Raw genomic sequence first — 144,179 nt, 5'->3', positions numbered from 1 at the left:
AGAGTCAGATCGAGTCGAAATTATCATCGCAATCGGCATGCCAATTTGAATATGGAAATGTCTAATTAATTTAGCCTATACCTGAATATACCTTGTGGGCTGCTCCCTAATGCCCAGCCGTGTAGATAGGGAGACCAGGGGCTGGATTTAGGGATTAGCTTAGCGATTACGGAAGCGATTAGCGGGTCGCACGGCGGCAGCAGACGAGGCGGCGAATCGGATTACCGTCTCATTTGCATCTTTAGGTATTGTTCTTTTGGCGGTGGTGGTGGTGGTGGTGGCGGCGGCGGTGGTGGCGGTGGTGGTGGTGGCGGTGGCAGTGGCGGCGGTGGTGGCGGTGGTGGTAGAGGCGGTGATGGTGGTGGTGGTGGTGGCGGTGGTGGTGGTGGTGGTGGTGGTGGTGGCGGTGGTGGTGGTGGTGGTGGTAGTGGCGGTGATGGTGGCGGCGGTGGTGGTGGTGGTGGTGGTAGTGGCGGTGTGTGGTGGCGGCGGCGGTGGTGGTGGTGGTGGCGGTGGTGGTGGTGGTGGCGGTGATGGTGGTTTCCAATTATCAACCAGCGATTATCAATTAATACAAAAATAATCCCCCAATCACAAGTCATCAATTACCCTTAAGTATTAATATTCACCAATCAACGATCAATACTGCTCATCGATATTTAATCAGAACCGAACATGGCTTTTATCCCTCGTTAAGTGAGGCTAAACGACCTGATTCCCCTGTAGTTAACCCCCCCACCTCCCCCCTTATCAATAAACCAACACCCAACTACCCATTGATCACAGATGCTTCTATGTGTACAGTACAGCCAACCATTAAAACCCCTTCCCCTCTCCTCCTGAACCACGAACCCCGAGATTCACACTAATGAACCCGAAGCATCTATGGATAGAATAATATACCAGTCTACTGCTTCGGGTTCATGAAACTAAATGAATCTCGTCGTTCGGGTCGGGTTCATGAATCTGAATGAATCTCGTGGTTCCTGTCGGGTTCACGAATCTGAATGAATCTCGGGGTTCGTGGTTTGGGTTCATGAATCTAAATCTCGGGGTTCGTGGTTCAGGAGGGAGAGACGAGCGGACTTAACTAGTTGAGTGTAGTGTTAATGGCCCCTGGGTGATGAATTAAAGAGATGACAAGTGTAATCATCAACATCTGGCCACGTGGGGTGAGTTGATGGTGATGATGGGGAGAGATTAACTATTAATAGAGGTGAGGAATACGGAGGAGAGATAGATAGATAGATAGATAGATATCCAGTTAAACCTATAATAAACTCTCTAAAGCCAGTCTATGTTACTAACTGGCAGGGAGAGACTGGGTGTTAATGGTCGACTGCCTAGACTGGAGACTGTACATTATCAGCAGCGTCGTTATAAGTAATAATTCACAGGTAAGATGACCTTCCTACCTGTAGTAATTAGGTAGAGATGGGGGAGGGATCAGTTGGTTATGGGAGGGAGGGAGGGAGAAGTGAAGTAGGGACGTAGAAAGAGAAGGAGGGAGTGAGGGAGAGAGAGGAACAACAAAGGAAAACATAAAAAGAGGAAGAAAAAGAAGAGAGAGAGAGAGAGAGAGAACAAAAGTGATCTCCAACAGCTGGAGGATGGAGGGAGGAGGGAAGAAGGAAAGAAGTAAGAGAATAGAGGAGAGGAGATAAGAGATAATATCCATAAACAGGGAGAGAGAATTATCAGGATTGCCAGGACCAAGACGATAGGGCGTCCCAGGTGGGGTCCTCGACTGTACTAACACAAGGGTCGGTCGTTATTCACAGGGTGACCTTAAGATATGGGGCAGTGTATTGTAGAAGTGATAGTAAGGGGTAGTAATAATAGTTAGTAGTAGTAATAGTAATGATAGTAGTAGTAGTAATGGTAGCAGTAATAGTAGTAGTAGTAGTAATGGTAGTTGCAATAGTAGTTATGGTAAAAGAGAAGTAATAATAGTTAGTCTTGTAGTAGTAATAGTTATTTCTGTGGAAGTAATAGTAGCAGTAGTAGTAGTAGTAGAGGAAGTCCAAGTACACCTCTTCCCCCTAATCCCATACCCCGGATAAAGTACCGTGATTTACCCCCGGATATCAACAACATATCCTGAAAAACGCTTCGAAAAAATCCACCACTAAAAAAAAGCGCAAAAATAAAAACGTGATTCAGAATTCCCAACCAAGAAAAAACTCACCCATGAGAAATCAACAGAAGCAAAATAAATAAAATAAATAAATAAATAAATAAATAAATAAATAAATAAAATTTTCGTTTACGCGTAAAAACAAAAGGAAGAATAAGGGGTAAAGTTATTGATCAAAATATCATCAAAGGGAGAGAGAAAAAGGGGGATAGGGAGAAAGACAGACAGATAGACAGACACACAGAAAGAAAGACAGACAGACAGACAGACAGAGAAAGACAGACAGATTGATAGATGGGTATAGATAAATAAAGAGTGAAACATACAGAAACAAAGAGAGAGAGAGAGAGAGAGAGAGAGAGAGAGAGAGAGAGAGAGAGAGAGAGAGAGAGAGAGAGAGAGAGAGAGAGAGAGAGAGAGAGAGAGAGAGAGAGAGAGAGAGAGAGAGAGAGAGAGAGAGAGCTGCAACTAACTGGCCTACTTTAAAGTAACACGCCAAAGATAAAAGGTCAAAATGGCGTCGATATTAACCCGAGACTGTTGTAACTCGACACTTCTTTTTGCAAGTTAAAGGTGAACACTTTGATGCCCAGAGAGAGAGAGAGAGAGAGAGAGAGAGAGAGAGAGAGAGAGAGAGAGAGAGAGAGGAGAGAGAGAGAGAGAGAGAGAGAGTGTGTAAAATATATCATACAGAAAGAGAGACAAGGAGACAGAGAGAAAGATGAAAGAGAGAGAGAGAGAAATACAAGAGAACACAGAGGGAGAATGAAAACAAAACAAGAGAGGGAAATACAATACAGACGAACAGTGAACAAAAAAAACACATAGAAGAATAAAGGGGAACAAATACAAAAACAAACATAACCCACGTACGACACCTTCACCACACACACACACACACACACACACACACACACACACACACACACACACACACACACATCCCGTGACCTCTGACCCTGGTATGGAGGTGGCGACGCATGTGCAATGTGTCCTTATGGCTAAACATCCACATATACTTAACCTAACCAAACAAAACCTAACATAACCAAACAAAACCTAACATAACCAAACCTAACCTAACCAAACCTAACCAAACAAAACCTAACCTAACCTAACCAAACAAAACCTAACCTAACCAAACCTAACCAAACAAAACCTAACATAACCAAACCTAACCAAACCTAACCAAACAAAACCTAACCTAACCTAACCAAACCTAACCAAACAAAACCTAACATAACCAAACCTAACCTAATATAACCAAACAAAACCTAACCTAACCAAACAAAACCTAACCTAACCTAACCAAACATCTTGTGGCTGTAGAATATCAATACTTTCTGACTCACTAAATCTTTACCAACTCTATGGTATTGTTGTTGTGTTACTCTAAGAGATTTTGGTTAACGTTTAGCTGATGTGAAAGAGGCTTAACCATGCGAGTGTAGAGTGTTATTGCGGTACAATTCAGGAGATGTAGAATGTTATTGTCGCGTTATAGATTCCGGGTAGTATCTAGGGATTTGGAAAGAGACTTGACGCTATTTCAGGTAGCTCTGGAAGCGTGGAAGGGTTGGTGGGGAAAGATGGAAAGGAAGTTGGGTTGGAGGGATGTGGGGTGGGATGGGAGGGAGGGAGGGGAGGGAGGGAGGGAGGGAGGGAGGGAGGGGAGGGAGAGGGATGGAGGGAGGGAGGGAGGGGAGGGAGGAAGGAGGGAGGAGGAGGAGGGAGGAGGGATGGAGGGGAGGGAGGGAGGAGGATAGAGGGAGGGAGGGCTAGGCAGGGCTCGGGTTGTGATGTTCACCTTCAAACATCGAGAACTCTCTTGGTGTTGTCATCTTACCTGTTAGTTTGGAGTTCAGATATAAACATCACTCATTATACAGTCACATAAGTATGTCTGTCAGCACTAGGAATATTCATATATATGTTAAGTGTGTTAGTGATCATGAGTGTCTTCACCACCGTCATTAAAGGGTCATGTACTTAATGTTGAGTATTTGTTGGTCATCCCAGTTATGACGTGTTAGGAAGCAGATATCGGTAAACACATAAGTGGACTAAGAATTACCCGTAATTTTTGTTGGTAAGGGTCCTGGGAGGCGGGTCGACCAGGTGGGTGTTCGAAACTTTGTAGGAAACGTCACAAAAATCGGGGAAACAATTTCAGGTCGCATAGGACGTGAAGGAGCGCCCCCTGGCATGACTCGCTGTCTTGCCAAGTGTGGTCCTCCTCCCGTTACCCCGGCGTTAATATCCTTAATTACGGCCCGGGAGAACTAGGCCAGACACAGATTATAGCATTAAGCCTTCACAACGACGGCTTGCATCCTCGTTCAACAAGAAATGTGTCTCCGGCGCTCAATACCCAACACCCGGGAACAAGACTTTCAAATTTTCTTTTTAAACTAAAGTTGTGAATGATCATTTTTGTCGTTGTTTCGAATAATCTTAAAAAAATAAATAAATAAGTGTCGGGTTGAGTAGTAGGGAGATGCAGTATGAGGCTTATGGCTTTATGGCTTAACTTCCATTATGAAAAAAAAAAAGTTGAATTATGTTTTTTAATAATGTATCAAGTGCACATTACATATTCGGTGTTCTAAAAGGTATACAAATAAACGAGCATTTTGCAGTTACTATTTAATTAACTCTAACTGTAGTGCGGAATGGCATTGTGCGAAGGTAAAAAAAAAAAAAGCTTTGAGAGTTAACACGTTACTTTAGTTGTTAGTCATTAATATAAAAAATAAAGTCAGGGTAATTAGTGTTAAGAGGAAGAGTGTAGCAGATCCAAGAGTCTCAGAGGTTCTTAAGCTAAACCTTCCTCGTAATTGCAGGTGTAAGAATGCATCTACCTGGCTCATTTAACCTGAAGCACCAAAAAAATATCCCAGCCAACTGTATTAACACAACCATAAACCAATCCGTTCATTTAGCACCAGTGAGGAGGATATAATATGGCTGAATCTTTGCCGCCCCGACACACTATACCTGGTGAATTACTATACCTGTAATCAAGGCCACAGGTAATGACAACAACAAGGAGGCTACGAGGAAGAAAACAAGAATAACATCGGAAAAAAGGGAAGGAATATATCTGAGAATAAAACTGTATTCCTGTATCATTGTTAAGTTACAGGAGGATGGTGGTGGTGAGGCGGACCAGCGAGGTAACTAACATAGTACAGGAGAATCTTTAATGACTGTTTGTACTCAAGTTCTCAGATAGATAGATAGATAGATATAAATACCTCCGGGCTCTAGGAAACAGTTCCCCACACTCAGTTACAATCACCAATCAACAGTCTAATAAAAGCTGTTTTCTCCAGCCTCTAGTTGACTGGTTGAGTGAGTGAGCTCCGCCAGTCACTCTACCAATATGTTGCACTCAGGTTAATTTTTACTTTGACGAAATTAACTGGTATTTTAATTGAGGTAATTAGTGACGTGTTATGATCGTCTGATGATATTATATGAAAATTACTCCCAAAATAAAAGCATATTCCGATTTTTTTTATTATATCGTAAATTTTAATAATATTACATTTTTGTTATAATTTACTGTGTTGTATTTGCATTAGTGAGGATATTACACTAACTCGATATAATCCTATTTTGAGCATTGGTTTTTCTTTGTAGTTTGTTCACATTTTATCGGCACGTCCACCCGAGTACAAAATTCCCTAGACACTTTTTTTTAAGTAATATCTATAATCTACTCGAGGTTTCATTTAAGTAAGAGGGATTAAGATTTTTTTATGCTTGCTTACTATAAAAAACATATCTTTTTTTTTATTTTGTTTATCTTTATTCGACAGAAAATATGAATAAGAGAAAAACACAAATCACCATTTTTAAACCGATTGATAATGACAAGAACCGTTTAAATAAATTACAATTAAGTTGATTATATTTACCTAACAGTCCCCAGCCATTAACCAATCACATGCGGACCCACAATTTCACATCATGTTACCCAAAGTGTCCAGGCAATTTTGACCGTAAATATACACATTAATGTAAAAAAAAAATTATAATTCTTAACGTATCATAATTTTTGAGTAAGATAATCTGTTCTTTATAATATTTACACAAAAATAAACCTGATGCTAAATGTATGTTATATCACATAATTCCATGAACTGTTGTAGAATAATACTGGTAATATAATTCTTGTGATAATTTGATATATTGTAATATTCTTAGGGAGACATATAAAAAGTACTGTATGTATGTATGTATGTATGTATGTATGTATGTATGTATGTATGGAATAAACTGTAAACCTTTAAAGACTAACGTAAATATTCAATAAAGAGTAAAATATTTTTCATAATATTTTGTTCTGTTTCTCCACGTTCTCATGGACGTGTTAATATTTAAATAAAGAAGAACAAAAAAAATATTCTTTAATGCATCGTAATATTCTGTAAAAAAAAAAAAAGTATATTATTTAAATTTATTTCAGCCATTAGTTTTCACCTCCGCTTTTGGGTTGAGTCAAGTGAGGAGGGAATTAATCTTACATAATACAGGAGATAATTATGTTGTATTATGTAGCTGTAGGCTGAAATTTTACTATATATTATGTATTATTTAGTGTTGTATTTCTTGTATTATGTAGTGATGCTTTTTTTTAGTCCGCTTTACTGTAGTGTCTTGTATTTGAACTTTCCTCTATGGTATACCTGTTAAAGTGTATATTTGTATTTCTACAGTATATACATGAGTGTGTATATAGTGTATGGTGTACACTGTAGAGAGCACCATTGGGACATCATCATTACTACATCACCATTACAACTCTCTCTCTCTCTCTCTCTCTCTCTTGCCTTAATTGCGTTTTCCTCCTCTCTCTCTCTTCCTTTACCCTCTCATTATTACACTTTTTTCTCCTGTCTCTCCCGTCTCATTTTAATACTTTACTCTTCCTCTTCTCTCTTTCTCTCCCCTCCCATTATCATACTTTCCTCCCTTCTCTCTCTCTCTCCCTCCCACCCCTTCCCACCCCACCCCACCATTCTTTCCTTTCCCATTCTTCCCCGTTCTTTGTTTTCTCTTTTCCATTTATTCTATTATTTCTATCACATTCCTTTCTGTGTTTCTTTACGCTGAACTTAATGCACAATTGAACTGACTGGCTGACTGACTGGCTGACTGACTGACTGGCTGACTGGCTGACTGACTAAGTTTTGTACCACGTGAGGGATTATTTTTTAATTACTCTCGTTATACACTGTAATATACTTTGCTCTATCGTCTGTCCGTTTATTATTATCATCATTATTATTATTATTATTATTATTATTATTATTATTATTATTATTATTATTATCATCATTATTATTATTATTATTATTATTATTATTATTATTATTATTATTATTATTATTATTATTATTTTATCTACACCATGAAGCCGGCGAATAATAATCTCTACAAGGTTCCATACAGTTACGATCTAGTCAATAAATTCGATAAACAAGCATAAGCACATTAGCTAAAATACTCATAAATCACCTGCCTCCTTTATCGGATTTATTTTGACTTTATCCAATTCACCATTTTTTTTTCATTCTCTCGTTTCTTTAGTCTCTTGTAATTCTTGTTCTTTATCTTATTTCCTTTATTCGTGTCTTCTATTCGTCTTTGTTTCCTGTGTTTTTATCTTATACCAAAAAAAATGTCATATTAGTATTATTAGTTATTTATTATCGCTTTCTTTCTTCTCACTGATTTCTTCTTTCTTTGTAATTTTTCTATTTGTATTTTTCTTCTATTCTCTATCTCCTTTATCTCTCTATTCTGTTTCCTCTCCCTCTATTTCTTTCTCCCTCCGCCTCTTCCATTTCCATAGCTCTTCTTTCCTCCCAGTTAAACCCAGAACACCTCACCCATTATCCTTCCTCCCTCTTCTTCTCCCCCTTTCGTTCTCCCCTCTCCCTTCTATTCTCTTCTACACCCCTCTCTCTCCCCTCCCTCTCTCTTTCCCCTCTCATCATTTCTTCCTCTACATTTCCTTCCCTCTTCCCTCCTCCCCTGACTTTCTCACTCCTCTTCTCCCTTTCCCCAGTATCCGTTAGTCACCTCTCTCTCTCTCTCTCTCTCTCTCCCTTCTATAATTCCCCCAACGTGTCAACTCCCTTTTCGTCTACTTAATCCCCTCCCTTTCCCCTCGTCTCCCTTTCCCTTTGTCTCCCCTTATCCCCTTAGCGGCGGTGTCAGCTGTCCTTGGGAGTGTGGGAGGAGAGATAAAAGAAGGAATTAGGGGGAGGAATAGGAAGAGAAGAAGGTGGAGGAGAGAGAACTGGTGGAGAAGGAAAAAGATTTGGAGGAAGGAAGAAGAAGAAAGGGGAGGATAAAATAAGAAACCAAAGAAAAGATGAACAAAAGTACAGAAGGAAGAGAAAGACAAAATGGAGAAATAGGAAAAATGGATGAGTAAAATGAGGAAAATCAGGAGGAGGAAAAGAATGAAGAGTAAGAAGAGATAAATGAGAAAGAGGAGGAGGAGCAAAAGAAGAAGGACGAAAACGAAGAGGAGAGAAAATGAGGAGGAAGAAAAAGAAGAGAGAAAGAGGAAGGAGTAATATATCTCAAAGTCTAATAACGAAGAGCAAGAAAACATTATAAAGTTGGCTTACGGTCTCAGGGTACTGTGGTCGCCGCCATGTTGAGAAGAGGAATTTTTTGTTGACTGTGAGGAATTCGTAAGAGCAAAAAAAAGGAGTGAAAATATATATAATGAAAAGGAAAGGTGAAAAAATTCTGACAAAATTCTCTAAACTCTCAGTAATATCTGGCATCTAATTTTTGGGTCATTACTTTTTTAGGTCAGATTAATATAAAAATTAATAATAAATCCGAAAACAAAAATCTGAGGAAATAAGAGATTAAAATCCTAATCCTTCCAAACGTGATGATGATTCTTAAGGAGAGTATTGCCAAGAGTGTTGAGGTGAGTTTCGTCTTTATTGGTGTCGTAGAGCAGGACCAAAATAGGATCATACTTATGTTTTGATGAGTCAGCTTTTACAGATGCTTGTGGAAGTTGTTACGTTCAAGCATCTCTCCCTCTCTCTCTCTCTCTCTCACACATCTTTCACCCACCTCTCTTTCTTTTTTTCTTTGTCTATCTTTCTCGTTCTTTTCTCTATATCTTTCTCTCTGTGTGTCTCTTTTTTCTCTCTCTCCTTTCCCTTCACCTTCCTCCCTCTCTCTCAATCTCTCCACCTCCATCACCCTCCCCTCCCCCGCCTCTCTCTCTCTCTCTCTCTCTCTCTCTCTCTCTCACGAATACATCAAGAGGTAAACTTTAGAGGCCTCCTTTCATTCATAATCTATTCAGGCATCTATCAATGAGGGGTATTTATAAACCTGTGTATGGGCGAGTCACTCTTGCACTGGCGCGCCCCGTCAGAGATCAATGCGGGTAAGAGTGAGCAAATTTAACGCAGTGATGGCGACCTACACTTAAGGTGAAAGAAAATATGAAGGGTGTTGTATTAAGTACATCAATTTACCAGGGTTATTAAGCATCGTTCATTGGTCGTAGTTTGAGGTGCTTTAGTTGCCAGGGTTAGGTTAGGTTAAGTTAGGTTTTAAATGAAACAACGTCCACAAGAAAGAAAATCCCACAAGGTACTTTTAGGTGTAGGGGAAAAAATTGCACTAAGATGAAAAAAAAAAACAAGATATCGGAAAAAATAAATTAAATGAGAAACTCAAGGTCAAGTAACATCATCACTCAACACACACACACACACACACACACGCGTTACCACAAGCATAACTACGTCAAAGAGTTCACTAATCCTCAATAATATTAGCGGGTGACTCTTTTAACACTACTATACTATTATTGGTTTTATATATCCTTGAGTCATCGTCCCTTCATTTCCCTACACTCTTATTAAGTTAATGGTACAGTTAGTTAATGGTTACGTCTTGAGTTATAATTGGTTGTGTGAAGAAATGTAAGAGTCATCGTTCTCAAGGGGCAAAGTTATCGTACTCAAGGTGTAAAATCATCGTACTCAAGGGATAAATTCGTACTCAAGGGGTAAAGTTATCGTACTTAAGGGTAAATTCATCGTTCTTAAGGGGTAAAATCATCGTACTCAAGGGGTAAATTCGTACTGAAGGGGTAAAGTTATCGTACTCAAGAGGTAAAGTTATCGTACTTAAGGGGTAAGTCATCGTACTCAATGAAATCATCGTACTCAAGGAAATCATCATACTCAACCCTTCAGATAATATCTCTAAAAGGTATCCTAAAAGATCACAAACTCATAATGTCCAGTGTTGGTCAGGGCAGAGGGATACGAACCCTCGAATTTTATCACCCCGCTCATAAAGCCACGACACACGCATAATTTACCGATTTTACAGGAAAGTAATCAAACTAGCACAGTCCTTGGGGAGAACAAGAGATTGAATAGCGCCCCCCTCAACTCTCTCAATCACAAACGAATTGTTAAGTTTGCCGAGTGTAACTGTTGACTGGAGGAAATGTAGAACGTTGGAAGACCTGAATAGAGAGGAGGAGGAGGAGGAGGAGGAGGAGGGGTCGTCTCCATCCTTCCTCCCCCCCTCCCTCTCTCCCTCCTTCTCCCCCTCCCATCCTCCCTCACCTCCTCCACAATTGTTTCAACTTGTTGTTGTTACACTGTTCTCACACCTGCAAAGTTATTGTTGCCAAACTTTTCTTCAAGTCTCTCAGCAGTGAAATTAGTGTGTGTGTGTGGGGACGTTTGCATTGCACAGCATAATTAGAAGTTGCTATAATTGTTAATGAAGACATGAATTACCTGATCTTTTTCCCCCCGCCAGGTTGATATACCCCAAAAAAATCTTATTACTCTATACAAAATGACTTTGTGGGAGTGAAAATTCCAATATAATAATCGCCGTGATGGTGTAATGAAGGGAGGTAGTGAAGGTTAAAATGGAAGTTATATAACATTAAACACACGAAATATACGCGATTTTTTTCTTCCATATTGTTGAATTAGTGTGTGTGTGTGTGTTACGGTCAGTCGTGATGAGTCAGTGTTAGTGTGGACGAGTGGTGAGTCGTGATGAGTCAGTGTTAGTGTGGATGAGTGGTGAGTCGTGATGAGTCAGTGTTAGTATGATGAGTGGTGAGTCGTGATGAGTCAGTGTTGGTGTGGTATGATGAGTGGTGAGTGATGATGAGTCAGTGTTGGTGTGGTATGATGAGTGGTGAGTGATGATGAGTCAGTGTTAGTGTGGACGAGTGGTGAGTGATGATGAGTTAGTGTTGGTATGGTATGATGAGTGGTGAGTCGTGATGAGTCAGTGTTAGTGTGGATGAGTGGTGAGTGATGATGAGTCAGTGTTGGTGTGGTATGATGAGTGGTGAGTCGTGATGAGTCAGTGTTGGTGTGGTATGATGAGCGGTGAGTGATGATGAGTCAGTGTGTGGTATGCTGAGTGGTGAGTCGTGGAGTCAACAAGTCTCACCCTTCACTGCCCTCACAATACCCTATCGGTCATCTAACACAATAAGAGTGGTAGAGGTGGAAGGTCTGAGAAGAGGGGAGAGGTCATAGGGGAGTGAAAGGGAGAGGGGAGGTTAGGAGAACACTCAGGCCACGTCATTATCTACCTGAGGGTGCTCACTACCATAACACCCCCACCCCCATCCCATTTGCTTTTCAGGGGTCACTGATACGTAACAAAAGGTGAGTGTAGTGAGGTATTGTTACCTATTCATTAACACCCCCTCTTGATCTTGGTTCCCTTTACATTATACCAAAAGGTTCGCCCAAAAAAAAATAATGATTGTTTTTTGCAAATTGGAATTTCGCGATTTCCACTTTTTTTTTTTTACGTTTTCTGTGTATTTTTCAGGTTAGGTAAAGGTTAGGTTAGGTTAGGTTAGGTTTTTTTAGCTGTAGAGAATCACGTTGATCTGAAAGCCTCTCGGGGGGGGGGGAGGGAAGTTCCATTCAACTCTCTTTTTCATCCGGTGAAGAAGAGCGACGGAATTACGGACACGTGTCTGATGATTTCTAAAGCCTGGGTAACCCTTCATTAGGGCGGAGTGACCGTGTTAAGTGTCGTTATTCACAGATCACTACACCTGTGCCTTAATTATATTTCACCCCCTCCTCCTACATACACACTTCACCTCCACCCCCACCTTCCCCCCCACCCCACACACACAAAGAAAAACACGATGTAATTAATACTAGTTTGGTACTGACGGCCAATATATCTTTTAATCATCTGGAGTGGACATTTTTTTTCCAGGCCACTCATTCAACCTTCTTCAATGGCGGACAAACTTTGGTAAGACTAGTGTAGATCCAACCCAGAAAAAAAATCTCGTTTATTTACCTAATGTAGTTGAAGTGAGGATATACGAATTTATTGATGTTTACGAGTTATTTGGTTTAATTTCTCTTTCGTTAATACAATTTTAACGAAGGCAAATCAGAAGTCCTTTTCCTCATATAAAAATTAGTGTCCCATTATAACGAGTCTCTTAAGAATATTAAGAGTTGTATATGTTTAACTTAATCTTATTTTGATTTCTTCTGAACATTTGCCATTACGACTAATTTTACACACACACACACACACACACACACACGCACGCACACACGCACACACACACACACACACACACACACACACACACACACACACACACACACACACACACACACACACACACACACACACACACACACACACACACAACCCTTCCCAAGATATCTAATGTTTGTCCTTTCTCTTAACCTCTCCTATTTCTTGTGTTCTTGTTAGTGTTTCCTTCTCATCTTTATCTCTTTATCGCTGTTTATATACATACGCATGAAAATACACTAAATTTACGAACATAACTAAACAGACATCAACATATTTTTTTCTCCATTACAACCATCGAAAAAAATACAATAAAATAAAACTCCCATCATACATCTGACACTCCAATGCTAATTATCACTGGAGATGAGAGACTGGCAGGTAATGAAGGGTCACGAACCGCTAATGAGGTCAAAATTACCTCTAATTGAGTCAAGGTGAGGGAGAGTGATGTCTGATCCCCTGTAATCTGACTGTCAGGGTAGTGTGTGTGTGATCCCTCCAGTGTGAACCTCCTCTCACCTCACTCTCTAATAACATTCTCTCTGGCCCGAGCTCATTCTGGTGCCTACTGTAGTTTAGAATGAATTAAAAACCTGACCATCAGCTTGAGTTATAGTTAGTCTATCTATCTATCTATCTATCTATCTATCTATCTATCTATCTATCTATCTATCTATCTATCTATCTATCTATCTATCTATCTATCTATCTATATGCTTGCCTGCCTGCCTGCCTACCTGTCTACCTGTCTGGGGAAGGAAACACACCTCAGGACGTGGAGTAAAATCTTATTAAGGTAGAGAAGTTACCATATATTATAACATATGTTTTGTATTGTTACAAACATACATACATATACCTTCTGAGTCATGGCAATTAATTATTACCAGTAAGGGAGATAATACCTATACTAACAGCTATGTAAAGTCTTTGTGATTCTATGTCTAGTGGTATAATATCTGGCCACTGGAGCCTGACGATTCTAAGTAATCTTGGCTTTGTAATCCTCTCTGTACTGCCGCTAACAGGAGTCTGTCAGGCGTGTTATTGTTGTCGCTACGAGAGGCAAAGATTAAACCTACAGTAGTCTTACCTGGTGACTTATTTATATTCAGTAGTTAATACCCGTTCACCTAAGTAGTATTGCCAGCCAATACCCGTCGTTCTACCATACTCCAGGGGCCAATACCCGTTGATCTAGCTAAGACTGCCAGCCAATACCCATCGACCTACCATACGCCAGTGGCCAATACCCGTTGATCAAGCTAAGACTGACAACCAATACCCATCGACCTACCATAGTTCAGCAGCCAATACCCATCGATCTATTTCGGGCTGACAGCCAATACCCATCGACCTATCATAATTCAGAAGCCAATAGCCGTCGATCTACCTAGGACTGACAGCCAATAGTTGTCGACCTTCAAGAGCCATCTGATGAGGATTCAAAGTTGACAAGCATTGGTCCCTTGGCCTTTCATTCTCCCCTCCCTCTCTTCCCTCTCACACACCACTCAAAACTACTCTCACCGCCTCTCACCGACCCTCCCGTCTCTCCACCTCTTCTCCCCTTCTATCATGTCCCTCCACTACACCCCCCCCCTTACCTACTCGACACAAGCCAATACAAACAGATACCTGGACGCCCCCACCCCCACCCCCCCCATCACCCATTCCTCCCAACCATCTCTCTCTTCCCCTTTCTGTCCTCTCCTCTTCTGTGATGTACGATGGAGAAGAGAGAGAGATAATACAGGATGTGTGTGTGTGTGTGTGTCTGACTTTGTGAATGTGAGAGAGAGAAAAGAGAAAGAGAGAAAATGGTGAGGGGAGAGAAGACTGTATCCTGCCCCATAAACAGAAATGGATACTCCACAGTTCTGCAGGTTTACAGCAGCGTCGGCTAGAGGATGGATCTGACATAATAGGCAACGGGCGTAAAATGAGTGAGGTGGAGAGACGATTTTCACCTTTAAGAATACTGGTCAGAGAGGTGATTTCTGAATTAGTTATTGGGTGTAGTATGTTGCGAGAAGGGAAAAAGAGTGTTTCTGGTGCATGCCATTACTTGCAAGGCACAAGGCATGGCGTGTTTATGCAGTAATTATCGAGAAGCTGTAAAAGCAATATGCTCAGTATTGAAGGCTTTTCAGCGCTCGCTCTCCTACTACCCCTTCCTACCCCCATGTCTGGCCCAGAGACTTTAACGAGGGGAACCTGAGCTTGTCATTATTCAGGTGTTCATTCATCATTCAGGTAAGCCAGGTTCATTAACGTTACCAATCGCAGGCAGTATCATCATCCACCGAGAACAGAACAAGTTGTGAAGAGAGGGATGAAATTATAATGATGTTTTGTTTCGGGATGGCAATGAAGGTGATGGATGCAGGACAACATTAATGATGGAGCAGACTGACTCACTCTTGTCGCCACAGTGGATGGTGGGCGGACCTTGGCACAACGACGGTAAGAGCGGAAACCCAGCCTTGATAATACTTAGATAACAGAGAGAGAGAGAGAGAGAGAGCGAGAGAGAGAGAGAGAGAGAGAGAGAGAGAGAGAGAGAGAGAGAGAGAGAGAGAGAGAGAGAGAGAGATAAACTGATATATAGAGAGATAGACAGTAAGGAGTATAAAATTCTCTTTAATTCTGTCCTCTACTCCTTTCCCTCTTTATCCCTTCCTTATTAAACCCTCTGTTCTCTCACCCACTCTCTCTACTCTCCCTCGTTATCTCCTCTCTTTCTCCCATACAGCTATGCTATCCTCACTCTCCTCTCCTCCTTTTCCACTCCCTCCTCTCCTTTATCCTTTCTGTTCTCATGTTACTCTCTCTCTCTCTCTCTCTCCTTCCTTTATCCCTTAGTCTCTGCCACTCACTCATCATCATCACTTCACCCCCTATCAAACAGCTTCCATTATCCTAATAGCTTCAACCTTAATAAAACAACGGACAGAAAAAAAATATTCTTACGTAAACTGTCCAACTCAACACATATCAAAAATATTACACGAGCCTGCCCATCACTGTGGCGGTGGAGGGAGGGAGAGAGGGAAGGAGAGAAGGAGAGAAGGATGGTGGGAGGGAGGGAAGGAGGGAGGGAGGGAGGGAAGCGAGGGTAAAGATGAATAACATCGAGTCTTCCCCTTAAAACAGATCCGTGTTACCCCGCCGTCAAAACCCTGCCTCGCCTCGCCTCTCCTCCCCCTCCTCCTCCTCCACCCCCCCCCACCCCCCAACACCTACTAAACAGTCGAGTGTCACGAGTGTGTTTATTGACCCCGGCTCCTGCTGCTGCCACTCAACAACACCTCATTTACATAATATTGGAGGTGGTGTGACGCAGGTATGGCTGGTGGTGACGACCCCGGAGTGTGTAAGGTAAGGCTCTCTCTCTCTCTCTCTCTCCTAGACTCATTCTACTGTAGGGAGGTGATGATGAGGTGTAATTCGTGTTTTGTGCTTTACTAATTAAGATACCTACTCATTACAGCTGGGTGAACTGAGAGTGCCATATGAATGACTCTCCTTCATTTCACTGGGTCGAATGATTGAACTTGTGCATGTACTGTACTGACCTGTAGTCAACCACCATCCGACCAATAAACATAACTACATTAATACTGGCCGAATATTATATAACGAGTTACAGAAAATATCTATGTATTCGTAGTTTAATAGGACTGTTATAAATTTCGAATACCCCCCACCCAAAAAAAAAATATAGTGATTGGTTCAACACCTGGAAACTGAATGGAACGAACCCTAAATAAAAAATAAATAAATAGCAAATAGTGTTTAAACCACAGCACTTATTCACAAAAGCATCCAAATTTCCACTTCCTAGCTCAAAAAGTGCTTGAGATATCGCCCGGACAAACAAGAAAACAAACAAACGGAGCAAATGTTAATAAAACTATCAACAAATCATAAATATACATAATAATTGATAAACAAGAACAAATTATCAAACCAGCGCCGCTTATTGTAGGATTATTTCGCGCATGTGGAAGACAGTCAATGTCTCGCGGGCCGCACTCAAGAGCCTCGCGGGCCGCACTCAAGAGCCTCGCGGTCCGCACTCAAGAGCCTCGCGGTCCGCACTCAAGAGCCTCGTGGGCCACACTCAAGAGCCTCGCGGTCCGCACTCAAGAGCCTCGTGGGCCACACTCAAGAGCCTCGTAAGTTACCCACCACTGAGCTAGACAGTGTATCTTACTTTTGTGTTAATTAATTACAGCGTGTACCTTGTTGTGTTAATTACAGCGTGCACCTTGTTGTGTTAATTAATTACAGCGTGTACCTTGTTGTGTTAATTACAGCGTGCACCTTGTTGTGCTAATTAATTATAGCGTGCACCAAGTTGTGTTAATTACAGCGTGCACCTTGTTGTGTTAATTAATTACAGCGTGCACCTAGTTGTGTTAATTAATTAACCACGTGATGGTCAATGCCCCTTAACCACATGATGATCAATACTCCCTTAACCACGTTTATGGCCAATACCTCCTAACCATTTAAGTCACACTTGGATAATATACCGTCAATTACCTTTATAATGATATGCCTAAACTACGGTTCTCTAATGTAGTCCCATAAAAATTAAATACAATAATAATTAATCAATAACTACCTTTTGAAATGCTGGAAATTTGACGAAAAAAAATTTACTCATGAAAAATTTGATTCACTTTATCTAAGAGAATAATAATGAGACTGGAAATACAATACTGGAAATGAATCATGAAATCTGGATCACTTCTTATCAGTGAAAGCAAACTAACTACTGATAAATCTAGAGAGTGAGAGAGAGAGAGTTGTGGGAGGATTTTGGAGGAGAAGGGTTATGGAGGAAGGACCTAAGCTCTCCATCAGCGTCTCAAGCCTCCCCTTCCTCGTACCTCCTGGACTAATCTTCATCCATAACACGCCAGGGTAGTTGAGGCGGCATCCCTATCTCACTAGCACGCCTCACTCTTCCAGTTTCCAGGCAGGCGCTTGCAACTTTTTTGTGTTCTCCTGCCCACGACGCTCACCATTCATCTTCCTTCATGAGATATTGTGCATTTTTCTTGTTCATTCTTTATCTTTTCTTCTTCTTCTTCTTCTTCTTCTTCTTCAGTTTATTTTATTTTTACTTCTTTTTCTTCTTCATTTTATATTATTTCTTCTTCTTCTTCGTCTTGTCCTTCTTCTTGTTCTTCAGTTTATTTTATTTTTACTTCTTTTTCTTCTTCTTCATTTTATTTTATTTCTTCTTCTGCTTCTTCTTCTGTCTCTCCTTAGCCAGATCATTATTCTTTCTGTTTCTTTAGAAGTTTTATTCTCCTTTCTCTCTCCCTTCCAAATTTTATACCTCTCGATTTAGAAAGGCTTTTTCACTCTTCTCTCTTCTTTTTTCTCTCTTTCAGTTCTTATTCTCCCTTGTTACTTCTTCACAATGCTTAATTTCTCCCTTTACTACCATCATCACTTTTCCTTCCAGGTTATTTTCTCTTATTACCTCTTCTCCCTTTCTTTCTCTTCCAGGACTCAAACTACTTACTACCCTCCAGTAAGCTAACCCCCATTCCCCTATTTTTGTTTTAATTCTCTAATCTCTCTTTCTTTCGAGTTATTCTTACTTTTTCTTTCACGTTTTACACTTTTTGCTTTCGTACTTCAACTCTCACTTTTTCCTACATCCTTCATAGAGAGACGCATCCCTCCCCCTCTCTCTCTTTCTCTCATTCGGTATTGCTTTAAAACCATTCAAAATCTCAGTTTTTGTTATATTTCCTCTTCTCTTTCGTTTTCCCAACCAGTTTTATCTAGCTGTGTCCGACTCAATTATTCCTAACCCTTCAACCATTTTTTTTATATATATACAGATACATACTACATTGAATACAAACTTTAAATCGTCTACTCCTGCCTTTTGGTTTTTATGATGGGCGATAGAAGACTGTGTTGTGATAAACGTGTACAGTTGCGCTACACATCTGCTCAGTGAATTAAAATATTATACGTATTTACCAAAGAAAATTTTTATATCAGTTCTAAACCCTGTCGGAGTTAGATATATAAATTTATATAGTTTTTCTTTTCTTTCGATCAAAAATCCTCCGCCAAAAAAAAAAATAAATAAAAAAAAAATCGTCCTGTAAAAGTAATTGTAGCTTTTCAGTACAGAGGCTTTATATTATATATATATTTTTTATTTATTTTTTTTTAAATGTGGACAATTTATTCAGATAATAATAAACTCGTCACGTCTGCTCTTTATGAAGATATATTTTTCTGTTGCATCTTTTTTTTTACCTTATTCACGTAGGCGGGAGTGTAACGCCATCTGTCGTCTCCCATATACCTGGTCAACCGTGTGTGTGTGTGTGTGTGTGTGTGTGTGTGTGTGTGTGTGTGTGTGTGTGTGTGTCTATAAAAGTATACAACCATCAGCGCTCACCTGATATGTTATTCCATGAACACAGTTTTTTCCCCCATCACTCTGTTATTTCCCCGTGTGGGCAGTGAGGCGCGCGGCAGTCTGATCCAGAGTGATACACGACTCGCGATTGGTGGGGTTTTTTGTATATGGTATGTGATTGGTGCTTTTATATTGATACATGGTAGACGATTGGTGCGTTTATATTGATACATGGTAGACGATTGGTGCGTTATTTTGATACATGGTATGCGATTGGTGCGTTTATTTTGATACATGGCATGCGATTGGTGTGTTTATTTTAATACATGGTGTAGGATTGGTAAATTCTGATGGGCAGTTTCTGATTAGATGATACAGTAATGGATTGGTTTGATCTGATGCGTAATTAATGACATACGATTGGAAAAATTGAACATCACAACACTTGATTGGATACTCTGGGTTAATACACACGCTGATGTAATTGGTCGTGATTGGTATGTAATTGATATGTGTGGTTGTGATTGAATGGATGGATTGGACACAATGGTACGTAATAACTGGATCATTTTAATCCACTTTTAAGCCATTTTCCTTTATGTGTGTAATAATTATACCAAGTCTTATTCTACATACTTGAGCAAAGAGAGACAGACAGACAGACAGACAGACAGAAAGACACACAGGTATAAAGACAGAGACATATAGGAAGAGACAGACAGACAGACAGACAGACAGACGTTAAAAAATAAACACCAACCACTACATTTTTCGCCCTGGGATGTTTTCTGTTACCCAAAATTTTTGCTGCAATGTCGTACACACACACAAAAAAAAAAAAATAAAAAAAAATAAAAAAATAAATAAATCCGTTTGAACATTTGACAACGAACAACACCAAATTGCCTCCGTGGCTTAACTCCATATCTAGGACAATCTGGATAAATAAATAAATACATGGCAACAATTATTTTTTCTACTGTGAGTGTGTTCAAGGTAGGAGTTTTGGAGGCTGACGAGAGGTGATGTAGGTAAGGAGAGGTGAGAGGGGCGTGAGAGGTGAGGGAAGTTGTTAGAGGTAAGGAGAGGTGTGAGAGGTAGTGGAGATGAGGAGAAAGAGGTTAGAGGTGATATATGTGAGGAGAGATGAGGAGAGCTTTGAGAGGTAGAGGTGAGAGGTCAAGATGATACTGGTTAAAGGTCAAGATGGTGGTGATGAGAGGTCAAGATGCTGGTAGTGAGAGATCAAATTCACGGAGAGGTCACAGCACAGTGGTGGTCTAGCGAGGTCAAGATAATGTAAAAAAAAAAAAATCATTCCAAAACTGCCTGACCTGACCTGACCTGACCTGACCACCGCGGAGGAAAAATGGTGTAGGTAAATGTGTTATGTTGTTGTCCTTGTTTCTATGTTCTTTATAATTTTTCTTCTCCTAATTCAACTAGATTATTCTCTCTCTCTCTCTCTCTCTCTCTCTCTCTCTCTCTCTCTCTCTCTCTCTTCTCACCAATGCCTTCTGTATCCCTCCTCATTTTCGGCTTCAGTGGACAGAGTTACATTTGCGTTGGCCGCTGCTCTCCCTCCTGCATATAAACTGGCCATATTCTGAAGGCGAACTTGGTGAGAGCTGGGAGAGTGAGAGTGAGAGTGAGAGTGAGAGGGGTATGGTGTGTGTGGGAGAGGGAGTGAGTAGGAGTAGGAGTATAAATGTGGAGTGAGAGAGAATGTGTGTGTGTGTGTGTGTGTGTGTGTGTGTGTGTGTGTGTGTGTGTGTGTGTGTGTGGAGAGGGAGTAGGGAAGGAAAGTAGAGAGATAGGTGGATGGAGAAGGAAGGAGGAGAGGGCAGCTGTAGATATGATTTTGACCTTGACCTTGACTCATTTATCACACACACACACACACACACACACACACACACAAACACAGTACACACTTACTGCAGGACGTCGTAGCTACTAAAACTGAAGTACCTAGTTATGACCGTAAGCCCCCAATAGCAGGGCTAATAAAAAGTGTGTAGGGCACTGTTAATGAAAAAGGGCGGACGCTTTATAACAGGTGATGACGTAAGTGTGTTCTCTCTCTCTCTCTCTCTCACTCTCTCTCTCACTCTCTCTCTCTCTCTTATTCTCTCTCTTTCTCTCTCTCTCTCTCTCTCTCTCTCTCTCTCTCCTTTTTCTTAATTTGTCGTTTTTTTCCGTTTCGTTAATTTTTGTATTTTTCTCTGGCTACATGACTCGGAATAACTCCCGTCTCTCCTGACTTGACGTATTAATTTTTTTTATGTAAGAGGACTAATTTTATTCTTTTATTCATTACCTGCGGAATAATGTAGCCAGAGAACAATTTATTTTGTCACTGTCATTACACCTGGAGCAGTTTTGGCTCCAGTGGTTGGTGAAACAAGTCAGGTTATACCCGGGTTGCATTTTAGCCTTGGTAATGTCATAGCCAGGTTTCATTCTGGCTTGAGCTCCAATGTATCTAACCTAATCTAACCTAACCAAACCTACATGAGAGCTATATTAGTATTTACCCCCTTTAGGTCTAATACAAACTGACTTGTCCCTCCAAATATCCTTCAAATCCTAAAAAAAAAAAAAAATCGCTATTATTTTCTTTTTTATTTGTGTATTGGTAACAGGCCTGCAGGGTCAGACTCCCAATCTATGTTTGTTAAAGAGTTTGGTATGCACAACATGTTTACACAATAAACGTCCTTGGAGCGCACAGGGCCAATTTGGTCACAGGAGGCATGGGCAGCGGGCCACCCTGTACACTAACAAAGAATGCAAATCTGATGGGGGGGAAACAGGGAAAAAACGATCATGAATTCCTGAAAATCACGTTTTAAATATCCACAGGAAGGGTCGTCATCCCGTCAACAGCGATAGTTAAGGGTACATGTGAGGTCGTGATCCCGTCAACAGCGATAGTTAAAGGTACAGGAAGGGTCACAGCAGCAGGTACGATAGTAGTAGTAGTAGCAGTAGACAGGGACTATGAGGCAACAGTCACGAAATTCCGCATAAATAGATCTGAGGCTTACCTAACTCAACTATAGGGTAGATACTTATGTATTAGGATAGTTAGGTAATAAAATAAATGGTAAAGGGAGGTTGGAGGCCATAACAAAAAAAGCATAGTCGTAGTAATAGCAAAGGCCGAGAGGGTGTTGCTAGTGATGGTGCAGGGTAATAACATGAAAGGGGGGAAGGCAGGTGATGGTAGGAGGGATGGGAGAGTGGACATCGATGAAGGGGAGAGAATTTAGTGAGGCAGGAATAGAAGGGTGGGAAGGAAGGGTGGGAAGGGAAGAAGCCAACAATAACGGGTGGAAGGGAGGGAAGGGAGGAGAGCCATCCACTGACTAATGGTCTTGAAAGAAAATTGACGTTATTAAGGCTGAGTGAAGCTGAATGCAAGAGGGGGTTCAATTAAACACGGCCTACACGCTGACTGGTGACGATTGTGGTGATTGTGGTGGTGATTGTGGTAGTGATATTGAGGGTTGTGGTGATTGTGGTGGTGATACGTGGGATTGTGGTGCCTGTAGTGGTTGTGGTGATGATATGATGAAGGGTTGTGATGTCTGTAGTGGTTGTGGTGGTGATTGTGGTGGTGATACAAGGGGTGGTTATGATGATGGTGTTGTTTATGGTGATGATAGAAGTAGATATGGTGGTGATTGTGATGGTTGTAGTTGCTATGGTGGTTGGGGTGGTTGTGACGATGGTGGTGGTTGTGTTGTTGTTTTATTAGCTGCGGTTAGTGGCATTTTGGGTGGTCATAATTGTTTTGGTAATAATAATGATAATTACCGTATACAATGACTGTGACTGTGGTGATGATGATGATGATGATAATGATGATGATGATAAAGACGACAATAATGATGACGATAACGATAATAATGAAGATACCGGAACAACATCATACACGACTACTTTATAAAGACAATACAATCAACCCCAAATATGCACCCTCCTCCCCTTCCTTCCCTCCTATCTCCCCTTTCCTCCCCTCCTCTCCCCCTTCACACCCCCTTTCCTCTCCCTCCTCTCTCCCCTTTCCTCCCTCCTTCCACCCCTCCTCTCACCTCTCTCCCTCCCTCCCCCTTCACCTCCCTCCCCTCTCCCTTAACCTAACCAACTGAATAACCTGACTGAGGGTTTCTATGCTCCAATCACCAACTACACAACAAAATACCTCAGATTCTCACCTTAAATTTGGCTTCTAAAAAAAAAATAAAAAATCGGCTGTTTTCACCTTGTCTGGTTTATTCAGCCTGATAGAGTACCAAATAAGGACCACCCCGAAATAATTCCTCTCCCCTATAACGACTACCCAGAATACAATCAGTTGTGATGGAGTATATTGTAGTGAAGCTCTTGACATCATACAACAATAACTTCATATAACATCATAATACAACATCATAATACAACATCACACTACATCATAATACATCATCATCATCATCATCATACAATAAGAGTTAGAGAAACAGTTTATAAGATCTGACTTTAACTGTTTCATGTGACCTGTGGGGGTGATGATGATGAAAGTGATGATGATGATAATGATGATGATAGTGATGATAATGATACTATCAATAATAATAATAATAATAATAATAATAATAATAAAGCTGGATACAAAAAGAATCCCCTTAAAAAAAATAGATGCTGGCTATTAATGACGACGCGGCCGGCGACAATGAAAATGATGACACTAGCGGCTCTTAAATCAACTTTAATACAGGGGTACGTCTAGGTCAGAGGGAGAGAGGGAGAGAGAGAGAGAGAGGGAGAGAGGGATGGAGAGAGAGAGAGGGAGAGAGGGATGGAGAGAGAGAGAGGGAGAGAGGGATGGAGAGGGAGGGAGGGGAGGGAGAAGGACGATAAGAGGAGGGCAGGGGAGGGTGACGAAGGATTTATTAAGACGAAAGATAATCCCTGATAAGCTGTATGGAAGAATCTTGTTGTCCCAGGAATATATCTGTTTATTTCTTCACCTGGTCTTATAGTAAGTGTTTATTGTGGCCGTGAGCTTACCACATAGTGTAATTCTTCTTCTTCTTCTTCTTCTTCTTCTTCTTCTTCTTCTTCTTCCATATGTAATCTTCTCTCCTCTTTCTCCTCCTTCTTCCACACCTCTTCTCTTCCATAGTCTTCCCTCCTTCTCCTTCTTCTCCTATACCTCTTCTCTTCCACAATCTTCTCTCCTCCTCCTCTTCTTCTTTTAGTGTATTAATCCATCCTCTTTATTTTGGGGATTTTCTCTCCTCTCTCCTTCCTCTTCTTCTCCTTCTACTAACAACATTTCGCCTCAGTAACTACAACTCCATCATAAAAAGACAATAACAATAACAACAACGCCAACAGTAAAACATATAAACAAGCAAACAAACATCAACAACAACAACAGAGCCAGTAAAGAACAAAGAAACAACTTCAACAACAAAAAACAGAGAGACAAACAACAACAACAACAAACAAACAACAACACTGATAAAAATAGACAAACAAACAAAGAAGAACAACAAAAAACAAACAGCAAAACCACCAATAAGAACAGACAAACAAACAAACAAACGCACAAACAGACAAACACACAAACAAACAAACACACAAACAGACAAACACACAAACAAACAAACGCACAAACAGACAAACACACAAACAAACAAACGCACAAACAAACAAACAAACGCACAAACAGACAAACACACAGACACACACACAGACAGACACCATCCTGGCCTCTCACCAAGAAATGTTGCAGAGTTGGACGTCTATTATGCCAGATCAAATTTCCTCCCTCATCCGTCAAGTTGGAGGCGCGTTGTTTTGTGTGTGTGTGTGTGTGTGTGTGTGTGTGTGTGTGTGTGTGTGTGTGTGTGTGTGTTCTATCTGTGTCTGTCTGTCTGTCTGCTTGTCTCTCTGTCTCTCTGTCTGTCTGTCTGTCTGTTTACAAAATAATAACAGGACACAAGAAAACTATAATGATGCTAATGAATACACTAATGACAACAATAACAAGGATGATAAAGGGGGAGATGACGTAAATGATGATAAACGAAGAACAGGTTAGAAAAATAATCACTTTAATTGTTTACTTTGTTTGTTCTTTGGTGTTAGGTTGTTTCAGCTGCCAGGGTTGTTAAGCATCATTCACAAGGTCTTAGTTTCAGGTGCTTCAGGTTTCAGAATTATTAGCATACAATATTCCTAACATAAATTAACTTAACCTAATGTACCCCTAACATAACGTAACATAACCTACTCCTAATATAATTTAACCTAACCTAACGTACTCCTAACATAAATTAACCTAACCTAACAAACCCTTAACCTAACCTAACCTAACAAACAGTATACCTAACACACCCTACTATATAATCTATCTAAATCCTATACCACACTCTAACATAACATAACATAACTTAGCATCATCCAAACCAACCCGCGCCCGCGTCCAGGATTCAGCTCGACCCGTATGGTAAACTCTCACCTAACATCCAGCCAAAAGCCCAGAATCATGGGTAAATGTAAACTTCTCATGAATCCCAAACAAAATGCTTAAAAAACTCACACACACACAAAAAAAAAAAAATCAACTCCCGAAAAATCTTGATGAAATCGGGATCCAATCTACATTTTTTTGTCTTATTTTTGGGGAGAATTTCGACTTTCAGCCCGACCAATTTTCCCTCCGAGGTTGTATTTTTTTTTTAGGGGTGGGGGTGGGGGTGGGTGGGTGGGGGGCGTTTTTCACAATCATCGTCATTTCAGAGGGAGATGAATATTGTTGTTCCTTTGGCAGAGATGTACCACACAGAGTCCCCGTGTCGCTCCCTCAACCACGACCTATGATTCATATATATTCAGAGGTCACCCACCGCTTTGACATAATGCCCGCAAGACAGTGCTAACCCACGATGCAATTAAGATTGAAATTCGTAGTATGAATCGTCAAGGTTAGGAGACTTATGGAAATGTATGTCGGAGTGTCTTTCACGTTGTCTTCTCGAGTTCCTCCCGTGTGTGTGTTGAGGAGAGTTGAGCTTTGATGTCAAGTCGAATCCTCAATTTCCAGCTACCAGAATTAATGGAATTTTCGTTGTCACTTCGGTTCATTTTTCTCAAGAACCAATATTGATTATTTTATGAGTTTCTTGTTATTACCAATACTCGGGATGAATCTTGGTTATTTACTGTAAAAATAACCTCCACGTCGGTGATTTGATTCATACAAGATGCGGAGTGATGTATAGACAGAAATAAATTGAATTAAATATCTCACGGTGGTCATTTTTCTTTTAACACAACTTACATCAATATTCTTGTGAGTTTCTTGTCACCAATACTCGAAATATATGTTTATTATCTACCACAGAAATATATCGATACCAGAGGAGTCAATATGCAATGATATATAGGCACATAGTTCCTTCTGGTCCCTGACGCGTATCTCGTCCCCAAAATTCAAGGATTTTTTTGGGCGGAGATCAAAGCGTCATTTTCATCATTCTTCCATTACAATTTCCTCGACTTCCATATGTCCCCAGCAGCTCATTTTTCCCCGAGACAACCAACTTATTTTTCCTCTGAGTGTGTCTTTGAAGATATTAATATTACATCTTGGACGAGATTCAATATGATATATATATATATATATATATATATATATATATATATATATATATATATATATATATATATATATATATATATATATATATATATATATATATATATATTAATTTGGTAGCCTTAGAGGATATTAATTCTTTTATAACATATTTGATAATAAGTGCAGAGAATAAATACACAACAGGATGGAAGGGAAATTATTTCGTATAATTGTTGTTCCTCACTAAAATATGTTAATGGTCCTTTACGTTGACCAAACGAGCCTTGCACGAAACACAACACAATGAGCAAATAACCCTCTTTAGAACAGGTCTATGCCAACAGAAACGGACGGACGGACGGACGGACGGACGGAAGAGGAAGCGGACCTCGACTAAGGACTTGTCTGAGTGTCACATATGGTATTATGGATTGTCATTGTGGAGGGTGAGTTATGAGGTGTCGTTAAGGCGGTGTTTACTGTGAGGCACATTATGGTGGCTTATCTCTCTCTCTCTCTCTCTCTCTCTCTCTCTCTCTCTCTCTCTGCGTGTGTGACATCTAAGACAGACCAGTACAGAGGCGTCCGTGCCCAGGCTATTGACCAATTAATCAATGGCGATTAATGCAGGAATCAATTTCACGGTCTACTATTTCGTTTGCATAGGACAACACCCCTTTCTCAGCCGCTACTCTCTCTCTCTCTCTCTCTCTCTCTCTCTCTCTCTCTCTCTCTCTCTCTCTCCTCCGCTCCCTCTATTCTCTCTGCGGTCTTTCTCACTACTCCTCTACTCTCTTCAGTAGCTCTCTTTCTTCCATTCTGCTTCTCTCTTTTTCTCCCATTCTCCTCCCTATCTCTAACGTTTTTTCAACCTTCCATCTCTGATTGTTTTGCCTCTCACGACAATAATAATAATAATAATAATAATAATAATAATAATAATAATAATAATAATAATAATAATAATAATAATAATAATAAAAGAACAACGAAAATAACAATTAAAAAATAACCAAAAAACAAAAAACAAACGTAAGAAAACAAAAAACACATTATCCTAAAAAACACACAAGTCTTCCCTCAAATGTAAACAAAACGGATGGCGGCGGCGGCGAAAATAGGAGTAACTTCAAGACGACAACAAAGTGACCCCATTCGCACGCGGCCCGGATCACTGGTCTATTGTATTCGTCAGTGACCAAATTGACTCCCTTGGGTAAGCCCGTTGTTAAGGCAATGGGGAGGGATTATGACACACTGGGGCCGTGGGGAGGGAAGGAGGGAGGGAGGGAAGGAAGGAAGCAAGGATGGAAGGCAGGCCGTGGGTAAATGTGGGTGGGATGTGGGGGCCGGCCACAATGGGGGAGGGAAGTGGATTATGGAACAAGGGTTTTCTTTTTTTTTGGGGGGTGAGTGTGGAGGGGTGGATGAGAAGGAATGGGGGAAGAGAATAGAAGGTGGAAAGACATGACAAGAGGAGAATAGGAGAGGATAAGGAGAGGACCAAGATAGTAAGATGGAAGAGAGGAAGAAGAGGAGTGGGAAACCTATGGGGGAATATATGGATGAAGGAGAAAATGGAAGATGGATGAAAAGGGCAAGAGGAGAGGAGAATGGATGACAAGAGAAAGGAGAGAGAGGAAGATGAAAGACAGTGTGAAAAGGGGGAGAATAAAGGAAATAAGAAAGGAGGATGGATGAGGAGACAAAAGAGAGACGACGATGGAAAAGAGAAGGAGGAAAAGTGAGAAAAGAAAAATGAGTGTGAATAAGACAGAGAGAGAGAGATAAACTGCAAATTTCAAGTCAGAGGAAGACACAACTTTCCTCAATATGACTTATGGACAACTTCATATAGGAAAAATATCGCAGATGACACATATTGTAGGATCTACGTGAAGACCCCCCGGCAGGAGTGTATCAGGACGTCTGGAGGAGTCTTGTAGGTCGTCTGGAGGAGTCTTGTAGGATGCAGCAAACTAACTGGACGTTCAGGTACCAACTGGCCACAAGAAGCCTGATACATCTCAACGGGAACAATGACGTCCAGGGGAATCTATTAGGACATCCCAGTAAGGAAACGTATTTGGAAACCCAGAAGAGCGTATTTGCACACCCCAGTAGGGAATAGGACACCTAAAACAGCCTACACGGCGCCCCAGTTGGCAAGGGGACGCCAGAGGAGCTTATCAGACACCCGCACTATGGGAGGGGGGACACCGAAAAAGCCTATGAAAACACGATCAATAGGGAAGACTTACCCAGAGGAACCTATTAGGACACCCTAATATGGGAGGGGACATCCCCAGGGAGCCCCATTAGGACGCCGCGGGGTCAGCATTTATCCATTGCAAAGAGTAGGGGTGCAACAAACAGATGAGGATGCTGCCATTTAGAGATAACTACCTTCATTACCCTGTTGGGGATCATGTGGGAAGGGGGGGGGGTATGGGGGTGGAAGCAGTGGTGCGTTTTGCCCCCTCACGAGGAATGGGAAGCGCGGAATAGGAGGGAGAGTGGGTAGGGGAGAAATTCTAGTCTAAGGAAAGGAGATTGCTTTCTTTTTCACGTGGAAGAGGAGACCGAGGATGGCGAGGTGGGGGAGGTTGTGGAAAGAGAGGTTTGGGTACAAGGGAAGAGGAGGTTGCTTGAAGGGGAGTCCTGGGGTTGTCGGGAGAGAAGATGGGTCACATTTCCGTCAAGTGGAAGGGGAAGTCAGGAGAAGGAAGAGAGGGGATGTTCATTGCCTTCGTCAGGTGGAAGGGGAGTTCTGAAGAAGATGAGGGGAATGTTAATTGTCTTTCTCGTGGGGAAGGGGAGTTTTGGGGAATGCACGCTGCCTCCCTCACATAGAAGAAGCAGTCTAGGGTGGAAGACGAGGAAGGGAGTCGATACACCCGTCACGTGGATTGGAAGGTGTAGGAAGGGGGAGGGAAGGTGTAGGAGAGGAAGGGAAGGTGTAGTAAGGGGCTAGAAAAGGTGTAGGAGGGGGAAGGGAAGTTATGGGAAGAGGAAGGGGAGGTGTAGAAGAGAAAGGGAAAGTGTAGAAGAGAATGGGAAGGTGTACAGCAACAAGATAAAGAAACACACACACATACTGACGCTGTTACCTTTTGTTATTACATTTTCAGAAGCAACTTACATAGAACTATTACATACAGATGGAGCAAGACGGGAGTTATATAAGACGAGAAGACAGAGACACTCGCCAGACACAACCAACGGTAACCCAAGTTTAAGGGAAAAAATTCAAAATAAAATAATATATATTCTTCATCTTGTTCATCGTGTTCATCTTACAACCAGTGAACAAAAATACGAGATGTAAAATGCACTTAAGACCAGAAAATCATATTAAGTATAGTATTTAAACAATTTAAAAAAAAAGTGACTGAAATCTCAATAAAAGTTCACTTAAGAAAAGGAAATAAAACAATATACCTGAGTCACTGCTACAACGTGAGCTTGATAAAGAGAAGAGCAGAGTAGTAGTAGTAGTAGTAGTAGTAGTAGTAGTAGTAGTAGTAGTAGTAGTAGTAGTAGTAGTCGTAATAAATCCAACTGGGATAACGTACTTAACCATAAGCTTTTTTCTGTACTGGTAAACCCTACAGCGGCAGGAAGAGACAATAATAAAATTAAGTATCTTATTTCCGGCTTACAAAAAAATCAACCCAGGAAATAAAGAGATAGTCGAGTGGATAAGTTTCAAACGTGGACTTGAATCTGATCTGTCCGGAGATTCGGCGACGTGTGGGGGATATGTGAAATAAATTGGACATACAGTACTTCACCATAAGCGGTTTCTCTACTTCTAAATCCTATGGGCTTAGGATTACTCCCTCTCTTCCTTATTAAGATAAAATCTCTTCTGAAATTTTCATCTCAGATCGAATAAACAATACATCTTGAGGCTTCAGGAGTCAGATAATAACAACAGGTACTAAAAGATAATCCTAGAACAAATAGTCAAACAAACAAACAAAAACAACTAAAAAATAGATGAATTTCTATAACCAAAAATAATATTACAGGTAAAAGCATAAACCTCACCTGAACTCCAGCTACCTGAGGGAGGAATAGAGAGCAGGCAAGGTGTTCTCTCTCTCTCTCTCTCTCTCTCTCTCTCTCTCTCTCTCTCTCTCTCTCTCTCTTTCTCTCTCTCTCTCTCTCTCTCTCTCTCTCATGTTTATTTCAACACATCTAAATTAAGGTCTAAACAGCATCCTATTCCTGGTAGTTAATCACGTCTTATGAAAGCCATGACTGAAAGGGTTTACAACTCTAAAGGAAGGATTTGGGGTGAAAGAAAAACTCTCATTAATATTTCCGACGGAGAAAAGTTATCAGCACCGCCAAGTCATATAAACGTCAGTAGTAAAAGACCCGAGTTTGATCTACAGTACATCTCGTCTTGTAAGAAACTGCTCGAGATCGTAGCTGTTATGGCGTCTTCTTCCTCAATCATGAACACGAGATCCAAGAGTTAATATCCCTAACTCATTCATAAACTTGCTATAAAAAGAACCGTTCCCGTAGCCTCTGTCAGCATTAAAGAATCAGTGTTTTCAGAATAATATAATTACTTAAGGTCGGAGGTAAGTTAAAATGAGGATGAAAACCATCTCGGGTTGGTACCATCTGATTAAGAAGCTCCAGAGATACTCGGACTTCCTAAATCTGTGTTGCCTTTAGGAGTAAAACATAAACCCTGGCAGTAGTGAGCTCAGGGCAACCAAAGGGGCTCCTCTGGCCTTCCATTGCAAGAATTTGGAAACTACTGAGGGAAGGACATCAGCGGGAGGGAATTAGCAAATTACTTTCTATTGAATCCTGGGTAGAAAAAGAAACTCTACTCCCCCAGCTAATGGATCTGGGAGAGGAGAAACCTATTGGGGGAAGTTGATAATTCTCTCTCGTTGAAAAAGTGTCTCGTGGCTGCTACTGGTGATTGATTAAACAGAAAACTTTTGTATGTTGTTTCTACCATGATGAAACAGCTTGTGTTTACGATACAATATATCTGCCTCAATACTCATCTGAACACAAGATAGAATGAAACCAACAGAAACTCATTGTTTGAGGCTTAGGACGGACTGTTTTGTGTAAGCTTCAAAGGATGTTCTTAATGAAGGTACCAATGGTAACGAAGGGAGCAGAAAACCCACCAATCTGTCTGACAATACATGTAATGAACCACCAACCCGCGAGGAGGAAGAAACGTTGTGGTAGGTCTGAAATATTCTCGTCTCGTCCAGAGGGAACTTCAAGTAAGCTACTGTACACGCGGGAAGGTTGCTCTAAATTCCAACACTGAAATATTTCCATTGGCAGTGAAAGAAACTCAACAGCCTCGCCAGGAAGGAACGTAAGGACATGATCAGGAAACATTTGGAAACATCCGTCGATCAAGCAAAGCGAAGACACTGATGAATGACGAGGACAGAGAGGAAAAAAAAACTTAATCTCCAGCTAAAGAAATAAACTTTGTGAAAGGAAGAGATGAGAAGAAGTGACATTGATCCAAATTACTACCAACTAAAGATACAGTTTCCCTCATTGAAGGAAAACAAGACAGACAGACAAACAGACAGACTGAAGGATCAGATGTATAAAGACCTTCGTTGTCCTGGAGAAGATTGACGAAACTTAAGGATATTACCAACTTCCCTCCTCCGATTGTTTTGCACATTGAAAACTTCTAACAGACTGAGCCAAGATGAAAGTTGCCCCCAGGAAATCAAAATCTTAAGCTGGATAAATCTGAGAATTTTTCCCAACTGCCAGAAAGAAAGATTACACACTGCCTGGAGGAGGAGGAGGAGGAGGAAACTGCTGTGTTGAGGGGGGGGGGGGTGACTCTAGACAGACTAACAACACGTCATCTAGACAATTATTTTCGGGCGTTTGGCTAAATATCACTCAAGTCATTATACTATATACAAGTTTCTTTAGTCTTGTGGTGAGAGAGACAGAGAGAGAAAGACAAGAGGAGGAAAAACAAGAGAGAAAGAGGGAGAGAACAGGATGAGAGAGAAAGAAAGATAGAGAAAGAACAGGGGGAGAGAAACAGAGAGAAAGAGTGTATGAAAGAAAAGAATAAAAAGGAGAGGAAAACAAAAAATTGAAGAGAGAAAGAGAGAAAGAAAGGGGAAGATAACATAACAAAGACAAATAGAGAAAAGAAAGAAAAAAAGTAAGAAAAAACGCGAGAAAATACAACAGAACAGGAAAATAATTACGACTTAATATTCTCACAGTTAGTACCAAGATCCCTCACCAGGGGGTCGTGGGGCAGCATCGTTTACATCCACTACAGTACGGGTTTTTCTCCGCATTATAAAGAACTACCTACTTAACACTGTCAGTCTCCCTCCCTCAAATAAATAAATAAATAAATAAATAAATAAATAAATAAATAATAAAAAAATACACAACCACTTGAAATGGTCATTAATATAGTAAATTAATACCTAGAAATACATCGTTAGTCAGAAAAAAATAAGAACTTATTCATCCCAGGATGGATAGCGTTAAGGTATAAAGGTATTTGATAAAAGTTGTGAATTTCTAAGATGATATGTGACCTTTGTTTCTCAATAATGAATAGTGTTAAGATCTTAGCTGGAGTCCTGAATTTTTAAGAAGAAAGAAGAAAGACGAAAGAAGAAAGAAGAAAGACGAAGACGAAAACCCCAAGACACCAATAACCAGAAATATTCTCAAAAAAATATATCCTAGGGAGGGAGAGTTGTGTAGGAGTGATAGGGCCACGGAGGGTGAGTGACGGCAGCCTCTGTACCACACGTCACCGACCTCTCCCGTACATCTTCATCACGGCCGAGGTGTGTGTGTCTGACAGTAACAGTATATCTGCAGGTGCTCTCTCTCTCTCTCTCTCTCTCTCTCTCTCTCTCTCTCTCTCTCTCTCTCTCTCTCATTGACCTAGACTGGGACCTGTAAAGACTGGGAACTGTTAAGACTGAGAACCTATTAAGACTGGGGGACCTGATAAGACTGGGGGGTGTGCCAAGACTGGGCCTATTAAGACTGGGGTCCCAATCGACTTACAACTTGTCCACTTTAAGAAACAAGAACAAAGACCAAAATCTTACGCTAATAAGATCTGTCACAGGTATGGGAAACTTATGACCTGACAAATATATTTGTTAACATCACCCAGCAGCAGACTAGAGCACCCTGTGGTAGATGTTGACGGCCGTTTCACAAGATACTCCTCCGAGTCACCAAAATAGTGATTGACAGGTTGGGAATCACACACTCTGTTTACTTGTGTATTTACCTCTACTTCTCTGTAGGTTTTGTTTGGTAAGATCTCAGGGTATAAAAACCACGATGGAAGGAGAGGAAGTATGGAGAACAGACCAAGATATGTGTAGGAAGAGAGAGAGAGAGCCAACCATGTCCAAAACGCTGTGTAAAGTAATGTAAAAATTCTTGGAAATGACATATCGTTCCTGGATGCAATTGGATCTCCCGGGCGTCACCAAGTATCACATTCTACCCCTTCCCTCCACTCGTAAAACAAAACCACTAAATCGTCAAAGATGTAGCATTATTATTTTACTTTTATTTTTTTTAAGGAAACTCCGCGTCTCTGTAAACTTCTCGCGATTGAAGTCTACAAAACCTCTCAAACAATATCCAGACGAGAAATGAAAACGATGATCATCCTCACGACGTAAAAAAGAAAAAAAAAGTCCAAAGGATCCAGAAATGCGCTGACCGTCAACGTGGAAATATAGGAACTGGTTCACTGGTTCTCTTTTCTTGCCTGAACACTGTCTGAAACTGTGGGGGTCAGGGAGAGTCTGGGGGCAGTTTACGGGGTGAGGGAGGAGAGGGTGAGGAGGAGGAGGCTGGTGACCACAAATACACAGTATGAGGACCTATTATCTTTAACTGGACACACTTGGACAACAAAATCCAAGGGAGGGAAGGGGAAGGGAGGGGGAAGAGAAGGGAAGGATGAGGAAGGGGATGTGGGAAGAGAAGGGAAGGAGGGGAAGGGGAGGTGGGAAGAGAAGGGAAGGAGGGGAAGGGAGGAGAGATAGGTTAAAAAAAAAATATATATCTTTTTTTTAATCCTGATCCATAATGGCTTCAATAATCTCCCTGTAGAGCCACGCACACTACTGTTAGACTGATCTTCTTCCTCTCATCTTCCTCTTCTCTCCCCTTCTCTTCCTCCCGCTTCTCCTCTTTCTACACCTGCCCTTCCAACATCACAGTCTCCTTTCCTTACTCTTACCACTTCTCTGTTCTCCTCCTTCTCTACCCCTTGTCCACCTCCACTCCTCCTTCCATCCCCTTTCACCTCCTCCACCTCCTCCAGGGGCTTATGACCACATTATACGTCCACACACTTAAGGCTGGCCAGAGTGACGTTAATAAGAGAGCTCACTGTGGGCAACACCGCCACCAACCTGAGTTATTGTCCTGCTTGGTGTGGTGAGAGAGAGAGAGAGAGAGAGAGAGCGCGACAAGGAATCATCGGCTTCCTAATTATGCAACATTAATAAACAATCAAAGTGTTGTTTATGCCGAAGCTCTTTGTTTATAGGACAGTCTGTGGATATTGGAGATGAAGGTAATCTAAATTCAGGTGGAGATGGATAATAATGGTAATCAAAGAGTACTCTTGTTTCTGTTGGATAGTATTGATAATAGTGATATGTGACGTCAATTAAGGTAATCCGTGTACAGGTGAAAAAGGCTTCATATAAATACAAAAAAATACAAAAAAAAATAAAAAATAAAAAAATAAAAATAAATAAATAAATAAATAAATAAATAAATAAATGAATAAAAAGTTGTTTAATTATTATTTCCTATGGCGTGAAGCAGACTGAATTTTCTTAAAAGTAACACCGCAATAAAAAGAAAACGAATTCGTGTGTACATGCAGCCATTAGGAGCTCCGATACTGGAGATTATTGGTCTAAACTATGCTTTTTTGCTCAGCCCACTACCTTCTACTGTCTCTGTACACGCCACCTACACACACACACACAAGCTTACACAGACACACACATGGAAGACTCACACGGCTGTGGATCTGGCTTATAAAACATTTGTACACACCAGACCAGACTCGTTCGTGTGAATATTTATACTTAGGAGATGTATGGTGGAATCTAAAGGATATTTATGTAAGCACGTCATGGTGCTGCCGGGTGTTGTTTGACACTGCCGGGTGCTGATACTGACACTGCCGGGTGCTGATACTGACACTGCCGGGTGCTGAAACTGACACTGCCGGGTGTTGATGCTGGCTGCAGGTGTTGATACACAACACTGCCGGGTGCTGAAACGGGCACTGCCAGGTGTTGATACTGACACTGCCAGGTGCTGATGCAACCTGCCGGGTGCTGATGCTGACACTGCCGGGTGCTGAAACTGACACTGCCGGGTGTTGATACACCCCCCGGCACTGCCGGGTGTTGATGCAGCACTGCCAGTGCTGATACTGACACTGCCGGGTACTGATACTGACACTGCCGGGTGCTGATACTGGCTGCCGGGTGCTGATACACTGCCGGGTGCTGATACCCAGCACTGCCGGGTGTGATACTGACACTGCCGGGTGTTGATGCAGCACTGCCGGGTGCTGATACTGCCGGGTGCTGATACCCCAACACTGCCGGGTGCTGATACTGACACTGCCGGGTACAATCTGACTGCCGGGTGCTGATACTGCGACAGCCGGGTGCTGATACTGACAACCGGGTGCGTCTGTTTTACTGCCGGGTGCGCTGGTCTCTGACACTGCCGGTGCTGATACTGACAGCCGGGTGCTGATACTGACAGCCGGGTGCTGATGCTGACACTGCCGGTGCTGATACTGACACTGCCGGGTGCTGATGCTGACACTGCGGTGCTGATACTGACAGCCAGGTGCTGATACTGACAGCCGGGTGCTGATGCGGCACTGCCGGGTGCTGCTACTGACAGCGGGTGCGGCTGCAAACAGCCGGTGCTGATACGCGGCAGCCAGATTGCTGATACTGACAGCCGGGTGCTGATACTGACACTGCCGGGTGCTGCTACTGACACTGCTGCCGGGTGCTGATACTGACAATAGCCGGGTGCTGAATACTGACAGCCGGGTGCTGCTACTATTGCCGGGTGCTGATACTGACAGCCGGGTGCGTACTGACAGCCGGGTGCTGATACTGACAGCCGGGTGCAGTACTGACGACCGGGTGCTGATGCGACAACCGAGTGTTGATACTGACCTGCCGGGTACTGATACTGACACTGCCGGGTACTGATACTGACACAGCCGGGTTAACGATACTGTTGCTACCGGTGCAATACTGACACTGCCGGTGCTGATACTGACACTGCCAGATTGCCCGATGCTGACACTGCCGGTGCTGATGCACTGACAGCCGGGTGTTGATACTGACACTGCCGGGTGCTGATACTGACACTGCCGAGTGCTGATACTGACACTGCCGGGTGCTGCTACTGACAGCCGGGTGCTGATGCGACAGCCGGGTGCTGATACTGACACTGCCGGGTGCTGCTACTGACACTGCCAGGTGCTGATACGGCAACCGGGTGCTGATACTGACAGCCGGGTGCTGATGCTGACAGCCGGGTGCTGATACTGACAGCGGGTGTTGATACTGACACTGCCGGGTACTGATGCTGACACTGCCGGGTACTGATGCTGACACAGCCGGGTGCTGATGCTGACACTGCCGGGTACTGATGCTGACGCAGGTGCTGATGCGGCACTGCGGGTGCTGATGCTGACGACACTGCCGGATGCTGATGCTGACACTGCCGGGTGCTGATGCTGACGCTGCGGGTGCTGATGCTGACACTGCGGGTACTGATACTGACACTGCCGGTGCTGATACTGACAGCCGGGTGCTGATATGACAGCCGGGTGCTGATACTGACACTGCCGGGTGTTGATACTGACACTGCCGGGTGCTGATACTGGCACTGCCGGGTGCTGATACTGACACTGCCGGGTGCTGATGCTGACACTGCCGGGTGCTGATGCTGACCTGCGGGTACTGATACTGACAGCCGGTGTTGATACTGACACTGCCGAGGTTGCTGAAATGCTGACACTGCCGGTGCTGATGCTGACACTGCCGGTGCTGCTATGACGACCGGGTGCTGATACTGACAGCCGGGTGCTGATGCGACACTGCCGGGTGCTGCTACTGACACTGCCGGGTGCTGATACTGACGGCCGGGTGCTGATACTGACAACCGGAGTGCTGATACTGACAGCCAGGTGCTGATACTGACAGCCGGGTGTTGATACTGACACTGCGGTACTGATACTGACACTGCCGGGTACTGATACTGACAGCCGGGTGCTGATACTGACACTGCCGGGTACTGATACTGACACTGCCGGGTACTGATACTGACTTACTGCCGGGTGCCGATACTGACACTGCCGGGTGCTGATACTGACACTGCCGGGTGCGGTACTGACACTGCCGGGTGCTGATACTGACACTGCCGGGTACTGATACTGACACTGCCGGGTGCTGATACTGACAGCCGGGTGCTGATACTGACACTGCCGGGTTCTGCGGCCGGGTGGTGATACTGACACTGCCGGTGCTGATACTGACACTGCCGGGTGCTGATGCCCCAACCTGCGGGTACTGAAATGCAACACTGCCGGGTGCTGCTGCTACTGACAGCCGGGTGCTGATACCCAAACACTGCCGGTGCTGATGCTGACACTGCCGGGTGCTGATGCTGACACTGCCGGGTGCTGATCCACCCAGCACACCGGGTGCTGATACTGACACTGCCGGGTGCTGATACTGGCTTGCCGGGTGCTGATACTGGCCACAGCCGGGTGTTGATACTGACACTGCCGGGTGCTGATACTGACAGCCAGGTGCTGATACTGACACTGCCGGGTGTTGATACTGACACTGCCGGGTGTTGATACTGACACTGCTGGTGCTGATACCCAGCACTGCCGGGTGCTGATGCTGAACTTGCTGCCGAATTGCTGATACTGACACTGCCGGGTGCTGATACTGACACTGCCGGGTGCTGATACTGACACTGCCGGGTGTTGATACCCAACACTGCCGGGTGCTGATACTGACACTGCCGAATGCTGATGCTGAGCTTACTGCGGGTGCTGATACTGACACTGCCGGGTGCTGATACTGACACTGCCGGGTACTGATACACTGACACTGCCGGGTGCTGATACTGACACTGCCGGTGCTGATACTGGCCTGCCGGGTGCGTGCTGACATATGGTGCAATGCAGCACTGCCGGGTGCTGATGCTGACACTGCCGGGTGCTGATGCTGACACTGCCGGTACTGATACTGACACTGCCGGGTGCTGATGCGGCACTGCCGGGTGCTGATACTGACACTGCCGGGTGCTGATACTGACACTGCCGGGTACTGATACTGGCACTGCCAGGTGCTGATGCTGTGGCCTGCCGAATTGCTGATGGTGAGGATAATGCTTCTTGATGTTACTAATGCTGTGGCGACGATGCTGACGATGGAGGTACGACTGTGGTCTCGACATATTGGCGGCTGATGCAGGGAGGAAGAGATGGAAGGAGGTCGTGAAGGAGGGAAGGAGGAACGGATGGAGGAGGAAGGAAGGGAAGGAGGAAGGGAGGGAAGGGTAAAATGGGATAATAATGGGAACAAGTGGCCTTCAGACTTATAATTGTTTTACAGGGAGACAGAATGGGTTGTGGGGTGCTGGGAGGCAGGAGGATGGTGCAGGGAGATGGGGCAGGGAGATGAGGACAGGAGATGAGGGCAGGAGATGAGGACAGGAAGATGAGGGACAGGGAGATGGGACAGAGAGATGAGAGACAGGGAGATGAGGGGCAGGGAGATGAGGGACAGGAAGATGAGGGACAGGGAGATGGGACAGAGAGATGAGGGACAGGGAGATGGGACAGAGAGATGAGGGGCAGGAAGATGAGGGACAGGGAGATGGGACAGGGAGATGGGACAGGGAGATGGAGCAGGGAGACAGGAGCTTAAAACAAACAAACAAAAGAACAAACAGAACACAAACAATAATAAACACACACACACACACACACACACACACACACACACACACACACACACACACACACACAAATAGATAAATAGGAGGAGAAATTTAGGAGAGAAGAATTAAGTTTAAATGATTAAGAGGAAAGGAAGGAGGTAAAGAGGAAACAGGAGAGGAAACAGTTTTCCTTTACCATTCTTTCCTCTCATATTCTCCCCTTATTTGAGGTTGTTCTCCCCCTTGATCCACCCCACACAAAAATTGGGTGAGGGGTGACGATAATAGATAGATGGACGGACGGACGGATGGATGGATAGATACATAGATAGAAACATATATAGATAGATAGATAGTCTCACTCACTCATTCAGTAAGTCAGTCAGTCAGTCAGAATTTTAAACATCTCTCTCTCTCTCTCTCTCTCTCTCTCTCTCTCTCTCTCTCTCTCTCTCTCTCTCTCTCTCTAAAGAATGACAGAAATTAAAGATGGATGGGCAGCTGAAGTGAATCATAGATGAAGAGGGAGCAAGAGAGGAGGAAGGAAGGGGAATTACAATATTTTTGATGTATGTGAAGAAGGAAGAGAAGGGCAGGAGGAGGAGGAGAAAAAGAGAGAGAAAGAGGAAGTAACTACAGATTTGTGAGAGGGTGGAGGGGGAACTATGGCAGGGATAATAGGGGGAGTCAGGAAGGGAGACTAGGAGAATGTAAAAGGGAGATAGGGAGACAGGGGAAGTATGGAGGGAGATATGGCAGGGAGACAGGAATAAAAAAAAACCACTAAGTCATTTTCCCTCCCTCATAGTTTACCAGTTAGTTGGCCACACTTCAACATCTTATCAACAACACACACAATAAAACATCTGCAAACTTGACAACAGCAATGTGTGGTAGAAAAAACAATCACAACTTTTCTCACTTTTTTTCTTCTTCTAACTTTCCATGACATCACACAATGCAATCAGGAAAATTAATGTTTTTTTTTTAACGCTCAATTTTTTTTTTTTTTTTTACAAGACTTTCAAGTTTTACATTCAAGGGTTAATCAGATGGGTCTCTTTGCTGCCGGAATACAACTTGCTATAACAACACTTCCTTCCTTCCTTCCTTCCACCTTCCTTACTGCCTTCCTTCCTTCCTTCCTTCCTTCCTTCCTTCCTTCCTTTACCTGAGTTAGCAAATAACACATCTATTTATGGTCGAATTTCAGAGTTGATTCGACGTCAATTTTCCCCAGCTACAATAATCTCCCGTGATGAGTTAGTAAGGTAAGATACATTCTCATATCTCCACTTAGGTTAACAAATAACGTAGGGACCTTTGGGACTACAGAACAAATTATCTTAATAAATTCACGTACGGTTTCGGGTACTGTATACGTGAGAGAATGACAGTGAGGCTGAGTTAGGAGTATAGTAATGCAGTGTGTGTGTGTGTGCGTGTGTGTGTGTTTGTGGAGATCACTTGTAAGGAAGTACTAACTTATTTTACCTGAATATTAACCACCCTAACCTAACCTAACCTAACCTAACCCTCCATACAATGTCAACAAAACAGGAAATATTAATAATCTTTAAAAAAAAAAATCGAAAAATCCATCACTTACACTCGACAAATTCCACTCACTTTTTATTGACCACTTTTATAGAATATTGGAACCACCACACGTATCATATAATCCCGTCCCTATTAGCTCTCTCTCTCTATAATTGTGTCCTCATTTCAATTACTAACGTCCGGAGATAAAGTATAGCGTGTTGTATCGTGTTTAGCTTCCAGGACCACAGCTAACAATTTGGGGACTATAATGGCCCAATACAGAGGACATTACTTTTGGGGTTCATTTAATTGAGTGTCATTGTAATGTGTTTATACGCAACCAAATTGCCTCTTCTTATGATATATATATATTTGATGTTCCCCCATTACCACCCCCCCCCTCTCTCTCTCTGTCTGGTGGTTCGTCTGTTTCTTTGTGTATGTATGTATGTATGTATGTATGTATGTATGTATGTATGTATGTATGTATGTATGTATGTATGTATAAGCCCCTTACAGCATCAGTCCATTGCCAAAACCACAATACAACAAGACTGACCAATAAATTAGCCTAAACTATTGGAGACTCAACTCGTACAAAACACACACACACACACACACACACACACACACACACACACACACACGTCCACTACTAGCATTAACATTATTCTTAACACAATTTGCATAACTGTCAATAACGCTGAGGTACGATTCAAATTGCCAATGACAAGCAACTCAGGGGAAGGTTTTGTCCCAAGCATCGTGTGTGGTGGTTGGGGGGGAAGAGGAAGAGAAAGGGGAGGGGGAGCAGAGGGAGGAAGAGGAAGGGAAGTAAGTGATAGATGAAGGATTTGCCCAGAACATCGTAGAGGAGGTAGGTTTACATCCAAATATTTTGATGTGAGAAGAAGAAGGAGACAATAGAAGGAAAGGGGAAAGAGGAGGAGGCGGAGGAGGAAGAGGAGGAGAGAAATAAATAAGAGGAGAAGAGGAAGAGGGGTGAAAACGTCCCTGGAGCACTGTTGTATGAGCCTCGAAAATGATGAGTCGCTGTCCATCCCTTATTATGGCACCCTAAATTCCCTCCTCCCCTCCTACCCCCCCACCCTTTAAATTACCACTAACCCCTATTTCTGGCCCCCTTAAGGCTACCCCTCCCTCTTCCTCCCCTTCCCTTAGCGCCCCTCCTCGTTCCTCATCCTCCCTCCACGCCCCTCCACGCCCCTTCCTCCCCTCCCACTATAGATGGAACAGATGATAGAAGGAAGTACATCTGTCGTGCTGGCTACATAAGGGAGCCATAAAGCTGATCACCTCGTGTTACCGCCACACCTCCTACCTAATAACACTATCATGTTTACTAACAATATCTACTACCAATAAAAACAACATACAGAAGAGTACTAAACCATCGTAAGGAAAGGTACTTGGCAGATCATCATCAAGGGAGATGTCTGTGTTTGTTGCTGGGGTAAAGTTAATTCCCTGTCACTCTAGATCTGAAATTGTGATGCCAGGAGCCACATCTGTCCTGGCAGGCACCTGAGCCGCTCACAATCTTGATGCTAATTTGAACCTGGAGTCGGCCTAACTAGAGGCTTTCAGACTTAAACTTAAGGCCATATAAGTGTCTCATTTAACCCATTCAATTATATATGATAATCAAATAGAACTACAATTAGAACAGAACTTATACAATTAGTTCTTAATTCCTATAAAAGTTGCCAAAGGACATATTCTCGACCCGTGGACTAAGGAGGATGTTTTTATCCAATGTAAATGTGCACTTGACACTAAGTCTATTCTTTGTCCTCTACGACCAACCATTCAAATGCTTCTATGGGTTAAGTAATCACTATTATAAGTTTATAACCTATTTCGAACCTCTGAATCGTCTCTTTAATCAGCTCCTACAATCATTTGAGTTGAGGACACACACACACACACACACACACACACACACACACACACACACACACACACACACACAGGCTCTCGAAACACTACCACGCCAACTCTGAGCCTATAAAGTGGCCCCTTAATAACACATCAATACACGTTACCTTCCCCTCCACATCGATTAAATCTCACGTAATATCCATTTAGTAAAGATTTCCCTAATTCAATCACTCCATACTGCTGCATCTCGTAGTTTAAGCATCCCTCTAATTGCAGCTCTTCCCCCATCCCCACTACCTCCCTCCTTCCCATTCCTAACCTCCTCCCTCATTCCCAAGCTCCTACCCACCTTCCTATCCCATTCCATCCCTCATTCCCCCACTTCTAACCTCCTCTCCACCTTCTCCACCACCCCCCCTCGGCTGTGAGACTTGCTGAAACATTTGGTCTGTACCAGTTTAATCTGTGTCCCATATAGGATTAGTTCAGATATAATTGTACAGCAGAAAGGAGGGATACGGGTGTGTGTGTGTAAGGGAGATGTGATGATGGGGAGGAGGAGTTTAGAGAGGTAGAGGAGGAGAGGGGTAAGAGGAGGGGGGTAAGAAGAGGGGGGGGGGTAGAGAGACGATTGGTTAGGGATCTTTGTGAGTTATTTATTGTCTATTTCTGGTCGTGATTCACCACCGAACCCTCGTTAAAAGTGACCTCCCATTTCTCTTTCTCCCCTCCCATCCCTCCCTCCTCTTTCTCTCCCCTTCCCTCCCTTCCTCTCTCTACACATGGGAGTAATAATACAGGGCTGGGTGAACCTCCACTCTTTGTGTGGTATCTGTGGCCACTGTCAGCCTTAACTAGCTCCCATCTCGGTCACTGTGTCACGTGATTCTGTCCATTATAATTTGGGGGAAATGTATTTTATTTTTATTTTTTTTATTCTATTTTTCACTCATTTTTATTGTATTTATCTTAATTAATATTGTATTTTTCATTAATTATTGTATTTTTCACTGGTGCTTATTGTATTTTAACTTATTATTACATTTTTCACTTATTATTGTATTTGTAATTAAATCTTATCGTATTTTTCACTTATTCTTGTTGCTATTACAGACAGAAGAATACACAATGTGTTAAGCGAGTGAAAAGGGTCAATTTCTTCTTAAATGTTAACAAATATAGACAAACAACGTAGATATAATACAAAAGTCCGCTGGATTTCATAATATCATAAAATGTATAAAAATATATATAAATAAATAAATATATAAATATATATATATATATATATATATATATATATATATATATATATATATATATATATATATATATATATATATATATATATATATATATAACTTTCCTAACACTAATATGCCTTCCAGTAGACAACACAATATTTTTGTCTCATTCATTACACCTGAATAAAACACACCTCCACTCACAGACACACACACACACATCATGTCGTGTGTGTGTGTGTTACGCTGGCCATCATCCTGTAACACGGATGCATTTCCTGGCAAAAATCCCCATCACTCACGTCGGATAATGATATAATCCCACGAACACAACTGGGATTAAGAGGACTTTACCATACGCCAGACCTGCCCTACACTGATCGACCGACCCTTAGCGACCGACCGACCGACCGACCGATCCCCACCCTACACCACCACTGACATCACACGTGGCTGAGAGAGAACCCTCCTTCCTTAAGCCTTTCTATCTCGTGATAAACAAGAGAATGATCGCACTCAAGAATCTCCGATAAGATCCATAAACAACTGATAATCAAGACATAGAGGGAGTGATAATAACATGAGGAAGGAGGCAGTAATCACGGCTCGGCAACCTTCCCCCACGGGAGACAAAATGGGCCTGGATTACCATATGAAACGGGTAAAATGAGCCATTTTCCCTCATCACCCGGTATTAGCAGCCTCCCCACCGCCTCACTATGAATATGTATGAGCTGCATGTGCAATATGATTGTTGGGAGCAGCGACGTCCCTGGCCCACTGCTGGAGACCCATACCCTACCCTACCCTACCCTATCCTGTCACTCCTTGTCATAGCCTTGAGATACAACTTCCCTGTCGTTGGGTTGTCTCTCCGTGTGGTGTACTGTAAGTTGAACACCCTCTTATACCTCTTTATCGGAGTAGCTTCACACTATGTTTTGGTGATTATCTCTCTGACTCTTGTAGGGGTCATTTCTCTGTTTATTCCAAGGAGTATATGTCTCATTTTACAATATATCTCTCAGGAGTATCGCATTTGTTTTGTGTATTTCTCTTTATGGTTTATGTAGGATTATCTCTCTGGTTTATGTAGAAGTAAACTTTAGGTCTTACAAATAGTACTTCTCATCTTTTTGTGTACATACTGTGTATCTTTGTGGCTATCTTTATGTATCTTTTTAGGTGTTTTAATTAATAACTAGTTTTCTCAATAGTATCTGTGTTTAAGTATCTTTCTGTGTGTTTTTTACCAATACATCTTAAGGTATCCGTAGTACTATCTCTCTATGTAAACTAAAACAGACTCAGGTATACACTAATATGCACACACAGGTAGTAAGTAAACAAACTCCCCATTCACCCACACTGGAGCCAGGAGAGGTTGAGTCATTTGATAACTAACTGTGGAGCTCTGAGTCGTGTCTGGTGTCTCATGGTCTCAACTGTTAGGTCGTGTGAGCAGCTGTGTACTGTGTCTGATTGCTTATTGTAGATATACTTTGTTTCAATCACCTGCCTGCTGCTGTCAAGGTGTAGGTGTGGAGTATAGTTACGTGTGGTATTAGTGAATGTTGAAGTATATCTACATCGAATATATCGTCGATGAGTAAAGGAATATATATTTTTTAGTTAATGGTTATAGTTTGTTGAAATATATTTAATGAAGTACTATATTTTAACTATGATTAATATTTATCGTAATATAACTTACTGTAGAAATAGTCTAATTAAATTTAATCTACCAATATACATAACTATACATTACGCGTTTTGATTGGCTACGGGAAATCTTACAAAGGCAAATGCTGAGTCGTGGTTGGTTGCTCTAGGACATGTTAGGATGCTTGTGATTGGAAGCCGCAGGCGCTTACCGGACTCTAATTGGTTCGCGTAGGGATGACTTGGATTATCTACCGTAGATTATTGTAGAAATTATGAGACTCTAGTGTATTGCTGTAGGCGTCTACCGGGGCTGTAGCAAAGGGGGTAATAGGGGAGGTGTGGCAGAAGTGTGATAATGGAGGTGTGGTAAGAAAAATGTGGTAGTAGAGATGTGGTAGAAGAGATGTAGCAGGGGGAAGATGTGGTAAGGGAGGTGTGGTAAGGGAGTATGACCGGATATACCATACTGGGTAGTGGTGTGTGAATGCGGGTATGTGGCGGTGGTGGTGGACGGTGGCCAAGGGGGAGACAATAATGGGTGAGGTTATGATGGATGGGTGAGATGGGATGGAGGGGTGAGATGGGATGGAGGGGGATAGTGGAGAGAGATATATTGGTAGCAGATGGTGGGATGTGTCCCCCCCTCCCCACCCCCACCACACACCCAAAAAATTATAATGGATAGATAAAGTCCAGAGGATAGATGTGGATAGTGATGCAGGTTAGATTGTATGAAATGAAGACCCTAACATCTTACTTAACATTAACACTACGATAACTTAACTAGAATCACAAGTATAAGTGTGTATTAAAGTACACAGTGCAGGTAAAGTTATTCCCAGTTAATTAACACTATAACTGGATGATACCTTTACATAAATAGGAAAAAAGTGCAGGTAAGAACTAATTAGTCTAGTTATTTACACCTGGGATATCAATACACCTCTCATAAACACCTGACGGGTCTTTATGAAACAATGTACAGAAAGACAATGCTGAGTAATGTAAACAAAAGGTGAGGTGGACGATAACATAGACACTTTCTTACCTATAGACATAACATAGACACTTTCTTACCTATAGACATAACATAGACACTTTCTTACCTATAGACATAATAGACACTTTCTTACCTATAGACATAACATAGACACTTTCTTACCTATAGACATAACATAGACACTTTCTTACCTATAGACATAATATACACACTTTCTTACCTATAGACATAACACAGACACTTTCTTACCTATAGACATAACATAGACACTTTCTTACCTATAGACATAACATAGACACTTTCTTACCTATAGACATAACATAGACACTTTCTTACCTATAGACATAACATAGACACTTTCTTACCTATACACATAACATAGACATACCTATAGACATAACAGACACTTTCTTACCTATAGACACATAGACTTACCTCATATAGACATACCTATAGACATAACATAGACACTTTCTTACCTAGACATAACCACTGACATAACATAGACACTTACCTATAGACATAACATAGACACTTTCTTACTATAGGACACTCTTACACATAACAGATACCTAACATACATAGACAGACATAACATAGACACTGACAACTACTACATAACATACCTTACCTATTACATTGACATATACGACATAATAGATAGACATAACTTTACCTATAGACATAACATGTATATAGACATTTGACATAACATAGACACTACCTATAGACATATATTACCTATACCATGTACGACACTAATAGACATAGACATATAAAGACACATTTTCCTATAGACGACACTTTCTACCTATAGACATAACAATAATATAGACACTTCTTACCTATAGACATGACACTTTCTTACCTATAGACATAACATAGACATGACATAACATAGAGACTTAATATAGACAGACACTACCTAAATATAGACACTTTCTTACCTAGACTCTTACCTATATCAGAGACACCTTATCATAGAACTAATATACTATTTAAGGTGGATTATCTACTCTGAGGACTACTACTACACATTTACCTGTACGTAGTAATAAGTTTTACTACATATTATACAAGTGGATATGTTTCATTGAGTCTGCTGCCCTTCAGTGAGGACAAACTTAAACATTTTTCTTCCCCTTGAATGTATCGCTGCCCTTCCTAACCTAATCTAACCTAACCTAAACTGGTATGTTCTGCTGAGAGACCAATTGGGAGCACAAAAAAATAAACAATAACAGCGAAATTACAATAACACCCCTTAACTAGACACGTTAACATCAAATACGACACAAAAATTTCCTTAAATAATCTTCGTCAATTGAGGACAAGAGAGAAAAAGGCTGAAAATTGATCAGTCTTGTTTGGGTAAAGTCTGGCTGCAAGGGGATTTCTCTACCAGTTGCTGCTGCTAATGGCGTCTCCAAGTAAGGACTGGGGATGGAGGGGATTTACGTCTGTCCCCTAGACTTGAGGCTCGGGAGGGCGGAGGGGGGGGGGAAGGTCAGGGAGAGGTTAAGGAGGGCCAGAGGAGGAGAGATTAGTGAATGTCAAGCAGTGAGAGGTCAGAGCAGAACCAAGTGGGACAAGATGGTGAAAGTAATGGTTTAGAGGTTGGAGAAAGTGACAGAGAGGTCAAAGAAAGTAAAAGAAAGGCAGGAGAATGTCAGAGAAAGTAAGGAAATGGCAAGAGAATGTCAGAGAAAGTAAGGAAATGGCAAGAGAATGTCAGAAAAAGTAAGGAAAAGGGCAAGAGAATGTCAGGGAAAGTAAGGAAAGGGCAAAAGAATGTCAGAGAAAGTAAGGAAAGGGCAAGAGAATGTCAGAAAAAGTAAAGGAAGGGGTAAAAGAATGTCAGAGAAAGTAAGGAAACGAGCAAGAGAAAGTCAGAATAAGTCAGAAAGAGATCAAGGAAGAGGAGGTGGTGTGCGGGCAGACACTTCAGACAGGTTGAAGGTCATTTTAGTTCTTAGAGCCCCCCCCCCCCACCCCCGCAAAAAAATCACATAACTTGAGTACGAACCAAGCCCCTGATTACGAGAATTAATCCGTTGAGTACGATTACTTAATCCCTTGAGTACGATACCAAGCCCCCTGATTACAAGGATTTTAGCCCTGTGAGTACGATAACTTAATCCCTTGAACACGACGACTTATGCCACCGTACTCAATCATACTCAAGGGGTTATCTTATCGTACTCAAGGGGTTAAGTCATTATATACTTAAAAAACCAAGGAATCAGAATAATGAGATAAAATAAGAAACAATAAATATCAAAGAAAAAGTTAAAAGCAACGTTAACTAAATTTCTAATGAAGGTGACAAACTCTGATCCCTCCTCCCCAGTAGCCCCCACCCCCTCCTCCCCAGTAGCCCCCCCCTTCCTCCCAACCCTTTCCAATAACCCCTCTACTCCTCCCCTTACCCACGTACCCCCATCCATCCTTCTACCCACCTCCTCCCCCTCCCTCAACCTACCCCCTTCCCTCACTCTCCCCGCTGCGAAAATTTGGAAGTTAAACAGGGGCCATAAATGTGGTTAATGACGATGGAAAAAATGCTGATTAGCAAACTTAATCAAGATATTTATGATGTGACACTACAGCAGCGATACTCTTAACCCGAGCTGATTGATGTCCCTGCCCTGGATTTATCAACTGAAGAGGAACCATAATTTAGGAGAATGTTGACGTTGGGAGGTACTGACTGTCCAACATGTTTTGGTTATTACAGTAGTGAAGATAAAAACAGTTTAATCCCTGGAGAGATTTATTCAGATTTTGTTTTAATGCCTACAAGACCTACTTTCAATTTATTTCAAAATTTGGAAGTTAAACAGGGGCCATAAATGTGGTTAATGACGATGGAAAAAATGCTGATTAGCAAACTTAATCAAGATATTTATGATGTGACACTACAGCAGCGATACTCTTAACCCGAGCTGATTGATGTCCCTGCCCTGGATTTATCAACTGAAGAGGAACCATAATTTAGGAGAATGTTGACGTTGGGAGGTACTGACTGTCCAACATGTTTTGGTTATTACAGTAGTGAAGATAAAAACAGTTTAATCCCTGGAGAGATTTATTCAGATTTTGTTTTAATGCCTACAAGACCTACTTTCAATTTATTTCAACCCCCCAAAACAAATTATTAACCTTTTATTTCGTTGAGAATATGATCCAGGGAGATTTTTTTTTCTAGATAATATTGATTAAACATTGTCTACCAAATACTGACTCGGAGGTCCGTCACGGGTGCTCTCGGTAACGCTATGACAGGACTGAGTGAGAGGGTGGACATGATGCAGCACTCTATACTACCTTAGCAAAAATAGACGGACATAATTAGACAGTGAATATAGACAGAGTGACGGACGGACGGACAGACTTAAGATAACACTACATGCTTCCCCACTGAGCATAAACGGACGATCAGGTAATCAGATCAAGCAATAAGATAAATCAGATAATTAAAAGCAAACTCAACAGGTAAGAGGAATGAGATGTCTCAGGTATTCATAAACAATCAGAAAAGGTGAGAAGAATTCGAGAACTCAGGTAATTCCAATCACACCAATACAGGTGAGATGAATCAGAACTTAGATAATGTAAACAAAGAATCAAAGAGAAAATAGGAATTATGAGACATATTTATGAGAAAGATTTGGATATATAGTTAAACAATCCCCCCCTCCCCCCTCTCTCTCTCTCGTGTGAACCGGAATAATTCATATTAATACAATTATTTTCACCGGGATAATCACCAAATTCTAATTATATTTTGAGGTGAGTTTTGGGTATTTCATTTCGGTATATCAGGCAAGCGGGGGTGGGGGTGGGGTGGGGGCACAGTGCCAGTTGTCACTGTAACTGTAATCTGCTTAAAATTCCAGCCATGATTTACAAATATAAGTTTCTGTCATTTGGAATACAGGAATATAGGCTGGGCCATTCTGAATCTGGAATGAGACTGGAATACTAAATCTGGAATATTGGTTTGGTAAATCTGGAAAGCGACTGGAATACTAAATCTGGAACGTGAAACTGGAATACGAAATCTGGAACATGAAACTGGAAAACTAAATCTGGAATATTAGACTGGAATATCGAACACAAAATCCAAACCATACAACTGGAATACTGAAACTGGAATGAGATTGGAATATGGAATCAGGAATAAAATGAGACTGGAAATTCGGAAGCCTGATTGCAGAAGACTTTGGAATAATTTACTTGGAATAGTGTGTTCGGGAATATGTTTCTTGAAATATGGAGCTTTGCATATGGAATGGGAATAGGGAATGGGAATGGGAATGGAGGGTCTGAAACAATGGAACGTTATTGAGCGTCCGCGACTTTCTCTTGCATTATTGATTAGCAACAAAATTTGCAATAGTTCCACTTCGGGGTAATTTTGTCCACTGCATCCCAACACCGAGGGAAGATTTATGTGGTAAGTGAATGTAGAAGGAAGAGAGAGAGAGAGAGAGAGAGAGAGAGAGAGAGAGAGAGAGAGAGAGAGGATAAGAGATTAGCTGGAAAAAGAGAGAGAGAATAGATTAGAGAGAGAAAGAAAGAAAGAGAGAGAGAGAGAGTGTATTTACCCCACTCTATATACAGAGGTATATATGAAGTGTTATCTAGGTGAACAAATACGAATAAACTTGTACTAACGAGGAAATAAATCACACCCATTAAATGTGCACACGAATACGTTAATTGACCAGGTAACGTAAAAAGCTGCAGGTACAACAAACTTTATTCGTAATTAGTTTCATCATTATACTTAAGTCATACTGAGTACATTTGGTAGCAGCCTATCACAGAGAAATAAATTATTCTCCGTCAGTGAGTGAGAAAATATATCAAGCGGGTATGTCAAAAATATGATACATTAAAAAAAATTAATTATAGTAAAAAAAACTCCAAAATTACTTTCATTAGTGTTTTTAATATCTTTAATGAGGGAGCTCTGTATCGAGTCTCAAATATTACACAGGTGAAAATTACCAGAATAATTCACTTAAAAAAATATATATAAAATTATGCATAAAAAAAAGACACAATTCTGATATATTTTTTTTTACAGAACATAATAGAGAGTTTACACCAAATTATTAGGTTTAAATATGGCCGTCAGAGCAATCAAAATATAGGCCTAAGTGTGTGGGGGATTATGTGGGGGAGTATGTGGGGGAGGGGGGGATTCACCTTAAATCGATAAAAATTTTACATCACCCAAAATCAAACCATGACTAAGGTGTGTTAATCCATGCTGCAGGACTATCAAGTTTTAAGCTGATTTTCCCAGATTAAAAGTTACAATGACTCATTATCTATCTGTAAGAAGAAAGAAGGAAACAGTTTAGTAGAGGAGGAACAAGAGGGGGAACAACAAGAACAAGAACAACAATTATAACAGCAACATATAACAGCAACAAACTTAAAAATAAGAATAAAAATAAAAAATACTAAAGAGGAAAAACAATGTCTATTTTCTCACCAGCAGTAAGTAATAAATAAAGACATACGAGTATTCATTAAATAAACGAAAAAAATACATAAATTAAAACACATTCACATATAATAAAAAAACGTAAATAGTAACTAAACCCAGACAAAAAAATAACCAATTTATAAAAAAAGAATAAATTAATAATCACATCATAAAAAAAATACAGAAAAAATAATAATAAACGTTAAAAATAGACCAGGTGACTCCAAAACAGGATTGTATAAATATGGTTTGAAGGGAGTTGAGAGATTTAAACGTAATCTCTTCTAAAAACAGTGAGGGAATGGGACAGGGCCTGTCACAGAAAATAACCCTCCACACACACACACATACACACACACTGTTCCTGAGGAGGAGAGAGAGAGAGAGAGAGAGAGAGAGAGAGAGAGAGAGAGAGAGAGAGAGAGAGAGAGAGAGAGAGAGAGAGAGAGAGATTATTGGGACGTAGTACAATTTACCCGCATGTATTTGTATGTGTGTGTGTGTGTGTGTGTAAGACATCTCTCGAGGACAAGAGCCAACAGCAGCTGTCACCAATTAAAAAAAAAACTCCTAATAATAACTCAGAAAACATGGGGTTGAAATATAAAGGTTAGGTAAGAGGTCTCCGTTTTCTTTTCATCTCAGAAGGGGAGATCCATTTACCTTGTGAAAATACTCATCGTTGAAAATAATACTGGACGGGGTTTTATATTTGTCGAAGAGAAAGTAAAATATTAAGATACCCCACAAAGGCACTACCCGTCTGTCATTCAGTTTTTCTCTCTCTCACTCCTCCTCATTCCCCGTTCTTGCTTTCTTTTCTTTCTATCTCTCTACACTATCTCTTTATATCTCTTGGACTCGACAATGACACGAATATAATCTTAATTCTTTAACAGCGATTTTTCAGGCACTCGTGAAGGAAGAAACAGGTTTTAGCTTCACCGAACCGCTAACAAAATTGATGATTTCACCTGATGTGGCAAAGAGTGGCAGATCCTCTCAGATAATTTGTGAACTGATAACTTATTTCATCCGCGAGGTATAACTAGGTATTATAGATGTTGTTTGATGTCTGTTTGTTTAAGAGTTGTGTGTGTTATGATTTTAATGTTGTTTATCCAGTGACTGAGAGTATTTCACCTGAAGATTAACCACCCTAACCTAATCTAACCTAACCTAACCTAACGCAACGTAACCTAACCTAACCTACCCTAACCTAATCTAATCTAACCTAACCTAACCTAACCTAAGCTAACCTAACCTAACCTAACATTATCCTAAGTAAATAAACATACATAATAAATAAATAAAAATTCACATGAATAGATAAAATCAAAAGCAATAATGAAGACATAATTAAACTACTAAAAAAAAGGAACAAAGAAAGAATGATAAAAATGAATTAGAGGAACGAGAATAAAAAAAAAGAAAAAAAACAATAAGTACGTGTTGTTTTACCCTAACTCTCGTTCCTATCTACCTGAAAGCGTGTCTCCCTTCCTTTAACCACAGCACCACCACAATCCTCTGGCTCAACTCTCTCTCTCTCTCTCTCTCTCTTCACTAAGCCATACCACCATCCCTTCTCCCTCTCACCAGCCCCCCCCCCCTCCCCCCTTCCCCATACATAAATATCTGAGGGAAGGTTTTAAGTCATATCTGTATCACTATTTACTCGCTTTCTCTTACTATTACTTTCACTTTCTTTTTTCGCTCTATTTTCTCTCTCCTGATGTCATTTTTTATTTATCTTTCGTTTCATTTTGTGTCGTTCTCTCCGTTTCTTTGTATGTCTGCCTGCTCGTCAGTATCTCTCTCTCTCTCTCTCTCTCTCACCAGGTCAAGGTCAAACACAGCCTTGACAGGGATGAAAGTCTCAAACACGGAAGGAGAGAAAATCTGGGCCATCTTTCTCTGAGGATCGAGTCGGGTGTAATTCTCTGGTTTATGAGGGATAAGGAATCTGATCTGCCATTTCACGTGTAAGATATGGTCTCTGAATGCCAGTCCGCTGTTAAATAGAGGTTCCAATCCCCAAATGACAGTCTCCAGTAACGGGGTGGGGGGGGGGCTGCTGCAATACCCGCGGCTCACAGCTTCAAAAACATAAAGTGGTCGCCATTTCAAACGCGAATTTTATTTCCCTGACAAGCAGTGCGAGTTACAATGCTAAAATGTTTTAACCCGAATTCCAATTTCATGCCGATACAGGTAATATGTGAGCGGTCAGGAATGAGAAATTATTTTATTATACAATGGCCTGAGTTTCCTGTATTCAGAAAAAAATAGGAATAAAAAAAGTAAAAAAAAATATATAAATAATATCGTCAGGGTTGGTAGAGGCGACGAGTCTTGTCCAGGTGAAAATTGATGACTATTTTTTTCCCATCCGTGACGAGTAAATTCATTCACAACAATACGAGAAAAAGAAGATATTTTCTTCGACTTTTTTTCCCTCGGAGGTTATCATCATATTTCCATTACCCAGTAGACCCATTAAAAATTCTGGTGGCGTACATTACTAGGGTCCTGAGGGGAGGGCCGGGAGGAGGGGAGGGAGAGGGGAGAGGAGTGGGAAGGGGAGGGAAAGGGAGAGGGAAGGACAGTGGGGAAGGGCGGGGAGGAGGGGGAAGGGGGAGAGAGAAATACATTTGTGTGAGGGGGCTCATCGATCACCAGCTCTTGTTGTTGTTGTTGTTGTTATAATGCATTACTACGCTTCAATAACTAAGATCTTTACGCGCGTAGTTTAAGTCTGTGTTACGCAAGTCATCAACAGTTAAAAATGAAGATAGATTCATTCCCTGGTTCTTCTAGTCTAGTCCACCACCTATCATGACGAGACTGCGTGCGGTTTACAACCCTAGATAATACTCCACATCTGATGTTAACCCTGTAGCGACATCTTTGGCTGGAGTTGGAACTAATAAGCAGAAGTATCAGGTGAAATAAACTAGTTACTGATACCAAGTACATCATGTCATTGTCAAGAGTGATATAGGATACAGTCACTATATAGAGTCCGATATAACTGTATTTTTCTGAATGTGATATCAATATATTGGCTTTTCCTGTATTTGTATTCATACCCTAATCAGTATTTTTGTCTGAGTCTCAACACAGTACAAAAGGAAATCAATACATGAAGATTACTTGTACTTAGAGGATTCTATTCAAGAGGACGTGTCAGACTCACACCTGCACACACACCTGTATATTACAACCATGAAGGTGATATAACTCTCATTCTCTTATTATCATCGTTATTCCTTCGGCGCTGTTATCACCACGACCACAACACATTACTTCCTGGAACCCTGAGTCAAAGGTTGATATTAAAATTGTTTAACTAGGTATCTCATCAACTATGACTGTACCTATTGGCCTCAACTCCAACTTTTATATCAGGTGTGTGTGTGTGTGTGTGTGTGCGTGTGTGGTGAGCATGGCAAGTGTCACAGAGGAACGAACACCTGGGTGTGGGCGAGTGTTGTGTTCTCCGCCACACTCATTAAAGATGTATGTTCTCTCCCTCCTCCTCTTCCTCTGCCACACACACACACACACACACACACACACACACACACACCACCTGGTCCACTGCTCGGCTCTGGTCATTAAAGATGTGTTCCACTAATCACCGACCTCTCCCCTCTCGCCTCCGTCTCTCTCTATCTCGAAAATAATTTAATGCCTTTGATCTTAATGTTGGCTCTGCTGATGCTGTACTGCTGTTAATCGTGACGAGTTGCTGCTGCTGCTGCTGTCTAGTAATTTTGTTGTTGTTGCTGTTATTTTCTGGTAAAGTTGTTATTGTTCCACTTTTGGTATTGTCGATGCTGTAGGCTGCTCGACTATTGTTGATGTTTTTGTTGTTACTGTTCCACTGTTGTTGTTATAATATTTCCACTATTGCTGATGTTGTTGTTTTTGCTCCACTGTCGTTGTTGTTATAATACCTCCACTGTTGTTGTTATTACTTCACGACCAAATCTACCAGCATCGAGTCGTTCGCCTTCCCTCTCAGCCTCCCAGGACAGGTGAGTGAACAACAGGTGCACCGTGAAGGGGATACTGACACACAACACTGGATCATGGAGCTTAATATCCATATCTTAAAACACTTCTCTTGTACATGTTCTAAGATAGTGAGGAGCGCTCTTCCATCACTATAATACAACTATAATGCAACACAATAATACAACACTAAAATACAACACTCATTAAGGTGAAATTCCTTCTTTTAACTTATTTCACAACTCGACTAATTGGGATCCAGTGATAGTAATTTTCTCCACCAATCATGATTTAATATAGGTAACTCGTGTACTACGATACAGCAGCCAACTGAAACCAAAATGACAGAAAGTCTCCATAACAGCCAATCAGAATCAACCATCATACTAGAATTCGACTATCATTGGCCATAGCAAGACGACTACAGAAGACCTTAAAATTTCAGAGTGGTCGGCCTGGTAACAGCTGATGCGATCAACTTTAGAGAGATGTTGTGATTGGCCTGTTGTTCAATGGGGTATGATGAGCCTTGGATGCCGACCCCACTCCGCCAGGCTACCTCCGCTCGGTGCGTGGGTGTGGCGTGGGAGAGGATGTTGAGTGGCGTTGGCGGGGATAGGAAGGCGTGGGAGAGGGTTACGAACGCGCAGGGGAAAGGCAAGAAAGCGGGAAGAGGGATAGGAAACGGTAGAAGAGAGATAGGAAGACTTGTAAAAACGAAACAGGACGGGGAGAGGGACAGTAGGTGTGTGGAAGAGAGATGGGAGAAGGGACGTGAGAAAAGGGACTTGGGAAAGGCAATGGAGAGAAAGCATAGGAAGCAAAGGAAAAGACATTATTTAAGAGCGAGGAAAAAGGAAGAAGGAGGGTGGATAAGCTTAGGAGGGAGGAAGGAGTAGAATGGATACACTTAAGATAAGTGATGAAGAGAAAAGAAGAAAATGTTGAGAAATAAGTAAGTAGGAAGAAGATTGGGCTGAGGACAAAGGAAGGAAGACAGGAAATGAGAAGCAGGGGAGAATGCTTGGGAGAGAAGGAGGGGAGGGAGAGGGGGGGGATTAATAGAATATGAAATAAGAAAAAGAAGGATGGAGAACAAAAAGTCAATGGAGGAAGACAATCAAAAAAAAAAAATTCCAACAATAACGAAAGAGGAAAATCAAAACCAGTACCCAGATACAGCTGTCAAAAATAATAACTAAATAATAATTACCAGACAAAACTGATATATCGAGTCAATATTTAATTTTTTTTTTGTGCTGGACATCATTACTCAATTCCCCCAATTCATGTTAAACTCACCTGACTGTTTCTGAGTTAGTCCCCCCAAGTTAACTTAGTATCCCCTGGGTGATCTCTGACGGGAAACTAAAGTAATAATGGCGTGTCTACCGAGTGAGTGTTGCTACTATGGTAATAATAATGGAGCTGACGTATACTGTTGGTAGTAGATAATGGTGCTGATATTTATTAAACCTTTTAGTGTGGCATTTCGGTTGACACCTTATGCGTAAGACATCCCCAAAATATTAGGTTTATGAATCAGTTAATATTATCTTTTTTTCATAATAAAATTAATATTAAAACAACAGATACCAATAATCAAATTTTTCAGATGGTCAAAACAGCAATTTAAAGTCATCATGTTAATTGTATGGTACATAAAGAAAAAACTACGTGTAAACATTGTCTTTGTCTAAATAAATGCATATATGGCACACAAATAAATACATGACCCTTAACTCCATCTGATACAAACTTTGCAATTGTGTTAAACAGAAAAAAAATACATATGTACATTATCTTCAATTGAAAAAGTTTGCATTTGTTGCATTGAAATACATATGGTTTATATCTGCATCTGTTAAAAGAGCATTGAATTTCTGTTGCACTGATAAAACAAAACAAAAAACAATAACTTTATCTAAATTAAACTTCACAAACATGGCGAACAGAAAGAATTGCATATGTCCTTCATCTGCCCCATAATTAAAATGCCTTTATACTGAACTAAAATACATTGCACAAGAACCTTATCTCCATCTGAGAAGCAATCACTACACTACCTTAATAAACCAAATTTTAAGAGTTATTTACACCTCAATTAAACCTAGACACTAGCCTAACTAAACCTAACCTAACCTTAAGGCTAACATTGCTACAAGCCTTCATTTACCTCAGTACCTGACGTTACCACCACTAGGTTTCTGGTACAGGTAGGTCAGCTGTGTTAGTAAGATATATTTATAACTTTGGATGTGAATATTTCATAACTACATCCTATTGTAATATCTTATATGTCTGAAACTGATAGACTGTCTACTTACCTTGTACTGATGTCTGAACCTGTAAGACATAAACCAGTGACAGATACAGTGATTTAGGTTTTCTTGTACAAATACCAGTACAATTTTTTTAGACAACTTCCATGATGAAACGAAATAAAAAAGGAATAAAGGTCCATTATTCCCTCCAGTATATTTCCTCAGCCACTAATGACTTATTCCTGAGAACAAGAAAGGAAGAAGGAGAAACAGGAAGATTAAGAATAGAAGAAGAGGAAGGAGAGAAAGAAGAAGAGAACACACTTTCTGAAACGGTGCTCATACTTTCTCGTGGATGTGGTGTTGGTCGTGGTCAACTTGACGCCTCAGCCCTCCCCCCACCTCTCTCTCTCTCTCTCTCACTCCCTCCCCTCTCTCACCCCCCCTCTCTCATACATCATGGTAAGGCCCATTATGCGTGAACTGGCCCGTCCCTCCTTCATAACAATAAGCGTCTGACACATTATGCGTGAACCGACCTGGCCGTTCCTCGCTTAGTGTATATAATTATGATACCCTGATGCATCATGTGTAAGGTACCATGTGTATCACTAACTCACCATGCATGAAATACATCATGTGTGGAACTATCATGAGTTTGTCTGTCTGCAGTAAAACATATGTGAGTCAGTTAGCTTCAAAGATCAAGTGTCCAGAATGTCAAGGTTGAAGTCTTATCAACAGGTCAAAGGTCATAGAACCACCCAGAAGGCATGATTTAGTCGCCTTTGTTAATATTATTATTATTATTATTATTATTATTATTATTATTATTATTATTATTATTATTATCATTATCTTAATTATTAGTGTTATTTTCATTGGCCAATCCCTATTAATGATAATTTCCATATAAAACCGATAGGAACACACACCTGGCCTGTGTTAACACGTCACCTGGCCTGTGTTAACACGTAACCTGGCCTGTGTTAACACGTCACCTGGTCTGTGTTAACACGTCACCTGGTCTGTGTTAACACGTCACCTGGCCTGTGTTAACACGTCACCTGGCCTGTGTTAACACGTAACCTGGCCTGTGTTAACACGTCACCTGACCTGTATTAACACGTCACCTGGCCTGTATTAACACGTCACCTGACCTGTGTTAACACAGCCACCCAACACTGCACTCTCTCTTCTTGTATGTATGTATGTATGTATGTATGTATGTATGTATGTATGTATGTATGTATGTATGTATGTATGTATGTATGTATCATGTATGAGTATATGAATGATTACTGCTATATGATGTGCGTTGTGTGCATATAAACGCGTACATTCAAGGATTAATATGTACTGTACGTGGTGTATGTGTATAACTTTATGTGTACAAATGTATATGTGTTTATATAATCGTATGCGAATGTACAGTATATATGATTGTATACATAGGTGTATACATACACACACACACACACACACACACACACACACACACACACACACACACACACACAAGCGTACACACAAAAATCCAATTTGAAGGCTCATGTTGCTGCATTGTTCACATAGTCGGATTACTGGATTCATCCGTTCTGTAAATCCGGGGTTACTCCGTGTTTTCCCCGAGGTAATCGGCTTGTACGACCCCGTAATGCAAATTGGTGGGCGGTGCTGTTAACTTGGCGTAAGGTGGACTGTGCCAGGCGATAATGTGGAGGAGAAAATAAGCATTTATGTGAACACACACACACACACACACACACAAACACATAGGAATGACATATTGACTGACTAATTTTCTCTTTTGACATAAACAAGACATGGTACGAACAGTGCTCTCTGTGTCTGAGTATGAATAAGGTGTTACAGGTGTATGGTAAAGATAGGTTAGGTTATGTTAAGGTTAGATTAGGTTAGGTTAGGTTATGTTAAGGTTAGATTAGGTTAGGTTAGGTTTAGTTAAGGTTAGGTTAGATTAGGTTAGGGTTAGGTTAGATTAGGTTAGGTTATGTTGATAGCAATACCATTGAATACGTATTAGACTGGCTAAATCCACGAAAGAAATACTGAACACTGAGAATAAGGACAATGAGATAATCTGGTCTAATTAGGGGATGAGCGGACAATAGTGGTGGTGATATTAATGAGTAAAATTGAAGGCAGATGTGTTAGAGGAGAGCAGAGACTGGAATGGCTGAATAAAATTAAAAGTTGAGGTCCTCGGGAAGCTGCGAGTGTTGGGAGGCTTGGTAAAGGCGAACGGGAAATGGTTGTAGTAGAGGGCTGTGGTCACCATCCCTCAGATATCAAAATGATACCTAGATAATCTTTTTATTATTATTATTATTATTATTAAACTGTCTTTTCTAACGTTTTATTTCTTGGTGGTAATAATGATGCTTAAGCTGAGAGAGAGAGAGAGAGAGAGAGAGAGAGAGAGAGAGAGAGAGAATCAAGGTGTGTAAGTGGTGAGTGAGTGAGTGAGGTGAGCGGGGTGGCAGAAGTACTGGGTAATTAGTACCGATGAGTGAGTACGCACTGATGACCAATTAGAACGCTTCAGGTGTCACAAGCCACGCCTACTCGTCCTTCAACAACCAATAGGCGTGTTCGACCCATCCCCTGTTTGCCAGCCTGGATCATCAGGTAACTTAAGGCAGGAATTTGTGAGCATTAATTAGCAGTAAAGTAATGTAAGAGGAATTTGTCAGAAATTTGTTTAATGTACAATAATACCAACTATAAAGTTTTCTCCGCATATTAACTTAATCGCGAATTATTTGTCTTCGATCGCTACGAGGTAATTAAAGGCGAGTTCAAAAAAATAAATATAAAAATACCGAGATAATTTATAGGACGGTAAACGCTGGCATTATTTTCACCCTGTAATGAATTTATGGTAAGTTTAACCCAGGTCTTATTTTCAATGTTCACTGAATTTATAATACCCTAAGCACAGGTAATAGAGGTCATTTTAATTATACCTTGTGGTGAAGTATTATAATGTGTAAATTCAGCTAACTGGATATAAATATTAAAACACAATACTTAAAAAAAAAAATAATAATATATGATTTTATAATGAGATAAATATAGGTAGCTGGTCGGAAACAATGATACATACATACATACACACATACATACATACATACATACATACATACATACATACATACATACACACATACATACATACATACATACATACATACATACATACATACATACATACATACATACACAGCAGGTACACTTTAAGCATCATACACAGTGAAGCCATTAATCATCAGCTGGCGACCTCGACGCCTCTATGCTCCTCAGGGACTAATGGAGTTTCCTAGAGCTTATTTTTTCCCTATTATTTTCCCTAGCGTGTGTTTTTTCCGTTATTTTTTTCTTGTTTGCAGGGAAGTTAATATGCTTGATTGTATGGTGTTGTGGAGGGGCTTTATGGTGTTGTGGAAGGTCTTGTGATATTGTGTTATGGTGTCCCAGAGGGTTTTATTGTAATATGAAAGGTTGAAAAAAAAATCATTGTAAATTGGATCCTACAACAAAAATCACGTCGTTTTGATATTTCAAATTCTTAGGAAATTATAACACGTAACACTGCGAGTACCTGTAGGAGGAGTTAAACCACAGAAACACGAGAGGATTGTATTTTTCGACCGTAACGACCGTAATCTATGCCCTAAGGTCCTCCTCAACGACCGTAACCTATGCCCTACTGTCCTCCTCGGCAGAAGTTTACGCATGGAAATATAACAATGCTTTCGTTTTCTTAAATAATAATCATTCCTCACAAGATCTCAAATGACTTCAGCACCATTGTTTGTTATTACTAGTGACAAACCTATCAACTATAAAAAACAGGAAGTGTACAATATATATATATACACACACATCATGGGCCAACGCCTCGACGTGGTGATGGAAATGAAGTAATCGGTTCTCGTGTCAGAAACAGAAGTCGTTTTTGACCCTATTAATTACACCAATTAGGATCTAGTCATTTTTTCGTCCTATTTGTGTGTCTTTTTCTCTGTCTCTCTCTCTCTTTTTTAATATTGCCATTTTCTTAGTATTCTCTCTGTCTCTGTTTAATTTTGTTTTAATGTATCTCCTTATATCTTTCTATTTATAAGTTTCTGCGTATGTAAATTTGACTGTGTTTATTTCCATCAACTTTTTAGCATCTCTCTCTCTCTCTCTCTCTCTCTCTCTCTCTCTCTCTCTCTCTCTCTCTCTCTCTTCCGAACACTACTTCAAAACACTCACTCGAGGAACCTTTAACCCACATGATTGAGCCAATTACTTACTAAAAAACACACACACATTCTACTCCAACTTTTTCTCTTCCTTTCAGTCATTTTCTCTCTAAGAATTTATTGGCACATATACCAAGGTAAAATAATAATAACAATAATGAAGAGAAAGAAGAAGAACTAGAGAGAGAGGAGGAGGAGGAGGATAAAGAGAAAGAAATAGGAAAAGGAAGAACTTGCAAACTGAATCACTGTACTGAAAAAAACACAATAAATTTATGACTTAAGTAATTTACTTATTTGTGAAATTAAAACATAAATAACATAACATCAAAACATAATATAACAGAGCATAACATAACACACATAACATAGCATGCCATAACATACCACACATATATAGAATAACACAACACACATACCATAACACAGCATACCATAACATAGCATACCATAACATAGCATACCATAACACACATACACAGCATAACATAACACAGCATAACATAACACAGCATAACATAACACAGCATAACATAACACAGCATAACATAACACAGCATAACATAACACAGTATAACACAACACACATTACAAAACATAACGTGACACACACACACACACATAAATTAGAAGTATTTTAAGCACAGAATGAGCCATAATGTACTCTTATATAACTCGTTCTTTGGCTTCTTACGAGCACCGTAACTCGTAACTCGGTTAAATAACTCGCCGGAACAAGGAGCCGGACACACCGCCCGCTGCCGGCTGTTTTATGTACCTGTTTATGATCGTAGCCGGTGAAACGGGAGGTGGGGGGAAGAGGGAAGGGGTGGGGGAGGGAGGTGAAGGTGCAGAAGGAAGGAGAAGGATTGAGAGATAGGAAGAGAATGGGAGGGGTGGAAAAGAGGAGGTAAGAGGGATGCTGCAGAGGATGGAGGTAAGGGGAAAATGTGTGGGAGGGGAGGTTAGGGGAGAATTTTGAGGAGAGGAGGTGTGGAAAAAATTGAGGGGGAGAATGGAGACATAGAAGAGAAGGGAAGTAAGATGATAGATAAAGATGGGGAAATGTAAAGGAAGGGAGGGGGGTGGGTAGGAGGGGAAGGGGAGGTGAGGAGATGTAGGCAAGGAGGTGTAGGAGAAGGAAGGGGAGGTGAGGCAAGGAGGTGTAGGGGAAGGAAGGGGAGATGAGGCAAGGAGGTGTAGGGGAAGGAAGGGGAGATGAGGCAAGGATATGTAGGGGGAGGTGAGGTGAGGCAAGGTGGTGTAGGGGGAGGTGAGGTGAGGCAAGTATCAGGGATTCATAAAGTAAAAATAAATAAGAATATAATAGCATGAAATAAGGAGTTACAAGATAAAATAGGATAAAAGTATGATAACGAGAAACAGAGAATGACAGAATAAATCCGAATAAAAATACGATCATGTGAAGCAAAGAATAACAAGATTAAGTTAACAATATGACAACAAGAAGCGGGGAATTACAAGATAAATCGAGATAAAGGTCATAAAAAAGTCGACGATCGGGAGCCACAATAAAGTGAATCCCCTCAAAGGCATAAATAACACGGCATTTGTTTACGGTAGGTGTGACGTCATAGGCCGTACGAGTCGTCCATTCATGCACGGTGGCCACTCACGCCCCCCTAGTGTTGCCACCACCACATCACTGTTTAATTTGTCTTTTAATTCTAATCATCTAATACAATATATATTTTTTTCTAATTCAACCTCTATATTTGGTATATATTCTAAAATTATATCATTGTTTTATTTTTATTGGTTGAGATTTTTACACAGTTATGGATTTTTTTTTTTTTTTTGGTGATCGTAAATTTCGTCTCTCAACATCTGCTTGTGACAGATGTGCCTACTTCAAGTCGGAGCAAGAAGGACATGCATGAGAATTAAATATCTTTTTCCAATATTTTTATATATGAACATATTTTAACGATGCTTGTATTCTTATTTTACACACACACACACACACACACACCTCCACTTCAGAACACTAATCACCGTTCCATAGTCAGTACTGGATGAGAGACTAGTAGACAAACACTGGGCAGACGTAGAAATAATCCCTCCCAAATAGTAACCACAACGAGGAGTCAGCAGAAACCAAAACTCCCCTTCACCCTTCCCCCACCCTCCCCCATCCCCCTTGACTCTGGTTTAGGGGACAACAAAGGGTCGTAACTCTACTCAGCACTCGTCGGAACAGAACAGAACAGCCATCTTGCCACACGTCATTCATCCATTACACCATTTGTGCCAAGTCTCGGGGAATTCCCTTTTACCTGGTCGGAAGAATCGATTTTTTTTACAGTTTTGCGATTACAGACATTTACGATTACAGAAAACTCACAATCAACACAATGAGATTATTATAAAAGAGGGGGAGGGAGAAAGGAGCAATAATAATAATAATAATAATAATAATAATAATAATAATAATAATAATAATAATAATAATAATAATAATAATAATAATAATAATAATAATAATAATAATAATAATAATAATAATAATAATAATAATAATAAAAATAATAATAATAATAATAATAATATTCCTCCCCACCCAAAAAAAAAATCCCATAGAATGATTGGGTTCACCATAACCAATTAAAGGGAGTCCCCGCTTATGACGAGGAAATAAAACCGTACTTGGCAACACTGACGCTAAACCAAACCTGATTTTTTATTTTTTTACTTAATCGAACAAATTACCGTGTTAGTGGGTGACGACGGTGGGAGGGGGATGGAAGGGGAATGGGAGGGTATAAAAGGGAGGGGAGGTGGATAGGTGATGATGAATAGGGAGGGGGTGTGATTTGGGGTAGGAGGGATGAGAGGGGTAGGAGGAATGGGAAAATGGGAAGGATAGGAGTAATATTAATAAATGATGTCGTCAGCCGCGGACACCGAGTAGCAATCGACACTGTTATGGTGGACTGGCTGGAGGTGGGTCGGTTAGACATCTTTACCGAGGCTGGTCGCTGTTACCTCTCCACTTCTCGCCCGTCACCTGTTCACCTGAAGCTAACCTTACCATTTCTTAATATAACGTTATTACGAAACATACTTAACTTAACCGAGTTCATATATGTGTATAATATTGTATATATTGTATGATTATGTGTTTATATGTATATCTCCATGTATATATTAGTTCCTCCCCCTCAAAAAAAGGAATAATTTTTTCTCTCCTTACAATTTGAGAAGTTGGACGTCATATGCAGGAAAAAAACATAAATTACTGGACATTTTGAAATTCTTCCTCTCTCCTCCAATTCTTCCTTCTCCTTTCTTCTACCATCTTCTCTCCTCTCCTCTCCATTTTCCTCTCCTCCTCCTCCTCCTCTTCCCATTCTTACTCCATTACCCCTTCTCTTCTTCCTCCTTCTCCACCAAGTATCCTCTCTCACAAATCTCTCATTTTCTCACAAAATTTATATATATTTCTCACAAGCCCTTCCTGCCCAGCTTATATACTCCCCTGATATCCTTCCTAGGCCTCACCCTAGTCTATATACTCCCCTGATATCCTATATAAGCCTCACCTCAGCCTATATACTCCCCTGATATCCTATATAAGCCTCACCTCAGCCTATATACTCCCCTGATATCCTATATGAGCCTCACCTCAGCCTATACTGTATACTCCCCTGATATCCTATATAAGCCTCACCTCAGCCTATATATCACCGTTATATCCCCTCTCCACCTCACCTCACCTCAGTCTTCCTCCACCACCGCCACACACAGCAGTATTCAACTCGGGTGTGAGTGGGTGAAGGCATCATTGTTTGTTCTGGTGGCAGTGAGCCGGCCACAGCTGGGTCACCTCCCGGCCGCTTTGTTGACACGCCGGATCACGCGCCCGCCCATACCAAGTACAGTGTCTAAGCCTGAGCGTTGCTGTTGGGTGTGTGGTGAGTGAGTGAGGCTTTCTTGAGTTGCTTTGATGTTTAGCTGTTGTTTTTGTAGTGTGCTTCTGTGTATATTTGGGAATTTATTTAATTTTCATGATTTTTCGTTTTGTGTTGTGATTTAGGCGCGAGATAGGTAAACATTGGTTTGGAAATAGAATAGTGGATGAGTGGAACAAGTTACCAAACATCATCATTAACGCTGGATACCTTCAAACATAGGTTGGATGGACAGGGATTGGGTGTAAACGGGACTGCCCAACAAAGGGCCAATAGACCCGCTGCAGTTTCCTCCATTCTTATGTTCTTATGTTTGCTCGAAGTTGTTAAACAAATGATTGAAGGTTGCTAGTTTACGCCCGGGTACATCTGCACAACACCAACACTACAGGCCACCAACACAGTGCATCATCAACAGCATATAATCCTCAAGGCATACATGTAAATAATACGGCTTTCATCGTCTCTTTTAATAGTACGTGAAGGACAGAGCAATAACACAGTAATTAATTCCTTTCTTATCGTTTGACGTAAATGTTTATGGGAGACTTAACGTTGTTTACTTTGTTGTACAGTGTAGGACATTGTTGTTTAGACATAGAAATAAACACACAAAAAGGTCCAATCATGATGGTGTATTGAGCTCGACCAGGTGACTCTCTGGCCGCCGCTGGTCGACCCAACACTCACGCTACAACTGTTCCTGGTTCATAAAGGTAACAGGTTTTACTTATATCTCTATGGCTGTTTACAGTACCACCAAAAATAATATATAACAAAACCAACTTAACACTTTAACACCAACACTACACAACACCAACACTACACAACACCAACACTACACAACACCAACACTACACAACATCAACACAACACCAACACTACACAACACCAACACTACACAACACCAACACTACACAACACCAACACTACACAACAACACCAACACTACACAACACCAACGCTACACAACACCAATACTACACAACACCAACGCTACACAACACCAACGAACACAACACCAACACTATGTCATATCTTACACAAAAGTAATCTTAAATCCCCAAATGTAAAATAAAAAAAATAAATGTGTAGAACTTATTCAGAATCTCAGTCAAGGGGGAAAAAATTCTCTACGATATATAGCAACTTACTCTGACACTCTAAAATCTTCCTCGAGAACATCCGGACTTCTGATATCAATCGTTAACCTTGGAGAAGAATGAAGCAATTACCGGCTACACTTTGAAGGCCGGTTGACGACACCTCTCGAAATATAACCCTGGTGACATACAGGTAAATAATACGGCTTTCATCATCTTTAATTACAGATGCTCGTTAAGGACATAATTATCATTAACATACTTTCGATCTCTTGTTTTAATTATACGTTAATGTTCACAGGAGAAACAATGCCATATATTTCGTTCTTGATAAATTAATATAAAAAGAGGGAAGATCTATGAACGTGGTCTCGATAATGTGACTAACAGTATCCCGCTGGTCGACTCCACACCCAGGCCATGGTTCTCCCTAATGTATGAAGGTAATATGATTTACTTATATCTCTATGGCTGTACATAATTATTCCAGTATTATTTATTAGGGAACACAACTGTTTTCCATGGGTGACGCCGCCCTGTTAACATATATGAAATAAACCAACAGAAACATTATACAACAATCGCGTTATGTATGATGAACATTGATGTGCCACCATCTTGGTGAACTCTGTTACAACTCCTGTATGTGAGATGAAGTAATCCGCTCTCATACAATTCGATTAATTATCGTTAATCATTGACAGCTTCAATTAAGAAGTTTGATGAGTTTCTTTTGGGGATAATTATCATAAAGATGTATGACTCAGTACATCTCAGTACATTCGCTGTCAAATTGTCAACCGGACACAATGAACATTCTTACAAAAACATAAAATATTCGCAGTGGTATTGACTTGGTAAACAGACAAACAAACAAACAAAACAAATAAGATTTGGTTAAATTACGAGACTGAGGTGGCAGCACTGGAGGTCAGCTGACGAAGCGAAAACCAGCTGCAGGTGTGCACGTGACCTTCACCTGAGGGGCAACATGTACACACTTGTTGGTGGATTTTAAAACAACAAAAACCAGCCGAGTGGAGTGAGACTAAAGTAATGATGATATACAGGAGTCAATTAGTGAGTCACTCATCGGGTCGTGTCATTCCTGCCTGTTAGTTGTATATTACCCAATATGATGTTCATTAGACTTACCTGTACCGCAGGTGAGGCCACTGCAGACTGACAGTAGCAAGGTCTACGTTGGTCCATATCTTCACGCCGAGACAACTGTGTGAGAAGAATCATGAGTTTAATAATGATATTCATCACGTGTTGCAGATTTAAACAGAACAGAGTGGACAACGTGAGGGACTTCGTTATATATTGAAGCACTTCGGTATGACCTCAACAATAATTCAGATGGTAGAACAGCGGTACAGTCCCAACTACACTATCTACCTTAACAGCTGCTGTTTTAACCTAGGGTAAAACAAAGCTCCTTACCCTTGTTAAAGGGCTTACGGTTCAACCTTGACCTTACGTGGGCATGTAAACTAATCACTAAGAAACTAGTTGGACAGATGACCCGTGAGAGTCATTACCATACTGGGTCATGATGTGTGTGTGTGTGTGTGTGTGTGTGTGTGTGTGTGTGTGTGTGTGTGTGTGTGTGTGTGTGTGTGTGTGTGTGTGTGTGTGTGTGTGTGTGTGTGTGTGTGTGTGTGTGTGTGTGTGTGTGTGTGTGTGTGTGTGTGTGTGTGTGTGTGTGTGGTGTGTGTGTGTGTGTGTGTGTGTGTGTGTGTGTGTGTGTGTGTGTGTGTGTGTGTGTGTGTGTGTGTTTCATACTGTAACAAGATACAACACACAAGGCCTGAGGCAGGTGTCAAACTTCAGTAAGCGAGTGTTGTCAGCAGGTATTTGTGGGGTTGTATGTCTGTATGTTTGTCTGTCAGTGGATGACTCTCACAGGCCAAAGGTTATGGAGAAAGGCAGAAATTTAAAACAATATTTGGTCAACTTCTTTTTATCGTGTACACAAATATTCCCCAAAATATTCATTAAAAGGAACCCAAACTATTGAATATGTTGGATCAGTAACAACAGACAGTAACTTTAATATTATCAAAGTATTATCTAACGTGAAACAAATGCTGATTTATTATTTAAAATGGTATAAAGTATTGATGTAGTGTGAATGAGTCCCAGGTCTCACTTTCATTCATAGTTCCGTGTTTGTTTACCTATTGGAAACATGACAGCCGCTGACGTACAGGTCATTGTAGAGGCAACGGGGCACAGAGTCCACGTCCCTCCAGGGAGAGAAACAACGGCTGTCCTTATGTTAAACTGTTCTAAGAGTGTAGCATCCTTCCTGGGGACCATAGGTACATCCTTCCTGGGGACCATAGGTACATCCTTCCTGGGGACCATAGGTACATCCTTCCTGGGGATCATAGGTAAGTCCTACCTGGGGACCATAGGTACATCCTTCCTGGGGATCATAGGTACATCCTTCCTGGGGACCATAGGTACATCCTTCCTGGGGATCATAGGTACATCCTTCCTGGGGACCATAGGTACATCCTTCCTGGGGACCATAGGTACATCCTTCCTGGGGGACCATAGGTACATCCTTCCTGGGACCATAGGTCCACCTGGGAACCATAGGTACACATCCTTCCTGGGGACCATAGGTACATCCTTCCTGGGGACCATAGGATCCTGGGGATCATAGGTACATCCTTCCTGGGGATCATAGGTACATCCTTCCTGGGGACCATAAATCTTCCTGGGCCATAGGTACATCCTTCTCTGGGGACCATAGGTACATCCTTCCTGGGGACCATAGGTACATCCTTCCTGGGACCAGGACAGGGGTACATCCTTCCTGGGGACCATAGGTTTTATCCTTCTGGGGACCTACATCCTTCCTGGGAACCATAGCATCCTTCCTGGGACCATGGTTTATCCTTCCTGGGGACCATAGGTACATCCTCCTGGGGACCATAGGTACATCCTTCACAGGACCATAGGTACATGACTAGGTACATCCTTCCTGGGGACCATAGGTACATCCTTCCTGGGGACCATAGGTACATCCTTCCTGGAGGACCATAGGTAGGTCCTACCTGGGGATCATTGGCTTAATAATACACAGGTGTAGTTCAGTTTACTATTTCAGGTAGGTCAGAGCACAACTGTCAGTGATGCAGGTAAACAAAGAACTACTGCAGGTCAGTGATACAGGTAAACAAAGAACTACTGCAGGTCAGTGATGCAGGTAAACAAAGAACTACTGCAGGTCAGTGATGCAGGTAAACAAAGAACTACTGCAGGTCAGTGATGCAGGTAAACAAAGAACTACTGCAGGTCAGTGATACAGGTAAACAAAGAACTACTGCAGGTCAGTGATACAGGTAAACAAAGAACTACTACAGGTCAGTGATACAGGTAAACAAAGAACTACTGCAGGTCAGTGATACAGGTAAACAAAGAACTACTGCAGGTCAGTGATACAGGTAAACAAAGAACTACTACAGGTCAGTGATACAGGTAAACAAAGAACTACTACAGGTCAGTGATACAGGTAAACAAAGAACTACTACAGGTCAGTGTTGCAGGTAAACAAAGAACTACTGCAGGTTATCATAATAATTACCTGTCATCCTTCGTGTTAACACCACAACAGAAGGTCAATATTTCCGGTGCGCGAGACAGTGAACTGTGGTGGTTGCCTCAAGTCACGGCCCGTCAGGCTTGTATTTCAAAACAGAATTACCAAGTCAAATTTTTGTGAACCAAAACACAATCAAACGGAACGATAAACTAAATGCGGGTATTGTTTCAGGCCAGTAGACCATTTCTTTATTACCTGCCTCTACCTGTAGACCTCCCCTTTATTACCTGCCTCTACCTGTAGACCATCCCTTTATTACCTGCCTCTACCTGTAGACCTCCCCTTTATTACCTGCCTCTACCTGTAGACCATTTCTTTATTACCTGCCTCTACCTGTAGACCTTCCCTTTATTACCTGCCTCTACCTGTAGACCATCCCTTTATTACCTGCCTCTACCTGTAGACCATCCCTTTATTACCTGCCTCTACCTGTAGACCATTTCTTTATTACCTGCCTGTACCTGTAGACCATCCCTTTATTACCTGCCTCTACCTGTAGACCATCCCTTTATTACCTGCCTCTACCTGTAGACCATTTCTTTATTACCTGCCTCTACCTGTAGACCATCCCTTTATTACCTGCCTCTACCTGTGAACCATCCCTTTATTACCTGCCTCTACCCCTATAGACCATCCCTTTATTACCTGCCTCTACCCTGCTAGACCATCCCTTTTATGCGTGCCTCTACCTGTATACCATCCTTTATTACCTGCCTGCCTCTACCTGTAGACCATCCCTTTATTACCTGCCTCTACCTGCCAGACCATCCCTTTATTACCTGCCTCTACCTGTAGACCATCCCTTTATTACCTGCCTCTACCTGTAGACCATCCCAGCATTACCTGCCTCTCACCTGTAGACCATCCCTTTATTACCTGCCTCTACCTGTAGACCATCCCTTTATTACCTGCCTCTACCTGTAGACCATCCCTTTATTACCTGCCTCTACCTGTAGACCATCCCTTTATTACCTGCCTCTACCTGTAGACCATCCCTTTATTACCTGCCTCTACCTGTATACCATCCCTTTATTACCTGCCTCTACCTGTAGACCATCCCTTTATTACCTGCCTCTACCTGTAGACCATCCCTTTATTACCTGCCTCTACCTGTAGACCATCCCTTTATTACCTGCCTCTACCTGTTCAACATCAAGTACTGTTTACCGCTACTAACACTTCAGACATTCCTCGCCGTCAAGTATCAGAAGGTCAACATTGTAAGCTTCCAGGAGCTGCCAATTATGTCAACAGTCTGGTTCATTTACAAACCAAATCCGACTAATATAACAATGGCCGGGAACCTTATGTCACCCTTAGTCGATGGTCAACGTGTCAGACCACACTGGTCACTCATGTTTCCGCCTTCACTAAACAGACTCGGGAGGTGAATATTTTCCAAACGTTCGCAGCTTTTGATCAAACTTACGAGACGCGAACCATACTGGAATGATTCCTACAGAAGGTGAACAGAGGGCGCCGCAGTACAGGGGAGGAAACCTTGTGAGGTGAGTGTTCGCTTCTGGTTGGATAGTTTGAGTACCTTTGTAATGTCCCCTTTGTTTAGCCCTGCCTTCCACTTATACATCTCTATCAGGTCGCCCCTCGCTCTACGTCTCTCAAGGGAGTGCAAATTAAGATGCTTTAACCTGTCTCTATACTCAAGGTTCCTAATGCCCGGGATTAGTCTTGTCATTCTCCTCTGAATTCTTTCCAAGGATTCTATATCCATTCTGTAATACGGTGACCAGAACTGAACTGCGTAATCCAGGTGTGGTCTCACAAGAGCAAGATACAGTTTTAGGATGACCTCTCTAGTCTTGTAACTAACACTCCTTTGTATGAACCCAAGTACTTTATTAGCCTTGTTACACGACAGCCACATTGCCTGTTAATGTTCTCATGTTATACCCCTTGTGATATGTGTATAGGATATATTATGCTGTCTATCTACCTATCCTTCTCTCAACATCTCTATACATCTATCTCTCTATCTCTTATCTATTCTTTAGGGACGGGTGATGTGAGTGTGAGGTGACGTCATGTGATTAGTATAAATATTTCCTCTGCCATTGTGTTTAAATTTTCGTTTATTCTTGGATATTTATTGTTTCTTACACTCAATATTTGTTAAATATTTCTCTATTTTCTTTCTTCGCTTCTTATCAGGTATTACCTAACTTAACCTAACCTAACCTAACCTAACCTGGAGTTTTATTTTCCCATTTGTTCTTTTGTTTGAAAAATTCTATTCCACTCATTACTTTTTGTTACTCCCAACTGAGCTATAACATCAAAACTTTTCCCTTTGAACGTTAACTTTTGCCTCTGAGCGTTAAATTAAGAAATTCCATTGTCTTTTTTCCTCCGTGTAAAGTTACACTTTTCCCATCTTCGTTTCTACAATGAGGCTTAAAGTTTTAGGGAGTCTAAATAGTTATAACCTTGACCTGTGTGAGTGTGTGTGTGTGTGTGTGCACACACACACAGGGTGGTGTAATGCGTCTAGTATGGCAGCATTTTGCTAGTGTTAAGGTGCAAGCACTGCTTGCTTCCCCTCGCTTTCAGCTGCCGCCGCTGGCTAGCCCTCGTGGCGAACAGGGAAGCATCTTGCATGTCTTCCCCTGCCAGTTCACAGCCTCTTCACCATCAAGACTCCTGATGTGCCTCCTCGTGCCAACATACGGTAACTGGTTACCTCTTGGGCCCAGGCTAGACCAGCAGCGGATTTCGGAGTGGCAGTGGGCCCCAGAGGGATGGTGTATAGGCTCACTGGCATGTGGACACGTCCTGTCGCTTCCCAACCACTGCTCCGCTGTATTGCGGATTAACCTTGGTAGGTATAAGGCTACGGGAGTAAACCCCGAACGAAAAATCTGTGGTGGAGCCCTGCATTAGGCAGACATGCTTATAGAGCTCCAAAAAGACCCCAACGGAGGTATAAGCGGAAGAGGTGACCACCATGGAAACCCAACGACTACACCGACGGAAGACGGCAATGCATGATGGACAGGCTACTAAGGCGAAACCCAACAAACTGGGCTATCGACAGTCCATTGCAACTCTCCCTCTCCCCAGTCATTGTGACATTTGCACCACTGGGTCAGGAAAAGGGAGAGCCAAGATGTGTGGTTACAGCCTGCGCTCCTGCCTCACCACATAAATCAAATCACGCACAGCCATCACCCAGCTCATCATACCTTTCACCACCATCAAACCCTTATACCCACAAAAGTCCCATGGCGACGGACGAATGGCGACGGTGACAGGCAGAGATGACTGCCGGGAATCTCTAGTCAACTCTGCAGATGGGTGGCACAGATAAGATGGTCGTTTATGCACTGGGATCTGGGCAGCAGTGCAATCCGGTCCTGTCTGTGCGACTGAGCAGCTCTTTCGAGGAGCCACTCTGCTCACCCCACAAGGGGAGGGGGCTAGATTAGGTGCCCTAAACATAGCCTGCCTAAAGAATCAACCTGACTGGGCAACCGCACTCAGTAAGGTCATGCTTAAGCGGTCGAAAACACAATCATAATCACAGATCAAAACAAAAACACACTCTGCAACCTCTTATGGCAGACGATTACTCCACACCGCAGCGTTTGGAGAGCACCACAGAAGAAGGTGTCAATACTTTCGAGTTAGCCTTACTGTATACCGAGGCAGACGAGCGCCAACGCCAGAAAGACGCTGCCGCCGCCCCTCCCGCACTAGATGTAGCCCTCCACATGTCCAACATCTGTGGAAGACCTTGCCGGTCCCGTATCGGTCTCTCTAGTCACCCCAGAGCTAACCAACGAAGGTGACATCCTTAATAACTCATGTCATTGTATCATAGCTGGATGATCGTCATACTCGATTCCGAGTGACAGCCAAGTAGTGTAGTAGTAGTTGCGGTAAATGAACAGCAGCAGTCATTCTACCCGCTACTCATCATCCGTCACCCGTTATCCCTCACCCGTCATTCGCTATCCATCATCCGTCACCTGTTACCCGTCATTCATCACTGGCTACCCATCATCCACTCACCCATCAACCTTTACCCGCTTACCCGTTATCCATCACACCTGAACTTTACCCGTCAACGTCACCCACCATCATCCGCTTTCCATCATCCATCACCCGTAACATTTCTTTATCGATTCTATCTTACTAATCTGTGTTTATTTACATTTTTCCTCATCACATATTTATTAATTCTGTTATTTTTACTCCTTTATCGATCCTTTCTTACGCATGTTTTCTTTTTATTCACCTTAATTCATCCCATCTTTAGTGGCTCTCCATATCTCTTACCCCTTTATAGACGACTCGACTGCCCCTCTAACCTATCGTCATTTTCCCTACCTCCCTCCTTTATCCAAATTATTATCCGTTCCTCTTTTTCTACAAGCGTATCACAATATATTATTCCCCATTATCCGTCCCCATTATCCGTGATTCTCTCCTATTACCGTTCCTATCATTACTATCTCCGTCATTCATTCTCCAAGTCTATCCTTATCTCCTCTTTTATCGGTCATTCTCCCTCGGGTGTCACATTCGCTCTGCCAGTTCAGGATTTTATCTTTCTGAAGAATGGAAGTAAAACTGTTCACGAAAACTTGGCGGGAAATGTGTACAAGAGAGAGAGAGAGAGAGAGAGAGAGAGAGAGAGAGAGAGAGAGAGAGAGAGAGAGAGAGAGAGAGAGAGAGAGAGAGAGAGAGACTTCATTTAAACTCCTGGGGACATTTAAAGTTAACTAGTTGGGTCTTGTGGCTCCTCCATTAGTTTATTTCCGTCACAGTTTATAAGTTCGGTTCTGACAGCCAAGTGATCACGTCTTAGTGGAGTGGCTTGGTGTAGGTGATGGTGATGATGATGATGATGATGATGATGATGATGATGATGATGGTAATAATTATAATAACAATAATAATACTTCCACTGTTTTATGGCCTCCAACCTCCCCTTCTAGCCACACCTACACCATTTTATTACCTGACTATTCTAATATAAAACTATCTACCTTAACTACTACTACTACTACTACTACTACAACTACTATAACAAGAACAACAAAAACAATAGAGACAAAACCCGATCAATTGTTTTATAGTAAATACAAAACAAATACAAATAAACATTCATCCACTAAACTTACAAGAAATTCACAGACATTAAAAAAAAAAAAGCCTCCCGTCATCCACAAAAGGCCTAACTAAAGCAAACTCGCCTGAATAAATAAAAGGAAAAAAAATCCCCTTTTTTTTTCGGACTGGACCCCTGGATCTAAAAGGACGGCTGCAGATCGCATTATGATTGGTTAACTCAGCAGGACAATGGTAACCAATCAGAGGTGGGGTAGCGAGGGGAGGAGTAATGGGGGTGGGGGGAGTAGAAAGCCTTGTTGTCGCCCTAGTATGACGTCAGAGTAGGGGGGAGGGGGGTTAAGATTAAAGTATGTAATTTCTCCATTAACTTTTTTGCTTGTGATTACTGCTGGCTCAAAGGTCTGTCTGGTAAGTCTCTGATTAAGACCAGAATGTGTAACTTAACTAACCTTAATCTAACTTAACCTAACTTAATCTCCTTCATTTAATCTAACCTAACCTGATTTTCACCTCATCTTACTTTACTTTATCTAATCTGACTTATTTTGATTTAATCTAACATATCTTCACCTAACCTAACCTACTCTAGCTTCTCTTACTCTACTCTAGCATAACGTAACGTAACGTAATGTAACATAACGTAACCCAGATCTCGTTCCGGGTCTCTTTGTCTCAGCGGGTCTTATTGAGGGCAAATGACGGATTAACTTGAATTAACTTGAACTAACTTGTTAATCAGGGTGAGGTCGTTTAGTCAGCGATGCGTTAAATTGCTGGGATACGGCAGTTCTCTGGTAGGGGGTGTGACTGTGTGTGTGGGGGCGTGGGGGAGGAGAGGGTACAGGGAAGAGGAGGGTAGGGTAGGGTAGGGTAGGGTAGGGTTGGGTAGGGTAGGGAAAAGCGTATAGTTGGTGAGGTAGGAAGGGTGTAGGGACAGAGAGACAGAGAGGGGAAGAGGGGAAGGAAGGAAGGGAGCGAGAGGAATAGGAAGAGAGGAAGGAAAGCAGGAGAAAGAAGGAGAGGAAGAGAGAAAGGAAAGCATGAGCAAGAGGAAGAGACGAATGAAAGCAAGAGAAATAAAGAGGAAGAGAGAAAGAGGGAGAGGAAGAGAGGAAGGAAGGAAGGGAGCAGGAACTAACTTGGAGACATCAGAACCAAGTCTGAGTTGGCCAAAGTTTTGGTTGTTGGAATATTGTCCGTTTAAGCCGTCAGATGTTGTGGGCGACGGTGTAGAGAGAGAGAGAGAGAGAGAGAGAGAGAGAGAGAGAGTCCTTCCTTGAGGGTTCAAGAGTCCATCAGTTTTAACTACACTCTTGCGGCCGTGTTATTGTGTGACAGACCCCCCCCCCCCCGTGTCATGCCTTGTGGACACAGAGCGTGACACCTTTGCCCACTACGAGAGAAACACAAGACTGGTGAGGCACAACCATCACCCATTCCTTAAATAATCGATATTAGATCCGGATTCTCGTCGTTTCGAATGTTAAAAAGATTTGTCCTCAAGTCATTCTGGTCGTCATCCTTGTGTCGTGGCTTAAGTGAGTTAGAGATGTTTACTGTACCGACCAAAGTGTCTCCTGATCCATACATACACTCCACCCTAGTACTGTACACCTCACCTTCACCATCAGGGTCAATTATCCACACGACAGGTGAGAGAGAGAGAGAGAGAGAGAGAGAGAGAGAGAGAGAGAGAGAGAGAGAGAGAGAGAGAGAGAGAGAGAGAGAGAGAGAGATGATAGACATGAACCTCAATCTTCAAGACATCCTCACCAGTTATTGGTAAATTTGGAGTTAACTTTTCCTCTTGACAACTTCATTGAGAGAGAGAGAGAGAGAGAGAGAGAGGCACAGTATTTAGTGAGACACGTTCTGTGATATGGAAGACGTCACATGTTACAGTAAGCCTACACTGCTACCCCCCCCCTCCCTCCCTCCCTTCCTCCACACCCTCTCATCCCCACCACCCGTTCCCCATCACCCCAACTCCACACCTCGTCTCCCCATCGTCAATCCACCTCACCCCTCAACCCCTACACCCTCACTCATCTCTTCTCCCTTCACCCCTCCTACTCTGCTCCTCCGTCACCCTTAGCCCCCCGGGGTGAGTCTTGACCCTTTGTTCACGGTCGTTCCAATACATTTGTTGCCTGGGACCTCTTAAGGGATAGTAAGGGAGAGGAAAAGGGGAAGAAAAGAGAGGGAAGAGAGGGAGGTAGGAAGAGAGGGAGGGAGAGGAAGGGAAGGTAGCATGGGGAGGGAAGTGGGGAAAGGGAAGGAAGAAGGAACGTAAAGGGGAAGGGGGTAATGGGGGTGTGAAGGGAAGGAGAGAAATAATATAAGAGAGAAGAAAGGACGAAGAAATAAAGAGAGGGTGAATAAAGGGAGATATAGAAAGGAAGAGTAGAATAAAGAGGGAAGATAACAAGGGGATGATGAGGGGGTAGATGTAATAAGAAAGAGAATAAAGGAAGGGAGGTAATGTGGGGGTGAGAAGAGGAGAACAGAGAAAAGAAAGCAAGAAGGGAGGGGGAGATAATGAGGGAATGAGGAAGAGAGACGTAGTTAAGGAGAGAGGATAAAAGAGAGAGGGAGATAAAGAAGGTAGATGGAAGAGAAGGGTTATAATAAGGAAACTGCATAAACAACAACAACAATGATGGTCACACGACAATAACAACAAACAACAACAACACAAACAAGAGAAGAAGATGAACAAGAAAATCAAAACAAAAACAAACAAAAAACTCATCCCAAAAATAAATAAAATGAAAATTAGAAAAAAATGGAACTTCAATTTTTCTTCACGAACGTAGAGAGAGAGAGAGAGAGAGAGAGAGAGAGAGAGAGAGAGAGAGAGATACAATAAGAGGTGAAGAGCGTAATAAGAGATATATAATAGAGACACTAGGTGATATTTTATTAGCACAGCTTCCACTCTGACCTACAACAAATAGCACCAAGGTAAAAGCAAAGTACTTATTACGACAAACAAGCAAGAGTTGTCGCCTCTACCTCTCTCTCTCTCTCTCTCTCTCTCTCGGTTTTTTCCTCTAACTCTTTCTCTTATTTTGTCTTTTTCTATTTAATTTTATCTTTTTTTGGTCATTCTTCTTCTTCTTCTTGTTATTGTTATTATTATTATATAACTTTTTTTCTGTTAAAATGTAGCTTCTATCATTCTTTACTTTCTCTTCTCCTTTACTTTTTTCTTCCTCCTCTTTTGTCTGTCTATATCTTCCTCCTCACCCTCCTCTTCCTCCCCTCCCCACGCTCCTCTTCCTCCCCTCGCTCCTCTTCTTCCCTCCCCTCCCTCGTTCCTCTCCTCCCTCCCACGCCTGCTCTCCCTCACCCCACCCTCCTCTTCTCCTTCCCTCCCCACCCTCCTCCCTCTCCCTCCCCTCCCCACCCTCCTCTTCTCCTTCCCTCCCACCCTCCTCCTCTCACTCCCCTCCCCACCCTCCTCTTCTCCTTCCCCTCCCCACCCTCCTGCTCTCCTCCCTCCCCCACCTTCCTCTCCCTCCCTCCCCACCCTCTCTTCTCCTTCCCCTCCCCACGACCCTCCTGCTCTCCCTCCCTCCCCACCCTCCTCTTCTCCTTCCCTCCCCACCCTCCTCCTCACCCTCCCTCCCCACACCTCCTATTCTCCTTCCCCTCCCCACCCTCCTGCTCTCCCTCCCTCCCACCCTCCTGCTCTCTTCCCCTCCCCACCTCACTGCTCTCCCTCCCCTCCCCACCCTCCTCTTCTCCTTCCCCTCCCCACCCTCCTGCTCTCCCTCCCTCCCCACCCTCCTCTTCTCTTCCCTCCCACCTCCTCCTCTCCCTCCCCTCCCCACCCTCCTCTTCTCCCTCCCCTCATCATGTCTCTCTCCCGTCCATATTTCATCTATCCTCCCCTCCACGTTTGTCACCCCATACTTCACACATTTTATCTCCCCGGAAAAAAGACAGTGTTCATGTATAGTGTCCATGTATAGTGTCTATGTATAGTATTCATGTATAGTGTTTAAGTAATATTAGGTTAGTTTAGGCTAGGTTAGGTTGGGTTAGGTTAGATCGAGGTCATAACGAGAGAGAGAAAGATTTTTACTTACGAAGTTTTGAAAATTAAACTCACTCGTGCAGGGCTCTTACTCCCACCATCTTCGACTGCCATAAATGTCATCTGTCTTTTGACCTCAGCTTGTGGCCCGTGTCCGTCATGATTGCCACGCCTCACCACCCACACCTAACGGGGGAAACAGAAAAAATATATGTACTGTATTTCCTAAAACTGGAAATTGTTCAGTTCTTTTGATATGGGATTTTTTTTTAAGTTAAGGTAATTGATAGACTGACTCTGGGGAATGGGTCGTCTATGAAATAAAGAAAACTATTATTTTAATTTTTTTTTGTTCAAACGGGTAGTAAGTTTTGTGTGAAATAGAGGAAATTTTCATATTCTGGAATTGGGTAAACTGGTCTACAATGAAAGAGAATATTTAAAAACTATATTCCCTGAAATAAGAAAATAAAAATGGGTATCCTGTAAAATAGAAATTCGTGAGATGGGTTTATTTGCTAGGATTCAGGAAAGAAACCACCTCTAAAATGAAAACTCGGGTATTGGATGTTTTCTGGAAAGGAGTATTCAGGAAAATTTATATCGTCTGAAGTGAGTGAACAAAAATACGAGTAATCTGGGGAAAATCGTTCAATATCAATAAATTTTTCTCCAGAATATTTACATCCAAAACTTGAGTCGACTTAAAAAGATAACAGGATTAAATTCTACACCACTTGGAACTTAATATTTATTACTATTTCCTACCTAACCAGGGACAGATCGTGAGTCAGAACACATCCCAGTACATGAGTTCAATAAAGCTACTGCAAAACATATTTACCCGAGACAAAAAACTTACACAAGACAGATGTTTCCCAGTAAGTTACAAAGACCAGGTATTTTTTCATGTCACATAAGGGAACTTTTTAGGTGCTGGGTTCTTTCAATCCATTACCCAAGAAGCCCCTAACATAATCGTATTATTTGAGAGCGAACGAGATGACATAACGTTCAGCTCTTCAGGGGAACATATTTTGATCCCTCATCTGGTTGATCGTGTGCAAGAGTGAGTTTTGCTGATGACGCGGAGTTGAGACGGACGTGCTCTCTATTGGAGGTCTGGGAGGGAGGGAGAGAGGGAGAGAGGGAGAAAGAGAGGGAGAGAGGGAGGGAGAGAGGGAGGGAGAGAGGGAGGGACGGAGAGAGGGAGGGACGGAGAGAGGGAGGGACGGAGAGAGAGGGAGGGATCAATAATCAAAATAAAATACTATAAAGGTAATTTTAGATTAAATCATTTCTCGCTATTTCTCGATCATCACGTAATACAACTCTTGAGAACAAACATCTACCTCTTTTATTCTATTTCTGTTTGAGTCTCTCTCTCTCTCTCTCTCTCTCTCTCTCGTTTACCTTTTAGCTGTGTACAATCTTTTTTTTCGCTCTTTTTCTTATTCCTTGTCATCTTGTGTATCGATAAATATGTCTTTTAATTAGTCTCTCTCTCTCTCTCTCTCTCTCTCTCTCTCTCTCTCACAGGGGCTAAAGAAATACTCCCACGCCGTAACTACATCAAGGTGAGGGCTCCCCAGTTTACTAATCCGAGGCGGTCGGGTATAGGCGGTCCTTTCCCACCAAGTTAGCGATGCTGAATGGATTAAAACCCGAGTGATCTTATCATCTGTGTGATCTTGTTGTGCTAACTTACTTTGATAACTGGCACAAGTGGAGCCTAAACGGAAACCCTTTAACGAGATTACACAAGTTGTATCATCATCATCATCACCATCATTACCATCATCATCATCATCACCATCATCATCATCATCATCATTATCATCATCAACATCATCATCATCATCATCATCATCTTCACTATCATCATCACCATCATCATCACCATCATCATCACCATCATCATCATCATCATCATCATCATCACCATCATCATCATCATCATCACCATCATCACCATCATCACCATCATCATCATCATCATCATCATCACCATCACCATCATCATCATCATCATCATCATCACCATCATCATCATCATCATCATCACCATCATCATCATCGTCTGGCACTGAAGTTGTGAAAATACTTAATGTGCTCAATGTGAAAGTGTGTAATGAGTAGCACCAATAGAGGGAACTTTCTCTGTCTTTCTCTTACTTTTTCCGCTATCTATCGTCGACGTATACAAAGTTTCTGTTGGTCTCTCTCTCTCTCTCTCTCTCTCTCTCTCTCTCTCTCTCTCTCTCTCTCTCTCGCTTTCTTTTTCTCCATTTTTAACAGCATTTTGTTTTTCTTTCTTACTTTCTTTGTCCAACTGAATGTTTCTTTTTTCGTATTCTCTTACTTTCTCTTTTTTGTATCTATTTCTCTCATCCCCTACGGATTTTTTCTTCTTTTTTTATCTCTCTTTCCGTTTCGATCTGTCGGTCTCTCTCCTATTCATACTCTCTTTTTCATTCTCTTTCTTCTTTATGCTGTCAAAACGTAGACTTTATTATATTCACCAGCATTTATTTTGTTTACACTACACACACACACACATATATGTATCTCCTCTCTCTCTCTCTCTCTACCGTCAACTGTCTCTACCTCCCTCACTCTCTCTACCGTCAACTGTCTCTACCTCCCTCACTCAACACAAAAATCGTCATTCCACATACAACAGTCACAGCAGCGCACCAAAATACAGAACACCAAAATACAACAAAACACACGGAACATATTTCTTTATTTCCTGTTCCAAAAATTCTTCATATCCATTTTGTTCCTCCCCTGAGACGTCTGTACCCGTCTCATTCTATATGCAGACAGCCATTGCACGTGCAAGATTCACAGCAACATGCAGGCATCGGGCAATGCAATAACTCATACGAGTGCAATTCTCTCGTTCCACACACACACACACACACACACACACACACACACACACACACACACACACACACACACACACACACACACTATATTTTCAGCCTTCTGGCTGCCAAGCTCTTTCAATAAACCGTTAATTATTATTATTATTATTATTATTATTATTATTATTATTATTATTATTATTATTATTACACACACTCTATTTCGGACGATGAATAAGTCATTTAACAAGTTAGTCAGTCAAATTTAATCGGTCAGTTAGTCAGTCGGTCATCCCGCCAACCTGTCAGTCTGTCAGACAGGAAAGACAGACATTGGGCCAAAATAATCACAGAAAGACATATAAAAAAATCCTCTCACTCTCTGATTCAATTTCCACTTCTTCCTTTTTCTCTATTCTACTTCTTTATCTATTTCCATTTTTTCTCTTTTATTACCGCTTTACTCTCTATGTCCCCCCCCCCCTCTCTCTCTCTCTCTCCAGTAAAAGCCTTTGTTCTTATTTATTTCCACAGTAAATTCAAACATACACATTATCAGACATACAGACAATCATTATACAAACATACACCTCCTGAGCTATACACAGCCAGGAGAGATCATTAAACATACATTTCCTGGGCGTAATTACAGTCATACATCAGAGTCGCACTAACTTGTATCAAGAGAAGCAGGAGACACAACCCCATGTAGCAACACACACACACACACACACACACACACACACACACACACAAACACACACACACACACACACACACACACACACACACACACACACACACACACACGGGAAGACACTCTCATTGCCCCTACAGAGGAACGATATAAGCGTTTTACTGCTCTATATTAACGCCATTCTCGCCTTTGTGTGATTATCAGTAAAATATGAACCATTTCAGACCCAAACAGTAAGATGGGAACTAGGATTAAGATGATAGTAATGCTGATAGTAATAGTAAGAATAGTTGTATGATAGTGGTAGTAATAGTAACCCGAATAACATTAAGACAATGATAAAGTAGTTAATAAATATGTTTATTATTTATACGACGAATATCATTAATATTATTACCCTATTATTATTATTATTATTATTATTATTATTATTAGTAGTAGTAGTAGTAGTAGTAGTAGTAGTAGCAGTAGTAGTAGTTATAGTATAATAATAATAATAATAATAATAATAATAATAATAATAATAATAATAATAATAATAATAATAATAATAATAATAATAATAATAAACAGTTCTACACCAGTCCTACTTCTAGTACACATCGCCAGTTAGGTTATAAAGGCTATTTTAATCATCATCATTTTTAGCAGTCAGTCAGTCAGTCAACCAGTCAATCAATCAGTCAGTCAGTCAATAAGTCAACCAGTCAATCAACCGTTCATTAAACCAGTCTAACTAACGAAGCTCAAAATAATCACAGAAGAAACTCAGTAGAGAAAGAGTAACAGCTGGCCGGGTTGTGAGACGAGGGGGATAAATCCATCAGGCCAGCGCTGGTTATTACACAGGTGAGACTTATATCCGGCCTCCCTCCCCCTTCCCCCCATCCCTTTCTTCCTCTAGGGGCACTCTCTGGTTCCCGTCCCTTTCCCCTTTATGTCCCTTAAAAGCCCCACTGGACCACCCTTACAGGAACACAGATCACCCTAATCCAGCCACCACCAATGCTGGATTATTATATTTTTTTTTACCGATATTTAAATTTTGTTCCGTTTTTTGGTATTTTCTCGTTTTGTTGGACCATAATTTTCCTTTTTTACTCTTGTTATTTTTTTCCTTCATCAATATTTATTTTTATTTATTTATTTTTTTTATTAACTTTTTTTCGAGTAACGGGATTTCTTCTGTTTACTTTTTTTTCTTTTGGGGGCAAAGCTTTTGTTTGTTATTATTTTCTGTCGTGTCTCTAAATCTTTGTCTGTCTTTTTTCTGTTTTTGTCTTTGTGTCTCTCTCTCCCTCTCACTGTTTGTCCTTTCTCCTACCCTCCCTCCTTCCCCTATCTTCCTTTTCTTTATTTCCCATTTTCCCTACAACCCCTTCTCCCCCATTCACTTTCTTTATCTTCACTTTCTCCCATCCTCCATGCTTCCCTCTCCCTTTACTAGTCCCTCTACCTCCCTCCCTCCCTCCCTTCTTTCTCCCTCCTCCTTAAATCTGTTTCCTCTCTCACCCCCTATCCTTTCCTCCTCTCTTTTTGTACCCACTTTCTTCCCCTTCCTCTCTCCTTGCCTCTGTCGCTCCCAATCTCTTCCTTTCTTCTCCACTCCCTCTCTCTCTTCGTCTCCCTCAATCTTTCCTGCCCCCCCCCTCTCTCTCTTTCTCTCCTCTCCTCCCTAACTTTCCTCCCTCCCTCAGTCCCAATCTCTTCCTCCCTTCCTCTCCCTCACCCACAACCCAGCAGGGAGACATAACCCGGTAGGCGGCGGTGGGTTTTATCAACACGTAGAGGGCCGCAGCCGCCCGAACCTATGGAGCATAAAGGCAGGAATCGTCCTCGGGAAATGGCCACAACAGAGGCACCTGAAATCCCCTTCACCGGAGACGTAAATTCCAAGGTTCTAGAATTACGGGGTCGGGACGGTGGTTCTTCTTCCTGATGCACTCTCGATGGTTTAAGGTTTTGCCCAAAGGCTTATATCCCTCCCCCCCCCCCTCACTCTCTCTCTCTCTCTCTTTTGGTCTGTCCGAGGAGAGAGAGAGAGAGAGTTTTTTGGTTTTTATCTATGAAGGGGAAAGGTCTTTTTTTTTCCTTTCTCCTTTTTTCGCACAAATTGATGGTCTTCTATATTTTTTCGTATCCTTCCTTGGTCAATTGAGTTTCTTACTTAATCCCTCGTCTTTTTTTATGTAAGAGGGGGGGGGGGGAAACTTTGTCTCTTTCTCTCTTCACACATACACACACCCATCCACATATACATACATACATACATACATACATACATACATACATACATACATACATACACGTTATAGACCAATATTCTTTCCATTTTGTTCGGTTTCCTCCTTTTTACTGAGGAATTATCGGATTAATTCCCTCTTTTATATTTCAGGAAAGAAGAGATAAAAGTTCTATGTTTTTATGTTTTTTTCCACTTTTTTCCTTCCATATTGTTTCCAGTCAATCAAGTTATAAAATCACGTGTGGGAGGGAGAGTCTAGTGGTCTTTTCTGTACTTTATTCCATCAATGTGAAGGAAATTTCGAGGTAATTTTTGGTTTTATTTTTATACATATGGAAGAGGAAGTATTTTTTTTTTTACTATTTTATATATTTGATTTTTTTATACGTTTCCCGAGTTTTTCTCTTATACCGGAATGATATTAATTCATCAGGTAGGTGTGTGTGTGTGTGTGTGTGTGTGTGTGTGTGTGTGTGTGTGTGTGTGCGTGTGTGTGTGCGTATACCAACCTAACCTAACCTAATCTAGCCTAAACTAACCTAACCTAACCCCCCCAGGTAGTGTTAAGGTGTTTAATCATCAGGTGAAACAAAACAATTACAATAACAATGATACAATAAGAAATGCCAAAAGACAGTTAAAGTCGATCAATCCGATTAAATTAAAATTACAATTGAACGACCTAATGATTAGCAATAGTTACGACGATAAGGTGAACACAATCAGTACACATATAAACACACGAGAAATAAAGATGGAAATGAGATACACTAGAACATAGATGACCATAACAGTAGACATTATTAAGCCAATAGAAAGATAAAGTGATCTTACATAATCATACGCTAAAGATAAATAACATCAAAAGCAAATAATATTCCCAAGTTAGTTCAGTACCGAACGCTGGTTTGTGGCTTTTACAGGATAGTCTGTCGCTAACAGTCAGGACAACATTGCTGTACAGGAGTCTTCAACCTGTCCACCCAACCTACTACACACCGAGCCTGGCATCCCCTGCGTACCACACAAAGTGCTGAAGCTGTGTCACATCAAAAGCTGATCCTTTGCCACACCAAGAGCTAACCCTGTGCCACACCGAGTGCTGAGCCTGTGTCACACCGAGTCCTAACCCTGTACCACACTAAGTGCTAACCCTGTGCCACACCAAGTGCTGAGCCTGTGCCACACCAAGTGCTATCCCTGTACCACACTAAGTGCTAACTCTGTACCACATTAAGTGCTAACCCTGTGCCACACCAAGTGCTAGCCCTGTGCCACTGCTTTTGAGATTTTGTTTTTAGAAAATTTCTTGCCTGGATGTACAGTACCTGTCGTTAAGGGATCCAGTGTCGTAAATGTGAAATAATGATTTTAATTTTTCGGCCAGTAGGCCACACAGCCTCCACGCTCTGTCCGCCCGGGGGATTAACACAAACCATCAGTGAACTATGTCAGATTTCCCCAGGAACAGACCAGAGTTTGGCAGTGCTCAGTGATCCGTTCCTGCAAAAATTAGAAATAGTTCAGTGATGGTTTGTGTTCAGTCCCCAGAGGGTGTGAGCACGGGGAGGTACTGTGGCCGCCAGCCTCCATCGCGGCACACATTTTTGAGGGTAGATTAATAAAAAATCATTATATTACAGTTTTGATACTTGGCCCGTGTTACTACAAGTAAGAGATGCTCTATAAACACACTGTTGAATACTACTACTTGAGTGATGCCCTGTTCTTAACATTCACCAGACCAACAACATGATTTGAAGATATAAAACAATAGTAACTAATTAAACGAAAAATAAATTAATGAAGATAAAAAAAGAGTTGTATGGAATAAAAACAAACATTGCAGGTCCCTAATCATATTTATGTTAGGATTTGTTGACCGCTGAGCCTTGATTCGTCAGGGGAACAAATTGTTTTCATTTTTTGCCTCTGGTTTGTTAACACTGTTGCTTCATCACTACTGAACCCTGGCTGTTGCTTCATCACTACTGAACCCTGGCTGTTGCTTCATCACTACTGAACCCCGGTGGTGATAAGGGTAACACAAGAGGCTTTTATAGTGTAATATGTGTTAGTATAAGGTAGCACTAACACTAATAATATAAGGTATTTTAATATTAGTATAAGGTAATACTACTAATAATAATATACTAAGGCAGGTAAAATTATTGGAACTATGAAGGGTATAAACCGGCTCCTAAACTTTAATCACCCAAACCTGAATAATGTGACGTAACGTAACCTAACCTAACCCAAACCTGAATAATGTAACCTAACTTAACCTAATCTAACCTAACTTAACCTAATAAACAAACCTTACCTAACGTAATAACCTAACTTAACCTAATCTAACTTAACCTAACCTAACCTATTCAGCTCTTACGTAACGTTAGGGGTATTTAAACATCAGGTAAAATAAGTGGTTTGTGGGGTGGGGGGATACTCTACAGGTGGTCCGAAATAACCCTAATACAGACGGTAGTGTGTATGATGTTGTCTGAGTAGTCAACCAATATATTGTGTTTGTATTTGTTATTATCTCAGATGTAAAAAAATATGAAAATTAAGATGCCACAGTAAGAGAAAAAAAGACTGAAGTTGTCATAGAAACAATAAGAAGGAAAGTGACACACACACACACACACACACACACACACACACACACACGTGCAGGCGCTATTTTGATAAGGAGTTTAGCGAAAATATTATATAGATTATAGACAGTTAACGACATAGAAAACGTGAGTGTCACACCTGGGCTGCGACAGAGCGACGTTAGACAGGTAAATATGTTGGTAACCCTTCATTAACCTGATTAAATAATATCATTACACCTGATATTCATTCCTGGGTAATAGATGTGATGGTACAACTTACAGATTTCATGTAACTAATGTAATCACAATAAATTCAGGCAGATACCTAAAGAGGGTTGACCTCGTAACTCTGGCAACGAGGCGACACTCAGCTGGAGGTAAAGAAAATTGACGAGAGATTTTAAGAATTAACATTTTACGACGAATTTTTCAGTATTACGCTCATAAACGAAGCTCTAAATCACTTTTGCATGGTTAATGGTGCATCCGTTAACGTTGGATGAAGTACTTGTGGTAATTTAAGAGTTTACAAAAGATCTTCGGTCAAAAAACATGACTAGATAGTTCGGATGCTTCCTTGTGACAGGTCAGTATCACAGCTAGTCCTGGTAGGTGACCACAGCTTGGTGATCAGAGGAACCCACGTATTTTAAAGGCCAACAGGAGACGAGATGTTCCAGTAGGTCGATCATTACTGGCCCTCAAGATGTGTGGTGGGGAGTCGACGTGATCCTCCCATCCACAAGACTTTAGGGATTTGATGAACAAATCTCTAGATGGGACACTGATCAACATCATCAGCCATAGTGAAATGCTTACAACCGTATCGTAACGGAAGCTCATCCAGGTTCTCAAGACACGGTCAGTCGGGTGTGTGTCCTGCCACTGTGTCCTGTTCTGGCACTGTTTCCGGTTACTCTGTTCTGCCACCGAGGCTTGTAACGTATACGAACGAGTAAAGCTTCATTCAGTTTTAGACAGACCTCAACGAACATCATCACGTCTAGGTGGTCTGGTATAACGAGGTCAAGAAGGTAGTGTCTGGTAGTGAACAGTCAACGTGGTCAGATAGACGTATTGCTCTCTCTCTCTCTCTTTCTCTCTCTCTCTCTCTCTCTCTCTCTCTCTCTCTCTCTCTCTCTCTCTCCACCTGCCAGATAATCTCCGCCAATCTCTGCCTGGCTGTAGTACCTCACGCACACACACCATGAACCAAGCCAACAATTTGCCTCACCTGGACACACAAACACACCTCACAGGTTTACTGATGTTCTCTGTTTATCCCTGTGTTGGTTGTTTACTCACTGTTATATTATTTCTGTGTGTGTGTGTGTGTGTGTGTGTGTGTGTTTCTCAATATTAGTATATATGGATCACCTGAATATTACTACCCCCCCCCCCCAAGGTCGTGTAGAGGTGGTTAAACTTGAGGTGGATTGATCTGGGGGATAATCTTTAGGTGCATTATACATATACTATATATATTTTCCCACTTGGATCCCTATATCCACTAGACTCAACCTCCCTCATTCACCTTCTCAAAAGAGCCAGCATCTGGAGGATCATATAACGATCATCTCAAGCTACCTGAAGAGGACTTGCTGGTTCTTACTCCAGCCGCCTCTACCTTTCAGAAAACTGGTCCCCATTACCTGTGCTGTTGATACAAATATCTTCCTTTTACGTGTATTTACAGTTGTGATATTTGAGGATATAATTACTGTATACACAAGTTAAATAAAGTTTATCCAACAAGAGCCCATTTTGTCCTGTAAAAAGTGTGTTTTATTAAATCATTATCCAGTTATCCGGATTAATCACTTCAAGTTTACTGACTTTCAGGAAATTTCATGGATTAAATGACTCGTAAAATCATAATCAACGGAGTTAAGAAGAAAATAATGAATGTGTCAAGTTTCCCTCGTGACCTTCACCGGACAGAGAATCTTTCCTCCATCCTGTGACGTAGAGAGAGGCAGGTCCAGCATTCATCAGGTGAACCTTCATGTATCAAACAGTTCTCACGGCGAGTCATCTATCATCCATAAGGGACGCTCCAACCTCAATTATGAAAGATGTCATGAAGTCATCCATCACTGTTCGTCTGTTACAAATGTAAAGTACTCAGTATAGGAGATGTAAACAGGGAAACCAGATACCAGATGAACAACGATGCCATAGAGAAATCCGACTGCGAGAGAGATTTAGAAGTAATGATAAGTAGGAACCTTAAGCCAAGTAAACAATGAGTTTTTGCTCGTAACAAGGCTAATAAAGTACTTGGGTTCATACAAAGGAGTGTTAGTTTCAAGACTAGCGAGGTCATCCTAAAACTGCATCTTGCGCTTGTGAGACCACACCTGGATTACACAGTTCAGTTCTGGTCACCGTATTACAGGATGGATATAGAATCATTGGAAAGAATTCAGGGGAGAATGACAAGACAATCCCGGGCATAAGGAACCTTGAGTATAGAGACAGGTTAAAGCATCTTAATTTGCACTCCCTCGAGAGACGCAGAGTGAGGGGCGACCTGATAGAGGTGTATAAGTGGAAGTCAGGGCTAAACAAAGGGGACATTACAAAGGTACTCAAACTATCCAACCAGGAGCGAACTCGTAACATTGGTTTTTAAATTAGACAAATTTAGATTTAGGCGTGAAATAGGTAAGCACTGGTTTGGAAACAGAGTAGTGGATGAATGGAACAAGTTACCAAATATCATCATTAACTCGAATACGCTGAATAGCTTCAAACATAGGTTGGATGCTCATATGAGCAATAGGGGTTGGGTGTAAACGGGACTGCCCAGTATGGGCCAATAGGCCCGCTGCAGTTTCCTCCATTCTTATGTTCTTATGTCTTACTGTCATATGGAGTGAAGCTCTCGTATAACCTGGATATATTAACGTTTCAGAAAATAAACTACTTATATCCAGGTTCTTCACGTTATTAATATATACGTTTATACTAAAAAGTTTAATATATCATACACTCATACATCCCTGTTAACCTCGATATAGTAAATTATCAGCCAGAAAAGTATTATTAAAGGACATAATATAAATACTTTATGTCTCCTGCAACATATTCTAATCCTCTCTAACCTACCATCGGCTATTACCCTCAAGTGAGCGTTTCATTAACCGTCTTTTTACTTGTCTCACCAATTCAAGCTTTTCTATTAGACTCCAAAAGCGACTAATCTTTACTTTTATCATGGGATTTCATCTAAAACTGTAATCTTTCCCGAACCATCATCTTCCTCTCCTCAGGATTGGACATTTCAAGTAGGTGGGATTTAATGATGGCGTCTCTGAGTTAGTGTGTGGGATCAAAGGCGGAGACCCGACAGGACACGACCAAGTGTTGCCCTTTTTGTACCGGGTCTGAGTGACTCTCGGCTGAGGGCTTCAAAGACATGCAGGGACGGCTTAGCCTGCCCTCTGACGGCGAGGAGGAAACTAAAGGTGTGTAGCAAAGACGGGGAGAGAGAGATGCGTTACTCACCTAGAGTCCTAGATCATCTCAATGCATTTGTCTGTCTGTCTGTCTGCCCCCTTTACCCAATCTGTGGGTATTTTTAGCTTTCGTGTCGTGTTTTCTTCTTCCATTACCCCTCCCTCCCTCCCTCCCTCCCTCCCTCTAATCCCACCATCTCTTCCTTCCCTCCTTGGCCCATTTTCCGAGGCCAGTCTCCGGGTATTCTTAGCTTACGTGTTGTGTATTTACTCTGGCCAAACACCAAATTGCTGGAGGGTTACAGCCCAGCTAAAGGTGAGGGGGCCAACCAGCCGAAATCTGGTCAGGTGTGTGACTGTGTTCTGATTACCTGAAGATTGGGCACCCCAGCTAATTTCACCTAATAGTTTAACACCCTAACGTTACCTAGGAGGTTAGGTGAGGTTAAGTTAGGTTAGGATGGTCAAGCTGAAGGTGATATAGAAGCTAGTGTGTGTAATCTTCTGGTGGTCCCTCCCTGATGAAGGTCTGTGTCGCTAACACTCTCACAAGTTATTCTTAACAACAGGAAGACAACACTTAGATCAACGAGCGAAGTCTACCCCCCACCCCCCACCCCCCACACCCCCCCATAAAAACCCCTCTCGTATGACCTGGCGGCGCTGTCCGAGCAAACTAGACGATCTTAAGTCAGGGAATCTTTTCCAAAAGTTTCTCTATATTAATTTGATCTCTTCACAGGTGCCAAGTGAAGGTATCTAGTTAAAAGTTGAGCCTTGGGAGTAATTTAGATATTCTTTTTACATTAGTTTCTTTTTAATGCTCGAGATTAAAGCCAGTTTAGCGTATACTTATATCGTCAACTTACGGAGACATATTCATTATTACGATCTTGTTGTAAATTTCTACCTTGGCTATACGTGAAGTGTTTCTTACCGACGAAATACACACACACACACACACACACACACACACACACACACACACACGGGGGTGCATTAGCCTGGCCACGGCAGGTCTGGTGAGTGGTGAGATAATATTTGTCTTATCAGTTCTTAGTGCATAAAGGTGATGACAACAAACTGTACAGAGGACGAGGGAAGTTGTATGTTTATTATTATTATTATTATTATTATTATTATTATTATTATTATTATTACTATTATTATTATTATTATTATTATTATTATTATTACTGTTATTGCTGTTGTTGTTTGTTTATTTAGTCCACGAGTTCTATTATAAAATCTCTGACTGGCCTGACTATATCAACTGACTCTCTAGGATAAACTGGACGGCCTTTGGGTGAAAGTTTATAAGACAGTCCGAGGTCACCTGAATAACCTCTGACCCTTGTGACCTCCACACCTGTCGATCAACAATATAAAGAACGATTTTTTCTGGAATAACCTTTAGGTATTTCATGTGAAACCTTTATCGAACGGCACCTCGTATAAAGTCCGTTATGTGAAGGTCTCTTATAACGAACCCTAGATATAATTAACTTTATTTTCTATTTAATTCGTTATGTGGAGGTTTCACATCTAACTGCCCCTTGATTTAACGTACTCTCCTCTATCTATCTCTCTATATATATACAGTCCGCTAAATGGTAGTTACACCGTAATCACTAAAAGCATTTGGAATATTAATAGTCAATTATCTCGTTACACAGAAGGGAGAATTTTAACCTTGAGAGCCATATGAAATTTCACCACAAAATATTACACATAAAATATAATTAAAAATCAACTGACTGGTCAAGAAAAATACAAACATGTTATAAGTCTCCATCAAGGCCTATGAGTTCTCCCCAGACAACGTTGGTTAAGGTGTTATGAGGGATGGACTACTCTATACTACTTAGGATAGTAACTCACACAGACATCAAAAGCATTCCTCTACCCCCCCCCCCCCAAAAAAAATAGAGAGAGTTTGGGAGGAAATTAAACCCCGGGGGAGATGCATTAATGGTGGCAGACAGGTGGTGGAAGGTGTTAGTGTAAATCTGTCTGTCTGTCTGCCTCCGTCTCACACATCTCCCTCCTCATACCTGAACCAGTAAGAAAGTATCTACCTGATTAACGAAACTTGACTCATAAGGACCAAAAAAAAAAACATATAAAAATGCCATTGTAACTCGCCCTACTGCAGCTTGGAGACAAAAAAATAATAATCATAATAAGTTAGAATTTCAGTATATTTCAACGACATTTTTAGATTTATAATTAATTAGATATTTTGATTATCAGTGACGAGGTAAAATTATCATTGGAATTATTTTTTTTTGAGAATCTGTAACTCTGAATTCTGTGATATTAATTTGTTATTTTTCCTCAGTATATAAAGTTGGAACGTCTCCAGTAATGTCAAGAGATCTTAAGTGCAATTTCGACCTTCCCTTTTTTTGCGGTTCCCATCATTACTGTCGTTATTTAAGTGAGCCGGATAGATTGATGCTGTTTCTTGAGTTGCCTTCAGTAGTGGGGGGTTGAAATGTGTTTACAAAATATGCAGGAGTTAAGATGTGACCATGATCTTGTTTATGTTATCATACTACCACCATTACCACCACCACTACTACTACTACTACCACTATCATTAGTTTCACCGCCACTATTACCACCACAAACATTATTACCACCACAATCATTATTACCACCACCACCATCATTATTATCACCACAACCACTACTACCATCATCAACATCACCACCATCACCACTACCACCTCCACTACTACCACCTCCACTACCACCTCCGCCATCACCACTACCATCACCACCACCACCATCACCACCTCTACCATCACCACCACAACCACCATCATCACCACCACTACCACCACCACCATCATCACCACCACCATCATCACCACCACTACCATCACCACCATTACCACCACCACCATCATCACCACCACTACCATCACCACCACTACCACTACCACCACCACCATCATCATCACCACAACCATCTTGGGATCCGAGGAAACCAAATATGGAGGCTTGAGTCTCAGTCAGCCCATCAGTCAACCCATCAGGCAACCCATCATTTAGCCCATCAGTCAACTTATGTCACTCATCAGTCACACATCAATCACGCACAGATATGCCTAATCACGCCCACATACATACATACATACATACATACATACATACAAGTAAATCACTGTAGGTGCGCGTGATCTAGGTATATGCTGATAACCACAAGGAAAGAAGAAAACATTTCGTGTTTTCTTCTTTCCTTGTGGTTATCAGCATATACATACATACATACATACATACATACATACATATACATACATACATACATACATACATATACATACATACATACATACATACATACATACATATACATACATACATACATACATACATACATACATAAGCAGAATTATTCCCCCCCCCCCAACACACAACATTACAGCTGATGACGTAACATGAACATGATCCCCGGGAGAACATGATGGAACAGAAACTCACAATTATGCAAATTACCAGCTAAGCGAATGTTCAATTACCTAAATATACAATTATGAAAGACTATGATATTATACACTAGTGCGCCACCGTCCCTGTGAAATATTGTAGACTCACTCAACACACAATGACGCACATTATACAGTCATGTGTATAATGTGAAATATTGAATAAAATTAACACACACACACACACACACACACACACACATACACACACACACACACATAGAAATACGTCAGTAAAATCCTAAAGTAAGATACCTGACTTTATTTATGAGGTGAAAAAATGTAGAAAAATAGTTGAATTATTACTTTAGAGAAATGTATATATGCAAAGAGGTTTTATAAAAGAATGCCTCGTCAGATATATTATTATTAAAAGTACTATACTGATTATGTTATGAAAATTTACAACTTAGTATTAATAAAAAAAATGTATTGAGCACAGAGATTAATTTATGTAGTCTGTTAAATATTATGGTGTGCTGTGTGGCCAGACAGGACTGCGGCACGTGTCGTCAGATCGTGTGTGTGGAGAGAGACTAACACCACTCACAATGTGGAATTCTCTCTCGATAACACATAAAACAAGCCTACACTCAGGATCACAGATGGATATGAGTGTGTGTTGTGGGTGAGACTGACACACTCCTCATAAAACATTACCTCACTGACACTGTGTCAACGGAAGGTCGGGGCCACGGGGCACCTGGGGTCGAGTCAAGGTGACGAGGGAATATTGTAACAGAAGTGAAAGTATCGATGGCGGTGAGGGAGAGGAGGTGCGTGACCTGTTGTGGGGAGGAAGGTGGCTGAAATACCTGATAAATACTGTATATACCGTAGTGGGGCTATGAGAGGTGTGTGGTGTAATGATCAGCATAGTCGCCGGCCATCCTCGTTACACAAGGGGCAACCATTATGTATGTATGCGTTGTTTTTATAAAGGAGTGCGATATTCATCTTAACACACACACACACACACACACACACACACACACACACACACACACACACACACACACACACACACACACACACACACACACACACCAGTCACATTTTCCCACTAAATGTTCCAACTCTATTGTTTACCAGTCAACAATATATTTTTTCCCCTGCTCTCACGTCCTCAACCTTCAGTCTCACCTTTTTTGTTTGAAAGTTCAAGTTTCAGAGGAAAATGTGAGGTGGTCTTCCCTGGGGCAGGATCCTCGTGCACAAGAGTAGTAAATATTGGGAAGTATTATAATCATTCAGCTTAATATTTCTCACTGTTACTTTTTGATGTAGTTAGAAAATACTTTTGATTAATTTACACTATTGAAGGGGAAGACTTACAAGGGGCATATGATGGCCCACAATAGGCTAATTAATATTCTGTGTTTTTTAATATTGTCTCGTGCATCAATGCTATGACACGTCGAGTTAACCCTCCAGTCTCCCTCCTGTACCACACGTCGAGTTAACCCTCCAGCCTCCCTCCTGTACCACACGTCGAGTTAACTCTCCAGCCTCCCTCCTGTATCACACGTCGAGTTAACCCTCCAGCCTCCCTCCTGTATCACACGTCGAGTTAACCCTCCAGCCTCCCTCCTGTACCACACGTCGAGTTAACCCTCCAGCCTCCCTCCTGTACCACACGTCGAGTTAACCCTCCAGTCTCCCTCCTGTACCACACGTCGAGTTAACCCTCCAGTCTCCCTCCTGTACCACACGTCGAGTTAACCCTCCATCCTCCTCCTCTATCACACGTCACTCTCCTCCAACACTCTCTCCAACACTTTCCCCAACACTCGACCAATACTCCCCCAACACTCTCCACCCCCCCCCGACACTGTTATCAACTGCCCGGGCTGTCTGGTTCTGTCAGTGGTAAAATAATTCCTGTACATGACTCCCTCTGCCTTATTGATGGACCCTCGCTACTCCTCCCGTTTGAGCCGCCAATCCAAACAGAACACATATAGAGTGGTGGAAACAGAACGCGGGAAAACTAAAAATACATGAGCTTGTGTACGAATAAATGCCTGACAATTAAACGCATGGATTAAAATGCACGAAACAGAACGAATAGTAGAGGAAAGAGAAACGCGGAAACTATTGAAAGACGTGAAACCAAAACGCATGAATGAGAACGCAAGGAAAACCGAGAGAGAGAGAGAGAGAGAGAGAGAGAGAGAGAACGACGACGAGAACTCGAAACAGAAGGCAGAGGAGCGAGAAAGAACCCAATTACCTGGATGTGGAGAGGCTCAAAGGTAGGAGTCACCGATGCGGGAATTGCGTATTGGGGTGAAGTAGACGAGAGAAAATACGACCAGGTAATTATTTTGGTCCCGTTGATCTGTTGGACCTACGCGTGATTTTCCTAGTTAGTTGCAGAGTTAAACTATTGAACAGGTGTAATTTTCTTAATTTTTCCGCAGGTGTAAGCTGAAGTGTATAAAAAATTTTCGATGAAGACGTAATTTGCGTTATTTCGTCGGTTAATTTCAGTTATTTCGAGAGCGATTTTAATGGGGTTATTATCCTGGTCTCTCCCACACTCCCACACCCCACCCACACCTCTGCTCCTCCTCCCGGCCACCTCCAATACTATCCACACGCTCCCTCCAATGATCCTCTCACGCCTCCACTCTCCTCCCATACACCTCCACGGCCAGTTTCCCACCCTCCCACGCCCCTCCCACGCCCCTGTGACACACTGGCCTGACAGCCACACGGACAGAGGAGGATTGATAATCATTAACATGACATCGACGTAATATTTCTCTCACCCATCACGCTGTCTCTCACACGCTCCTGTGGCTGCCTATAATGAAAGAGGGAGAGAGGGAGAGAGGGAAAGAGGGAGAGAAGGTGGGATGGAAGGAGGGAGGGAAAGAGGGAGACAAAGTGTGGGGGAGGGGGAAAGGTAGAGGGGTGGGTTAGTAAGTGGAAGGGAAAGAATTAAGGAGAATAAAGAAAAAAAGGGAGGAAACTGTAGAGGGAAGGTGAGAGCCTAGAAGGATGAAATGTGAGAAGGGAAAATGGGAAAGAGAGAGGAGGGAAGGGAAAAGTAAATATTGATAATCCAGGTGGGAGAGTGAGTGGGCAGGGATGATGTGATAGGTGAGAGGTGGATGAGTGTGAGACTAGAGAGGGAAGGACAGCGTAAGAAGTAAGAAAGAGGGGGGTGACGAGTTGAGAGGTGAGGTGTCTGGTGAGGGAGAGTGAGTGGGAGAGCTGAGAGGAAAGAGAGAGAGGACAGGTGAGGGAGAGTGAGTGGGAGAGCTGAGAGGAAAGAGAAAGAGGACAGGTGAGGGAGAGTGAGTGGGAGAGCTGAGAGGACAGAGAGTGAGAGAGAGAGACAGGTGAGGGAGAGTGAGTGGGAGAGCTGGGAGGAAAGAGAGAGGACAGGTGAGGGAGAGTGAGTGGGAGAGCTGAGAGGAAAGAGAGAGAGGACAGGTGAGGGAGAGTGAGTGGGAGAGCTGAGAGGAAAGAGAGAGAGGACAGGTGAGGGAGAGTGAGTGGGAGAGCTGGGAGAACAGGTAAGGGGGATATAAAAATGGAGTTTCCTTAAAAATAAAACAAAAAAAAACCGTATACTTATATAAGAACTAGTATTGCATTAGCCATAAAAAACAATACCCCAAAAATTATACAACCATTTCAAATCAGGTCATTTCTTTTTACGATGATTTTATATATAAATAGCATATTATTTTTTCATCGTGTTTTTCTTATATTTGAAATTAGTTGGAAAAAAATTAGTATACAGTTTATCACCTCTTAATATATCACACACATACAAGCTCTCGTGTTATATTCCTCCTTACAATATAAATCAAGAAAAAAAAAACATATAAAATCCTCCTCACTATACGAATCAAAGAAAAGTAAAACAAAACAAAACAAAGTGAGAAAAAAAATTGATTTAAATTTAGCGTCGTCTGGTCATCGTCGCCAATATTCAGTTTATAGCTTCTCGTTTTGTGGTTAAAATCAGAATTCAGAGTCCGGTTTAGACCTTCGTTGCCAAAGACTTATTTTTTTATTTATTTTTTATTATTATTATTATTATTTTTTTGCCAAATTCCCGGTTTTAGTTCCAGAGTTACGAGTCACGATCGATGTTGGTGATGAAATTCCAAAGTTAATTAATTGTCGGGGTAAAAGATTCTTGTTCGGGAAGCTTGTGGTCAGTATCCCTGGTGATAGTCAGGGGTGAAATTTTAAGGTCAAGTTCGAGGTAATTATCAGAGATTAAAGTCGTAGCTGCCAGATGAAGCGAGAAGACAAGCCTTAGGTCACTGAGATGAACTAATTGGAGAGTTTCGAATTGGGCATGATATTGAATCTCCGTGTGTGTGTGTGTGTGTGTATGTATATGAGTGTGTATGTGTGTGTGTGTGTGTGTGTGTGTGTGTGTGTGTGTCGGTTGGTCTGTCGTGTATCTACAATTTCTTAGGCTTTAGCGACAGCCAACCAATCAGGTGCATTCTCACATCATCACTTAAGAGGAATAATTTTACCTTAGGAACTTTCTGAGAATCCTGAGCCAGAACGACAAAATGTAACATGGTGAACCTCGCGTGGGAGTCAAAGAGCAGAGTAATCTATCTAAGTGATTCCTGAGGACCTTAGGGCAATGGGTCTTGGTTGAAAAGTCATTGGGATCAAAGGTCAACGGGGTCAAAAGTCAACGGGGTCAAAAGTTAACGGGGTCAAAGGTCATTGGGGTTAAATCGCATGACAGATGTAAACATAAAAGTGTACAGTAGTGTGTTATTCATTTTCAGATATATCAGGTATACACTCGCAAACAAACACACACACGCAAAATCGCATATACGCACACACACACGCAAAATCGCATATACGCACACACACACACACACACACACACACACACACACACACATGAAATTAAAGAAACAGGTTTAACAACTAAATGCTGACTAGTCGATGTTGCTGAATTAATTATCAAGCGATGATTTAATTCACAAGTAATGAATAATATATATACTGTACCTCCCACTGTTGATTTACCTGACAATACTTATGACGGGATTATAGGTCAGGGGTCACAGGTTGACCTCTTTGGTTGGGTTCAGCGGTCATCTGTCAGTTATGGAAAGGTTAAAGCTTTGAAGTGTTGACATGTTCATTTATTAAAGTGTCATGTTTTATTTCTACGACACAGGTCAAAGGTTAGACAGCGTTCTCAGCACTCACTCGCCTTGACGACCTTCTGTCTTCACAAGGCGTTAGACAACCGACGGTATTACTGTTGAAGATTCTAAGTGTTGCTTCTTTCTTCCTACAAAAAACAGTATTGAATTAGGGTTCAGTCACATAGTTCAGGTCAAGGATACAGGTTCTCTGGGTCGAAATATTGATGTTTTTTTTTGTGTGTTTTTTCATTCACATCTTCGACAGCGACTGTATCATGACTTTTAATAATTAATAGAACGTCAGTTGAGGTCATCCACGAGAGGGCCACCGAGTTAAATAAACTCTTCGTTTCATTGTTGTTCTCTCGGTGTGTTGACAATGCAGACTCGCATACTTGGGCATTCTTGCATCAGTAGAGGAAATTTCTCACTGTTCACGGCATCAAGTTCCTCCAGATCAGTTGAAGTGAACAAATGTCCTTCATCAGAATGTAGAATCCCTCCTACAGCTTCATGACTCGAGGTGTTCATGCCATCAATCGTATCCGTGCAGGAAGTTATCAGGTGAGCGGAGACCCCCTTCGTCAGCAGGCTAAATCCCTCCGACAGCCTCAGGTCAGTGGTTGTCTCGTTCCATTTTCCGAAGCGTCTCTCTCTTTGACGCTACAAGGGGAAGGTCCTATCGCCTTACTTACACTGAAGAAACGTACACCTCCGGCAGACAGTTGGTGGTGCCCGGGGGAGGCTCCTGGCCAGTGTGTGGAGGCTCGCCCGTCAGCTTCTCTCAAGATGTGTGTCCTGAGGGAGGCGCGGCTCGATACTCACACGCCTCAACCAACTCTTTCACGCCCCTAGCAATTTACGGAGAAGCAGGTACCTGGCACAAGGAGGGAGAGAGAGAGAGAGAGAGAGAGAGAGAGAGAGAGAGAGAGAGAGAGAGATGCTAAATATTATTTATGTATTAAAAAAAACACTGAGAGCGACGCTGCATATTCTGTTTAAGGCCAGAGTCAATATCTGCAATTTTTTAGGTCAGATGATTCACCCAAAATATCTAACACTCAACTCTTCGTTCCAAAGACATGTGAAAAGTCTGTCAGTGGTAGATTATGAAAAGGTAAAACAAACATACCCACAGACACAGTACAGAGTAACACACACACACACACACACACACACACACACACACACACACACACACACACACACACACACACACACACACACACACACACAGACCCTACGTTGTATTGGGAACGAAGATACAGTATTTGGAACAGGTGCTATGAAGACTAATTATTTACCTGCTAAACCTTAATATGGCTGATATACAAGAGGGTCTTCATAACCTGAGTGTACCATCATTAGGGTCAAATATCACCTGTGGGCGCTCACTTGCATCACACCTTACGTCATTCACTCCCAATTCTCCCTTGAACATCCTCTCTGTCCCTACCCCACACTTCTCTCTCAACACTATCCCTTGCCCCTCCCCTTACCTAACCCCAGTCCAACTTCATCCCTCCCTAACTCAACCCATCTACCGTCCCCCTATTCCCAACCACCTCCTATCCGCTCCTCTTCCTCCCCACATTTCTCCCCCGTTTTTCCCTCTCTTCTATCACCCTCCTCCCCAAATACTGTAAGCTCCCCAATCCCTACTCGCTTACTCCCCCACGTCCACCCTCAATCCCCACCCATCAACCCTCCCTTACTGGGCCAGTCTATGGTCACTCCAGGACTCCCACTGGGAATGAGTAGGGAATCCTCCAGGTGTGGGAATCTGGGAATAGGAATGGGAATTTACCACAGCGAGGAGGAATCTATGAGAGAGATGTGATTTCCACTGGGAGGTTCTGTAGTCTGTTGACCACTTTTTTCTTTTTCTGTCTGTCTGTCTGTCTGTCTGTCTGTCTGTCTGTCTGTCTGTCTGTGTCTGTCTGTGTCTGTCTGTCTGTATCTCAATTACAGCTATGAGACATTGAAATTAAAAGGAACGTGCAAACAAATTCTTAAACATACATACATACATACATACATACATACATACATATATACACACATACATACATAATGTACATACATACATACATACATACACATACATACATATACATACATACACAAACCTACACATCCACCCGTAGTATACCGAGAGGCCAGCTGCTGTACTTTACTCAAATCATCATTCATTTATTTCAAGTAAAAAGTTACCAGACAACTTTTCATCCCAGCGAAATTGCTTTGACGTTCGTACAACAAACTAACAGGTAAAACTTTTTTTGTATTCACGAATAAACTTTGGAGAGAAAAGTGTGTTTTGTTGGTCGGCAAGTCTATGTAAGGCAAGAGAGTCATTACGAGGAGGTCTCTGGAATTACATATAGTTGTTTTGAACTATTTAAAATATTGTTTTTTTTTGTGTGTGTGTTTTGTATGAATCAGGGTGCTACGTCATGCTTGTTTTATTTTGTAGGTTTGTTTGTTTCGTGGTATAGTAAAACACTTAGGTTGTATAGTTGTGTATGGTTGGTAAGAGACTGTATGGTTATAATTATATGGAAGTTTGTGAGTGTTATTTTAGACAACTTGTGTATCGATTAGGTTAGGTGTGGTTAGATTAGGTCAGGTTAATTTGAAGTTAGGTTGAGTTAGATTGGATTAAATTAGTTTGAATTAGGATAGTTTTGAGTTAATTTAAGATTGAATTCGTATATGTTGGGTTAAGTTAAGCAAGGTTTGATTTGGATAAGTATGCTTAGGTTAGGTAAGATGCGATTAAGTTAATCTATATCAAATTATGTCACACTCACATTAAATGCATAGTCATTACGTAAAACAAACAATCAAACACAATTACACCTACATACATACATACATACATACATACATACATACACTCCCAACGTCCACAATTCCCTCTATACTGATCGTCCGCATAACTACAGCAAAACAAATTTCACCCCCTAAAAAACGTAAAAGTTTCATGTCAGAGTCCAACCAACTCCCTCCCCGAAAAAACAAAACAGGAAGCTAGAGGTATAGTGAGGATGGGGGGAGGAAGAGGAAGGGAGGAGGATGAAAGAGAGAGGATGTACCTAGTGGGGCCAGGCAAGAGGAAATGCCAAATGGGCCATGGACATGTTACCGACGCTCCTAATTATAAAAAAAAAAAAAAATACATATCTCTTTGTGTGCACGGGAGTTCATAGTTAGTACTAATGAAATATGTTGGGGGAGATAAAGAGGAGAGGGGGGTGAGGTGGGGGAGTGGGAGAAAGAGTTGGTTATGAAGGGGGAGGCAGTATCGGTGTATTGAGAGAGGGAGGTAGGTGAAAACGGGAGAGGAAGAGGGAATGAAAATGAGAGAGGAGGAGTAGGAGAGACGTAAATAAGGGAAGGAAAGGACTAGGAAGACAGATGTGGGGAGAATAAGGAGGGTAGAAAAAATGATGAATAGCAGGAGGAAGCGTGAGCGAAGGAGGGGGAGGAGGTAGAGGAGAAATGAGAGGATGGGAGGTGGTAAGAGCCAGAGAGAAAGAGATAGAGAGAGAGGAAGTAGAGGAGGAAAAAAGAGAAAGGGGAAGGGAAGGATAATGGGAAAGAAGAAGGATGGGGTATACAGTATGACAAACAGGGAGAAGGGAGGGAGCTAATGGATAGGGGAGGAGAAGGAGAAAGAAGGAGGAGGTAAAATAGATGGAGGGAGGAGGAGGAGGAGGAGGTGGAGGTGGTAAAGGAAAGGGAAGAAGGAAGAAAGAGGAGGAAAGAAGAAGGAGGAGGAGGAGGTAAGAGGGGGGGAATAGGAAGTTGGAAGTTAAAATGGAGGGAGGGGGGTAGAAAGAAGGGGTGTACCAGTCAGCTCTCTACACTAATGGTTCAGACAGGGTAAAAATTTTACCTTTTTTCTACACGAACCATTTGAGCGTAAGCTCTGGGTAACCTTTTTTATTTTTTGCTGTGTGAACTGTGACATTTTGCCATGTTTCAATTTTCATTAACGTAATTGTTTTTATTTCACCTTGAAGAAGAATTTACTGAAGATAATTATTCTGTGAGTTCGATCAAAATTTCACTCGCTGATTATTATGTTTGAGTGTTTGAGTGGAACTTAAACTTGCTTCACACTTACATAGTGGTTATTTTACTTTATAAATGATCACGTCTTGATTTGTGCCAGCATAGACTACAGACATTTAAAAGTTAATTGGTTAAATTCTAAAAAAAAAAAAAAATAATAGCTCGCTCTGCATACCAAGACTTTCGGTACACAAGAGGGGAGACACTGTGTTCGGTACTGCACTTAATCGCCTTCCATCCTAAACTTTAAAGTCAAGTACCCATATATAGGGGGTGAATTAGGGCGCACTGAGCGGGAACTAGGAACCCTTAGGGCCCCAGCACCTCGGTCTAATTTTAACAAAAGCACAAAACAAAACAAAACAACTAAAGCTGAAAAAAGTTGTCTCCAATTCAGAAAAAGTTTTAAGTATTTTCCCCTCAAAAAGTCTTCAAACAAGGCACTTTTGTATACAATCTGCATCGCTGTGACTCAGGTTAATTGGAGGCTTTCTACCTGATGTAAGGCTGAATATATTCTAAATTAAAAACCCTTTAAATGACAACTCTTTAGGTTTTAAGACGCCTTTACTTTTTATGTTTAATATTAACGACATATTCAAAAGTCCCCTTAAAAAAAAGAGAATGCAGAAGTACTTTTTTACAATATTTAATAAGAATAAGCCGCTGCGTAGTGTCTGATATACCGTACTAGCTGATGACGTCACTCGACATTAGTCCTGGCAAGGCTAGTTCGTCTAAACACATTTGGCTATATGTTACTGGCGGTTCATAACTTATATAACCAAACAACCCAAACTTACCATTTTTTTTCCAATATTATTCACAAATCACACCGAGTAATTATATACCTTTCAGAATCCTCAGATAAATTAACTCAAGCCAACAACCATATGAGGTCTACGTCTAGGGATAAACATTCTAGAATTATTGTATATGATTTAGTTCTTATATTTACCTGGCATAAGTTGTTGGGAAATATTTTATACCTGTAATTTTAAACAAGCAACGTTATCTACCTGGTTAATTACAGTGAGGTAGCTAACTGGGGTTTTATAAGAAGACTAGTACATTATTTTTACGTTTATTTTTAACCATTTATAAAAAGTACCAACAATAACACTTAAGAAAAATGAACCTGTTAACTTTACAATAACATACATACATACATACATACATACATACATACATACAGAGGACTGATACTATTACCTCACTCATAAGGTCAGTTCAAGACAGTTTGTATCCGTCTGTGACTAAGTCTTAATATACCATGAGTGTGTATTACTGTCGGTTAGGTGTTGCCTCAGATGGAGCGTGTACAGGGGAGTGTAGGGGGTGTGTAGGGAGAGTGTAGGGGGGTGTGTAGGGCGGGGGGGTGTGTAGGGGTGGGGGGTGTGTAGGGGGAGAGAGTGTAGGGGTGTAGGGGGGTGTAGGGTGGTGTAGGGAGTGTAGGGTGTGTGTAGGGGCGTGTAGAGTGTAGGGTGGGGAGTAGGAGGTAGGGGAGTGTAAGGGGGACGTGTAAGGCGGGTGTAAGGGGATTGTGTACAGATAGTATAGTGGGTGTAAGGGGAGTGTAGGGGGTGTATAAGGGGGGCGAAAGGGAGCTTAAAGTTGAGGGAGGGGGACAGAGAAGGTTCCGGTGTGTGGAGTATCATCTAATGGAGGTAGGGGCAGTAAGCCTCCCAGGAGAGAGAGGGAGGGAGGAAATGAGAGAAGAGATAGAAGGGAAGGAAAGAGGGAAGAGGATGGATGGTAGGAGGAAGAGAAAGGAGGGAGAGAGGAAGAGGATGGTTGAGGGAGAGAGGAAGAGGATGGAGGGAGGGAGGGAGGAAAAGGGGGAAGGGAAGAAAAGGATGGATGGAGGGAAGGAGGATGAGAAGGAAGGAAGGAATGAAGGAAGAGGAAGGAAGGAGAAAGGAAGAGAAGGAATGAGAGGGAGAGGATAGGGTCAAGAGGGTTCAGGGTAGTAGGAGAGGAGATAAGAGGTAACGAGGAAATTAATTGAGAGAGAGAGAGAGAGAGAGAGAGAGAGAGAGAGAGAGAGAGAGAGAGAGAGAGAGAGAGAGAGAGAGAGACAGAGAGAGAGAGAGAGAGAGGGGGGGGAGGGGTGATGCAGGCTTCTCTCCCACGCTCCCGCATGTTGCAAATCAAGAGTATTTAGTGACTCTGATGGACGCGAGTTCCCAACCATGAAATACTCTCACGAAAATTTATAAACAAACAAACAATCACACACACACACACACACACACACGCGCGCACGCGCGCTCATAATTATTCGCAAAGATCTTCAATCATAATCCCCAAACAACGACAGTTACACACACACAAACACACACACACGCACGCACACACACACACACACACACACACATGCATACACTCAGACAAACATTATCATATATGCATATGTATCTAGTCACTACACATGCTAGTAAACACAACCTTTTAGCATTCCTACACACACGCACACACACACACACACACACACACACACACACACACACATTAGTTGGTTACACACACACACACACACACACACACAAGTGCACACACACACACACACACACACACATGCATGCTACTCAGACAAACATTATCATATATATGCATATATCTAGTCACACACATGCTAGTAAACACAACCTTTTAGACTTTTACACACATCACACACACACATATCGTGCACACATTGTATGTGACTGGATAAGAGACTGCGTCTAGTTATGTATGTGTATGTATGTGTGCATAAGTGTGTGTGTATGTGTGTGTGTATGTGTGTGTGTGTGTGTGTGTGTGTGTGTGTGTGTGTGTGTGTGTGTGTATGTGTGTGTGTGTGTGTGTATGTGTATGTGTATGTGTCTGTGTGTGCCAGTGTGTTTGTGTGTATGTGTGTGTGTGTGTACGTGTGTGTGTGTGTGTGTGTGTGTGTAATCATGAATTGTCTGTAATCGTTGCTTGACTGTAATCAAAAAGCTTTAAATCAACCTGTCCTAATAATTTTCGGCGGAATTTCACTAAACTTGGTACAAATGGTGTGTCCGGATGGGTGGTGTTGATGAGGTGGGTTCTATCCCGATGATTCCTGACAGAGTTACAGCCCTTTGTTAGGCAATAACTACGGGGAGGTGGGGTGAGGGGAGGGGAGAGGGAAGGGGAGGGGGGGAGAAGGGAGAGGGGAGGGGGGAGGGGAGAAGGGAGGGAGGCTGTCTTTGGTACCTTGTAACTACGGTTCACTCAGAAGAAATCCTCCCTCCCCCTGATTATTAAACACACCTTAATGTTACCTGGGTGAAGGGGGGGGGGTGGGGGGTGGGGTTAAGTTAGGTTGTGTTATGTTACGTCATGTTAGGTTAGATTAGGTTAGGTTATCGTTATCGCAGTTAATCTTAAGGTGAAATAAGCTCGGGGAGGAGGGCTAATCTTCAGGTGACACTATATATATCTATGTTCCTTACAGTAGTGCTCAAGACCACTTCCCAGTACAGTAACTAAGCTAATTATAAGACTAAAAGATACTCATATAATAACGTAAGATCATTCGTACATACTGTATATATATATATTTTCCTTAAGTTAATAACATCTACTCCTTCAACCTTAACTCTTTCTGAAATAAAAACCTTGACTATTTTTCTCTTGATATAAACTTTAATTAAACTGCTCCATTCCCTTCAAAAAAATAAAATAAATAAATTAATAAAATTCCCATCCTGACAGGTTTTCAACACGTAGACAGTTTGCCTTTGGGGGGGGGGGAAACTATAAAAGCTCTTGTTTTCACTACGGTAGGATGGGGAAAAAAAAAAAAAAGTCCAAAAGCTGTCTCTACCACCGAGGTATTTTTGTTATGTTTCCTCCTGTCCGTCACAACACAACAGCGGTCTTGGTCTGTTGTCCTCACCAGCTTTTAATTACGAACTTGATATATAAAAGAAAATTAAACACCCAAAACAAGATAAAAAATAATTATAGTACACAAAAAAGACAAAGACAAAAGGACCAAAAAGACAAAAAAAGAAAAGAAAAAGACCAAGACAAAAAAAAAGAAAAGAAAAAGACCAAAAAAGACAAAAAAAAAGAAAAGAAAAAGACCAAGACAAAAAAAAAGAAAAGAAAAAGACCAAAAAGACAAAAAAAAAGAAAAAGACCAAAAAGAAAAAAAAAAGAAAAGAAAAAGACCAAGACAAAAAAAAGCAAGACCACAAAGGTACCAAACAAGACACAAAAGACCAACAAGAAATAATTGAGGAAAGACCAAATAAGCCAATAAGAGAATAAACAAGATAAGAGAAACCAAATAAGGCAACAAAGGAAATATAATTATGATTGTAAGGTTTTTTGTTGTAATTATATTGCAAAATGAATAAGGATAAATAATGATCCCTAATATATACTTTAAAATAATGAAGTAAAAACAAGAGTTAATAAACCAACTATAAAATTAACTTAAAATTGTAAAGAAATACAAATTCTGATGATATAACTAAACCCGATCGGTACAGTAAAGAGAAGACAACAAAAATATAGTAAGAAAAAATAAGGCAATAATTAAAAGGAAAATAATTAGAATACTATAAGCAAAATTTTACAGTAAGATGAGTTTGAAAAAAAAAATTACTGGAATTAAAATACAATAAAATGGTAGTGTTTGTCTGAGGTGAACAATGACCTAAAAGCTACGAGGCTGTATGTTTATGGTAATGATACCCACTGTACATACACACCCAGTGTTTGTTTGTTTACTTCTTTAGGGTAAAAAAAAACATGTAAAGTTTATTGGTTGTGTTTGTTTTGGGTTTGTTTAAAGTGTGTTTCTATAAGGTGTGTTTGTTTATGATGTGTTTGTATAGGATGCGTTTAAAGTGTGTTTGTATCAGTTGTGTTTGTTTTGGGTATGTTTGTTTTATATTTTGAGTAAGGTGTGTTGGCTTAAAGTGTGTTTCTAGACTGTATAGGTTGTGCTTACATAAGGTGTGTTTGTTTAGACTTTAGAGTAAATGTGCTTAGTGTTTGTAAGTATAAAGAGTGATTGTTTACAGTGTTTGTTTAGTGTGTTTGTATAGGGTGTGGTTGTTCTAAGGTGTGTATTTGTTTACGCTGTATTTCTACCATGTTAATTAGGGTGTGTTTATTTTGGATGTTTGTTTATTGTGTGATGTTTTTATTATTATTTTTGTTTGGGGTTTGTGTTTTTGTTTTCCAGTGAGTTTCTGCTAAATAAAAATTTGGATTTGTTTGTTTGTCAATGAAAACTATGGGAAAGGGTCGCGGAAAGGGGACGTGATAGCTGCTCGTATCATCATTGGGTATGACTTTGCTTGGGAGATTGGTATCCCCGCAACCCCTGAGCAACGCTCTTGTGCATTATGCAGAAGACCCGACAGCCGCACCCTTATCCACTACCTCCAAAGATGTCCCTACACACAACGCTTCCGTGACGCCTGCTGGACCACCACTCCACGACCCCCTGACGGAGACACGATGATCCTCCCCATACTGGCCAGATATTTTGTAAATAACATTGATTATGTGTTAAAGGAATATCCTTCCTTCCTTAGGCTTTAGTAAGCCCCTTTATAATATTTATGCTGTATATACTTGTCACACTTGCCAGATGCTTCTGGTGTCATTGTACAGGGGTACCTAGTGACAGCACTAGGATCCCGCTTCCTCTTTCAAGGAATAACCAATTGAAATTGAAAAAATGAATTGACCAGGAAGTTAAGCCTCTCTGTTCAATAAATTCTACGGATAATAATAATAATAATAATAATAATAATAATAATAATAATAATAATAATAATAATAATAATAATAACAATAATAATAATAATAATAATAATAATAATAATAATAAAAACAATAATAATAGTATCATTATTATTATTATTATTTATGAAGCTACTACTGTCACTATCATTACTACTACTACTACCACCACTATTACTACTGCTATTACTAATCTATTTGATAATACTAACACTACTTCTAATAATAAAATATAATCATAAATGTCTATTAGCCAAAGGCATCACTATAACACGTTTACTTTCATCTTATTACGAGTTAAAGCACCAATCAACAACAATAACAACCACTAACACCATCAAAACAACATCTAGTCTCTACCTTAACTTGATAACATTCTCTTAACACCATCTAGGGGGGCCAAAATTAATATTAGAGAATCTTAGTGAATCCGAACGCTTGAACATTCCAAAATTTGCATGTGAGAAAGCAATATCATGGGGTGGCAGGAGAAGATAATATTCCCTCTGCAGTCAGGAAGAAACACCCCTTCTCCCCTGTACTACGCTGAAGGGTCCCGGAAGAACAACAAGAGGGCGGCGCTGCACTGTTCTATAATGTAATAATTGTATCTCTATTTTGCGAGTTTTCATCACTAGTCTGAAGCGCTGATGTTAGACTGTTATTGTTAGTGATGGAGGTGATTTGTGGTGTTAATATGCTGGTTATCAATGGGGGAGAGAGATGCGTCGTTATATATTGAAAGGAAATAGCCCAACTGCAGTGCAATATACCACCCCACTGAGTAAAACCAAACCAAATACTTCAAGAAAAATTTAATAATAATATTGATAATTATATTAATAATACTTATAATAATAACAATAACAACAACAAATAATAATAATGAATTAACAAAATCCCTTAAGTAGACACTCTTCATCAGGATCTTAATTGCCAATAAGAAAAATAAATACTTTTCAAACATATATTTCCCAAGAAAACTTCATATCGAGAATTAAAAAAAAATGGATAAGAAATTACCCCTCTGCCTCCCCACTAAGTTAGTGATTTATCTTCTTACCTTAAGTTTGTGTGTATACTTACAGCAGTATCACACTAACTAAACACCATCAATCCCATTTCAGCACTAGTCAGTTCTCTCAGCGCTTGTTTGGGGAGGAATGTTACGATACAGTCTCAGCGTAATTTTAAAGCCATATTTACCTCAATGTTTGCACAACGTATGGTATAGTCTTAGTGTAGTTTCAACGTAATATTTGACCGCTAAATATGCACTGTAGGAACTTAAATAAACCATTATCAGACACGAACTTGTGAGAAAGCAGGACCAAGTGGGAACTGGAAAACTCCCCTACCAGTACTAAAATATCAGTTACGAGGCAGCAGGAAGCGACGCCCCGACGAGGCTCTAGGGGAAAACTAATGGAAGTCTGGGGGAAAAACCTATACCAGGAAGAAAACTAGGGGAGGTTTTGGGAAAATCAGGGAAACTAGAAATTTTAGGGAAGCCGGAAAAACGGGAAAATTATGAAAGTTTGGGTGGAAATAGGGAAAAGTAAAGAAAATTTTAGGAAATTTTTAAGAACTCTAGAATTTAACTACGAATAGTTTTTAAAAAATATATGTAAAGTTGAGGGGGAAAAGTTGGGGAGTTAAGAAAAAAGTTGTGATATTTTAGAGACTAGAGGAAGTTTGGGGAAATTTGAGACTTGCTATACCTTGAACAAAGCCAAGTCACACCTCACTCTAAAGCCCATCCCACTTTGTATGAGTATTGATATCGTACAAGGAGGACAAAATTAGAAAAGCAAAATATCCCCAAAAATAAGAAAAAAAATATCCACAAACATTAAATCGTGGGCGTTCGTAAAGCAACTATTAACCCACAAAATTTTAGTAACAATCTGGTGATGGGTGCACTATCGATGGGTGTTTAGCTATTATATAAATTAATTTTTAGAGTAATGTACTCACCAATGAGGGTGTATGTAGACCACACAGAAAATGCGTTGGCATCTTGAGGCGACTCCTGGCTGAGGCGCTGGCAAGTTGCACACCGTGTATGTTTCTCTCCTTAGGCACATTCCGCATTTATTTGTTCATTTCACTATATCATTGACAGTCATCGTTCAGAAATAGATTTAAATATTCAATGGAGGGGTTTAAACTTTAACCCACTTGTTTGGTTTCTATTCACTCATGGCGAGCTAATAAGTAAACACGTACTTGATGGATTGCTTTGTTGGGGAACTTGTACATCTTCTTGGCCAATAATTCTCTCGGCGGCTAAAATTATCAATCACCAGCCAAATCAGACAGCGACGAGGTTGTAAGTGGCCACACCCCTCCGACACCTGACGCTTATCTATGTTTACGTTAAATCAATAAGCTCTATTTATAATTTTAACGTAAACCATGTATGAATATAAACATAATAATTAATTCTGCTTTATTTATCGTAAGTCTATTAAGATGACTGAAGAAACACGTATATTGTGATATTTAAGAGAATAACGGATACGATACGAAAGTGGCAAAACGTAGTCCAAATCAAACGTTGAATATTGTCGTGTATGATAAATAAAAATAATAAAACTGCCTGACTCATGAGAAAACACAAAGATATTACTAATAATTGCTTAAAAATTAGAAGAGGATTTACCAAATATTTTCTCGTAGTGTCAAATTAAGACAAAATTAAAGTACTGTAGTTGTTAATCAGCAGACTGACCAACAACACGAAAAACTTTATATGCGACTCTTGTCTATCAATCCTGTATTATTTCAATGAACTAAATACTGAACCAAAAAAATAAAAAAATTTATAAGAAAAAGTCTGATTTATAATTGGTGACTCACTAAATTATTTTTTTCCTGGGAATAAAAGAAAATATTACAATTAATACAAAATAATATTTACGTGATCAGGTTGGTAATCCGTTCATCGTTACCAACTACATTATAATCTCTCACCATCCGTTCGTGGGTGAATCTTTTTTCCCAAAGCTAATATATCTGTAAATAAAACTACATTTATATCACTTACTCAGATGCGAGAATGACGTTTATATAAATAGAATAATAGTTTAATGTTTCTCGCTAAGTAATAATGATAAACAGATAGATTTTTAAGGTGGCCTCATGACCAACTTAATTGTCAACAGTGACGTCAGTATGGGCACAGTGATCAGCAGGAGGCAGGGAGGTGTTCCGCGTGGTCACTGGTCGGTTACTTCTTATTATTCTTGGCTTATTTTTAGTCAAATGTCAATAAATAACTCCTCACGACGTTAACGAGTTGAAAATAGAGGAATTAGTTTTTTTTTATAGTGTGTATAAGAAGAGCGGACCGAGGAAACTGATTGAGGAGATTAATAAGTTGCTAAGAGGAACGTAAACAAGTGGACGGCGGACATGTTTTTTGACAAGAAAGGAAAAGGCTGTACTAAGTTTGGGACTATAGGTAAGTGGTGTGTACTTTTATTAGCTAATAACTGCACTCTATATGGCGACGTGATTTAAATAGGTGTTATAACTTGTTGATAAATAACTTATTAGACTATTGACCATTTAAAGATGATGCAATTTAAAGGTCACGCTACATATTTGTGCTGTGCAAATTCTAATGTTCGAAAACTACCATGAATGCTTCCATACGTGTCATTTTTTTTCTCCGAAAGTTCAATAATGAAACGTAACGTAATAATTTTATTGTAGGCAGAGTATTATATGTTTTATTTTGTGCATTACGTCTAGGTGAAAATAGTTTGTTAATAAATTTTCTTCAGATGGTGAGCTAGTGTATTTGTAGTTGGGTATCAGAAGTAAATAAAAAAAAGAGTATTTTCGGTGAGTAAGCGTATAAAATAATGAACACCAGCCAGAGGGAAGATTGTTTCCACGGAAGGATATCAGTCGCTGGTTCCATTACTCGCAAGACGTCACGTGTCTACAACCCACATTTGCTGACTTTCGTTCACATGCTATAAGCTCCTCCGTAAGGTCGCTCTTTTCAGCTTGATATTACACCCTGAAGTACCCGGTACTGTATTTGTCAAAAATGTGTTGCAAACATTATAATAGTGAAATTCACCGCTGTTAATATTTAGTTATCATCACCTCTATTGAGTCTTATATGGGGAGAAGAAAAAATCGAAAAATAATTTAATCTATAACGCTTCCGTCGGAAATTTGTTTCGAGTATTTTAACCGATAAAATTACCAACAATGTTAGTTGTTCAAAGTGGGTAGGGCTTTGATGGAGCTCGTTGCTCCATCAATCTGGTGGTTCGGTTAATATACTGTGTATAGGACTAACCCGCCAGGGCTGTTTAGCGAGCGCCGGTCCGACTAATTACCCAAATGTAGCCGCAATGAAGTCAAATAATGGTCCTACATGAATAAATCGGACTGCTAATCACTTCTCGACTAGTATTTGGTGTCAGAAAGTCACAAAAAATTGAAAAACTTACTTTAATCTGAGTTAATAGATCCCGTGTATGTACCGACGGAGCGAGGAATTACCCAAATGTACCCAAATGTAGCCGCAATGAAGTCAAATGATGGTCGTACAAGCGTAATTCGGGCTGTGAATCACTTCTCGATTATTATTTGGTGTCATAAAGTAAAAAAAAATGGTAAACTTAATTTGATCTGAGTTGTGTTAGGTTAGGTTAGATTAGATTAGATTAGATTAGATTAGATTAGATTAGGTTAGGTTAGGTTAGATTAGATTAGATTAGATTAGGTTAGGTACATGCACTTGATCTATTAACTCAGATTAAATTAAGTTTACCAATTTTTTTGTGACTTCGTGACACCAATACTAGTCGAGGTTAGGTTAGGTTAGGTACGTGCACTCGATCTATTAACTCAGATTAAATTAAGTTTACCAATTTTTTGTGACTTTGTGACACCAAATACTAGTCGAGAAGTGATTGGCAGTCCGATTTATTCATCTAGGACCATTATTTGACTTCATTCCGGCTATATTTGGCTACATTTGGGTAATTAGTCGGACCCGTTTAGCGCCGATGTGGCCGTATCATCTCACGTTCAGAAAATGCCTCAATTTTCACCATATTATAGTAAGTTCTTTCTGTTTAATATACCGGGGAAGTTAGGTAAGGTTAGGTAGGTTTGGTTGGTTAGGTCTGTTTTTCATACCCACAAATGTTAAGTAGCGTTTACAGGTATTTTAGAAATATTTATTTTTTTAACATATTTACACAAACTACAACAGTGTCCACTATAATATAACAATGAAAATCCGGCGTTTTTATATTTGTTTTCAATCAATTTCGCTCTGTGGTTCATTTCGCGACTTTTATTGCTCATATCATTACTTCACTATAATAATGTATATCTAAAATAATAATTTAGTTAAGTTATAAAATAATATGAAATAAATTTAGTCCAATACATTCCATGGTGGACACCTGGGCATTTGGTTTAACTCTATTAATATTTATTTTATAAATCATGCACGATTAATTATTAAATTAAAATTCTAACTAATGAATTGCTCTTAAAATAAATATCTAAAAAGAAAAAATAAAGATGAAACCGGTTATCTAGGAGTAATTTAGAACATTTATTTAATCAATCTTTGTTGATTTAGTGATTAAATTAAATGGTGATACGTAATAGTTTTAAGTATACCACATAATAAAAAAGTGTGATTTATGGAATAGTCATGATGTAACATTTCAAGATGGACCCTGTGAATTGTTTTAGAATGAGTTGGAATTGTTTCTTACACTTCTTCAGCTTGATATAGTTACCTTTAAAACGGTTATTGATTGTGCGTTTTTATCAGACATAATGTGAAGCAGAAGTCATGAAGCAGCCTTAGCTAGTCTATTGTAAGGAGTGGAGCAGCTGGGGTGGAGCAGCTGGGGGGTGGGGCAGCTGGGGGGTGGGGCAGCTGGGGGGTGGGGCAGCTGGGTTGTCTTGAGTGATTAGGATAGAATAGAATAGAATAGAATAGAATAATCCAATGAATTAAAAACAAAAATATCAGCTATTCTTTAATCGATTAAATATGGTGCAGATACTACAAAAATAATCCATGGAATAAAAGGCTTTGTACTGTATATCATATTCTAAAAATGGACCATAGCCTTCAAGCGATAATTAAGATATGTTTAATATAAATTCTTTTGCTTTGCTTTGGTTTAGTAAATAAATACATTGGTGAGCAAGCGATTTTTTTTCTTCTCGTAGATCGAAGGCATATTACCTGAAGTGAATTCATGTAAAGTTACCAAGTGGAGCAGTTGGGTTTGTCTTCGAATAATCCAGAGATAAATCAAAGGCACATTACAACAAATATAAGTCATGGAATGGACCAAGTGGAACTTAAGCCGGCGTCACACTGGCATTCTTTCGTCGATTTTTTTTGTCAACTGTCAGAATATCGTCAATCTTTTTGTTGTGCACCGTTACACATGCGTTTCGAAACAACTTGGCAGTTCCCTCGTTCGACGACTGTCAACAAACAAGATGGATCCAACTGACGAAAAAAGCACGGCAATTCTACGCGCTTAGTCGTAGCTGTTTCCCAACGTCGACGGGGTAAAAAGCATAAAAGGTGTAACAATATCCTTAAGATTTACCAATATTGTATACACAAGACATGAAGCGTAATTAATAGCTTACCTGCTGTGATGTTGCGAAGCGCTGGAAACTCTTGCCCAAGGAGCAGAGCTATTCCATTATAGGCCTTTCTTTTAAGGCCTTTTTTGGTGTATGAAGGAACCTGGTGACAGCGGCACTGCCTTATCTGGTCCACCAAGAACTCCTCGGAGAGCCTTGTCCATACTTGGGAAATTATTTTATCTGTTGCCTCCGTCATGTAGTCATTCCCGCGTGGTCGGACTACGGTACGACAATCTCAACAACAACAACAACGTAGTGTTAGAACCACCTTTCTTCATATTTATTTCGAGTAGGACCGTCTTGCCAACTAATGACAACCTGAACCCACGTCGTCAGGTAACAGTTGAGTTAAAACTTGTGCAGCAACTCTACAGTGAGTCTGCTGTCTTTCCAGTGTGCAAAATACCTTAATCATCAGCCACTCACTTTACGTCGTGCAGGCTCTTCAGCAGCTGTCGATTCAACACTGCCCAGATCTGCTGAGTAAGGTGAGGGGAACGGATTCCTCCAAATCAAGTCCTTCAGACCTTTTGTCTGAGGTATTCCGCCTCGAGTCCACCACTTGTCAAGGTGCAGTAAATGGCGAGACGGACTGCATACTAACCGGCTGTTTCAGTGTTTCCACGCGAGCCAATTGAAAATGCAGAGTCTAGCTTGATCCGCCGTGATGTACACCTTGATCGACACAGTCTTGACTACGCCTTAAAGTGACTGGTGAATTACCCTCAAGAAGTTTGTAGACATCCAGGGCTGCTCATATGCGAGTGACAACAGCTTAGTTTTAATGTATGGACGCCAACTACACTCGGAAGCTGTTGTTCATTTATTCTTTAAGGAGTAGTGTCGTACAAGGAGTATTTATACTGGCTAACGTCAGATAATTAAAGGGAGGAGCCATGATGTCTACACACACTTATATTCAAATATAACGGTTATTAACGTTTACTAGAGTTATGAATCGTGATTGCATTGATTTTTTATTAAATATTAATGTAATAATAGGTATGCTGTAGAAAACATGAGAGTTTCTAAAATATTGTTGATATTACATTAAGCGTAAATTCATGGGAAGCTCATTTACTATTGAGAATGTCATAATATATTTTTCTAATTAAAGTGATACAGATTTCCGTAAAATTTGAAAAATATATATAATATGATTACAAGTGTGTGTGTGTGTGTGTGTGTGTGTGTGTGTGTGTGTGTGTGTCTCAAGGAAAAATCATACTCAAAAAAAAAAAATAACATGCATGACATTTTTCTCCGTTCACTTGTGTTAGGTGGTGCACGGCCGCCCTTAGCAGCCCCTGACGGCTCAATTCAATAAAACAATATAAGAAACACTAGGTGGTAGCGTATCTAAAACCTCTCCCAGAACTTGGTAATATGTCAAGCTAGATTGATTAGTCGGTGCTTTCTCTAATACACTCCTATATTATTTTTTAATCGATGTGTGTAAATAGTTCGTCTCTCATTAAATTGTAACATTTTTATTACTCTACCAAAGGACTCTGTCGACCGTCCTCATGTAACGATTTAAAGGTGTCTGTTGATGTCTATAATTCTGTTTCATCCCCACGGTGTTATCGAGCTGTTGGATTATAGATACTCTCTCTCTCCATCAACACATAAAAGCTCTGTTATTTTGTAGCGTCAGTTCACAGTGAATACCTACTGTTTGACTTTAAAGTGCATTGTGATTGAATTGGTTTATATTAAAAGAACAGCGTTTATAGAAGATTTTAACTTGGTTGCATGTACTCAAACACAACTAGTATTAACATCAACTAGCGCTTGTGATTCGGGTTTTGCTGAAATAAAATATTCTTTGTATGTCAATTTTAATTTTCAGTGGAAACACACTACAGTATATACACAAGTTATTTATTATATTCTAAAATTTAACTAATGTATGTTACGCTAACTTGATCAAAAGCTAATATCCAACTGACATTATTAAAATTTCATGGTTTTAAGATAATGGTAATAATTCAGTATTCTGGAAGATGGTAACAGCAGTAATTATAAAGCTCAGAATGACGTAAATCAGCCCTTTCTTCGCTGTAAACTTTGAAGAATAAAAAGTACTATAATAGATATACACTAGATCGATAGGAAACATTAAAACTTTGTAATGGCTCTTAGGATAGACGGAAATGGTTACTAAGAGTCAAACTTTATATATACGTGTGCGAGAGGACGATAATATCCATTCTTCCCTCGTGGTTTACTGCTTCAGTTATGAAGTAATAAAAGATTCAATAACGATGGCGATAAGAAGCTATCATATCCCTCACTCCACCGATTACCGGATGCCCTGAGAGAGAGATTGTAGGTCACGTAAATAAGAGTGAGAGAAGACTCAAGTTCGGATCCTCTTAATTTCGAGCGTGTCATGTCCTTCACATCTTCCCAGTTGCTGCCGTCATTACACGAGTTTTTCCTAATGGCGTCCTCATCTCCGGCTCCTTCCATCCGGCTCCATGTAGGACAGGAAGCCACGTCGCCTAACTGGTTGTTCTTAGTTACAATGACTGGGTTAATAGACAGTGTGTGTGACAGTCAGCAAATTTCTTCTGCACTTCCCTTTTGGCTTCATTGTCCACTGGACTCATATTCTTTAGGTTTTTAGCGAGAAAGAGAGAGGGAGGGATGCATCTTTCAGTGTTTACACACACACACACACACACAGTATAACACCTGTAACTACAGCCTATTGCGGTGTGTTCAATAAACCAGAGTTGTTCACCATGGTGGACATGGCTCGACAGTCATTTTAACATCGTTTGCCTAGTTTGTAAAGCATGCATGCCTGAAACACTGTGGTACACGCAGCACTTACATAAATACCCCCTACATTTTTCCTGAGGACGTCATCGACAATAGACGGCTATATGGGTACAGTGCCAGAAGTTGCTGGGGCGGGTACGGGGGTGCGAATTGGTCGGCATTTAGTTTTTTGTTTTGTTGTGATGAAATTCGGGTCCTTTTTTAAGGTTTATAAGATTAAAACTGTTTATCAGACTGACAGTATATGTTGAGAGCCCAGTATATTTTTGAAATGAAAACAAAATAAAATTTTTGCGTCTTGATTTTATATATATTTATTTTTACTGTTAAATTATCGCAAACTTTCAGCTTTCCATTGTGTTTTTAGAAGAAAAACAACATAAAAGACTCACCTATGTCGTACGCAGCTAACATGGGAAAACGTTGAAAAAGGGTGAAAGTGAAAGACTGGAAACGTTAAATTGAACGAACTTATAAAATGGAGGAGATCATTGCAGTTGGTCTCAGTAGGGGAGGTGAGAGTGTAGAACCCTTCATAAAAAGTGTTGTAAATAGTCATGAAACTACAAAGTTAAGTCTCAGGGTGTGGTGGTACACAAGGCTGGCGAGATACACTGTGACTAGATGAAAGTCTTCTAGCAACTTGGAACAAAAGCGTCCTGTTTGTATAAGGTAGTGTGTTAGGGTTCGCTGTGGACAGTGTAGGTCTAGGTGGGAAGACATGTTCTGTTGTGATGTAGTTCATCTGGGGGCATAATACTACGCCGGGTGGATAATTCTCCTATCATAACACCAGCACGAGCAATCTACAGTGTCTGGTACCCCATTGTTCGGTACGCCATACCAATGTTTGCCCGCAGTATCCGTTATTTTATGGTGCCAGCTTTAGTAAGGCTTTGTCTGATCGAGGGGAGACGCGACACAAGGAGGACAGGGAACACACAGTGGATGAACAGTTAACGAACGTATTTGGTGAATTTTTGATGACTAAAAATCATATTAGGAATACTGTATAAAGAAAAGGGAAAGCTGGAAGGCGCCTGCTGGTGACGTGCACACACTGCATCATGGAGAGAACAGTGTGGGGTCATGTTGCATACCAGAGTACATATCCCGCCACTGAAGCAATGGTCGTTGGTCCATTTTCCAAATACATGAGCGGCCGGCAAGTGACGACATGTCTCCCGGGTATTTGATGAAGCTATCAGTGGTGCCTTGGTCAGAGCTTGTTAACATGACTTGGACACTGATGCCTCGAGTCGCGCGCGTCCTGCACACCCACTCTCTTTATCAACAAACGTTTAAAGAAGACTTGTCACGAAGACTCCGTGTCGTACCAGCTGCTCGTACAGTTGTATATATTGTACTGCAGTGAGGACCAGAGTCTTGATCTTATATATATATATATATATATATATATATATATATATATATATATATATATATATATATATATATATATATATATATATATATATATATATATATATATAAATATATATAAATATATAAAGCCTTCTGGCCCCTTTTCATGAGAGATTGGTCGACTCCTCAGGATTAGCCACCGTTCTATAGAAAGAGAATAATCAGAGTGGTCAGTATCTAAGATATAATCAACTGGTCATCCTGCACCACGACAGAGTCAGGAGTCTCGTCTCTTTCATCCATGGTAGGAGTGGAGATCTGTATCTAGTGTCTCGTGCAGCCTTCTCAATGCCCTCCTTTCATCTCGTCCTGTGTTAGTCTTTTCAACTACAAAATTGGCTGGTACCGTGATCCTCCAGCTGCTGCAGGATATTACTCTCCCGTTGTAGGAGGTCTTCCTAGCTTATATTTTCTCTGGCTATATATTAACCGTATATTACCTTCGTCTTAATTTGAGTTTTGTATATCAGTTTCTTTGTGCCTTTGCCTGACTCTCTTATGTCCTTGTCACTTTCTATCTGGCTCTCTGTTGTTCTCACTAAGTCTACAACTGGTACTGCCGCGTCTTCAGCACCTGGTGATAACCCCAGCACAGTGCATCATTTCTAGACCTTCTGATAAGCCCTGCAATAGAGAATTTCCTACTATTTAAAACAAATTCGGTATTCATTCACTCACAGAATCACACATCCATAGCCGAAAATGTAATTTAAGTAAAGGCGTAAACTGGAACCTAAACGTAGGCAAAAATATCCCTTACGAGGTGAAATTATACCTCGGTTACGTCAGGAGAGAGTCAAATATACCTACATTAAGGCCACCCGTCATGCCTTTCCCGAGCCCTCAGTAGCTGGTGGTAATCCCCTTAAGGGCGAGGGATTAGTGATCACATCAGCTATAATGAACCTAATGCACACAGTCTGTTGACCTAACACTCCCCTTCTGTGACCTGACACCATCCATGCTGATCTAACACCACCCTCACCGACCTAACACCGTCCTCACCGACCTAGCACCGTCCTCACCGACCTAACACCGTCCTCACCGACCTAGCACCGTCCTCACCGACCTAACACCGTCCTCACCGACCTAACACCGTCCTCACCGACCTAGCACCACCCTCACCGACCTAACACCGTCCTCACCTACCAGCTGATCTAACACCGGCCAAAACAGATATCAAACTTAGAGCACTGCATCAACATTTATTGCCTTGAGAATATTTACCTTATCCTGAAGTTTGTGTTAATATTAAAGTAGGTGATATCCTCTTTGGGATCACCTGAAGACTACCCCCTGGTAGTTTAAGCTGGGAGGTTAATCTGCAGGTGATCCAGATAACTGATAACTGGGAACTTCGTGTTTTCTTCTTTCCTTGTGGTTATCAGCATATACCTAGATCACACGCACCTACAGTGATTTACTTGCATATATATATATATATATATATATATATATATATATATATATATATATATATATATATATATATATATATATATATATATATATATATATATATATGTGTGTGTGTATATATATATATGTATATAAAGATAAATAAAAGGGAGAATAAGTTAAGAAGAATGAAAGATAAGACAGATGTAGATATAATGACGAAATAAATGAGTAAATAACACACACACACACACACACACACCATCGACATCTAAAGACAGATTAGGATAACAACATCAAACTCTCCCCTACCTCTCCCCTCTGTGCCACTTCTCTTCCCCTCGCCCCCCCCCCTTATCTTCACCAGCCTGAGAATTACCCATCTCGGCCCCTTGGCCTCCCCTCGCTTGACCTTACCCGTGACCTAATAATCCCGTTGGTGTGGTCAGCGTAACGTGACGGTCAGATCGATGGTGCGGGGGGGGGACCATGGGAACCTGAATGATGAGGCTAATGTAGGTGGTCCAGCGTGATGGTCAGGGAGGGAGAGTGGGAGGGTAGTTAGGGAGGAAGGGAGGGTAGTTAGAACGGGAAGAAGGGAGAGTAGATAGAAAGGTAAAGGTGGGAGAGTAGTTTGGAAGGGAAGAAGGAACAATAGTTAGGAAGGAAAGGAGGGAGCGTAGTTATCGAGAGAAAGTGATAGAAGGGGCGACCTTGCTGATGTTGAGTGGTGTTGGTGGTTGTCGAGGTTGATGATCAGTGAGGGAGGGAGGGAGGTAGTGACGGGGTGTGGGAGGGAAAGAGGGCAAACAGATGTGGAGGGAAGGATGACAGAGCCAACCAGTAGAACTGAACCATCTTGATACTGTGTGTTTATAGTGGTGGTCTCGTGAGGGAGAGGGATTTAAGACCCGTGTGATCTAACGATGATGCTAACGTAGGTGTTGGTGGCTAGACGTGATGGTCACGGAGGGAGGGGGGGGGGTGATGGACGGACGGACGAAGGGAGGGACGGATGATGTGCGGTAATAAGGAAGAGAGAGAATAAAGGGAGTGGGGGAGAGACAGTGAGTGGGATTGAGGGAGGGAGTGCTGTCTGATGTAAAGGTGGTCTTGTGTGGCGACACTGTTGTTGTCTGATGTCACTGGTGTGACCTCAGCCTTGTGTGATGTCACTGGTATGACCTCAGCCTTGTGTGATGTCACTGGTGTGGCCTCAGCCTTATGATGTGTCACTCTGGAGAAGCGTCAGGTCAGCGTAACTTAACTCTGGCGTAGCATCAATCTAGCGCAGCGTCAGTCCTGCTTCGGGTAACAGCGTCAGTCTTGCGTAAATAATCCGACGAGAGATGTAGCGTAGTTCTCTGTGGATGATGACTTAACACTTTGGGATGCTGGTTTAATTACTTATAGACCATGACCTAACCAGTAGACTAAATTAAAGGATAATAGGTAATACCATCGTCCTCAAAGGGTAAAGGTTAATTAATTATGCAAAAGATATTACAGCCACACCTGAAAAATAATTAGTTCTTATTCTTTACCTTATATCTTCTAATTCACGATGTGTAGGTCTTCTATATGGAGAGAGAGAGAGAGAGAACTGTTTACAAAATCAACAGGTTCTGTAAAGAGTTCGAGGGATGTTTTCAAAAGTTGGGGAGCCAGAGGGAAAAGTTTGTATTCCATCAACAGGTGTGTTAAGATATGTAGGTCCTGCACAGGTACTGAGAATACATCCAGTGTAGGAGAGAGAACAAAAGAAAGAAGGAGATAAATATGTGTCAATTTATCTTCTCTCTCTCTTTCTATGCTTTACAATATTGATACATCAGCTACTAGCGTACTTCACCTCGTAGCTATACTGTATATGTTGTAGCTTTACGATAGAATATGTCAGATAGTATGTCGAGGGTCCTTCAATGAAGTTATACTGTAGAGTATGTGCAAGTAGCGATGGTCGTCAACATGCATGAATTGCCCCCCCCCCTGGGCCGCCACCCGGGCCGGCACCGCAACTGTCAACCCAAAATGGCAAAATCTTGAAATTCTACAACGACTTTTTTTTATCACTGTTTATTTGATGATGTTATTGTCTGCACTGCTATTCAATGACTTGTAATTATGTGTTCATAATTTCACTGTTCGTTCATCCGCCCTAGAGACAACTGTTCCCAAAGAATTCTAAACCCCGAAATATCTTATACGAACATTTGTTTTCTTTTTCTTTTGTTTCTAAAGTCTCCTTCGTGGTGTTATTCTCTCGCCTTGATGTGCGTCTTCTCTTGAGTTCATTTATTCATGCACTCGTGGACTTTCTTTCTCCATCTACCCCGAGAATAACGAAATCTGGATTTTTTTTTAACCACGAGCTTCTTTTACTCTACTTGTGGGACTCTTACAGCGGCTCATACACATACCACAGTACTTTTCCTCCCTGACTCCCATCACCATTCACTGTTGTGTTCAGATTTCCAGCCTTGGTATTTTGATTCCAGTTCAGTTTGATAATATTCTTTGTATTTGGTCTTACTCCTCTACCACTGCTCGTCTTCGCTCGAACGATATACTGTACATCCATTTGTTTCAACTCTTCACTCTGGCACTCGGTAATGCAAACCTTGACGTTCTGGTTCGATCTAAAGTGTCATTCCCACCTCTTTATACTCGCCTGTTATTCACTGATTTTCGTGCGCATGTTTTTATTCACTTAGGGCGCACTTACTTATTCATTTTTAACTTCCTGAGGATATTGTTTTAAGTAAGCGGTGTTCTCAGTGCAGTAATGTTGTCATGCGTCCAGTATACTGTACAAGCGAAGTATTACACCACACGTCAAGTAGGTGGTTAAACTGTATTTATTGAGTAGAAATAAATAACTAGCTAGAAATAAATTAAAGTGAATTAACAAGAGAAAATGAAGAATTCTAAACAGGTGTGTGAGGTAAAAAATAAACAAGTGATGAATGAACAGTAATGCAGGAGTGATTGCAATAGGACTCGCTCTACAACCCACCACCCCCAGCGCCACCAGGGAAAATAAACAGTATTCTACACGTATTTGTATCATGTAGAGACACGGGGGGAGGTGTCAAAAGTGTGTTCTGGTTGTCAAAAATCTCAAAGAATTGCGGGAAAAAAAATAATTTTGTGACTGTTTGAACCTTCACTCATTTCTAGATAACAAATATAAATACATTTTCTAATGATTTGGCTTTGATGAGTTGATTTTTTTCATCATAAATTAATAAAAATATGAAGCATCCTTGGTGAAATTGTATGATTCCTTGAAATTCGAGTCAAGTCCCAACATTTATAAAAACAAATTCTCTCTCGACATAGTGGCTAGATCACTCTCAAGCATGTGGTCCAAAACAAAAGATTGAAGCGTCATTGTATTTGTTACCAGTCCATAAACAAAAGATGTGAGGCGTCATTGTATTTGTTACCGGTCCAGAAACAAGAGAAGTGAAGCGTCATTGTATTTGGTAGAGAAAAATAAAGAGACAATTGTGGCGTAAACAACACATCTCTCTCATTAGGTTGAAGGAGTAAGTATTTGTATCACTCTAACAAAAGTTGAACATCCAAGTAAACAAAGTAAGGGCCGCAGCAAGTGGGTAAAGGAAGGAGGGAAGGGACCGTCACTCTCCTCCCTATAATATTACTGAACCATGTTTACTGCCATCCCCACGGCCAGATACAGAGGCACGGTGGGGAAAGGGAGGGATGGAGGAGATGGTGTAGAGGCGAAGCAGGTTAAAGGGATGTTTTTATATTTTTTATGGATTTTTTTTATGATTTTTTTCTATCAATCTATCTGTCAAGTAAGTTCCTGTGGTGTATAAAATCGCCACCATCAGGCGACTGGTGATCATCTCGGCGGTATGATGTGCAGGTTTACATAATGTATCCCACGTGTCATTCCTCCCGTCCGTCCGTTTATCCTTCCCCTCCGTCCCGGGTGAGATATGAAAAAAAATCTACTTAAGTTAACGCTCCGTGGCTGGTCAATATCAATATTAAACCACTCCATTAATATTCCTGTCTGGGACCCAACAGTATGTTATGGGCTGAAATTAAAATCCACTTGTATGAGGGCATGGCATTAGCTTATTGGGTCCTTCTACACGTTCACATAACTTATTTCTCATTGTTTAAATTCAGATTAGGTTAAGGTTGTGTTTAGGTCATGAGAGGTCACGTTAGACTGTTATATTCAGGTTGGAGGTGGTAACAGAGGTGACACTAGCGGATGTCTTGATGGCACCTTTATGCTTTCTTTCCCTTTGTTTTGAGTAATTGCGGCCCTTTGAACCATTCTTCCTTGATCATTGCTCAGCGCGGTGCCTCCATCCCACTCGGTAATATCACTGGTTTCTAATGCACAGTCCATCACACACACACACACACACACACACACACAAAACAACATTATCTCGGTGAGGTGTGAGGCAGTGTAGTGTCGGGCCTAACCCTATAGTTTCTGAAATCTAGATGCGGTAGTGAAACATAGAAGTATTTCCTATATGATATAATACAATGTTTTGGTGATGGTCAGTAAAATCTGCTTAGGTTCTCCTGGTGGAAAAATTCTCTCTCTCTCTCTCCCTCTGGTAAAGAAAATTGAATATAAACATTTCGTGTTGATGTTTGTGGGCGAGAAATTGGAAAGCGAGGGGTAGAGGCCAGAGAGAGAGAGAGAGAGAGAGAGAGAGAGAGAGAGAGAGAGAGAGCGAGCTAAAAGACGCCTACTGATACCTTCAAGGTAAAGCAAAATACACCTTCTATCTCTCCCCGAAAAGTATGCTTTCATTATAAATATTATGAGTCGATGTTTGTAAACAAGATCTTTTCGTGGTTTTGGGCAGTAAAGGCAGGACTCCGTCTCTTCACACGACATTCAAAATAACTCTCTCTCTCTCTCTCTCTCTCTCTCTCTCTCGCCAAGAGTCTCCGAATATAAACATTGTGTGTCAATGTTTGTGGACCAGGCCTTCGTGTTGTTGGGTAGGAAGGGTCAAGATGTATGTATGCCTCCACAAATCGGATAATCAATCTCTCATAAAAAAAAACATTTCTAATTCAAAACAAACATTTCCAGTCGCTGTTTGTGGCCAAGAGTCTCGTAGTGTTGGGGGCAAGAGACGGCTGCCTGCCCACGCGAGACATCGATCCCGCGGTTTCCTCTAACGTAGTGATACATCATGGACCGTGGAGGCGTCCTGACGTGTCCTGCAGATATACTCCGCCTGATTTGTTGGTGGGAGGAGGAAGGGGGAATAAAGTGGGAGGGGGCAAAAAAGAGTGAGAGTAGGGGAGAAGGAGGAGGAGGAAAGGGGTGGGTTTGAAAAGGGGGGAGGGGTGAAAAGGGGGAAGAGTAAGGGTTGGAACTAGAGGAAATGGAGGTTGAAAGGGAAAGCAGTGAGGGGAGATGAAAAGGGGATAGTATGGAAAGGAAAAGTGGGGAGAAATGAATAGAAAAGGGAGGAGGAACTGAAGGGGGAGTGGGGAAAAATGTGAGGATAAAAAAGAAAAGGAATAGGAAGTAATAGATCGTGGAAGAGTAAGAGAAGAAGAGTAGAGGCGAGTGGGGAGAGGGGAATGGGAGGGGGGGATGAAGAGTGGGATTCAGAAAGTGGGAGTGGGTGGAAGAAGGATGGGGAGGTAGGGAACTGGTGTGGGTAGAAAGGTGAGGAGGAGAAGTTTGGAGAGGTGAGAAGGGTGGAAGAGAAGTTGGGAGGGAGAGGTGAGGAGGGTATAGAAAGAAGAGGGTGGCAGTAGGAGGAGAAAAGGTCAGGAGAGAGTAAGAGGAAAGGTTATGAAGTGAGAAGAAGAGGGAAGGAGGATAGAGAAGAGAATGAGTAAATGAAAAATAAGAAGATTAGAAGAGGAAGGAGCAAGAGGGTAAAATAAATTAATGGATAAAATAAAGGTGGAGGGAATAGGGAGAGATACACCAGAGAAATTGTAATTTATATCTAGGCTTTGGGAAACTTTTTTAGGGGATGATGACGCCTTATTCACGTGCCCCCTCCCCCTCTTGCCCCCCTCCCTCTCATTGCCCTCCCCCTCTCATTGCCCCTCCCCTCCCCCCCCCCTCCCCCCAGGATCTCCTAGTAAAATAGGGACTAATAACCTTCGTGTCCCTCACTAGTATAAATGTCCTGGAGAGATTAAATTACTCCTGCACGAATGTCCTGTTCATCAGAGCCATAAAAGGCTCTTCTACTGTGTAACGACATGTGATGTACACGGTCAAATTAATATTAATTTTCATATCTTTAATTAAATCAAATTAAAAAAATGATGAGTGTATATAATTGCTTCTGTGTAAGATATAAATTAAATTGAGATTTTTAATAACGTACACACACACACACACACACACACACACACACACACACACACACCGTAAACAGTAAACGTTGCCTGAGTAAAACATCAAATCGTCATGAGGAGAAATAAAGTTTATAACCACGAATAAAAAAGAAAGAAAGAAAAAGAATAAGGACCATAAATACAGCCAGAGAAGTGTGCTGCTCACGTCCCATCAAAACTTTTCCTGCTTACTGACACTTGACAGAAGTTTACTAACCCGATATAGATTTACCGTAATTTGGCGTGAATTTGGTGTGACAGTGAACTCGGCTCTTTGTGGATTCAACTCCAGAAGAAATATTTCATGAACTTAAATGGGTTTAGCTTGCGACCCATTTGTAATTCTTATATGATATTACGCAGGGTTCACACACACACACACACACACACACACACACACACACACACACACCTCTCTGACCAAAACTCCGCGATATTCCTCACCCAAAACTACACGGTATTCCTGATCAAAACCACACACGATATTCCCGGCCAAAGCTACGGCTATATTCCCCTGGCTACCACAACTAGCCCCCCAAACTAACTCCGTAACTCGTCGGCCAATCTAAATATTGACCTTATCAACTCAGAGGCCACCGCCCTAAATTACACGCTGGGCTAACTCCCTGCTGCAGCTAGGGCTCTTCAGGCCTGGGAAGTACTGCCCGTCCGCCACCCTGCAACTGAGTCCTCCTGTCTGAGTTGAAGAGGTCCTGGAATCTGTAAGTGCATGCCTGTCCAAGTCTGAATCCTCAAGTTAAAAATCCTCCTGCTAAAAGTTGATTCGGTTTAGAGTTGTGAAGCTTTCTTTATGTTTGATGTTGATTCAGCTTGGTGTTGAAGCTTTGAATTTAAGCATTATATGGAATATTGATTCAGTTCGGTGTTAAGCTTTAATTTGGAAGGTCATGTCTAAAGCTGATCCAATTTGCTAATGAAACTTTTAGGTGAAGCCTCCTGACTGAAGTAAAATTAGCCTATGAAGCTTCCTGTTTATAATTAATTGGTCTAGCAGCCTGATTTTGAAGCCTCTTTATACCTTTTGCTTCCAGAACTCCTTTCAGATATCGTTTTTTTCCCTAGTGGTAGAAACAGAAAAGTTAATCTTATTGTCTTTGAGTGAAACCTGAACATGGAACTTGTCTGAGCGTGAAACCTATTCAAGCCTATGCCAGAAAAATCCTCTCTGATGTCGAAGCCTCTTCAAACTTTCGGCTGAAACTTTTCTTAATTTTAAGCCTCCTGTCTAAATTGAAGCCTTTTCCTGCTGTGTAAACTTGAAGCTTCCGTCTCCTGTCTAAAGTTAAAATAACCTAAAGTTGAAGCCTCCTTCTCCTCCTCCGAGCATACTTGGTAAGCAAGATGATAGGAGCTGCAGATGGAAACTTTTGTTTGAGATGAAGAAGATTGGGATGATGATAAGATAATAATAATAATAATAATAATAATAATAATAATAATAATAATAATAATAATAATATATGATAATACTAATAATAGTAATAATAGTGATGATAATGATAAGAGGAAGAATAAGACGTGACTATCACAAAACTTGGCACAGTAAGGACACAACTACCAGCGAGAAAAACCCAACAGTGGGCGGAGGTGGTGTGTAAAATATTGCTCCATCCTTCCTGGCTCTATTCTCCCCCTGCATCTACAAGTGTACCCAGGGAAGTGCTCCTGCCTCGCCGCACACCACGCTTGTTAGCTCCCTGTCAGCAGAGAGAGTGACTGACTGATTGACTGACATCTGCACCCTGATAAGTTTTTGCATAATGTTCGTGGTACACCTGGAGTTTCTATTAACGCCTTTTAAGAAAAACAACTAAGTTATTATGGTTAGATATGTAGCTGGTTTCTGTGTTTTTTGTTAGTTGCGCCAGCAGCCCTTTGTGCGCCTTTGTAATTTATTGAGTCGTCTAATGCGGAAAAAATTATCATTAATTCACACACTCCAGTGACGGTGAAAAGTTGATTTTTACGCTGAGCTCGATATTATTGTACATGGCTCCACCCTCTCCCACCCCGTCTTGGCTCCACCCTCTCCCACCCCGTCTTGGCTCCACCCTCCCCCACCCCGTCTCCAGAAGTCGGACAACTGTGTAAGGGAAGGAGGTTTGTTTGTTTGTTTTATTTCTTGATCTAACGATATCTCAGGCACTTTTTGAGCTAGAAAGTGGAAATTTGGACACTATAGTGACCAAGTGCTATGGCAAAACTAATTTTTCTAGATTTTGATTCCCATTGTACGCCGTCCAATTCCCCATTCCATCTGTAGGTGTCGCGTTGTTCATTGGCCGTACCACTACTTGTTTACTTGTATTTAGTTTACAAGATTCTTACGAATATAAACATTCTACAAGTATCATTCTTTTGCTGTGCAGCGAGGGAGTAAGGAATAAAAATTTCATGTTTAGGAATTCTTTTTATTCCACGCCTATATACACGCACACACACACACACACACACACACACACACACACACACACACACACACACACACACACACACACACACACGTGTACAAATAAACCCATGCGAATTCTTTTTGAAACCGTGGATGGATATGAAACCTGTCCCTCAGTACACTGCCATCGGTAAACGTAAATAAAGTCTTCTATGTATTTTACACGCCATTCCAAGCGATGGGATCTGGTCCGCGTCACATAACATATTGCCGGAAATTGAATCTTCATATCCTGGTGTTGGGGACGCGGGTTCGAGGCACGGCTCACCAGGTACCCAGACGAGGGAACCATATTTGAAATCAATGGATCAAACGATGAATTTCGAGATGAATACAGTGATGAATTTAGTGATGAAGCCAGAGGTGAATTAAGTGGCGGCTCCGGTGATGAGTTTAGAGAGGAATGCAACAATGAATCCAGAGGTGAATCCAGCGTAATGAATGCACAGCTGGTTATTGAGTGCTTGAGTGTTCTTGATGATGCAGGTGAAGTTGTAGGTACAGGTGGTGAAGTTGTAGGTACAGGTGGTGAAGTTGTAGGTACAGGTGGTGAAGTTGTAGGTACAGGTGGTGAAGTTGTAGGTACAGGTGGTGAAGTTGTTGGTACAGGTGGTGAAGTTGTTGGTACAGGTGGTGAAGTTGTAGGTACAGGTGGTGAAGTTGTTGGTACAGGTGGTGAAGTTGTTGGTACAGGTGGTGAAGTTGTTGGTACAGGTGGTGAAGTTGTTGGTACAGGTGGTGAAGTTGTTGGTACAGGTGGTGAAGTTGTTGGTACTGGTGGTGAAGTTGTTGGTACAGGTGGTGAAGTTGTAGAGGTGTTGGTGAAGTTGGGTACAGGTGGTGAAGAGGTGGTACAGGTGGTGAAGTTGTTGGTACAGGTGGTGAAGTTGTTGGTACAGGTGGTGAAGTTGTTGGTACAGGTGGTGAAGTTGTTGGTACAGGTGGTGCAATACAGGTGGGCTGTGTACAATACTTGGAACAATTAGTGAAAAAGCTGTTGGTAAATTGGCTGAAATTGGCGAAGCTGGTAGTAGTTGGGTCAAATTGGTGGTAGGTGGTGATAATAGTACAGTTGGGTCAAATTGGTGGAGTTGTTTCTGTAATTGGAGTGGCACATGCAAACAAGGTTGTTAAGGGGGAGGAGTCATACGAGTAAGCCAACCAGTAAACGAGTCGCTATTACAGGTGGAAAAAATTGTAAACTGTTATTGTCACTTGAAGGAAATAATTAATGAATATCGTGACGGAAAGAAAAAAAAAACGGGGAAAAATGTTATTGATTGGAAATTATGAAATGATTGCTGTTAAGAGAGGTAAGTAATTAGTTGCTGTTGTAGTGGAGTAAACAAGTAAACAAGTGCCGTTAAGGAAAGGAAAACAAAGTAGACAAACGCTGTTATGGAAAGACAAATAAGGAAGCAATTGCTGTTACTGAGGAAGCAACAGAACGTAAACATATAAACAAGTCTCGGACACGTTAGGAAACCCGGGTGGCTAGAGAGAGCAGTGGGAAGGGAAGGAAAGGAAAGGTAGTTGAAGTAGAAGGGGAAGGATAAGGAAGAGAGGTGAGTGTTAGGGGAGGGAGGGAAGGGATTGGTTGTGGGAAGGTTGGAGGAAAAGAAAAAAATGGAGAAGGAAAAGGTGGGCATTTGGGAAGAGTCGGCTGGTAAATGTAAGTAGAAAGAAGGGGATAGAGAGATAGGGAAGGGGGATGGAGAGATAGGGAGGGGAGACTGTGGGTGTAGCTGGTTGGAAGGAAAATAAGTAATGGAAAGGGTAGGTGGTGTTAGTTGGATAATGGAGGGAAACAGAGAAAGGGTGAAGAAGGAACTTGTAATAAAGCCGGATGGAAAGGAGGGAGGGATGATAAAGTGTAACCCGACGTAAAGGGAAGATGTAACGAATAGGAAAGGATCAAGGAGGGAGGGGAAGGATAGGGAGAAATGAAGTGGGACCGGATGGAAGGGGGAGAAGGAAAGAGAAAGTGGTGTAAAGGGGTTACTTTTCCGGCAGTCTTCTATATACTATTCTTTTCCGGCACCACAGTGTTTATGTGGTGGTTGGCGGAGCTTCTTGCTTGAGGTCCGGGTGTGCCGCCGTCCACTGTACACATCTGCTAGCTGAGAATTAGGCGGTCTAGTCACGCTTCCTGGGTGGGGTAACCTATTGGGGGGGGGGCGGGGGGGACTCTCACAGGTATTCTTATACCTTGTGTGTGTGTGTGTGTGTGTGTGTGTGTGTGTGTGTGTGTGTGATTTTTGCCAGAGGCTTATATTATATACTTATTACACGATAAATTACTTTTTATAATGCACTTCAAGATCTGATCCTTTGAGGCAGCAAGAAACCTGTTACCTGGAACACGGAGCTAAGATATTGATATTGTTTCTTAAGTTGATAATAATATTTGAAATGTTTACGGTATACATTCCAACTTGTTATTGACGTAGACTCGTAGAGGTAGTACTGGGGTATAATGCTGCTATAGGCCACCAACAGCTACAAGACCATTGAGTTCACAAGGGGTGAGGAAACATCAGATAAGTTCACCTTGTTCCAGTCTCTTGATGGCACGGTATCACACGCTGGCTGAGGCAGGACACGAGTAATCTCCCTGTCTTAATGATAAAACCTCGTCATACTTGGCCCGAGGAATAGCTTTTGAAATCACCTTTATAATTATCCTTCAGTGAGGCATTACTATGTTGATACTGTTCGAGAAAATTATTGTTTTAGTTTCATTATAATCATGTAACTGAATATATTTTCATGAATAACTTTCTTTTGATGATTTTTATTGTAGGATACACCTAGTTGTTGATCATACAGGAAGTATATCACCTTTCAGTACACTTATCGACGCATGTTTGAAAACTACACTGAACCCCTGGCTGACATGCGCCACAGAAAACCCGACATGAATAAAAGAAAAGAGTTGATTGAATAGGAATCCTACACAATACAACAAAAGTCAAAAGGTCAACGCCATCTCTCGATGTAACACCTCTGCTCACATGTCATAACACACACGCACGCATTCACACACGCACGCATTCACACACACATATGCACACATATGCACGCACATGCACACACACACACATGCACACACACACACACACACACACACACACACACACACACACACACACACACACACACACACACACACACACACACACCACACACCGTCCACACATTCCTCCCCCACCCCATCATGCATTCTATGCAAACCACGAGAATCCTGACCCACTTCTTGTCAAGATTTTTTAATCAAGCAGAGTTATGTTAGGGGTGGGCAGGCGAGCAGGTCGGTAGTGGGTGGCCTTGGGCGGCTCTTACATCAAGGCACCCTGAGGCACTGTGCCAATAGCCCTCCATCTCGCGCCCTTATCACAGGCCCTCAAGGTGGTACCGAACGGGAGACTCATCTCATTTGTTAGAGGCACCGCGTAGGAGGGGAAGAACTGTTGGAGAAGAGGGGGAGGGTGTGGAGGACAGACGAACATAGGAAGGGGAGAGGGAAGGAGTAATATGAGGAGGGAAGAGGAGACGATGGAGGAAATTTGAGAGGACGATGGAGGAAGAATGGGGGAAGGGAAGAGTACGGGGGGGGTGAAGTAAGGAGGGGTAGGGGAAGTAAGAGGTGCGATTGTGGGAGATTGAGGAAAGGCTCGGGGAGTTAGGAGAACGAGAAGGTGATGGGAGAGAAGAGTGTGTTAAGGAAACTGAGCAGTTAAGAAGGCAATTGTCTTAAGTTCCTTTGCTTTTACTACATTTTATTCTCAAAATTTAAATGATTTCTTTACCTGTGTGTGTGTGTGTGTGTGTGTGTGTGTGTGTGTGTGTGTGTGTGTGTGTGTGTGTGTGTGTGTGTGTCTAGGGGCTTTTTGGTGGGAATGAGTTAGTTATAATACCTTGTAGTACTCATGCACAATTACGTAACAAATGGCAATCTGTTTGTATTGTGAACTTTTCTAGTTATGTTTTACTGTAGGTTTAGTTATTACAGCATTACTTGGCTTAATTGAACATTTGATACCACACTCATCGTTGACATGACAACACCCAACACAGTATAACCAGTGGGACGTGAAAAATATGTAAGTGATTTTTATAATATTCTTAAAACAAAATCAACACAAATACACATATACAATGGTGATAAATAATGCGCTCAGCTGTACTAATACACTTTACAAATAGATGGCCAGTAGATTCCGCTGTGTACAGGTAGTGCAGGTAACGGTGGCTCACTCCACGACAGAGCAGACAAGTAGCCGATGATGGTGAGAGTAGAACTGACGTTGACTCCCCAGTTAGAGTAGACATCACCTGTCATAGATGGCGCCCCCCAACAGCCGGCTATGGTTTTCCACCAATCAGGAGCCATCTCATGACTCACGTTCTTACTAGTTGCCTGCTGGTTAACTAGTGGTTTGGGGTAGTGTGGAGTAAGCCGGGCTGATAAAGGTGACAATGCAGTATATTTACATGGAAGTGTGACCCTTCTATTGTTAAAAGTGGGATGAAAAAAAGAGGGGAAATGGAAAGTAGTCAGAGAGGAGAGAAAGTTTGAGGAATAGGAGAAGGAAGTGGGGATGGGAAGTGAGTAGAATTAAGAAAAGGGTGTAACGAGGAGTACGAATGAGTAGGGGAGGGCATGGAGAAGAGGGAGAGGGAGGGGTTTAGGAATGAATGAAAATAAACGGGAAGGAGGAGTGGGTGGGAAGGAATGTAAGGGGATTAGAGAGAGGGGTTGGTGAGTAGCGGGAGGGGGATGTGAGGTGTCAGAAGAGTGGGGGTTTAATGGGAAAGAGAACGGTAGCAAGAGAAGGGAGGGGTAGAGGAGTGTAGTAGGAGAATGAGGTGGAAGGGGGAAGGAGATGATAGAATAGGAAATAGTAGGAGGAGGAGGAAAGAGGGGAAGATCAAGTCAAAAGGAAGGGTGGGGGAGGCAGGTGTAAGGAAGGCGTGAGAGGAGTTGGAGAGCAGGGGGAGGGTGAAATGTGTGTGGGAGGAGGAAGGGAAGAATGGTGGGTGTGAGGAAGGAGGGAGGAAAGTGTATATGTGTGGGGGGGTGGGGTGATGGAAAGAGGGAAAGGGAAGCATGGGAAACGTGGAGAGAGGACGAGGGAGGGTAGAGGAGGGAGATAGGAAAGAGGAAGAGAGAGAAACGTGAGGAAAGTGGAGGTGAAGGATACAGGGTCCTGATATTGTTGTCTTGTTGGCATTTTTTTATGTTGAAATATTCTCTCTCTCTCTCTCTCTCTCTCTCTCTCTCTCTCTCTCTCTCGTACTTTCCTGAATGTCAACAGTGATTTCTTTTTATTTGCTGTTTGTGTTTACAGCTTATCACTACCTAGGTGTTACTTACTTAGGCGTCCTTTGTCACTTTCCCTCGGTACTTACTGTAACCTGATCATCCTTATCACTGTCCCTTGGTACTTACTAATATTCTCTAGTCACTGCTTCCTGGAACTCACTGGATGTATCGTCACTTTCTCCTGGTACTGAAGAAGTGTCTCATCATTGTCTCTCGGTATTTACTGTGTGCCTGTGGTTATTGTTTCCCGGTACTTACGTGTTTTGTCACTTTCTCCCGGTACTTATTGGTGTATCTTATGAGTGTCTCCCGGTGAAGCAATCTGGGTATATGTTATTCATATCACTGTCTACCGGTAAGTACTTGGTATCTCCTGTCACTGCCTACTGGTACTTACTCGTACTGTCTCCTGGCGTTGGGAATCTCATTATTACCACCTTATGATAATTCCTGGCACTTTCTTGTCACTTACTGTGTATATCCGGCACTTACTGGGTCTGATCGACAGGTTTTCTTGGTATTTTCAAACTTCTCAGACAGATTCTTCGTAGTCATCCTGAATCCTTATAGAAGTCACAAAATGGAGCAGTAGAATCAATCAACAGACGTCAGAATCACCCAACAGACGTCAGATTCTCTCAGTAGACGTCAGAATCACCCAACAAACGTCAGATTCACTCGGTAGACGTCAGAATCACCCAACAGACGTCAGATTCACTCGGTAGACGTCAGAATCACCCAATAAACGGTAGATTCACTCGGTAGACGTCAGAATCACCCAACAGACGTCAGAATCACCCAGCAGACGTCAGAATCCCCCCCCCTCTGCTTGCACTTCCCTTCCCCAGGCCGTTCCATCAAGGCTCCAGACAGGCGGTTTCCTGGGGAGGCGTCAAGCTCTCGCCACCCACCATGTTGAGTTGCTACCGAGTTTTCCCTACGTTTTCGATACATGTTGGAGAGAGAGAGAGAGAGAGAGAGAGAGAGAGAGAGTGAGAGAGAGAGAGAGAGAGAGTCTGCGTCTGCTTTGTTTCATTTATGTTGTCGTTTACCATTATACCAGGTTAGGTTAGGTTAGTATAGGGATGATATTAATTTATACTGTTTTCGGATTATAATTATGATCGTCCCTGTACACACACACACACATTTATGTACCCGTATGTACGTTACTGACACACATGGACCATAAAATCCGGTGGGGGTGGCTGTGGGCGGCTCTTGTACTTGGCTGAATCGTGGTGGAAGACGTCCTACGGAACCATTCATTTTGCTTCATTATTTGCAGTCTGTTTTACCTGGAGGATTATTACTGACCTACCTGGCCATTTTGTGCTGTATTGCCTCTCGTCTATAAACGTCAGTATTTAGTTCTTTGTAAAATATAGGATCTTTATGTTCTTTATATCAATGACTTAATATTTTGTTAGTTTTCATGTTTTAGTTATGCCGTGAAGCCAGAAAAAACAATTATTCTTCTCTGTTTATAACCTTAAATAATGTGTGTGTGTGTGTGTGTGTGTGTGTGTGTGTGTGTGTGTATTCGCTCGTTTCTGTGTAGGTATATGTGTGTAAATGTGTAAATATGTAATTATACACCTTAAAGTTTGCACATAATCACCATAAGAGAAGCTATTAGCATCACTCTCCAGTCATGAGGGGGCATATGAATAAGACAACAACATACTGTAAACAATAGTATATTTACATCTATCTGTCCTTCACAAAACACCATTCTAGACGTACAAACCGTAGCTGGTCCTCACCTAATGAGGCTATTAAGACGGTGTACCAGACTCTCACCCTTTTGTCAGGCGTCTCCAAGACTCGTTTTATTTGTCGTTTCAACATCATGCTTATTGTGGGGTTCTATTCCGTTCTCCTCCTGACACCATTTATCTTCATTGATCTTTTCTGTCTTATTTTCATGTCATTTCTTACCTCTCCTGTGTATGTATCTATTTACATTCCATATAAATTTAATTGGTAACATTATTAATTATTATTGTTGCTGTTAAATATTTTCTAAAGTCTTTCATCTATCACCAGACACCTCTATGAAGGGCTGACATAAGGGTGAAAACCTCGTACCCCGCCCGTGTATATTTATTGGGAGAGGGTCTCCTAAGCTCTTCTACATATACAAAGGGTAGATACAAAACGCCTCTCTAGAGACATAGTTCAGAAAAAAAAACACACACGCCAAATTTACATCCACATTTCACCCACTGTTTAGTTGTTCACTATTCTGGCTCCAGATTCCCAGAGATTCGAGAGTTAAAAAAAAATGTCCCCGGCCTTCCTTCCAGCTGGTTATGTGAGAGCGCGTCTAACTGACCTTACTGAAGCTTCCACATACACACACACGAAGTTACCAGCCCAAAATGGCGCATAAATCACACTGGCACACTATTGGATAGACCTTGATGTGTTATCTTATCTTCAGTTAGGGGGGAGGTGTCTTTTTTTTTTATCTACGAACGAAACTTTGAGAATCAGGGTCCTGGACTGTTGACAAGAGAGGTAATATCGACATACTGGGGGAGGTGGTGGTGGAGGAACCGACCCAACAATGGAGCAATATCTACTGCCACACGTCGAAGCCAGGAGGGAGGTGGGAATATGGGACGGGGAGGGTTGGATCAAAGGAGGGGAAGGGTAGGAGAGGACGGGTAGTGGGAAGCGGGGGGATAGATGAGGTTAGGGGAAGGAAAGGTAGGTTGGTGGAGGAGTATGGGGGGAGGTGGTAGACAAGGGAAGGGGGGGGTGGGTGGGGTAAGACTACTTTTATTTACATTATTTACACCGCTACGTCCACGAGCTTCTGACTCTGAAAACAAAAATACTGAAAACACGAACTGGAATGAAATGGAAAGGGAAAAGTTATTCACATCTTGCCTTAATGGTGGAAAGGGATTCTGGGAAGGGTTTTTTATTTATTTATTTTTTTTTTTGGGTCCTGTGGGAGGGAGTCATTCATCATCTGGTCAGGTGGCGGAGGAAGGCTTCAACAGGTGGAGGTAAAGATGGTAATCATTCTCTCTCTTCTCTCTCTCTCTCTTCTCTCTGCATGTGGATTATCTCATTGGATAAACACAAGTGAGAAGTAGATGGCCAGAAAAAAAAGAAAGAGGAATAAAAAGAAAAAAAAAAGGGGAAATTGAAAGAGAACGATAGCGGAAAAGTCGTATAGAGTGAAGGGAAATAATTTGGGGAGCAGTAGGAAAAGGAGAATTGGAAAGGGGAAGGGCGATGAAAGAAGTTGTCGGGATGGAGGGTAAGAGAGAGAGAGAGAGAGAGAGAGAGAGAGAGAGAGAGAGAGAGAGGCGTATAGGAAGACATTACAAACATCTTTTCACACTTAATCGGGGATGAATGACTTGTAAGAAAAACAAAATGTCAACGAGAGAGTCAGGGAGCTACGTGGTGTTCGAATCTGTGTGAGCAAGTGATAGGTCTGGCGGCAGGCTCGTTTGACCCCAACTACCTTTGGGTAACGAGCACCTGCGGGAAATTCATAATAACAAACAGGTGGTGGTAAAGGGGGAGAGGGTAACGAGGGAGAGAAGCAACGAAGAACAAATGTGATAACAGCAAAGTAAAAAAAAAAATTCGTCCATAGGGGAAACAAAAATCCTGTTGGTGTTTGTATGTTATTGATGCCAAAGTCCAAGTCAAGGGGGAGTCACATTTTTCACAGCGTTCGGACACTTGTTTTGGAGTTGTGGAATATTTTCACACCATAAATATATAACGAAACGGTATTTTTTTTTTTCGCTCCTTAATCATTCATCTACCAAAATAAATACGGTTTATATATAATTCACGTTTATAATTATTGATAAAAATAATGATCGGCTTCCTTCCCACACTAGTTACATCATAATAATTCATCCTCTCGCTGCCATAAAGAAAGAAATCGTCATTAGAAAAAAATCCAATCTGTTTTACATCCTGACTGGATCTCAGGCAGGAGTCACTCACTTCACTGTGACACTGACGCAGAGAAACTGACTCTCATTTACACATCACAATCCTCACATTTGCTGCTGGTATGTGACCTGACCTGACTTGACCTGACCTGACCTGACCTGACATGACATGACATGACATGACATACATTCGTCGACGGGTGTGGCTGGATTTGTCAACTGGCCACGGGTGTATGACATGATCAGAAGTGGTTGTAATAGGCCTGTTGGTTATAAACATGAGACGTGCTTAACCGTCTGTTTATGACAAAGTTTCTGCCACATACTCCCAGTCAAAAGACGTGAAGATGTCTTACAACTGACATCATCGTTGGACTTTGATCAAGTTTAACTTTAGACACGGAGTATGAAATTGTTTTTGACCTCATACATTCGGCTCAATGTTCCAAAATAAACGAGTTTTTTCTGCTGTTATCATATCACGTTTACACATTAAGTACCTAAGAGGGATTGTTTTGTACACAGAATTTCTAGAAAAAATTATTTCCGGTTGCCAACAACGAAAATCTTTTTTAGACACCCTGTAACGCAGTGTTGAGGACATGACAAGTTTACAAAAGACTTTTGGCCCATATTTACACCTGCATTAGAGCATATAATTGACATTTTTGCAACATTTTCGATATACTATGTATACGTGAATTACAAGAACTCTAGTGAGTCGCACGAACACATTCACAAGTCTGTATAAAAACAAGCTTACGATTTAGGTATTCCTAGCTCTTAACAACATTAGTTTTATAATCAATTATACTTTATCAACGGCAAATGACTAGAAATGCTTTATTTTCAAATTATATTCTGTAATATCAAAAGATTTCTACATCCTAGTTTGATCATTCGAGTACCCTAATTATTACAGACCGAGTCAAGTGCCATATACCCCAGCTGAAGACGTCTGCCATCTACCATATCCCCAAAATTCGCATAGTGGGTAAGCTTCCATACCTTATATCACTAGTCACTATGTACAAACTGGCCAATAGAGAAAATATTTAGTCTTTCACAAGATCTTGTTTGCAAAATACATCTAGTTACCTCCATCCATGCAGTAACAGAACTCCTAGAACCAAATCCACAATAAGAGTTATGTACACAGTGCGTGAGTTGATTCAAACATTCTGTATGGAGGTGCCGACTGAGCCCTTTTAATGCCTGTCGTCGATACTCACACAAAAAACACACTTTTGGACGATTACACTCTTATTACAAAACCTCTAGTTGTATATCACTTTAGTTCTACATAAAATTTCTAACATACACCATCTTTTAGGTAAACATCCCCAGAAGAACGTTTAAGTCACCATAGCAATGTTTAACATCAGCCCCGAATGTTTTGAGCGGTTTGAGTGCATTTTCCCCCAACATATATCAGTCAAAATGTTAAAAACATTTATCTGTATCATTATGCATTCACCTGGCGTCCATCAAACTTTACGTATAGGAAAAATAATGCTCTTTCTATATGGTAAACACATATACCATCAAAAGTGTAGTTTTTGTGTTATGTTGAGTGTAAGACAAGACAAGAGTTGGGCTCAGCAGCAACTCAACACCCTGTTCCGGTTATTTGCATAGTCACCTGTGGGGCTTCGTAATTACTTAGCTGTTGGGCCCCTCGCTACACCTGCTGCTGCGTCACCCTCGGGAGAGTTTACTAACCTTCAGCAAGCTGTGAGCTAACGACACAGCAAGCCTTTTCGGTGTTGTGACGGCATAATGAGCATTCCTATTTTCTGATGAATGGCAGGACAATTATAATATCAATATTATTCACTTTATTTTCTTTTGCCATATAAATTCATGATATTACCGTATGCGGTAAGTAAATCACTATACGAACGTTAAAGCATAACACAAAGAAGTTGCTGTGTCGTAAGCTCACGACAATGGTCACGTCTGGTGGTACAGCTCAATAATTTTTACTGTGGACAACGAAGTTTCCTCCGTGGCTCAGCGTGCAGAGGGTTGCTTCCACTGGATTAAAATTTCCTCTCATAATTCAACAGCTGACAGCATAAAGCCGCCGCTCCATAACAAGTTGAGAGCACATCGTCATCCCTCCATCCGAGGAAGATCATGGTATACCTCAGAGTTTTCCATTTTCCTTCTTAACAAGCGGGAGATAAAGCTCGGCTGGGGAGAGGAGATTACATCCTCTTTTGCCCACTACAGACACACCTACCCTAAGAGTATTGTGACGAGGCCGGCGATAATGAGCTTCTTCCTGTGGTCCAGGTGTGCCTCTCGTCCAGCCCAGGCCAGGTGAGGCCCACCTGAGAGTCCTTCAG

General features: G+C 41.3%; 1 protein-coding gene across 4 annotated transcripts in view; it reads right to left on the bottom strand.

Moving 5' to 3' along the window:
• Nucleotides 1-139,580: 139,580 nt before the first annotated feature.
• LOC121865646 (roundabout homolog 1-like) overlaps nt 139,581-144,179 on the bottom strand; it is a 214,204-nt gene continuing 209,605 nt past the window's right edge. For 3 of the 4 annotated variants that reach the window (XM_042365170.1, XM_042365171.1, XM_042365172.1), the window contains one exon: nt 139,581-144,179. This exon is cut by the window's right edge and continues 1,123 nt beyond it. The gene's annotated coding sequence lies outside the window, so the exon portion shown is untranslated. The other variant, XR_006088784.1, reaches the window with a different exon arrangement.

The sequence above is a fragment of the Homarus americanus genome, unplaced genomic scaffold (genome assembly GCF_018991925.1).
Source record: "Homarus americanus isolate GMGI-L3 unplaced genomic scaffold, GMGI_Hamer_2.0 scaffold23458, whole genome shotgun sequence".
In the NCBI taxonomy this organism is placed as follows: domain Eukaryota; kingdom Metazoa; phylum Arthropoda; class Malacostraca; order Decapoda; family Nephropidae; genus Homarus; species Homarus americanus.
The sequence above is the reverse complement of the archived record's forward strand: the minus strand, read 5'-3'. Positions and strand labels throughout refer to the sequence as shown.